Source organism: Cervus elaphus, chromosome 19 (genome assembly GCF_910594005.1).
Source record: "Cervus elaphus chromosome 19, mCerEla1.1, whole genome shotgun sequence".
NCBI classification, from domain to species: Eukaryota; Metazoa; Chordata; class Mammalia; order Artiodactyla; family Cervidae; genus Cervus; species Cervus elaphus.
In genome coordinates this window covers 91,278,772-91,422,950 of record NC_057833.1, presented here as the reverse complement: position 1 = coordinate 91,422,950, position 144,179 = coordinate 91,278,772, and the positions used below count along the sequence as shown (strand labels likewise).

General features: G+C 39.8%; 3 protein-coding genes across 8 annotated transcripts; 2 read left to right on the top strand and 1 right to left on the bottom strand.

Moving 5' to 3' along the window:
• Positions 1-35,926: 35,926 nt before the first annotated feature.
• Positions 35,927-82,133, bottom strand: LOC122675349 (U2 snRNP associated SURP domain containing). 4 transcript variants are annotated; one of them, XM_043873940.1, is made up of 28 exons: positions 81,946-82,133; positions 72,956-73,000; positions 71,509-71,640; positions 69,386-69,484; positions 67,255-67,369; positions 66,539-66,672; positions 64,365-64,432; positions 63,759-63,853; positions 63,640-63,675; positions 63,470-63,552; positions 62,294-62,459; positions 61,916-62,127; positions 60,928-60,971; positions 57,784-57,888; positions 56,789-56,855; positions 56,545-56,708; positions 55,060-55,222; positions 54,581-54,660; positions 54,089-54,176; positions 52,946-53,068; positions 51,451-51,607; positions 50,525-50,620; positions 49,782-49,848; positions 45,894-46,053; positions 41,759-41,869; positions 39,095-39,213; positions 37,573-37,749; positions 35,927-36,463 (listed from the first exon to the last, which is right to left on the bottom strand). In XM_043873940.1, exons 1-28 carry the CDS (start codon positions 81,988-81,990, stop codon positions 36,325-36,327), a joined length of 3,090 nt encoding a protein of 1,029 aa, XP_043729875.1. In that variant the 5' UTR covers positions 81,991-82,133; the 3' UTR covers positions 35,927-36,324. The 4 variants fall into 4 exon arrangements, with proteins under 4 accessions (XP_043729875.1, XP_043729876.1, XP_043729877.1 ...); XM_043873941.1 differs by having other exon boundaries at positions 63,643-63,675; XM_043873942.1 differs by lacking the exon at positions 37,573-37,749.
• Positions 82,134-94,019: 11,886 nt separating this feature from the next.
• On the top strand, positions 94,020-94,865 carry LOC122675255 (heterogeneous nuclear ribonucleoprotein Q-like). The gene has a single exon (XM_043873673.1). It carries the CDS (start codon positions 94,110-94,112, stop codon positions 94,863-94,865), a length of 756 nt encoding a protein of 251 aa, XP_043729608.1. The 5' UTR covers positions 94,020-94,109.
• A 34,589-nt stretch (positions 94,866-129,454) lies between these two features.
• On the top strand, positions 129,455-139,251 carry PAQR9 (progestin and adipoQ receptor family member 9). 3 transcript variants are annotated; one of them, XM_043875321.1, is made up of 2 exons: positions 129,455-129,538; positions 130,266-139,251. In XM_043875321.1, exon 2 carries the CDS (start codon positions 130,422-130,424, stop codon positions 131,553-131,555), a length of 1,134 nt encoding a protein of 377 aa, XP_043731256.1. In that variant the 5' UTR covers positions 129,455-129,538; positions 130,266-130,421; the 3' UTR covers positions 131,556-139,251. The 3 variants fall into 3 exon arrangements, with proteins under 3 accessions (XP_043731256.1, XP_043731253.1, XP_043731255.1); XM_043875318.1 differs by lacking the exon at positions 129,455-129,538 and adding an exon at positions 129,708-129,899; XM_043875320.1 differs by lacking the exon at positions 129,455-129,538 and adding an exon at positions 129,891-129,980.
• The last annotated feature ends 4,928 nt before the right edge of the window (positions 139,252-144,179 follow it).

Sequence of the window (144,179 nt, the reverse complement as noted above, 5' to 3'; positions counted from 1 at the left end):
GCAATTATAATATGGATGTTGCACCATCCAAAAAAACCACCATCCACTCTTGCTTCCCTCTTAAAATTGCCTCTGCAGGAATATTCATGGGTAGAATATTTCAACAACTTTACACTGAAGATGGAAATAGTTATGTGTCTTTTCCTCAGAGTTGGTTCTTTGGGGGAATTTTTATGTTAATTAGTTTGATGTTGGAGTCTTTTAGGAGGAAGACTGGGTCAGAGAGGACATTAACAAAATACAATTGTCCAGTTTTTTAAATAAATCCAATTTAAATATATTAAAAGTACTTTCATCATCACAATCTACTGATCACCTGGACCCAAAAGAAATTCCTTCTGTTTCACATTTGAAGACCAGCTGCTCCTCCTCATTTAACTAGAAAGCTCAGAGCCAAATTTTGGTCCACTGACGGGAACTGTGTTGGTTTTTAGCCTCACTCCTTTTTTATATATTCATACTTGCTTTTCTTCTTTCCATCACTCCCTCCTAAATTCTACCTACTTCTTTTTATGCCATATTGCTTGTTTTTTGTATCCTTCAAAGGTAAAGATACATAAGCAGGATATATAACAAGCTGGGAGGTGATGATGAAGATGCAGAAGCAACACACACACATGACAAAATGTTAAGATGGGCTTCTCTTGGTCTCAGTTTTGCCCAAAGTCCCACATGATCAAGAACAAATTAACAGGTTGAAGAACACAGAACACATTAAGATATCAAAGGCTTATTTGTTGTTGTTCAGTCACTAAGTTGTGTCTTACTCTTTGCAACCCCATGGACTGCAGCACACCAGGCTTTCCCGTCCACTATCTCCCTGAGTTTGCTGAAACTCTTGTCCATTGAGTCGGTGATGCTACCTAAACATCACATCTTCTGCCACCTCCTCCTCCTTTTCCCTTTGATCTTTCCCAATCTTTTTCCAATGAGTCAGCTCTTCCCATCAGGTGGCCAAAATATTGGAGCTTCAGCTTCAGCATCAGTCCTTCAAATGAATATTCAGGGTTGATTTTCTTTAGGATTGACTGCTTTGATCTCCTTGCTGTCCAAGGGACTCTCAAGAGTCTTCTCAAACCACAGTCTGAAAGCATCGATTCTTCAGCACTCAGCCTTCCTAATGGTCCACCTCTCACATCCATGCATGACTACTGGAAAAACCATAGCTTTGACTAGCCAGACCTTTGTCAGCAAAATGAAATCTCTGCTTTTTAATATGCTGTTTAGGTTTGTCGTAGCTTTTCTTCCAAGGAGCAATCATATTTTAATTTCATGGCTTCAGTCACCATCTGAAATGATTTTGGAGCCCAAGAAAATAAAATCTGTCACTGTTGCCATTTTTCCCCATCTATTTGCCATGAAGTAATGGGACCAGATGCCATGATCTTAGTTTTTTGAATGTTGAGTTTTAAGCCAACTTTTTCACTCTCCTCTTTCACCTTCATCAAGAGGCTCTTTAGTTCCTCTTCACTTTCTGCCATTACAGTGGTGTCATCTGCATATCTGAAGTATATAATCTTTCTCCTGTCAATCTTGAGTCCAGCTTGTGATTCATCCAGCCTGGCATTTCGCATGATGTACTCTGCATATAAGTTAAATAAGCAGGGTGAGTGACAATATACAGCCTTGACATATTCCTTTCCCAATTTTGAACCAGTTCATTGTTCCATGTCTGGTTCTAACTATTGCTTCTTGACCTGCATACAAGTTTCTCATGAGACAGGTAAGGTGGTCTGGTATTCCCATCCCTTTAAGAATTTTCCACAGTTTGGTGTGATCCACATAGTCAAAGACTTTAGCATAGTCAATGAAGCAGAAGTAGATGTTTTTCTAAAATTCTCTAGCTTTTTCTATGATCCGACAGATGGCAATTTGACCTTTGATTCCTCTGCCTTTTCTAAATCCAGCTGTACATCTGGAAGTTCTCAGTTCACATACTATTAAAGCCTAGCTTGAAGAATTTTGAGCATTACCTTGCTAGCATATGAAAGGAGTGCAATTATGCGGTAGTTTGAACATTTTTTGGCATTGCCTTTTTTTGGGATTGGAATGAAAACTGACTTTTCCAGTCCTGTGCCACTGTTGAGTTTTCCAAATTTGCTGGCATAAGGAGTGAAACACTTTCACAGCATCATCTTTCAGGATTTGAAATAGCTCAGCAAGAATTCCATCACCTCCACTAGTGTTGTTCACAGTAATGCTTCCTTGACTTTGCACTCCAGGATGTCTGGGTCTATGTAAGTGACCAACCACTGTGGTTATCTGGGTCATTAAGAGCTTTTTTTATAGAGTTCTTCTGTGTATTCCTGCCACTTCTTCTTAATATCTTCTGCTTCTGTTAGGTCCACACTGTTTCTGTCCTTTATTGTACCCATCTTTGCATGAAATGTTCCCTCGGTGTCTCTAATTTTCTTGACGAGATCTCTAGTCTTTCCCATTCTATTGTTTTCCTCTATTTCTTTACATTATTCACTTAGGAAGGCTTTCTTATCTCTACTTGCTATTCTTTGGAACTCTGCATTCAGATGGGTTATCTTTCCTTTTCTCCTTTGCCTTTCATTTCTCTTCTTTTCTCAGCTATTTGTAAGACCTCCTCAGAAAACCATTTTGCCTTTTTGCATTTCTTTTTCTTGGGGATGATCTTGATTACTGCCTCCTGTACAATGTTACAATCCTCCATTCATAGTTCTTCAGGCATTCTGTTTATCAGATCTAATCCCTTAAATAATCTATTTGTCACTTCCACTGTAAGGGATTTGATCTAGGTCATATCTGAATGGTCTAGTGGTTTTTCCTACTTTCTTCATTTTAAATCTGAATTTGGCAATAAGGAGTTCATGATCTGAGCCACAGTCAGCTTCCAGTCTTGTTTTTGCTGACTGTATTGAGCTTCTCCATCTTTGGCTGCAAAGAATATAATCAATCTGATTTCAGTATAGACCATTGGTGATGTCAATGTATAGAGTCATCTTTTATGTTGTTGGCAGAGGGTATTTGCTATGACTGGTGCGTTCTCTTGGCAAAACTCTATTAGCCTTTGCCCTGCTTCACTTTGTACTCCAAGGCCAAACTTGCCTGTTACTCCAGGTATCTCTTGACTTCCTATTTTTGCATTCCTAAGTCCCCTATGATGAAAAGGACATCTTTTTTCACTGTTAGTTCTAGAAGGTCTTGTAGGTCTTCATAGAACAATTCAACTTCAGCTTCTTCAGCATTAGTGGTTGGGGCATAGGCTTGGATTACTGTGATGTGAATGGTTTGCCTTGGAAGTGAATCAAGATCATTCTGTTGTTTTTGAGATTACACCCAAGTACTGCATTTTGGAGACTCAGTCAATAAAGAGTCTGCCTGCAATGCGGGAGCCCTGGATTCAATCCCTGGGTTGGAGAAGGAAATGGCAACCCATTCCAGTATTCTTGCCTGGAGAATTCCTTAGATAGACGAGCCTGGGAGGCTACAGTCCTTGCAGTCGCAAAGAGTCTGACATGACTGAACGACTAACCCTATACTGATATGGCCCATCATATAAACATATCTGAGGACTGCATTTTGGACTCTTGTTGACTATGTGGGCTACATCATTTCTTCTAAGGGATTCTTGCCCACTATAGTAGATAAAATGGTCATCTGAATTCAATTCACCCATTCTGGTCCATTTTACTTCACTAATTCCGAAAATGTTAGTGTTCAAGCTTGCCATCTCCTTTTTCACCACATCCAATTCACCTTGATTCATGGACCTAACATGCCAGGTTCGTATGCAATATTGTTCTTTACACTGGACTTTACTCACACCATCAGACACATCTGCAAATGGAAGGCTTATTTATTACTGTAATATTTGTAAATATAGCTCTTACTTATTTTAAAAAAAAAATTGGCTACACAGTATACAGGATCCTAGCTCCCTGACCAGAGTTCAAACCCTGAACCCTTACAGTGAAAGCACAGAATCTAACCACTGAACCACCAGGGATGTCCCAACAGCTCTTTTCAAAGTCAAATAAAACTGAAATTTAGAAAATTTTTTAAAAAAACAAATCAATAGGTGTCAAATACTGCCCAAATTTCACAAGTTGGTACTCGGTGACCCCCTCCCCTTGTACAAGTCTTGCCAAAGAGGGGCTCAAAATTTCCAATCCTTGGCTCAGTGCCACCTGGAGGGTACTAAAGGGGTGAAGTTGAGAGATGAAAAAGTTTATGAGAGAGATGAGAAAATATTTCTCTCTCTCCTCCTACAGGGAGAAGTGAGAGGCTTTGGGGGGACAAGATGAGAGAACAAGTGGTTCCTTATGAGTCCTCATGACTCCTAGGCTTTCAACACACCAGTTCTACAAACTCAGTCCTTTTAGTCCCCCCATTTTTCAGCCACACTGTACAGCATGCAAGATCTTAGTTCCCCAACCAGGGATTGAACTTGTATCCTCTTCAGTTGAAGTACAGAGTCCTAACCACTGGACCACCAGGGAAGTTCCTAAAAACTCACAGACTTTGAGAGCGTAGATATCAATTCTTCACCCAGCAGTTGGTCCCAGGGTCCCTGGATACAAGTGTACACGATATCCATGAGAAAGTCTATCATGGAAATAAATGAAAACTCTTACTTGAGATTGGACCCTAGAATTGGTCTAAATCTAGTGAAATGCCACTCCATCAAGATGCCTAACATCTCCCTAGGGGACCTTTGGATTTTGTTTCTTGATCTGGGAGCTTTTCGAGCTTCCCTGTGTTTGCATTGGGCCTGGGCTGGACAGCTCTTTTGAGGCTAAGAACTGGACAGCTCCTTTCCTTTTCTCACAATACACTGACAGAGGTCACTGCCCTGTGGCTGTCTGGTGTGTTCAGAGTCTGAGGAGGGAATGGGGGAGGGAGAATGTGGGACCAGGAAGCAGGGAAATCCCAAGTTGTAACCCTTAGAAAAGCCTGAAATATCTTGATCAGATTCTCAAGCCATAAATCACATGGTGAGGTCCTTGCCTGACTTCTCCGTAGGCCGAGAGGTTCAGCAGCCTTGCTCCTTCAAGAACTGTAGTAGCTTAAACACAGGGCTCACTCGGGGAACGGACCCACTTCACCTAATTGGTAAATGCTTCAAAATTCGGTGTTTCTATGTCTCCTTAATGATAGGTTGTACTGAATGTTCAATATGTGTAGATATGGTAGGAAAAATGGACTGTGTGGTTGAAAACAAGTGGTACGAAATTCCAGCAGATCAATTCACTCCAGGTTAAGTGTTTTATTACAATTACAGAAAAACTAAGAGATTCAAAGAAGAGGCTCCAAATATACTCTTTCTTAGTTTTCCGAGTTTATGGCTTGAGAACATTATCTTTTCTAAAAATCAAAAACACAGCAAATGAGATTATTTTTTTGTCCTCTAATTGTTTAATTATTCTTTTGTTCTTCTCTGAGACTTTGCCCAATAGCTAGAAAAACAAGAGATCAGGACATCCCAGGGCTTCTTATCAATGCTACACACCAAACATTCCCAAATAACCATCTATAATAAACTGCTAACCATAAATAATTTAGTCTGAGAAATAAATATATTTAATTATAAATGTGTGGTTTAGAGATAAGCTCGCTCTCAGCTTCTTAAACTTTTTATTGTTTCCCAGAAATTTCCCAAAGACAGATGTTGAATAAGGATTTTTCAATAAGATTTTTTTTTAGTGAATAATCAACTCGTTAAAGAAATGGGCAAAAGATATAAAGAGGCACTTTGCCAGCAACCAGATCCATTTCCCATATTTGGAAACTTCCCCAACATGAGTCCATTCCATTGAGAAGCCAGAAGGGGGCTGAAGTTCTTGCTCCCTGGCTCTGCATGGGGGGCCCAGCACTGTGACCTCAGCTCCACTAAGTAGCCTTGCAGACACAGAACAGAAGACAATCCAGCCCGACAAGAGGGCTGTGCCCTTAGCCCCTCTTTGCCCACCCGTTCTCTGAGTCTGGCTCTCTGCCTTCCTGGTGATTCTAGGTGCTGCCCAGTAACTCTTTCTCCCCAGTAAGCACTAGGTGGTTTCTGTTGCCTTCAGCTAAAAATCTTGGCTTATTTGACAAAGTTGTAGAGAAAAGGGAACCCTCCTACACTGTTGGTAGGAATGCAAATTGGTGCAGACACTACAGAGAGCAGTATAGTGGTTCCTCAAAAACTTAAAAATAGAATTACCATATGATCCAGCTATTCCACTTTGGGTGTTTATCCGAAGAACGCTGAAACAGTAATCCAAATGATAGGACTTCCCTGGTGGTCCAGTGGTTAAGACTCTGCCTGCCAATTCAAGAGACATGAGTTCAATCCCTGGTGCAGGAAGATTCCACTTGCCTTGGTGCAACTAGGCCTGTGTGTCACAACTACTGAGCCTGCTTTCTAGAGCTCTCAAGCTGCAGCTACTGAAAGCTGCTCACCTAGAGCCCATGCTCTGCAATGAGAGAAGCCACTACAAAGAGAAGCCTGAGCACCACACTGAAGAGCAGTCCCCAAATGCCACAACTAGAGAAAGCTGTCACACATCAATTAAGACCCAGTGCAGCCAAAAATTTTTTTAAAAAATTATATACGCACTCCAACGTTCATCACAGCATTATTAACAATAGCCAAGATGTGGAAACAACCTATATGCCCATTAATAGCTGAATGGACAAAGAAGGTATGGTACATATGTACAACGGAATACTGCCTGGCCATAAAAAACATGAAACCTTACCATTTGCAACAATACGGATGGACTTTGAAAGTGCTATGCCAAGTGAAATAAGTCAGAAGGAGAAAGACAAATATTGTACAATTTCACTCATATGTGGGATCTTAAAAACAAACAAAATAAGTGAACAAATCAAACCAAACAAAAACAAATGTGTAGATACAGAGAACAGAGCAGTGGTTTCCAGAGAGGAGGGAACAGTGGGAGGAGAGTGAAATGGATAAAGGGGATTGACTGTATAATCATGGATGGAAACTAAATTTCTGGCAGTGAGTATGCTGTAGGGTATACTGAAATAGAAATATAGAGTTATAACATGAAACTTATATAACATTATAAACAAATGTTATTTCAATAAAAAATAAAAAATTTTTTAAAAAACTGAGCTGTTCATTTTGAATCAGGAATGTGAGAACACTATGCCAGACTTCAAATGTGCCTCAGCTTCCCACTTAAAACATGGAGCTACTCACACCAGCTTGTTTCACTGAATTTGTGAAAAGAATAACTTTTAAAATGCAAACATTTTTGGAATTAAGTAACACGGACAAAACACACATGCATATGTGTTTTTCTGAACCAGCACATTGTATTAAAAGAAATGAAGGAATTCCCTGGTGGTACAGTGGATAAGAATCTGCTTGCCAATTCAGGGGAGGGACACAGGTTCAATCCCTGGTCCAGGAAGATCTCACATGCCAAGGAGCAACTTAAGCCTGTAGTCCACAACTACTGAAGCTGACATACCTGGAGTCTGTGCTCCGAAATGAGAAGCTACCGCAGTGAGAAGCCTGTGCACACAGCTGGAGAAAGACTGCGCAGCAACGATGACCGAGTGCAACCAAAAATAAATATATTAATTTTTAAAATACTAAAATAAAAGGAATGCAAATTTCAAAGCCAGAGGAAAGCAAAAGGCTCAGTGCAGAAATGCTGCACAGAATATTTGTGTTCTAGTTTCTTCAGGCCATAAGTGGAAATCCAGCCTGCGCTGCCACCTTAGAATTTATGGAGCCACCTAGGAGAGAAAAAGGAGTTTTTTCACAGACCCAGTGATGCCATCTAAGACTTTGAAAAGCACCCCACACAGCCATAATCCTACCCGTGCGTCGCAGCAGCTCTCTCTTTCCCTCCTCTGTATCTCTTTTAAGCGGCTGAGATAAATACGGAACCTCAGTCTCTTAAGAATTCATCTGTTGGACCCTTTTTTCCTCTCACCAGCTGTAACCTCCAATTGTCACATCCATGGTAGAGGCTAGGGACACGGTAATCAAGTCACAAAGAGTGAGTCCAGAGGAAAAAAAAAAAAGCAGCACACGTGAGGAAACCCTTCACATCAGAAGCCCATTCTTAAAAGAAAAGGTCACTTACCAGGAAAATTAAAAAGGAACTGATCATCTGGAGACTATTCCTTCATTAAGACTTTCTTTCAAAGCCCATAAGGTCGAGGTACCCATAACCTTTAGAAAATATCACACACTTTCATTTGCAAATCCATCCAAAGGCATCGTGTCCCCTCTCACTGCAAATACGTTGTTGACGAGGAACAAGAGATGGCCCTCAGTGACCCCACGGGGAAAAGGGAGCCCCAGGGGGTACAAGGCATCAGACCAGAACAAGCTGTTGGGAAACAGAGGTAACATTTTCTGCTGGCGTCAGTGACTTGTAAAGTCAGCTCCATTCCGCTGAGCCTTTTCCCTGAGTTATGATGCTCTGACCGCATCTTTTTTTCACACCTGCAGCCTGAGGACAATTCTGTGCATCAGTCTGTCACCAGTCTGCCCTCTGTTCATCAGCAAGAGGCACATGTGCGGCTGTAGCACCTGGCTGGAGGCAAACCCAGAGATTCCTTTTAGGAGAAGGTGCTACCAGAAGATTGTCAAGGCCTGAGCCCCCAGAAGGGAGACCTGCAGAACTCCTGCTCTCTGCAAAGAACAGGGCCCTAGGTGGGGCAGAGAGAGGACCCCTGGGCTCCCCCTTAGAGGCTGAATTTGTTCATCCCGCCACAATTTATTTAAGCATAGTTTGTTGATTTTTTAATAATATTATTTATTTGCCTATTTATTTTTGGCTGTGTTGGGTCTTCATTGCTTCCAGAGGGCTTTTCTTTAGTTGCAAAGAGCAGAGGTTACTTACTCTTTGTTGTAGTGCATGGGCTTCTCATTGAGGCGGCTTCTCTTGTTGCAAGGCACAGGCTCTAGGGCACACAGGCTTCAGTAGTTGCAGCACACAGGTTCAGGAGTTGTGGCTTCCAAGTTGTAGAGCACAGGCTCAATAGTTGTGGTGCACCAGCTTAGTTGCCCCTCGGCATGTGGGATCTTCCTGGACCAGGGATCAAACCCGTGTCCCCTGCGTTAGCCGGTGGATTCTTTGCCACTGGCTCACACTCTTGGAAGGAATGCCCAGCAGACAGACAGACTCACAGGCATGTGTAGGATTAGGTGAAAGGAAAACAGCATGGTAAGGAAGTCCAGTTCCGATCTCTCCCTGCAGTTCTGAAGTCACCAGCCAAACACGGTGCCCCCAGGTCAGCCTCAGGCCTGTGCAAGGGGCCTGGGGTGCTCTGGTTCCCAGAGTAAGGGATACTGGGCACCTCAGGTTGCCCTCAGCCGATGGTGCCCGTCAGCCAGGCTCAGTGAAAGATGGGCACTTCCCTTGCGTGCATTCAAAATATGTGCAGCCTGAGCTTCAGCCACTACAAGTTTGAAGGCCTTCAGCTCTCCCTAGCCCATGGGGGTGTGGAGGGGGCCCAGCAGACCACTTGGATTCAACACTAAGCCCAACATGTCCCTGTAATTTCCATCCTATATGGTCCGTTCTGACTCTTCAGAGAGTTTAAACCATTTGTGTTAGCATTCCTTGACATTATTCCTAGATGAGACACAACTTTATTACCATCTCTAGCTGCCCTTTCCAATTCTAATATTCTCGTATTCTGTGCATCCCAAGAGGCCCTTTTCCTGACAAAGATATTTACCTTCAATATGTGTAACTTCCAGGAGTCTAAAATATGATCATAAAGCTATTAGCTAACACAGTGGTTTTTAGCTTCTCCAAAGCAGCACTCCCATAATTAATAAGTCTTTTAGTATATTCACCTCCGCATAGCTTTCCTCTATCCCCCTATGCGAGGAGGACTTATTATATTTTGGATCCACCAGGGGACCACAGAAATGAAGTCTGCCTAGCATTTTATTAGCCCAATAGATTATGTTCACGATGGAGAAGGAGAAAAAAACACATTAATACCCCCAGGAGACTTGTAATGGTGCAAAGCTTTTCCTTTAGGCTGAAGTAAGAGGGAGAAACCTCAGCCTGGGTGAGAAAAAAGTCAGGCTCCTGCATCTTCTCTCCTTGGGGGTCACTTCAGCCCTTCAGAGGCCCAAAGGTTTATGCTGTTCTGGAAACCGGCTCTGAGAGGCATCCTGAGGATCAGAATTGGTCTAGATGAGGGTTTTCATACTTAAGCACCCATCAGAACACCCAGGAGGGCTGGTGGGAGCACAGATTGCTGGGCCCCAGCAGAGTCTCTGGTTCTGTTAGTCTGGGGTGGGACCTGAGAGTTTGTATTTTTAACCAGTCGCCAAGGATGCTGCCTCTGCTGGTCTGGGAACCACACTCTAGAGCCAATGGGGTTCCAAGATGGTTCACTGTTTTAGGACACTCTGAGGGGACTAATGAATACACACTCTGAGAGGCACCCCAGTCCAGCTGCTCCTAGGGTCCCCACTCCCCACTGTGAGCCCCCACTTCAGGAGTCTAGTCATCCCCAGATAGGCCCGAGTCCTATTCACTTTGACCTCAGGGCCAGAGCTGTCCATGCAGCAACCCCACCCACACGAGAACAAGTGCTCACTGGCTCTGCCCCTGTTTTCCTCTCTGCCAGGACCAGCAACATAATGTATGGGGCCCAGTGTGTGTGTTAGTCACTCAGTCGTGTCCAACTCTTTGAGATTCCGTGGACTGGAGCCTGCCAGGCTCCTCTGTCCATGGGATTTCCCAGGCAAGCATACTGGGACAGATAGCCACTCCCTTCTCCAGGGGATCTCCCCAACCCACGGATCAAACCCCAGTCTCCTGCCCTGCAGGCAGATTCTTTACCATCTGAACCACCGGAGAAGCCCCAGTGGGGCCCAACGCAAAATTAAAGTGGGGGTCCCTTATTCAGGGGGTTTCAGTTTCAGTGACTATAGAGCATTAAACCAAGCATGCGCACTTCTCCTCAGAGCTTGGTCTCCAGGCCTCCACACAGCTGGCCAGTTAGCGAGTCCTAATTCTTTCTCTGTCCATCCCTCTATCTCAAGTCTCTACACAAGAACCCACCTTCCTTTCACACCACATCCCACCTCCTTGACTCCACAACTCTGCCCTCAAAAAAGGGCTATTGATATATTTCCAGAGGAAAATTTAAGTACCTGTGCAAATTATGAAGTGTCTCTCCAAAATCACTGCAGATGGTGACTCCAGCCACGAAATTAAAAGACGCTTGTTCCTTGGAAGAAAAGTTATGACCAACCTAGACAGCATATTAAAAAAACAGAGATTTTACTTTGCCAACAAAGGTCCACCTAGCCAAAGCTATGGTTTTTCCAATAGTCGTGTATGGATGTGCAAGTTGGACTATAAAGAAAGCCAAGCGCCAAAGAACAGTGCTTTTGAACTGTGGTGTTGAAGAAGACTCTTGAGAGTTCCTTGGACTGCAAGGAGATCCAACCAGTCCATCCTAAAGGAAATCAGTCCTGAGTATTCATTGGAAGGACTGATGCTGAAGCTGAAACGCCAATACTTTGGCAGCCTGATGCGAAGAACTGACTCATTGGAAAAGACCCTGATGCTGGGAAAGATAGAAGGCAGGAGGAGAAGGGGATGACAGAGGATGAGATGGTGGCATCACCAACTCAATGGACATGAGTTTGAGTAAACTCCAGGAGTTGGTGATGGACAGGGAGGCCTGGCGTGCTGCAGTCCACGGGGTCGCAAAGACATGACTGAATGACTGAACTCAACTGACATTTCAACACAGCAATTCTACTCCAGGGGACTCATTTGTCCTCCGGTGGACAGATCGCTTGACATGTTTTCCCAGTGCTCACAGATGTTCACTGATATGGTGTTCGTGTGTGTGTTCAGTCACTCAGTCGTGTTCAACTCTGCGATCCCATGGACTGTAGCCCTGCGGGCTTCTCTGTCTATAGGGTTTTCCAGGCAGGAATACTGGAGTGGGGTACCATTTCCTCCTCCAGGGGATCTTCCTGATGCAGGGATAGAACCCTGCACTGGCAGGCAGATTCCATACCAACTGCACCACTTGGAAAGTCCATGCAGTAATGAAGTTGTCTTTGTGTGTGTGTGTGTGTGTGTGTGTGTGTGTGTGTATGTGTTAGCACATGAGTAGGAAAAGAGTCAGAAAATCTAAACGACAAATTGTTAGCCATTACCATCAGAAATTTCCACTTTTACACTCTAAATTTTGAATTTTAAAATTACTTCTTTTATTATTAATATTTTTGAGTTTATAGGGAACTAAAAACTACTTAAGACCTCCACCAAAACTGTTTTCATCCAGAAACTTTTCTTTTCCAGGCAAGGTTTTATTGGGGCCCCTCCTCCAGCAAGGTGGATCAAGAACAAATAACAGATTCACTTGCTGGCTGGCTCGTTGAGAGGGGTGAACTTACTCCTTATTTGGGGTGAGGGTAGGCATGTGTGTGGGGTCAGGCTGGAGGGGTTTGCCCACCTCTTTGGTGGTGTTGAGTGCAGGGGGAGGCATGTTCAGCACTCTGGTTTTGCTCCCAACACCCTGTTTTTGCTTCTGGCTCTTCAGAAATGGCAGCTGTGGGTTTTTTTGGTCTCTTTGTATCCTTTGTCCAGAATTTGAACTAACTGCACATGCACACAGTTATTTTCGGTCCCATACAGTTTCTTTGTATTTTGTTGCTGGAGGAGAGGTTTGTCCAGGTACAAACAATGCAGCACTGCAGCAAAGGGTCTCAGGCCCCAAACTGGCTCATTCCCCACCGAGAGACTCTTCACCCTTATTCTTAAGGGATAAGGGGCCAAAGGTCTCTTTTGAGACTCCTTCCTGCTGGACAGGGGCTGTAGAGCCTAGCCTGCCCTAGAGGTGTAGACGTCCCTTGATGGCTACGCCAAGGACCTGCAGGGACCTCAGCCACTCTCTACGGGAGTGGGTTGAACTCCTCGAGCCATCATGAGTCTACCTTCATGCTGTTGGAACCTGAAAGACAAAAACTTAACTAAAAACTTAAACAAACAGGGCCAAAAATAGACACTATAGGGCCTAGAGAAGGAAGGAACCAGGTTATCCAGAAACCCAGACCACCAGACAGTCTGCTCCCTCCCTGAGTCCCCCCTTCCTTCCAGCCTGGTCCCTTTTTGCCATTATGACATACGTCCCATCCCTGTAACTCTCCACTCACTGCCATGAAGATTCTCAGGTGCCCAATCCAAGCAAGACTACAGCTGAATCTGCTGTATCTAAATATGCTCAGTTCTCCCAAAAATGGTTTCCTGTAAAAACCCAACATGGATATTGAAAGGAGAAAGAGCATTTATGGAATGTCTTTCAGATCTTTTGCCCTAGTTTTCACTCTGGGTATGAATGTATTCTGTCTTTAAAATATTTTAATTTTATTGGACTATAGTTGATTTACAATGCTGTGTTAATTTTAGGTGTACAGCAAAGTGATTCAGTTATATATGTACATATATTTCCTCTTTTTTAGACTCTCTTCTCATATCGGTTATCACAGGATATTGAATAGAGTCCCCTGTGCTATCCTTATTGATTATCTATCTTATATACAGTACTGTATGTGTCTTTATGGATGTATTCTTATCTTCACATTAAGACTGTAGAATAAAACAGGATGCCCACCCTCAAAGTTGTCTCAAGCTCCATCCCAAGTAGAATTTTTTAAATTTTGATTTATTATTCATCATGGATTTTTCTGCATCGATTTTTATTTATTATTTGGCCACACCCCACGGTATTCGGGATCTTAGTTTCAGAGCCAGGGGTTGAACCCATGCCCTCTGCAGTGAAGTCTTAACCACTGGATCCCTAGGGAAGTCCCTGAGTTTTATCTTGACCAAGGGCTTCCAGCCTCCTCACCTCCTAAGACTCTAATCCATTCGTCTTTCTCATTCTCAAGTCAACTGAGGTATTACGGTTTAGTTCAGTTCAGTCATTCAGCCGTGTCTGACTCTCTGTGACTCCACAGACTGCAGCACGCCAGGCTTCCCTATCCATCACCAACTCCCAGAGTTTACTCAAACCCATGTCCATCGAGTCGGTGATGCCATTCAGCCATCTCATCCTCTGTTGTCCCCTTCTCCTCCCGCCTTCAATCTTTCCCAGCATCAGGGTCTTTTCCAATGAGTCAGTTCTTCACATCAGGCAGCCAAAGTACTGGAGTTTCAGCTTCAACATCAGCTCTTCCAATGAATATTCAGGACTGATCTCCTTTAGGATGGACTGGTTGGATCTCCTTGCAGTCCAAGGAACTCTCAAGAGTCTTCTTCAACACCACAGTTCAAAAGCATTAATTCTTCGGCGCTCAGCTTTCTATATAGTCCAACTCTCACATCCATACATGACTACTGGAAAAACCATAGCTTTGACAAGACAGACCTTTGTTGGCAAAGTAATATCTCTGCTTTTTAATATGCTGTCTAGACTGACCCAGACTTGCCTGTGAGTGTCCAGGAGTCTCTGGTGGAGGTGTGGGTCAGTGGTGGCCTGCTGGGGGTCTGGGGCGCTGAGTGCAGCAGTGTGTGCATGGGACCTTTTGAAGGAGGTCACCATTACCTTCATTACTTCCACCATAGTTTGGCCTCAGGTCAAACAACAGGGAGGGAACACAGCCCTGCCCATTAACAGAAAATTGGATTAAAGATTTACTGAGCATGGCCCCTCTCATCAGAACAAGATCCAGTTTCCCCTTCAGTCAGTCTCTGCCATCAGGAAGCTTCCATGAGCCTCTTATCCTTCTCCATCAGAGGGCAGACAGAGAAAACCACATTCACAGAAAACTAACCAATTTGATTACATGGACCACAGCCTTGTCTAACTCAATGAAACTATGAGCCATGCCATGTAGGGCCACCCAAGACAGAAGGGTCATGGTGGAGAGTTCTGACAAAAAGTGGTCCACTGGAGAAGGGAAGGGCAAACCACTTTAGTATTCTTGTCTTGAGAATCCCATGAACAGTATGAAAAGGTATTAGGGTAAGTAATGCTAACAACAAACTCCATATCTCAGTGGCTTAACACAGAGGTTTATCTTTCACTCAACTAGGTCCAATGTGGATGTTCCTCAGTGGCAGATGCTTTCTGCCCCAGGTTCCTCCATCTTCTAGCCCTTTCTTCCTTTGTGTTCTCAGGACAGAGGTAGGGAGAGAGTGTAGAGGGTTACAAGGGAGATTTTATGGGCCAGGCCTGGAAGGGAAGAGTAGAAATCACGTTCCTCTGGTCAGATCCCAGTAGCCACAATTTGACCTCATAACCCCACCTAACCATGTGGGAGCCTGGGATGAGTGATGTGGTAGACACAATATGGGCCCAAAGATGTCCCCAGAACCTGTGTTCTATGTGTATGTGAGTGTGTGCTCAGTCATCTGACTTTGCAGTCACATGGACTGAAGCTCGCCAGGCTTGTCTGTCCATGAAATTTTCCAGGCAAGAATACTGGATTGGGTTGCCATTTCCTACCCCAGGGATCCTACTGCCATTCCTGACTCAGAGGTTGAACTTGTGTCTCTTTCATCTCCTGCATTGGCAGGCGGATTCTTTCCAGCTAGAACCACCTGGGATGTGACATGCCAAAAGGACTTTGCAGATGTTATTAAGTTCAAAATCTTGTGATGGAGAGACTGTCTCGGATTATATGGGTGGACCCAATGGATTACAGTATCCTAAGAAGAAACACTGTCTTCCCTGGTGGCTCAGATGGTAAAGCGCCTGTCTACAATGAGGGAGACCTGGGTTCGATCCCTGGGTCGGGAAGATTCCCTGGAGAAGGAAATGACAACCCACTCCAGTACTCTTGCCTAGAAAATCCCATGGACGGAGTAGCCTGGGGTCGCAAAGTGTCCAACACGACTGAGCGACTTCACTTTCACTTTCTTTCAAGAAGAGACAGGCAAAAGAGTCAAAGTCAGAAAAAGGAGATCTGAGGGACTTACCTTGTAGTCTAGTGATTAAGACCTCACCCGTGTATGCAGGGAGTGCGGGTTCAGTCCCTGGCTGGGGAGTTGGGAGCCCACATGCCTCTCAGAGAAAGAACCGAAACATAAAACAGAGGCAATACTGTAACAAATCCAATAAAGACTTTAAAATGGTCCACATTTTAAAGAAAAAATCTTAAAGAAAAAAAGAAATCAACTTAAAAAAGAAAGAAAAAAAAAAAGGTGATATGAAGATGAAAGCAGAGGTTGGAGTCACATACTTGAAGGTTTAGGAAGTAGCCCAAACCAAGATGGCTCCTCCAGAAACTAGAAAAGGCAAAGACAAGCTTCCAGAAGGAACGAAGCTCTGCCAACACCAGGATTTTAGACTTCTGAATTCCAGAACCATAAGCGAACAACTCTGTGTTGATTTAAGCCACCAAGTTTGTGGTCATTTGTTATAGCAGCAGTGGGACTAATACACATGGTCCAAAGCAGGAAAAGGCAATCAAATTTGGAAAATGGCAGCAGCCTTTTCTCCAGCAGGAGATCTAGACTACCACCCCTTCTGTTGCTTCCTCACCTAGCCTCCAGCTCTGGTTGGCCTCCCCCTGACTCTACTTTATGCCAACGTCAAAAATTATAGGTCAGATCAAATCCCTTTTGCTCAAAAATGCCTGTATTTCCTATAGAAGAAAGTCCAAAATTCTCAGCCTCTCATTCCAAGTCTTATAATGTGGCTCCTAACTGCTTTTCTAACCAGTCCCACAGTTGAGGGGGAAAACCTGGGGCTGTGAGAACCCATAACTAGAGGTCAAGGGATAGGGTCATCGGGGCCAGTCAGGCAGTTGGCCTGGGCTTACCCACTTCCTCCCTTTCAGGCTCCATCACCTAACAAGAGAGAGAGAGAAAGCCAGGGGTGTGCCTTCCGGATGTGAGGAGCAGTTTGAGAAAAGATGCTTCACATACTGATAAATAACACAACCCAAAGGCACTTGTTCTGAGTCTAAACAATTGAAAGGGCAAACTTCAGACAGATTTTCATTGACCTCCATGGTTACCGGGACGCCGTTTCTTTAGCCTGCAAGGCTGGACAGTCATCCCTACCATCAAGCCCCATTCAGTGAAGTCCTTTGTGTGAAAGCTGAACTGCAGTCCTCCCCGTGATGAAATGCCTGAGGGTCCACCAAGGAGACTAGAAGTTTCGAAAGACCCCAAGCCCACGCTTATAGCTGGACTGTTTGTGAGCACGATGGAGACAAAGGTCGGGTAAGATGAAGGGGAGGCACCATCACCTCCACTGTCGCCCCACTGACTCTTCTCAGCCTGGGGTTTGTGTCCGCTCCCCCATCACTTCCTGGGTAACATCCCTGCCCCAACTCTAGGCTGTGCCTTATGCTCTGTGCCCCCTTTCCCCAGGCCCTGTTGTTTCCATTTTCTTATTTCCTTAAACCGGATTTCTAAAAGCAGGATTTCTGAGTCAAAGAGTGTGAAAATATTCAGGGTGTGGTCAAAGTGCACTTTTAAAAGTTGCACCAATTTCAAATGCAGTGAGCAAATAAAGAGCATATCAGATAAGAAGATATTTGTATTTCTTATAAACATTTTAAAGTAATTTCAAATATATTTTTGCTATTTTAATTGGCAAGAGGAAAAAAATAGCATTTTGGAGTTGGAATGAACTTCATTTCCAACCCACTGGTTTCCAAACTTGGCTTCATAACAGAATTACCTGAGGAGTCTCTTAATAATATGAGTTCCATATTGTTGAGAAAGCTGGAGAAGTGGCTACTTTAGGCCTGAAAGTAAAAAAATGTATGAGTCTGGAGAATTTGCCATTTCAGAAAATAAGGAAGCTATGACCAAATGTGAGTTCGATCCCTGGGTCGAGAAGATCTCCTGGTGAAGGAAACGGCAACCCACTCCAGTATTCTTGCCTGGGAAATCCCATGGACAGAGGAGACGGACAGACTACACTCCATGGGGTCACCAAGAGTCAGACACTTAGTCACTAAACAACAACAAGAGATCAATAGCCCGTCATAATGCAGGACGTTTTCTTGGATTTCAATTCAAACAAACAGGGAGGGGGGAATTTTTTTTTAAATAAGACAATTATGGATTTGTGAACACTCACAGAATTTTTTATGATATTAAGGGATTACTCTTTATTTTTTTCTGGTGTGTAATGGCACTGTGGGTATTTTTTTTTTTTTTTTTTGTGGGTATTTTTAAACTCTATGTTTTAGAAAAACATACTAAAATATGTATGATTGAAATCATGTCTGAGATTTATACAGATTAAAAAGGCTGTGAAATAATTGTTGACACCAAGTGATGTAGTCGAGGGGATTCATTATATTATTTTCTCGACTTTTGCGTATATTTGAATTTTCCACATTAAAAGTAAAGACATGTATGTCAGGTCCTAGGTCTCACCCCAGACCTGCTGAACCAGTGTCTCAGAGGTGGGACCTGGAATCTGAATTCTGAGAGCTCCCCAGTGATTCTGATGGGCTAGTCTGTGGACTGGTGTTTGGGAAACAGTGGTTTGACACGTGGACTGGTGTTTGGGAAACAGTGGTTTGACAGGACATTTCTATACAGCCAGTTTATGGAAGAACCCAAATTGCCTGACTCCGGTCCAGGATCCTTTTCAGAATAATAGGCAGCCTCTTGAATGCAAATGCCCTCGCTCCTCAATGTCTTCCCCTCTTAGGCAACAGGATGCTTTGACCCAGTTTAAATGCATGTGGTCAGAAGGCACCCCAGGAGTTGTCTAAGACTTTTCAGCACTTTGTAATCATCTCAAGGAGCTACCGGATCCACAAGGACCTCTGTGTCTTTATGAAAAAGGAGAGGGACTTTTGAGCCACATTTTGCACAGGAACTCACATTTAAGAACTTCCCCAGTTGTCTTCCTGCTTTCAGTCTTTTTTTTTTTCCATTTATTTTTATTAGTTGGAGGCCTGCACTCAGTCTTAACAGTAGCAACATTTCCTGTGTCTGCAACATCTTCTCTGAACGAAAACCAAAAGGCAACAGGACATAGGGGATTTTGTTTCTGCTGGCCTGAGAATCCTGAACAGAACAGGGAATATTCATCATGAGATGAATTAGAATGTTGGAGGTAAAGGGCAACACAGGAAGCTGGGAGACTTCATGGTAACTGAACATAAGCTGAGCTAAAGAATTGGGTAAATTCAGTCTTGGTGGACGAAAAGAATACTACTACAAGGACTTCCCTGGTGATACAGTGGGTAAGAAACCAATGCAGGGGACACAGATTCTATACCTGGTCCAGGAAGATTCCACATGCCTTGGGGCCACTAAGCCCCAACAACTACTGAACCTGCACTCTAGAGCCCGGAGCCACAACTACAGAGCCCACAGGCTATAGCTCCTGGAGCCTGAGCGCCTAGAGCCTACGCTCTGCAGTAAGAGAAAAGCCAACACAGTAAGAAGCCGTGCACTGCAATGAAGAGCAGTGCTTGTTTACCCCACCAGAGGAAGACTGCATGCAGCTATGAAGACTCAGTGCAACCAAAAATAAAAAATTTTAGTCAAAATAATAATGATAATAATGGTCAAATTGGCTGTGAAAAGTTGTGAAAAGAGAAAGAGAGAGGGGCCTTTGTGGTTTTCTCCTGATTACAGGAGATGTGAGGACTTCTTCTGGACCTTTGGTAATGAGGGTAGAGGCTAAAGCAGGGTTCACTTCTATCTGACCCCTGTTGTTAAAGAGACAAACCCACACCACAAGGACTGGCTCCTCCCTGGCCCAGAAGCTGGGGATATGTTATCGCTAATGGCAACCAGGGTAGGAAGCTTCAGAGGTATGGTTTACACTGCCACCTTGCTACCTACCACACTTGATGTTCAATATTGCTTCTCTTTAGATTAATCAAACACAAGATTAGGAAGATAAGAACCTTAAAGTTCAATTCTTTATTCTAGTAGTCAAGTACAAGTGTGGCTCAGATGGTAAAGAGTCTGCCTGTAAAGCGGAAGACCCGGGTTCATTCCCTGCGTTGGGAAGATCCCCTGGAGAAGGTAATGGCAAGCCACTCCAGTATTCTTGCCCGGAAGATCCCATGGATGGAGAAGCCTGGCAGGCTCCAATCCATGGGGTCGCAAAGAGTCGGACATGACTGAGTGACTTCACTTTCACTTTCAATCAGATACGAATGTGAGAGTTAGACCATAAAGAAGGCTGAGCACCGGAAAATTGATGCTTTTGAACTGTGGTGTTGGAGAAGACTCTTGAGAGTACCTTGGACTGCAAGGAGATCAAACCAGTCAATCCTAAAGGAAATCAGTCCTGAATATCCATTGGAAGGACTGATGCTGAAGATGAAGCTCAAATACTTTGGCCACCTGATGCGAAGAGCTGACTCATTGAAAAAGACCCTGATGCTGGGAAAGATTGAGGGCAAGAGGAGAAAGGGGTGGCAGAGGATGAGATGGTTGGATGGCATCACTGACTCAAAGGACATGAGTTTGAGCAAACTCTGGGAGACAGGGAAGGACAGGGAAGCCTGGCATGCTGCAGTCTATGGGGTCAAAAATAGTTGGACATGACTTAACTACTGAACAACAGCAAAGTGCAAGAAGATCTTACGGTATTTCACAACAAGTCATCTGGGAGAAGGGAAAATTTCCTCCTAACACACTCCAGGATATAGCAGAAAAAAGGAAACCTGCCTAAGTGGCCCCTGGTCTGGAAAACAGGCACACACAGCATTGCTTGGCTTGATTTTTCTCATGTACCTACCAAAGATTTCTTCCTTTCTATCTCCCCTGATCCCTCTTCTGTAACAACTCTACTCAGACACGTACACACGTGGAAAACTCACTTGCCAAAATTGAACAAAAAATTGAAAGTAGCTGAAGCCAAAGACTTACACTTAAGTCATTATATAATTTCTCTCTTCTAAAAAATGTAATATAGTGATTTTTTTAAAAATTGAGTCACAGGAGAGTCCTATCAGGCGTCTTTGGCCTTTTGCCTCAGATGTCAGAGAAAATTAGTGCCTCTCTAGTAGTATGACTGCCACTCAGTATGGCTCCTGCAAGTAGAATTGCTTCAGACCTACACACTTTTTCAGATGACTGGACCAGTTACTTCACTCATCTATGCAGCTTGCCAAAATCACCCTCTGTTCTATAGATTCCAAAAATCTCCCAGCTGGAGCAAGTAATTTCTTCCAATTTGAATTATTTTTTTAATAGTATGTCACAAATTCCCAGTGCTGGCAAAGATGTGGTGAAATATCCACTGCCCAACATTATACAAAGTCTAAAATGGTACATTTTTGGAAAGAAAGTTGACAACAGACATCACATGAGCTTTAAAATATTTATATTCTTTGACTCAATTATTTCATATCTGGGAAGAATCTAAAAGTTCTTTTTAAAGAATGAAAACAAAAACGTTATGCATGGTGATGTTCATCACAGCATTATTGAGAAAAAAGTGGAAATAACCCAAGTTTCTAATAATAGAGTCTTGGTAAACTACACCAAATGATTGTTTGTAGCCATTCAAGTTATTTGTTTTTTAAACACTGATGACCGGAAAGCTAGGTCCACCAAGTGCCCCCTTCCTGGAATCCAAACTTCAGGTAGAAGAACACAGAGGCTGAGCAAGGCTAGAGCTGTGATCCTTCCTGGGGGGTGGGGGGGTGTGCCTGGCCAGACTGCCCACCACTGTGATCCCAGCTCTCTCGCCGCTGCCCTCCTCGGCCTCCTGACTCCCACATCCAGCTCTCCATCTAGCCCTGTCAGCTCTCTGAGTCTACACAGCCTTCCACTGAATCCCTTTTGGCTTAATTTAGCAAGAGATGGCCTCTATGATTTGTGCCCAAAGACTGACTCAACACATCAATCAGATTATCAGATCCCAAAACATTTAGTTGCCCAATCAGTTTGAAAGTGTTTTCCAAAGTCTGAGGATGAGATGGTTAGATAGTATCACCAATACTCAAATACATGAATTTGAGCAAACTCCAGGAGATAGTGGAAGACAAAGGAGCCTGGCATGCTGCAGCCCATGGGGTTGCAAAGAATCAGACACAACCTATTGACTGAACAACAACATATACCAGCCTGAGAGCAACAGGGGTGCTATATCCTGACCTAGCTCAATTTGTCTAAGAGAGGTCAAGTGAAGTTAACCTTAAAGTGAATGCTTAGCCTCTGTGGGGAAGAAAGGAATCACAAGATCCAAGAAAATGATAAGAGGAGAGGTTGAATTATTTATCAGAGAGCTGCTATGTGCTCAGGGCAACGCTAGACACACTCACTTACACGATATCGTTTAATCTTCACAGCCAAGAGCTTCCTAACTAGGTTACCTGTTTCTCCTCTTGCTGCTTTGAACAGTGGCCAGTGATCTTCTGAAGCTACACCACTCCCTTGCTTAAAACTGTCAAGTTCTTCTTAACCTCACCTCATGCCATGCCTTCCTTTCCTCACTGCGCTGCAGCCACGCTGACAGCTTTCCCTTCCTCGCCAGATCAACACTGCTTCCTCCTCAACACAGCCATTCCTGCCGCTCCCTCAACCTGGGGCACCTGGCGCCCTATCTTCACTTAGCCAGTGCCATCTTCTCACTCAGGTCTCAGCTCAACATTTAGCAGCTCTGCAAAGCCCTCTTTGACTGCTGCTCTTGCTGTTTAGTCACCAAGGCATGTCTGACTCTTTGCAACCCCATGGACTGTCGCCCACCAAGCTCCTCTGTTCACGGAATTTGACAGGCAAGAATACCGGAGTTGGTAGCCATTTCCTCCTCCAGGGAACCTCCCTGACCCAGGGATGGAATCCATGTCTCCTGCTTGGCAGGCAGATTCTTTACCACTGAGCCACTTTTGGCTACCTACCGTGCATCTAAAAGAAGCACCCCTCACCCACTTTCTGTCTCGCCTCCCTGCTTTTTGTTTTTCAGTACCTTTTACCATTGGAAATGATCTTACTTGATTTACTCTCTGGCTCCTCCCATGAGGATATAAATTCCATAAAAAAAGACCTTATTCTAACATCACCCTACACCCTCTGTGCCTAGAACAGTGCCAAGTGCAGAGTAAATACTCAATCTGTTGATGAACCCAGTAAAGTGGATGGTGTGCTCATGCTGATAAGGAAGTCGTGACCATGACCACACAGCTGGGAAGTGACTGGAAGCCACTGTTCGCTACAGGACAAAGCTGAAAGAAGTCTTTGCAGTCCGGGGATTATGTTGTATGGTTTGGCCAAATCCTGCTGGGCTACAAAATACAAACAGCTGGGTTTTCAAGGAGGTACTCAAGCTTTTGTGAACTTTCTGACTATCAAGCCCTTGAGAAGCTAGTCTAAATCTGTTAAAGATATTCAGGTCAGAAATTCATCTTTAGAAATCACTTTCCACCCAAAATAACCAGAGTTCTAAGGTCTTGAGGTGTCTGCCAACTAGACACATTCAGACATGAGATGATGGAAGTGATTATATCTAACACTTTGTGCCTTTGCCCCACCCAGTCTTGCTTACTGCTCTGGGCAGGGTTTGGGTCAGAGGTAAGTATCTGCACAAATTAGTCAGAGAGAAATATCATTTTAGGCAAGATCAGATATTTTAACATATTTACCTTGTTGTCTTCAATACATTCTGCAAGGAAAGAACTGAAAGCTTCAGAGAAAGTGAGGAGAAATAAAAGTCCTAGAAGGCAATCAGAAGAGGGAAGGCAGGAAGGCAAGTCCTCTATTTTCTCTGAAAGCACATTATATCCTTCTCTATATTCAACAGAAACGTCTGTTGCAAGAGGTACACCATCTCCCACACAGATATAAGGAGCTTTGCAAGGTCTTCAAGGGCTTTTGGATTCTCAGTGGGTGCATGTAAGAACATCAAGATAAACTGACAAAAGGCTGAAATCTAGGATAAAGATGGGTGGGTAGGTATTAGTATACTTAGGCACTAAAAACAACTTGAAGGTTTTTCCATATAATCCAAGTTTTATAAGGATATATGAAGTACAAGGAAAGCCATACTTGTGGTGATCTGAGTAACTGAAAACGTTGAACTTTGTGACAAGCAGTTGTGGATGGAACTGGTGATAGAAGCAAGGTCCGATGCTGTAAAGAACAATATTGCATAGGAACCTGGAATGTTAGGTCCATGAATCAAGGCAAATTGGAAGTGGTCAAACAGGAGATGGAAAGAGTGAACATTGACATTCTAGGAATCAGCGAACTAAGATGGACTGGAATGGGTGAATTTAACTCAGATGACCATTATATCTACTACTGTGGGCAGGAATCCCTTAGAAGAAATGGAGTAGCCATCACAGTCAACAAGAGTCCGAAATGCAGTACTTGGATGCAATCTCAAAAAAAAAAAAACAGAATGACCTCTGTTTGTTTCCAAGACAAACCATTCAATATCACAGTAATCCAAGTCTATGCCCCGATCAGTAATGCTGAAGAAGCTGAAGTTGAACAGTTCTATGAAAACCTACAAGACCTTCTAGAACTAACACCCCAAAAAGATGTCCTTTTCGTTATAGGGGACTGGAATACAAAAGTAGGAAGTCAAGAAACACCTGGAGTAACAGGCAAATTTGGCCTTGGAGCATGGAATGAAGCAGGGCAAAGGCTAATAGAGTTCTGCCAAGAGAATGCACTGGTCATAGCAAACACCCTCTTCCAACAACACAAGAGAAGACTCTACACATGGACATCACCAGCTGGTCGACATCGAAATCAGATTGATTATATTCTTTGCAGCCAAAGATGGAGAAGCTCTATACAGTCAGCAAAAACAAGACCGGGAGCTGACTGTGGCTAAGATCATGAATTCCTTATTGCCAAATTCAGACTGAAATTGAGGGAAGTGGAGAAAACCACTAGACCATTCAGGTATGACCTAAATCAAATCCCTTATGACTATACAGTGGAAGTGAGAAATAGATTTAAGGGACTAGATCTGATAGACAGAGTGCCCGATGAACTATGGACGGAGGTTCGTGACATTGTACAGGAGACAGATATCAAGACCATCCCCAAGAAAAAGAAATGCAAAAAAGCAAAATGGCTGTCTGAGGAGGCCTTACAAATAGCTGTGAAAAGAAGAAAAGCGAAAAGCAAAGGAGGAAAGGAAAGATATACCCATTTGAATGCAGAGTTCCAAAGAATAGCAAGGAGAGATAAGAAAGCCTTCCTCAGCGATCAATGCAAAGAAATAGAGGGAAACAATAGAATGGGAAAGACTAGAGATCTCTTCAAGAAAATTAGAGATACCAAGGGAACATTTCATGCAAAGATGGGCTCGATAAAGGACAGAAATGGCATGGACCTAACAGAAGCAGAAGATATTAAGAAGAGGTGGCAAGAATACACAGAAGAACTGTACAAAAAAGATCTTCACAACCCAGATAATCACAATGGTGTGATCACTCACACTCAGCTACAGCCAGACATCCTGGAATGTGAAGTCAAATGGGCCTTAGGAAGCATCACTATGAACAAAGCTAGTGGAGGTGATGGAATTCCAGTTGAGCTATTTCAAATCCTGAAAGATGATGCTGTGAAAGTGCTGCACTCAATATGGCAGCAAATTTGGAAAACTCAGCAGTGGCCACAGAACTGGAAAAGGTCTGTTTTCAGTCCAATCCCAAAGAAAGGCAATCCCAAAGAATGCTCAAACTACCGCACAACTGCACTCATCTCACACACTAGTAATGCTTAAAATTCTACAAGCCAGGCTTTAGCAATATATGAACCGTGAACTTCCAGATGTTCAAGTTGGTATTAGAAAAGGCAGAGGAACCAGAGATCAAATTGCCAATATCTGCTGGATCATCGAAAAAGCAAGAGAATTCCAGAAAAACATCTATTTCTGCTTTATTAACTACGCCAAAGCCTTTGACTGTGTGGATCACAATAAACTGTGGAAAATTCTGAAAGAGATGGGAATACCAGACCACCTGACCTGCCTTCTGAGAAATCTGTATGCAGGTCAGGAAGCAACAGTTACAACTGGACATGGAACAACAGACTGGTTCCAAATAGGAAAAAGAGTACGTCAAGGTTGTATATTCTCACCCTGCTTATTTAACTTATATGCAGAGTACATCATGAGAAACGCTGGGCTGGAGGAAGCACAAGCTGGAATCAAGATTGCCGGGAGAAATATCAATAACCTCAGATATGCATATGACACCACCCTTATGGCAGAAAGTGAAGAAGAACTAAAGAGCCTCTTGATGAAAGTGAAAGATAAGAGTGAAAAAGTTGGCTTAAAGCTCAACATTCAGAAAACTAAGATCATGGCATCTGGTCCCATCCCTTCATGGCAAATAGATGGGGAAACAGTGGAAACAGTGGCTGACTTTATTTTTCTGGGCTCCAAAATCACTGCAGATGGTGACTGAAGCCATGAAATTAAAACACGCTTACTCCTTGAAAGGAAAGTAATGACCAACCTAGATAGCATATTAAAAAGCAGAGGCATTACTTTGCCAACAAAGGTCTGTCTAGTAACGGCTGTGGTTTTTCCAGTGGTCATGTATGGATGTGAGAGTTGGACGATAAAGAAAGCTGAGTGCCGACAAATTGTTGCTTTTGAACTGTGGTGTTGGAGAAGACTCTTGAGAGTCCCTTGGACTGCAAGGAGATCCAACCAAGAAGATCAGTCCTGGGTGTTCACTGGAAGGACTGATGTTGAAACTGAAACTCCAATACTTTGACCACCTGATGCGAAGAGTTGACTCACTGGAAAAGACCCTGATGCTGGGAAAGATTGAGGGCAGGAGGAGAAGGGGACGACAGAGGATAAGATGATTGAATCGCATCACCGACTCAATGGACATGGGTTTGGGTGGACTCCGGGAGTTGGTGATGGACAGGGAGGCCTGGCGTGCTGCAGTTCATGGGGTCACAGAGTCGGACATGACTGAGCAACTGAACTGAACTGAACTGAACTGAATACCTAAGAGAATCATCTTAATGCTTCACACTTGTTGTGGCTCAGTTGCTATGTCTGACTCTTTGTGACCCCATGGAAAGCAGCGCACCAGGCCTCCCTGTCCTTCACCGTCTCCCAGAGTTTGCTCAAACCCATGTTCATTGAGTCGGTGATGCCATCCAACCATCTCATCCTCTGTCGTCCCCTTCTCCTCTTGCCCTCAATCTTTCCCAGCATCAGGGTCTTTTCCAGTGAGTCAGCTCTTCCCATCAGGTGGCCAAAGTATTGAGCTTCATCTTCAGCATCAGTCCTTCCAATGAATATTTAGGACTGATTTCCTTTAGGATTGACTGGTTTGATCTCCAGCAGTCCAAGGGACTCTTTTTCCAGCACCACAGTTCGAAGGCATCAATTTTTTGGCACTCAGCCTTCTTTATGGTCCAATTCTCATATCCATACATGATTACTGGAAAAACCATAGCTTTGACTATACAGACCTTTGGCAGCAAAGGTCCTACTCTTCACAGAAGGACACTATCAGTGTATGTGCTGTGATTGTTAATCATGTTAATCATGAAGACTATTACAAGAGAAGCTGTTCTAGAAATATTCAGAAACAGATCTAGAATTCTGCAACTTGTGTATGGTATTATAAGTTCTAAAATATAGAGCAGGCAGAGTAACACTTTATCTTAGCACCAAAACTTTCTCTCATTCTTCACACATTGTTAGTCATGGTTCTATTATGTACTAGAAAAAAGAATAAATTAGACCTCATAATACATGCAAGTAAAGAATATTCTCAGAGGTTTTGACAAGTTCCAATCAAGAGAACAAACAGGTAAAAAGATAATTCCCAGCTTAAAAGACTTTATTTCTAACAAATGCCTAGTATTTGGGCTTCCCAGGTGGCGCTAGTGGTAACGAACCTGCCTGCCAATGCAGGAGATATGAGACATGGGTTCAATACCTGGGTCAGGAAGATCCCCTGGAGGAGGGCACAGCAACCCACTCTGGTATTCTTGCCTGGGAATTCCCATGAACAGAGGAGCCTGGCGGGCCAGTCTATGGAGTCTCAAAGAATCAGACACTGAGGTTAAGTTCAGTCTGACTGAAGCCACTTAGCACGTTAGCAAGCAAGCTTCTAGGGCAATCAATTCAGAATTCAACCAGCATTTTTATATGTTGAAGCCTCTTGGGACGTACTTGAGTGGTAGTTCTGCTTTGTGGCACACACATATAGTATTTGGCGCAGACCAGGACAGGCTACAGATTTTTCTGGAGAGCATACATTCTTAAAATAAGGTATCAGGAGAAGTTGAGGATAAGCACCCTATGAAATACATAAGGTACATATGTGATCTTGGAATTTAGAGTTGAAAGTCACATTAGCAAAATGTTATAGTGATTGGACACTATAAAAATTTTTTAAAAACCTACTTAGAACACCTTTTGTTTTTTGACACAGCCCTGCACCCCGTGAGGGAGGCCTAAATAGGTCCAGATACCTAAGTTTCCCAGGAGTGAGTGAAGAGTTTGACAGAGCCTATATTAAAATGTTTTGTCGCTGTTCAGTTGCTAAGTCCTGTCCGACTCTTTTGTGACCTCATGGGCTGTAGCCCAACAGGCTCCTCTGTTTGTGGGATTTCCCAGGCAAGAATACTGGAGTGGGTTGCCACTTCCTTCTCCAGGGGATCTTCCTAACCCAGGGATCAAACCCTGCATGGATTCTTTACCACTGAGCCATTAAAACCTTAGCAGGACTAACAATCTGAAAAGCATCTTCCTTAATGTTCTTAACAATCTGCTCACTCTCAATAGCTATTGCAGCAATAAAACAAAATATGCTGAAAGAAGAAAAACAATCTAATATCCCTTCATGTAATAGAACTATTTAGCTGCCAAGGTAGCCAATTGATAGTGAAGTACTTACTCTTTTCTATTTCAATGTTTTGGTGATATGGAGGACCAAATAGTGTTTTTAATCAAAGTTTTGCTCTTCTAGACTGTTAGTGCAGCTGCTGAGAACTCCAAAGATCGTTACAAATGTTCTGAAGACATATTATTGTGTAGTTGTTGTGTCTGACTCTTTGCGATCCCATGAACTGTAACCTGACAGGCTTCCCTGTCCATGAGATTCTCCAGGCAAGAATGTTAGAGTGGGCTGCCATTTCCTCCTCCAGATCATCATCCTGACACAGGGATTGAACCCACATCTCCTGCATTGGCAGGCAGGTTCTTCATCGGTGAGCCACCAGTGAAGCCCCTAAATCTACGCGTTTGTTTCTATTTTGCATGTGCATTCATTTGTGTTGTTTTTAAATTGCACATAAGTGGTATCATACAGTATCATCCAAGTCTCCTTCACCCTTGACTGCCCTAAATCCAGTGCACTGCTGTGGCAAAGAGGTGGTGGGAACAGAGCATTACCAGGTAGATAATGGGATCATTCCCAGGAGAGCTATCAACATTTCTTCCCAGTGGATAGTAGTGATCATTGAGCGTGGAGTGCAGTGTATGAGCAGGGCTCTTGAGGAGTGGGGGTAGGGACAGAGGGTGGACTAGGTGTTCTCGGGAGTTCGCAAAGCTGGGATGGAAGGGAAAGAGGATTACAGTGACCAGACTCCCCCTGTCCTGAAATAGGCAACCTGACACTGAATCCCAAATACCTGTCCATTGCTGGGATATACAGAAGACACACCCTCTCTGTGCCTCAGATTCCTCCTAGAAATAGTCTCTTTGCTGCCTGATAACTGCACTTGTGTCCGCCCACACTGTTACCACCCCAAACTCTGCCAAACTCATTCACTGCACTCATAAGGCCCTTTCTCCAACATGAACCTTCTGCTGATCAGAGACTGGATTTATCAAGAAAAGAGTTCCTGCATTCACTCTACTCATAAAGCCTTTCTCCACTGTGAATCTCTGAAGATACTCAAGGCCAGAACTGGCAGTGAAAGATTCCCCACATTCACTGCACTCATTTTTCCCTCCAGTGTGCACCGGAACTGAGGTGATGCATTTGATTAAAGGATGTACCATTCTGAGTAGAATTTAAAGTGTAATTTCCTTTTCAAATTCTATATAGTTTGAGCTTGCCATTCTAAAAGGAGTTTTAGGGTACATTTCTTGTTTTGGCACATTCTGAAAATACAAACTGTAACTTGCAAACATACACAAAATACAGGAGTCCAATTACCCTCACATTACTAACCTTTTTTCAGTCTTCCCTTGTCCTATTCCCTGGCCACTCCTTCTCTGAATACTGCACACTATTGCTCAGCTCTGGTAATTTGAATAACATTTTTTTTTTTTAACTTTGTATTTGGGCAAAGAATCCAGCACCTCATCCTATTTTATACTATTTCCCAGGCTCTTTTCACATATACCCTATTTCAACTGTTTACATTTGGATTTTGCATAAGCTTCCTTTCAGAAATCTTGGTTAATGGAACTCTATAATAAATGACAGTTTAAAAGTATTTTTTAAAATCTACTTAATGAAAATGTCTTTCTCAAAGGAGATTAAGAATTAAATGTCATCTGTAAGTAGTAAAGAATCTGCCTGCCAATGTAGGAGACGGGTTCAATCCCTGGGTGGGGAAGATTCCCCTGAAGAAGGAAATAGCAACCCACTCCAGTATTCTCGCCTGGGAAATTACATGGACAGAGGAGCCTGGTGGGCTACAGTCAGTGGAGCCACAAAGAGTCAGACAGGGCTGAGTGACTAAGCACAGCACAAATGCAAATCAAGTACAAGAATGTATCTTATAAAGGTACCAGCACTATAGAATTTTAGTTTTACTGTTTATTTTTAGTTAAAAGATGGTCCTGTCATTAGTTTTCAGGAACAGTAAAAGTTTAACTACCACTGCATGATAACTACACACCAGTGACTTACATGTTATTTCATCCTTACAATAAACAGGCAAGGTTACTGCCATTTTATAGATGAAAATAGATTCCAAAGGATCACACAGCTAGTAGTAGGAAAGAGCTGGTATTTAAGTATGAAGCCACAGCCCAGCTTCTTCCTCTTCTTCCACCATTATGCTATGCCACATCTCATTCAAGTCAGAAAATAAATCTTTATTCTAAAGTTTCACGCTCTGTGTTTTCTAAAGATAGAGAAAAACTATAAAAATAAATAAAACAAATGCTTTTTCCCCCCTCTGTGGCAAAATTAACATCTAATCTAAACACTGAGTATACTAAATGGCAAAACTTCAGTTTCCTTTTCACCAGGTAATGAAACTAAAAAAGCATTTGAATATAGTCGTTTATATTAACAGCTTCAAAATCACACATTTTAAGATGCTTAAATTTGTTTTTATTTATGTTTTGGCCACACCGCACAGCATACAGAACTTAAGTTCCCAAACCAGGGAGTGAACCTGTGACCCCTCCAACGGAAGTGTGGATTCTTAACCAATGAACCACCAGAAGTCCCTCAAAACTCACATATGCTTTGAAAGTGTATTTTGTACCCCAAATTTTGAAGTGAAATCATATCACACATAATCATGTAAAGAGAACATAGCACAAAAAATGTCTAAAAAAGTGGTAGTTGGCATATCTACTTGGTATTACTTTGTTTTCTTTTTTACAGTTTTTACTCAAAATAGAAAATGCTAATGTGCCATTTGGGAAAAAACTTTTCAAATTTTAAAAGGAAATACAGAAACTTTCAAGAAAAAGTAGGCTCGAAAAAAGAACTCACATGCTACCACATGGATAAACCTGAAGGAACATTATGCTAAGTGAAATACGCCAGTCAAAAAATGACAAGCTCTGTATGATTCTACTTATTTGCAGTATCTGGAGTAGTCAAACTCACAGAAACAGAAAGCAAAATGGTGGTTGCCAAGTGTGGGAGAAGGGAGTAAAGGTGTTTAATACACACAGAATTTTAGGTTTGTAAGATGAAAAGTTCTGAAGACAGGTTATACAGCAACGTGAATATACAAACACTACTACACAAAAACGGTTAGGATTTTTTTTGTTTCTTGTGATTTTTGTTATGAGTATTTTATCACAATTTAAAAAATTTAAAGGAACCAGTGAATTATTTTTAATGTGATGATACTATGGTTATGTCTTATGTCATTTAGAGACTAGTAAGTAGATTATCTGTAGACTGATGGGTACCAGGGAGGCTCACCCTATTATCCTACTTTAATGTATGTTTGAAAACGTCCTCAATGAAACAGAACAAACTTTTAAAAAATGGAACCAAAAAGAAAATGAAATTTCCTGATCAAAAAAATTATCTATCATGAAAATATTTTATTATGGTTTAAACATGTAAAAACGTAGAACATTTTATCTACAACTGATAAATAAGACACATTTATTTCACTTGAGAGAAAGCTGCTGAAAACTAGATATGCTTTGCTGGGCTTACATTAGAAAAGCTGTATGGAGAAAATTACATGAACAGTCTAAAGTTTGCTATGAAAACAATGTACTTTATTAAAATAATTAAAAGTCAAAAAACAACAAAAGGGAAATTCCACAACCTTTGTTTGCAACTATATAATCTTTATGTAGAAAAACTATAAAGTGACAGTCTGGAAAGCAGCTCCACAATAAACTGAATCCTTATATCAAGAGTAACTAAAATGATGGAATCAGTTCACCCAAAAGAAATTATCTTGCTGTAGAGTAATTCAGCTGAGCTGATTTCAACTATATTATTCTCATTTCTGACAAGTTGTCTTTCCTGATATTTCAATATCACCAAAGATACAGCGTACAAGAGCCTGCTGAAGTCAAAAGAATAAAACACATACTCCAAGCACAATTACATATAAAAATGAATGAGGGCTTTTTATCTACAGATCTACAAAACTGTATAAATAACCAATTACACATATAATCCATGTACACTGAAGCTTCATGAGGTGGTACTGAATAAACACTTGAGGCATAGAATTTTCAACACTGGAACATGGCTCTCTGGTCAGCAGCGCATTCCCACCTTTTAGCCCAGCATCACAACACTTCCCCTGGGATTTGTATTTGTGTCTTATCTAAGTCCTGGGAAGTTGATAGCAAATGAAGAAAAATGTCAAAAGGAAAATGAATGAAATATCATCTAAAATCTATTCTAAAACATGCCTGTGAAATATGAACAAACCAAGCATTTCGTGAGTTTTTATAGTCATGTTCCTTTAAACTTCCATTAGTGTCTTCATTAGTACCTGCACTGAATTTTCTGTAGGTTTTCCATTAAGATACAATAAAAGAGGAAAACAACAAGGAAAAAAAGCTCTTATTTTCTTAGAAAAAAAAGTGGTACTATTTATTTTAAAAAACAACTTTCTTTGCTAAAGAAATCACACTATTGTGATCACCAAAATGGGTTAAGTCACTTTGACAATACAGACTTATTTTTAATAATCAAACTATTACCATGGCCATATAATTTTTCAGAACTTATGAACACAATGGAGACAAATAGGCACAGAATATTTCTAAAAACCTATATTAGACCATGATTATAACTGTTAAAAATATATTCAAGTACTCAAGAATATTAAAGTTTGGGGGAAAAATGCAAAAGTCATAAGCATTTCCTCCCTCTTAGATTCTTTAATTGGGATGAAAGTCTCAGGATAAGCCCATAGGAATGATCTGCAATAAAGAAAAATTAGGTCAGTGTACAGTAATTTCTGCACACTTTAGCAGAAATGGCAAGAACACTTTGAGCCAAATGGAAGCATTCCTTTGGGTCAGGGCTTTTTGTTTTAGTTCTTTAATCTCTAACTTCTCAACATGTCACCGTTCAGAAGTGCCTATACACCTACTAACAGCAATAAGAAAATACAAAATCAAAGAAAAGATTCACAGACATGATTCTTTTCAACCTTAGGCCTCTCTTTGATAAGAAATAAATGACCATTTTTTTACTTTCTCTCACCTGTTAAAGAGAGAGATTAAATGGTATTAACCTAGTAAGGAATCCCTGTGTATGCTGGAGGGGAAGAGTTTAAGCCACGCCCTTTATAAAGAGTCGGTAACAGAGGATTTCCTCCTACATGTAGCTGTTGGGGAGGATAGATATGTCATAGAACTGGAACAGGCTATTTCCTATAACTGGACAGCCATGCCTACAAACATTTTCATGAACCTGCAGAAATTTTGCTATCTAAGTGTTCTTTAGACAAGAAACAATGAATATTATGCTCTTATAAAAATATGGTAGAATATCTCCCCCCCTCCCATTCACCAATCTCTGATCATTAAGCTTTCACTGAATCCATAGAGAACTAAACACACTTACTCTGGATATTTTCTCATTAAGTAAAGCTGGAAATTATCTAACAATAGCACTTGCAATTCCAGGAAAAAAAAAAAATCCAGTACAATCTAATAGGAACACTAGCAAGCTTCACAGAATACATATTCTATCAAGCCTACAGAATCCCCATCCATCACCCAAAAGGAAGTCAGTCTTACCCACTGCATAAAATAAATGATGTTCGTTACACATCTAGATGCAGATTAAAAGAACTGCTAAATTCTACTGCAGTAGAAAAAAATACTATAAGCAAGCACTCAAAACTGACCTAACAATGTCTACTCACTCCTGCTTCTCCAGGCTACTTTTTTAACAGAGAGAAAAATAAGCATACTTGCATGTTGACTGGCAAAATCACTTCCTGACTAATCATTTCTAAGCCTATACTAGAGACCAATGAATGATGGAATGCCCACAGTCACCAGCAACTCAACCTTATCGTTATTTCTGCAAAGGTAATTATATAAAACTCCATTCTCCCAGGCAGTGAACAAGGGAGAAAAACACATTCTTTAAAAATGGCTGTGTTTGTAGGTTTTTAGAAACCAGCACCAAATGTTCATGTTTAATTATTCTAAGCAACATTTAGTAAACTAAATCCCTACCAATATGGACAAACAAAAGAGTGAATGATAAGGAAATAACTTTCAAGCAATAGTGCATGTTGTTAACAACCACTAAGAAAAAGAATTTGGCACATTTCTACAGCTTTTGTAGGTTTGCCCAGTTTGGAAATAACATGCCTCACTGCTCAGATAATATTCCTACTCCTCGAATCATGAGTATAGGTTTTTAATTTTGTGACTAGGCAAGACAAAGTACAACAACTTGAAAAGATACTTTTAAAAAACAAGCTTGAAAAAAAAAAAGCTAACTCAGAACAATCTGTTATTAGAACCGCTACTCTATTAAGAAGGTAAAAAACCATCAAATCATGGTAAAAAGTGTCTAAGTGAAAAACTGAAAGCAAGGTTCACAAACAGTAGCGTCAGTTCAAGTCTACATGACCCTTTATTACATTATAGTAATATTATGTTCAACATTACATAAATTTTCTTATGTCTTCCTCACACTGCAATTTATCCCTACTGTACAACAGATTTCAACTCTGAAAATGGTTTAAATCAACTTTTTGCATCTTTAATTTACAAACCATTGGGTGTTACGTTTCGTAAAAAATTGTATCATTTTAAAATTCCACTTAAAAGCTAAACTTAAATCCTTTAAAAACAAAAAAACCAATGAAGGTGCTTTAAACAGAACCTTGTAGAACTATTTTGATACCAGTGTTTTTGAAAGAGAGCCTACAAAAAAAAAAAAAGAGCCTACAGAGGGCTATAAAAGGGCAACCTTCATAAATTTTCTAATGATAGAAAATTAAATCAAAAGATGGAAATTTAATTTTTCCCTGAAAATAAGTAGTTGCTCAAGACATGGGTTAAGTGTATTGAAATCATACTGCTTCTTTGAAAAAAAAAAAAAAAAAAAGAGATTTTAACCAGGCATACCATTAACAGAAGACCACGCATATCTGCCTAGTCTTTTGATCTCTGGGTACTAGTATTACTCAAGGGAACATTACCCAAGAAATTGGTTGGCAAGCCCACCAAATATGAGTCTTGGGTCCCTAAATTTTGAAAGTCATCTCAGTAAACACAGAACTTTAGCTACTTGAACAGTGAAGCTTGTAAAGTGCACTAGGTGTAAGAAACACAACAGAAGTGCTGAACTCACTTAGCAGGACTTTAAGGGACTTGATGTCATCAATAGGGCAAAAAAACAACATTAACGTTTTCTGTTCAGATTTTATTTGAAATCTAATTCAAATTGTCAAAGCTACAAAAGGGGGGAAGACATCTGTATTATTTTTTCTAAGTCACAACATCCTAAAACAAAATACTACTACTGCCAGCAGATCCATTATACACATTTCTGATGAAATTCATTAGCACAATAAAAATTTCATCTTGAGAAACAGCCACAACAAAAGTAATTTATACAATATAAAACAACGACAGGTCTACAGATGCAGTTACTTATGAGTTTACACATGCATTCACAAACAAATAAAAACCCCAGGAATGCTCTTTCATTAGATTTTTTGTTTTTCGTTTTTTTAAAAAAACAGACCGTCCAGGCACAAAACAAAATCGCATTTCCAATAAGTGACAGCATCTTAAAAATTTATGTCAGTGTTTGTTTTTCTTTGACTTTTTATGAGACCTGTGTGGAGATCGGGACTGGGATCTGGATTTCTTCCCTGATTTTTTAGGGGATCTAGACCGTGATCGCCTAGATCTTTTAGGTGTCCTTGAACCAGATGGAGATCTGAGGAAACAAACAAAAACAATTTAACCAAAGTACTCACATGATCAAAACAAACTATCCTTAAATTATCTAAAATGATCTTTAACAGGGCACAATGAAAGTCACTGAAATAAAAAAGGCTGTAAACTTTCCAAATTGATACTGTGCCTACTATATGCACACACTCACACACACACAAATTTTGTACTTCCTATGCATCACACCAGTGATCATCAGTAGCATGCATGCCAAGACAGACTCTGGAGCCCTACCACTGCTCTACTGAATCAAACTCTCGAAATCTGCATTTTAGCAAGCCAAAGTTCAAAATGGCATCCAATATCATTCACAAAACTTTTGAACGCAGTGGCTTTGCTGCCTATCTTCTTGAGAGGAAAAGCACCAACTATTGCAAATTCAAGGGAATCTTTTAAGACAGCACTCTGTAAGTGCTATGCATTAAAATTACCAAAACAAATAATTATATAATTTTCATGAATGTATATATACAATATATGCACAAGTATCATTCAGAAAAAAGAGTTATCTGTTATAGAAAAATTTCACTAAAAAATGGTTACAGTAAAAACATTTTAGGGTAAAAAGCAGTTTCAGCTCTCAGGAAAACTCTATAAAACACCCAGATAAACAAAACACTTCTGAATCACCTTTCTGGAACTTGGAGGAGAAAGGTATAGAACACACTAAATTAAACGCTGAAGAAACACAGTCTATGGTATTTATGTCCACAAGTCTACCCAAGAACTTGCTAGTAAGATTACTGCTGGGTGGGGAGGAACATGTATTTTTCTTTCAGCCTTGACAAAAACCAAAGAATATTCTATAGAAACTAAAGAACAGAAAGGAAAGAAAAGCAGCTATTCTTACTCCACAGAAAACTGATGTTTAAAATTCCTGGCTAGTCTTTACGTGTTGGAAGCTTTCTTATGCTTTAGTCATGAGGAGACTGGGGTGGGGAGATGGGAAGGAAGAATCTAAAATGAAAAGTATATCTGTTTGGTTTTCTAAAATCCTTTCAAAAATGGCTGTCAAACAAACTATTTTCAAAAGCTGGTGGAATGACAAGGAAACTGGCATTTTAAATATTACAAAAAATGACTTGCGTTTACCTTTTGGCCTTTTTGCTAACATCTCTAGGAGAATCTTTGTGAGATGACCTGGACCGTGAGCTCTCTTTATGAGATCTTTCTGAACGCTCTGATCGCTCCGATTTTGGTGATGGGGATTTCACTCGTCTACCACTGCTACTGCGAGATGGGCTAGGGGATGTACTGTGTCGCCTTTTCCTATGGAACAAAGCCCCCAAAACATCCCATAAGTGAGCAAAGGATCAGGTATACCATTTTCCTTCTACTAAATTAGCTTCTAATTCCTATCAGTTTACACTATCTTTATTTTCACTAACCTTATTAATGTTATTTTCCAACAACATTCAAAGCCTTTTACACTAAGAACAAAAAAGTCTTAAAGATAGACTGATCGACACAAAAACTGAACTGAACTAAACTGGATTTTTCTCTGCTCTAAGAGATTATTGGAACAATGGACAAAATTCCATCAAGGTCTCTGATTAGATAATAGTGTTTTTTAAATGTTAATTTCTTGCTCTTGAAAATTTTTTCTTTTTGTTTGATCTGGAAACTTTTACTGTGGTTAAGTATGAAAATGGGGCATCATGTAAGCAAGTTATTCTTAAATGATTGGGGGTGAGGGGAGAAAGGAAGAGGAAGAAGAAAATAAAGCAAAAGGAGAAATACTTTAACACTGGGGGAATGACGGTGAAAGCTATCTGGGAATTCTTTATAGCATTCTTGTAACTTTTCTGTAACTCTGAAATTATATCAAGATAATAATAAATGACAAAAAAGTGATGGATTACTTTACCAATTAGTATAACCATGTTATCTTGTAACTATATGAAGAGTGACTAAGCCAAAATTTTTTAATTTGCATTTGCTTGGTTCTTATTAGGAAAAATCTCAATTCTAAAGTAACTTTTTCTACTAATCAGAGATTTAGGAACTGTGAAAGTAAGAAATAAAAACTACAAGAGAAATGATTTTGATTAGAAGACTTGAAGTGAGGACCACGTCTCTACAGCCTAAGTACACAATCTCCCTTAACAAACAGGACTGGGAGACTCAAGTTTACAGGTAGCAGCCTCAGCACAGAAGAAAAGCTTATATTGGAGGCAACAGGTAAGTGAGGACCACGTCTCTACAGCCTAAGTACACAATCTCCCTTAACAAACAGGACTGGGAGACTCAAGTTTACAGGTAGCAGCCTCAGCACAGAAGAAAAGCTTATATTGGAGGCAACAGGTAAGATCTAGCAAGCTGCTTAGTTATTTAAGCCTCAGGTTCGATACGTAATACTGTAACTGAATTCTTGCCCTGAACTAAGGCTAAGGTACCTTATGAACCATGTAAAGGGATGGTGTCCCAGGTAACTAAGCCAAGTGCCAAATGCCCCTTTGCTCAGCTAATTCTGCCTTCTGCAGGCAGAAGCCAAACATGTTTATCACACACACAAAAAATATTTTTTCCAATCTATTGGTTCCAGTGATGAAAATATTACAAAATGAAACATGATTCCAAAGCCTGCATGGGCATTAAATAAGAAATGTTATACCTTTCTTTCCTTGTTGGAGTACATTCATCTTTCTCCTTCTTGTCTTTGGATCGAGATTCCAATTTTTCTTTATCCTTCTTATCTCTTTCTCGTTCTCTTTCTAATTCCTTCTCTTTCTCCTGTTTTTTTTTTTTTTTAAAGAAATATTTAGTCATTAAAAAACACCAATCTGGTTAATCTCATTTATGTAATATTTTCCCCTCTAGTTAACTATTTGTAAAATTACTACTGAAGGTATACCTACTCTTCCAGAAAGCTGGTCATTTCTTCTACTCCTCTACTTATACTGAATGATAATAATGATACCAGCAACAGTGGCTAAGTATTTTCTGAATGCCTACCATAGGCCAAGCGATTAATGAACAACTTTCCATATACCACTGCACGTAATTCTTTAAAACATGCCTATGAATAGTATTATCCTCATTCAAAACATGAAAAATGAGCCTTAGAAAGGCTCAGTGCCATGCCTAAGGTCATACAGGAATTAGGTCAGGATCTGAGCCAAAGCTCCAGAGTCAGGGCTCTTAAGAGTGCTGTCCCTTCACTTAAACAAACTGGAAAAACAATATGATGACCTTTCCATCTCAGACTACAATAAAATTGTCAATAGTGATTCTAATTGCACAGCAAGTTGATTTAATCAAAGGAAAGCACTTATTAAAGTAATATACTAAAAAGGAGAAAAACCTACTCACAATAAATGTCTAGTAAAAAGTCTTATTACTAATAGTGGAAAATAAGTATCAATCATAGTGGAAACTTATAAAAGTATAAATTATAAATCCTAATTTATAAAAGTACAAATTGACTACATGACTATATAATTATGTAAACCAGAAAAATTATTTGCTTATCCCCAACTGCTACAACTGCCACTTCTCACTTGAAATTATGACTGCTATTGATAATTAAGGGAGTAGCTACCAACAATGAACCCACAAAGCCAACTGAGCTCTTCAAAAACAAGAATTAAAAAACAAAACAAAACAATTAAACTTCTCTATGATTTGTATGCATCAAGAAAGCTAATCGATATCCAATAAAAAGCCCATACCAGATGCTGAAGAATGTTTTCTGGGAAGGGCCAGGTAGTAAATATTTTCTGCCGTGGGCTACAGTCTGTCAATTCTATAACCGTAGTCCAAAAGCTACTACAGATAATACATAGGTAATAACTGAAGGGGCGTGGCTGTGTTCCAGTAAGTTTATTTACAAAAATGAAGTGATGGTCATAGACTGCTGACCCCTGGCCTACGCCTGCAAAAAACACACTCTTTCTTCCAATTATAACCATGGAGTGCAAGGAGACTAAAATGGTAATAAACATGTTACTACATCAGGGCCAGTGGGCACCTCAGGGTGCAGTCTTTCGTGCAAATCAAACACTTGCCACCCCAACCCCAAAGGGACTCAACAGGGTTCAGATATATAACATCTTTTTTTTTTTTTTCCAATCTCATGTATCTTTTTTCCAAATACAACTACTGAGGACAAATTTACAAAGTGATGTTGAAGAGACCAACTTTCTCTGGTGATCTGCAGGTTACATTTTCCTGATTGATACTTCACAGGAATCAGACTACAGTTCACGTATGATATTTTATACATTTTAATAATAAAAATTAATGTTAACTATTATTTAATTCTTTGCGTGTGTGGTGCTAGTGGTAAAAAATCTGCCTGCCAATGCAGGAGACACAAAAGATGCAGGTTCAAACCTGGGTCAAGAAGATCCCCCTGAGGAGGGCATGGCAACCCACTCCAGTATTTTTGCCTGGAGAATCCCCATGGACAGAGGAGCCTGGTGGGCTACACTCCACGGGATCACAAAGAGTTGGACACAGCTGAGCAACTTAACATACACACACACAATTATCTAATTCACAATCCTGCAAAAACCGGACCCCTGACCCCGTTTCCCTGAGTAAAAGCAGGTCTCAGTGTGTGCCCAGGCACGCACGGCCGAGCAGCGCCAGGAGTCCACGTGCTGCGACGCGCCACGGCTGCTCTCCTACGCCACTGCTCCCACCAACGCGAACAGCTCTGCATGACTTTAAATTCCCTTCTAGTTGTTGCTATTTCTCTCCATCATCTCTCTTTGTAATGACAGTCAAGATGTCGGTAAAAATTAATAACAGTACCAATCAATAAAATTCCTGGGTTCTTTCAACAACTATCCTGTGGGCTTGTGTTAAAATTCCCTGTATATACCTACACATTTTTTGATGTACAAGAATACAAGGTCCCTCAAAAGTTTAGAATTCATAGATGAAGTATTCTACCCCTTGCTGTTCTTCCTTGGACACAATGGAACAGTAGTCCTAACTCCATCTCTGTCTCTCTGCTACTACTTAGCGTTGTTGGTCACAAATGTGACTTTCCATAGGACCTTCCAGTTCTGAAAGTACGTCCTTAACAGCATGTTATGCTCCACTAGGATCCAAAATAAAAGAGCATGGTGTTGTTCTGAAACTGTTTTCCAAGCTGAACTAACTATAAAACATCAAATTCCAAATGTTCCTAATTATCTACCCATATTCAGCATTTATATAAAGGATATAATTTGAAATATTCTCTTCCTTAAATACACCAATATATCAATATTATAGGCAGTCAAACAAATAACTGAAAAATGCATAATTGCATATACTTATTCCTTACTCGCTGAAGAAGTTTATCTCTGTAGTGTTCTACTTGTTCCTGAAAGCTCTGGCCTGCTTTTTTAGGTCTTTTTCCAGATTCCAATTCATCTTGAAACTTCATAACTTTGAGCTGTGAAATAAGACATTTTTAAAATAAATCTTTTTATCATTATGGCTTCTCAAGCAGTGCTGTGCTCCTTTAAAAAAATATTTTCTTCTTTGAAACATGTGTAAAAGAAGGAAAAACATAAAAACAGCAACATAAAACATAAAAACAGTAACTGATTAGGATTCAGTCAAAACATAACATCAGTGTATACAACTCCCTAATCTGAAGGTCACTTGTCAGACAAGTCCAACTATGCAGAATTCAAGTGATCAGGCATGGACCCACACGCTCTCTATAGAGCCACACAAGATGACCTGAAAACCAAGGCCTGTGCTTCTTCCCCTGAGAACGTACCTCTTCTTTGATATGATGAGACTGAATTTGGTATCTGGTACCCCAAATTAGAAAGGTAATGTTACTAAAGGTAGGCATAACTTGCAGCAAGATAAGACAGTCAGCAGAACACAGGGGATAAACAACTATTAAAATAATCAAAGAGAGCAGCATTCTGGTTATAAAGCTGTAGCTTGAAGTGAAGTTTCACTCTGTTTACAGGAGTCTAATCACTCGGCATCAAGACATCCAGAAAAGGTTAGACCATATTCAAAATGTACTTCTAAAGACACTAAGTATATAGTGATTTAAAAGAAAACAGAAAGATTTCGAATTCCATTTCTTGTAATTTATTCATATATGAGCACAGTTTTTTGTACACAAGTATTCACTACAGCATTATTTGCAAAGGAATGTAGACCACCTATAGTTTATCAGGAGACCGCTGACTTTACACATGTGTGTGTGTGCATTGTGATTGTGAGCAAACTAAATATACAGTGAATAGCATGAGGACTGAGATGATCCTGGATGGTACCACAGGACTATAGGCCCAAACCTGTAAAATCCTGTTTCACTTCAGGCGGTGAGAAGGAACAAACTTATCTGATGCAACTATTACAGATGCAAACTTCTTAACCTATTTTATTTCACACTGTTATGCCCTTTAAATGGACTAAATGCTACTATTTTACTTGTATTTTAAAAAATTAGACTTCACCTGTTTTAGGTTTTTTCCTTCACTACCAATGAGGCTTTCCAGTAGACTGGAAACAAGCCATAACTTTCATTCAAAGTGGTATTTTCACTATGTTTTACTTCATGAACATTAAGTTTCCTGATTTTTGCCCCTTTTCTACCTAATTCTACTTCTATTATCAGGATCATTTATAATCAGAGCTTTGAGGTTCTCTTCTCTATCCTTAAACTATTAAAAAGTCCTTGCATTTTGTGTGTGTCTGTTAACAGCTCCATTTAAAAAGACAGTAAGATGTAAGGTAAACGAGGGTGGGGGGTTGGGGGGGAAATGCAAGTGTTCGAGTTCATCTCTGTGTGAAGCCTCCCGTGACTAAAACGGCTATTCCACAGATGTATTTGTGGCAAACCAGTTTAAAAGTTAAGCAAGCAAGAATCAAACAACTTGAATGTTACTCAGGTGAAAGGCATCCCTAGAGTGCCTTTTGAAATATCATTATACAATCCCTAGTTACAATTCCTGCTGATGTGGCCTAACTCAGGCACAAGCACAAGTCCAGGGTGCCCAGAAAACAGGCCACAAAGGGTCCTAACTACAAAGAGAATAGTCCATGCAATGGTTTGTTGGCCATCTCAAGTATTTCCTTTCAAGGAAGATCCCCTGGAGAAAGAAATGGCTACCAACTCCAGTATTCCTGCCTGGAGAATTCCATGGACAGAGGAGCCTGGAGGACTACAGTCCATGGGGTCGCAAAGAGCTGGACACGACTGAGCAACTAACACTTCCACTTTTTCACTTTCTTATACACATACTATATATATTGTAGTATACAATAAAACTAATTAGAACTTTATTCTTCGTTTACGGGATCGCCAATAAAAAGGTATTCACTGAATTCTAAATTCAGAAACTGACATTTGAATTTAGGGGCAGAGAAGGGACAGTACATGAATAAAGTTCATGAGCCCTGTCAAACTGGCCACGAGTTGTGGACCCTTACTCCACATGAATAAATCTTTGAGTAAATAAGGGAAAAGAAGAGATAGTTTTAAAACAAAGCCAAGCTCTACATTTTAAAATTAGATTTGGCTCACCATCCAAATCCCGAAAGAGTTAAGTAAATTGTGAGAGGGTAAGCCACTATGAGAGCAAGAAAGACAATCACTAAGTATCTAGCAAAGAGAGGCCAGTTTACCAAAGAGCATATAAAATAAGGGGAGAAAAAAAAAAAAAATATATATATACATACATAAGGTGTGTTGGTGTATGTACGTGCATGTACAACACACATACATACATATACAGTGTAGAATCATCCAAATTAACCAAAAAGTTAAATCACATGGTTTTCTTTAAAGTCAAGAGGAAAACAGAACATTGAGAAATAGTCTATTTTGGTATTTGTAAGAAAACAGTTCAATTATCAAGAAAATACATTTTTTCAATTGAACTCAGTCTTTGTTTCTACTCCAGTACTTCTATCAGGTCAGTGAGGCAGAGTTCAGTAAGACTGGGAGGAGTTCTGAGAGTTAAGAAGGGTCATGAGCAGCTTGAAAAAGGTCCACAGGTGAATGCATTCACTGGGATAACACAACACCTTACTTTCCTGAAAAATTTATAAAGAATGTATATGAATATATCTCAGGAAAAATAAATCAACTTACTAATTCTGAAAATTCTCTCTACTTATAACTGACATCATACTGATTCTGTGTAAGGTTGAAACAAAATGCTTTCTCTGTTTTTGGCTTGGTAATAGATACTGAGAAAGAGGTGGGCAAGAACTTGTACCAGCCCAATAGCTGGTGGCGGAGAAATGAAAACTGGTAATTAATATGGTAAGGTAATGGTCTTCCCTAGTGGCTCAGTGGTAAAGAATCCACCCACCAATGCAGGAGCAACTAAGCCTGTGCACCACAACTATTGAGCCTGTGCTCTGAACCCATGTGCTGCAACTACTGAAGCCTGCACACCGACAGCCTGTGCTTCTTCTCAAAAAGAGAAGCCGCAGCAATGAGAATCCCGTGCATCGCCACTGGACAAAGTCCATGCAGCAACAAAGACCCAGCACAACAAAAAATACATAAATAAATAAAAATAAAATTACAACATGGTAGGTATTGTAAGTTAATAAAGGAAAAGCACAGACACACAGTAAGCATATAAAATACTGTTAAATGAATGGACATAGTATTACAATTCACTCTCATGTACACTTTTGAGATTCTGGACTGACTGCTACACTATTGATAACATTTACTGGGAACGTTTCATCATCTGGGGGCAAGAAATAAGAAAGGCTCCCATTACAAAACCGTCCCCTCACTGACATGTCTGAATATCTTTGGAAATTTAAAAAGAGACATTACCAAATGAAACAGCATGGAGACAGAGAAGTCTTGAGAGTTTGGACTCTCCCTTCTTATTGTTAAGCCCCAATGTCTACTCTCTCCCCATCACTTGTGCAGGCACTTAAAAATTCTGAGTCTACTACAGTACGATGTATGCATAACTGGAATGTGCCAGAAAAGATTCACTTTTATTACATACTATGTATGCTCAAAATATGATGGATCTCGTAAGGTGAGATATAATCTATTACACCAATATCTGCAGATTGTCTCCTATGTGCCAGGCACTGGAGATACAATCATGAACAGACAACAGACATGTGAAGGGTCCCTTATCCTCACAGAAATCACAGCCTAGAGTGGAATACAGACATTAAATAAGCAAGCAAGGGAAAAAAACCATAAATATACACAACATAATACATGTAAAATCATTAACAGATTAATATGGAGAAGTAAGCAAATCCAGAAGGTTAAGAAAAGGGTACCAAAAAAAAAAAGGGTACCAAGACAGAAGAGGTGCTTGAACTACGAGGCCTGAAGGAAGACAGCAGGTATGGACAGACAGAGGGAGCAGTATGGACCAGGGTTTGACGCCAAGAGAAGCACAGTTTGGTGGGGAAGGTGGAAGAAGGTACAGTGTAAACCTCAATGCAGTACTAACCTCAATTTCACGGAGTTTAGCTCGTTTTTCCTCACTCATTTCAGAGTACTTAGAGAACTTAGACTCAGTCATTTCTTCTTTGATTGGATTAGAGTACAAATGATGTTCTTCAGATTTGGAACTTTGAGTATCTTCTTCATCTTCACTTTCTTCTTCTTGACTTTGGAAATAAACAGAATACATTTATGTCAGGGCAACAAGGGAAAAAAAGCTACATTTTAGAGTCTTGGCCTTTTTGATTTTTCATTGCCTTAAAGCTTAAGTAATGTTAACAAAACATAAGAGGACAATTCATCATTAAAACATTCTTTACAAAATAATAGGCAATTTTATAAAACTCTTATGTTTTCTCCACGGAAAAAATCTGTGCTTCAACATAATCACACTTCTAAAACTTCTGCTTATGTTAATGTTATTTTTATGCTTTTTTCTGCCAGAAACCTTCGATGCAGCAGTTAAATGAAATGAATAATCAATGATTTCTGTACTCTTTGTAGTTCAGTGATTTTATGATGGTTAATGTTTAAAAAGCCAAATGTTTACCCTTCCTTCAGCAGAGTCTATAAACTAGAAAATACATGAGTTTGAGTCAGTTTCTATGAAACAACACAGCAGCAAAGGCCTTATCTATTAATAATTAACATATAACCTTAATAATAAAACAATATATTAATTTTAAATATTAGCACATATTACTTCACATCATAGTTGATTATGAGGGTTGGATTGGTATGTCAAATAAAAAGAAAATGAAAAACTAACTACCACAGCTAAGGATACAAAGAAGAAAAATTCTCCTGTTCTTCCAGAAGCAATCTAGTGGAAACAGACAAGCAACTGTGACAAGCTGCTCATCATGGCCAGAATAGGATTAACAAGTGTTCCTCAATGTTCTTCAAATACAAAGAATGAAGTGACTTAAAAGAAAAAAGTTGTATGCTCCAAGACTGGGCTTTGTGAGTGTTAAATTTTAAATTTGATCAAAACAAGTGTTCTATGTACAAACTAATTCAGAAATGTTTATGTATATTGAAACAAAATTCCTCATAAACAATGTGGTGATATGAACATGATTACCAGCATAGCCTAGAAAATATGTCATTTTCTCTTTAATATTTGAACCCGATAAGCCCTTATATGTTGGTATTTGGATACTAACACTCTACCATGAATAAGGAGTCTTTTAGTATATATTTACAACTATTTGTAACAACATAAAAACAATTATAACCATATTCCTTCCAAATAAAATTTTAATTATTTTAGAACCTGATAATAAGACACACACAGAGAAAATTTTAAGCAAAGTAGATAACAATAGAGGATATACTGTTTGCCTTCTAATTTCTCATCTGCAGAATACTAATAAAATACTTTTCAAACTTTATACTCTCAGAGCCCCACAAATCATTAGTAGTACATATAGGCATAACTCAATACAATATTTACATGAGGAAGAAAAACAGAAAAAAGTCAAAACCCAAGATTAAAAAAAAAAACAAAAACTCTTTTCTGAACTAAAATTTATATAATATTTCTTCTTAATTTGTCAGAAACTTCCTAAGCACAGTTCTTAGCTTATTTTTTAGAACACAAGAATTTCTTGTCTTATGGTACAAAATAGTTCTACACGTGCCTCACATGCTTTTAAGTGGTTAAACTGTGTGTGTGTGTGTGTAAAAACAGATGATTACTGAAGGATTATTCTGGAAAGAGCCAGTCAATAAAGATGCAAAACAGTTAATGAAATTGTGTGACATATGAAGTGAAGAGTGCTTAACCAATTGTCTGTTATTGACAAGTTCAAAAAAATTCAAAAAAAATTTTTTTGCCATTCTAAATATTCTTTGATAAACTTCCTTGTACACTTATCAGACTACCTGCTTTCAACCAAGATGAATACAGAGCAGATAAACGTAGGGACAGACATGAAATAACAACACCCATGATACTTCAATTAAAAAAAAAATGTGGGTCACAGAATAATATGTAAAACATTATATAATTTATGCTTTAAATTTATGCGTATTTTTATACAGAGGAAGAATCTAGGAAACTAGAAACTAAATACCAATCATGTTATTGAAGACTTCTAAAATGAACTACACTACAGATGATGATTTTAAAAATATACATACTTTACAGTTATCATTTAAATTTTCTAAGGCTTAAGCAATCTATTCTAAATGGCTTTGACTTTAGCTCTTAGTTACCAGTTCTAGGTTCAGATCTCAGCCCCAACTTGTTCTTTTACTTTTAAAGAAATGGAAACTCAAGACTCTAAACCCATAAAGAATTCACTACAAATAAAATTAAAGTACTATTTCGAACTTTTCTGCAAAATACTAGTGATACATACATACATACATATATATTTAAGCCAGTCTTCCGCCACAAATACAGTAAATTACTTGTGTCAAAGAGCAGCTTCTTGGTAAAAAGGTATTTTTGGACTCAGCCACTAGAGAGCAGTAGTGAGGTGCAAGAAAACTTCAAGAAACAGAACAGAATTTAAGCATTTTCCCCCTATTTTGCCCTTTCATAAAGTTCTTTTTTATTATGACTTATTTGGAACTCCTAGGAAAAGTAAAAAATATATATTATACTCGTAGTGATCCGTGCTTCCCTGTATGAATGTATGATTACCATCAACACAAATGCATACGCATTTCAAACATTAACATAAATAACAAACTTACTGCAAAAATTTAGTATGCTTAGAAACAATACCACTTGAACAATACTTGAGTTCTGCAAAGGCTTTTCTACCCTTTATTTCCCTTAAATTAACTATTTTATAAGAACAGGTATTCATTTTAAAAAACAGTGATCCTACCACAGTGAGAGATGTTAACTAATGATGGGATTGCAGACATAAAGATGCAAACAAGTTGTACTGTTTCCAATTCCTGTACTTCTAAACAGTCTCAGTCAGGTATTTCTGACAGCCAACAACATCTATATTTTACAAATATGTTGTCATAATGATTGCTGACATGTTCTGATCACACTGTTTCTGGAAAGACACTACTGTAGACAAGTTTTCTTCATCATATCAAACTGTGTTTCCACAAATGCTTATCAATCATATTTCCTTAAATTTAAATGCTAGTAATATCCATTTATTAGATCCATACAAATGCTCAAATTGTGCTGGGACATAAAGGGACTTTTCCTTTTGCTTACTCTTCCATTTGAAAACAAACAAAGAAAAAACCCAGAAACCTCTGCTTTGTGTTCTTGATGCCTTCTCTTTCCCTATTAAAAAACTAATTAACTTCCTTTGCATTGATTTGAAAAGGTGTCCAGTGTTACCAAAAAAACTACCAACATAAACTTGCAGAATCTGGGAGCAGGAATTCCTATTGCATTCAGTGCTAATCAGCAAAATTGAAAACTATAATAAATTTTCTATATGATGAAAGTAAGTGGTTTACACTTTTATTTTTTTTTTTAGTTCTTCTGAAGTGTGTACATTTAAATAACAAAAAGAATGGTCAGAATGCATTATTTTTCTTAGCAATGTACATTCCAAAAGAGCATAACCTTCCCATTCCCATTTTAAAAATCACCATTTTGTAGAGCCGAAAGAAGATTTAAAGATTTAAAACAAATGCAGTTAACCATTTAGTAACTACAATGTGAGAATGTATAACCTAGCACAGAAAAATAAACTCAAAAGCAAAGTGAAACCAGATGCATCAAAACCAGAAAGCAAACGCTCTTTACTCACTAGAAAAACAATGAAGAACTAAAAATGATCCTCTTAAAACAAGCTTTTTTAAGAGTTAAGTTTTCTTCTTCCCTATTATTCAAGTACACCTCTTAATGAAAAAGAGACTGTATATGCAGTAAGAAACTGAATATATTCTAAACCTAGATTCTTACTTTTGATTTTCTTCTTCTTCTGATTCTTCATGCTGGTCAAATAACTCCCATTTAGAAGTTGTTACAGCTGAATGGAAGGAAAAACAGGATGTAATTCCATAAGGTAAATTAGCATTTTGCAGCAGCACAGTAGAAGCCTAGCTTTAGAACTGAAAGCTTATATTACAGAAGTTATCTACATTTATCTTTTCTTTGAATAGCCATTTCCATGTACTAAATCTATTTCTTTCCTCACACCTACACTATAATTTTATTCAAAGTAACAAATAACAGTCCTCTTTGTTTCTGTGCTAGATGCGAAGATTTGTTTCATTAGAACCCACAAAATACTAAATTAACAATAACACTAGGATACATGTCCAAGCAAGTATGAAAGGCAGATCTAAACTGCATCTAATAAATCAAGCACTAGAGGAGACACAGTGATTTGGATTTTCTGAAACTGACCTCTAAATTTCCAAATAGGCATCCCACCTACATTTTCTACGGATTGGCTCAACCTGAAAGGTTTTCAGTGATTTCTGATTACTCCAAGCATCCAAACTGAAGGATCTAAGAAAACTCTAACAGCAACAGAAAACTTAGCCACTAGAAATATAATATGGTAATACCGGGTCTTAAGGTTGAAACGTGTTCTAAAACACAAAAGGAAAACTACACCCACACACACTCCCCTTCAATGTTCAGTAAAATTTTAAGTACTCAATTTTCTAAAGATTTGCATTTACTGTACTTTAACTTACCCTGTGCTTCCAATTCAGATTCATCTACAGCTTCCCATTTTGATGGGGCAACTTTAAATATAGGCTCATTCTTCTTTGAATCTTCAGTTGCATCCACTAAGGAAGAAAAATGAGCCATTAACTCTGACTACTAGAGGATGACTTAAAACGCTCATGAGTATTCGCTATATTATTAAAAAGCAAAACTAAATAAGGTCACACACGGCCTACTAATGCTAGTGTCAAGAATAACGATTATGACTATTCCAACTTCCTGCATCTGAAGGCTAATTTTTAAATATCAATGTAAGTAAAAATAATATATATGTGTATATATAAAACACACACCCAGGACATACAAGTGGTTACTTCAAGCAAATGGAAAAGTTGAGGAAGTAAAAAAAAAAACCCTTTAGTACCTTTATCTAATTATTTTTTAAAGTATAAAATTCATATTATTCAGTATTTTAACACAGAATTCAAATGTACTGAAGAGGTACACTAGGTATCCTTAATTCAAAAAATTATTTCAGGCAGCTAGGAAAACAAAGTATAAGTTATGAAAACTAATAATAAAAACAGAATTGATAAAACAAAATACTTGGGATTATGCATACAACTGAACATAAGGTTTTTGCCTCTGGTTTCCTGACAATTAAGACAGGAAAAACTTGCTAGTATTTTAAGAGGCTGACTATTACACACACACACACACACACACAAAAAAACACAAATATGACCAGAAAGAGTACATTTTTCTTGGTATGCTTAAATGTATTGCTGGGTATGTGAATTCTGAAAAGTCAAAAATAAAAGATAGAAAAAAGTTAGTAACTGACACCTTACTCAGAAATTATAACCTTTTTAAACATCAGCATGTGCAGAAATGAAGAGATTTGGAAACAAACTTATTAGCTAGATTTAATGAGTCTGAAGTCTGAACTCACAAGGCACTCCATCAAGATCATCATCAAGGCTCTTTATAGGGACTCCATCAAGGTCATCAATAGGAGTAGCATCAATAGGAATTCCATCCACATCTTCTAGAGGGGCACCATCCAGCTCTTCCTCAATGGGGGCACCATCGAGGTCATCTGGTACATCCTATAAAAACACATACTATTGTAACATGTTCTTTTGTGTGGAAAGTCCTATCACTAAAACATTAACTGCAATCCAGTATAAACCAAGTGGGCTTCCCTGGTGGCTCAATGGTAAAGAATCCGCCTGCTAAGGGGCAGTGCAGGTTTGATCCCTAGGTCAGGAAGATTCCCTGGAGGAGGAAACGGCAACCCACTCCAGTATTCTCGCCTGGGAAATCCCATGGACAGAGGAGCCTGATGGGCTACATACAGTCCATGGGGTCGAAGAAACAGTTGGATAGGACTTAGCAAAGCAACTAAACAACAACAACATACACCAACCAGCTGGAGAGTCACATTCCCAGGTACAAAGTGCAGATATAAGAATAATATATTCTTATCATCCAGTCTGACAAAGAAGCAGTCATCTGAACAATATTTATCAAATATTTACTATATATTTAATGACGCCAGGTATCATATGAGGCACTAAGGATACAATAATGAGTGAAAATGAGCTTTGGTCCCTTAGTCCCTCCTGTCATAGAGCTCAGCAGAATTTGAGGGGTGGAGGGGGCAGGGGAGTGAAGAAGAAGCTAGGCAATCAGATAATCACAACAGTGTAGGATGACTTATACAACAAAGAGCTGCACTGTATTATTAGAATGTATAATAAGTAGGTTCTACCTAAAGAGGTCAGAGAAGGCTCAATGAACTTATGCTCAAACTGAGATCTAAAGGGTCTGAGACAAGAGAAGTTCCAAAAAGAGGAAAGAACACGTATAGAGGTCTACGGTAGGAGAAAACGTTGATATTAAACAAACTGAAACAAGGACCATGCAGTTCAAGTAGGGAAGCAAATCAGGAGAGTATCTTGTAGAAGTGAAAGCAAAAATACGATAGATGGATTAGGATGGTGAAAACGAAGATGAAGGATTCAAGAACTACTGAGGAGGCTTAAAAAAAAAAAAACAAACCAGAACAGTGATGAACAGAATCTGCTACCACTGTGTTACACATCTTTTCAGGTACATATTTACTTACATAGGTATCTTCAGTTTAACAAAATGAAATTGTGCTGCATATTTCGCTCTATTACTTTTCTTTTCTTCTATTAATATACAATAAATCTTTTCATGTCATCAAATAAAATACCAGTTATCAATTTTTACATAAGGATACAAAACAGAAAATTCTATATAATTTCAACTCCTGGGCTCCAACAATTCCAGCAACAAAAATCCACTATTTTGTGGTAAACAGACAACATATTTTCCACAAAGAAATGTTACTCATATCTGTACCTCCAAAGCATCCCCAGAAATAAATTTTAAGATAATCAAATACAGTGAATACCTACCTCTGCTTCCTTTTCTTCAATAATATTTACAAGTCCTAAGAAAATATTTTGTAGTTTGATCAAAAATGGTTCTGGATAAATTGCCCAATCTTCCCATGCTCTAAAGCAGGTCATTACCCGTTGCTAACAGGAAAAAGACAATGAATTATTATTCAGGACAATATGTATCAAACACCATCTCGTAATGACCATCACAATTTGCTGAATTTCCATCACAATTTTCCTTTAAAGCAATATTCTTTTTAAAATTTAAGGAAAATAACTGTTTATCATTACAATATTTTTTTATCATTACAATTATTTTTTTAAATCAATGTTACCTCTCAATTAAAAGAGGAAAGACACTAAGAATAAATATAATAAAAAAAACCCCAGTAACTGCTTGCTCTTGGTCACCTAAGCTCAAGTTCCCTCCCCCCAGAATGATACACACTCTGGGACACACTAGCCTAGAAACGAATGAAAGCTGGATCCAAGTGTAGCCAAGTTCTGATCTGAATCCTTCATGGTCTGATGACACACTTCCTGAGTCAGATAATAATACCTCTCTCTGTCCCATCCTTAAACTCTTCTATAACCTCTGTCCTATGGTCAAAATGTAAGATGAAAAAATTTTAATGGAGTTGTTTGTTTGAATCCCCTAAATGGTGGAGTCATTGGGAATCTTCCCAAGCTAAAAATTTCCTTAATGAGTGTTCTGCCCATGGAAGTATATCTATTTTTTTTAACTATAAGTAAAGTATTTTGTTTGGCTTTTCTTAACGTTGGTCTATAGCTTCAAAGTTTAGAAAAAAAAATTAGTAACGGAATATACTTTCTAAACATGAATAACTAAAATGTATACTTCTAATCCAGCCAAATCATATATACTACTACAAAACAAGTCATCTTCTGAATGTCTTTTGTGAAGACTAATATTTTATTAAAATGTTTAAAAATAAACCAGACACCCAAAACACTACACATATTTTAAAATTTCAGACTTTTTCCAATACTGAAGGAAAAATGGTGGTAAATTTTAAACCAATAATTTCTGAAACATCCAAGTTATGTCTTACAGTCGTCTTAGCGCTCCAATGTGCTTCCCAGACCCCATATCCCATTTAAAACACTAGGGCAAAAATAACCAAACAATAAACATACCTTAAAGTTTTCAGACTGTAAATGGCCTTGAATTGTACGATAGGTAGCATTGAGGTCTGAAAATATCTGACACAACTTTGTTTCAAAACTGAAATTCAAATAATATATTACTTTAACTCCTATTATTCTGAATTTTTCTTTTGCAAAAGCCCCCAAAGAGTCTTAAGAACTAGTTCCCTTGATTAACAAGGAATTTTACATCTAGGTTACTTTGGGCCATCTAGTCCAACCTCTTTGTTCCATAAAATAGGGAACAGAAAAGTTAAGCAACTTGTCCAAGGCAGAAAAAGGAATAGCAGAGCTAAGATTAGGGCTGATATCTCCAAATTTCCCTTCAAAGCCAGTTCTTAAAGAAAAGCTTCCCTAATTCATAAAATAAACACCAAAAAGGAAATGTCGGGAACTGAACAAGAGTTATTCTATACTCTTTTCTGAGCTCCTTACCCCTAAACATTTTATTTTAGGCATATCACCTTACATCACTATACTTACAATTTTCTATAATAGGAAGCATTGGCAACTTTGGCTGAAGAGTTGTATAAAACATCAGAAACCAAATATAATCTGGCAATCTAGAATACCAAAAGATAGCATAAAATGGATTAAAACTGAAAACAGCAAATAATGCAGCTAACAAAAACTCCACACTGAATTTTTTGAATCAACAGCATAAGGCCAATGTTTAGCTATAATTTAATTATCACTAATTAGAAGAGTTTTAAGAAATTCATATCACCACAACCATGACTTTGGCAGGAATAAAAGTTGTAATTCATTTACATTTCAACCTGTTGATAATTTGTGTCAACTAACCTACGTTTCCCAGGCAAAAGGAAAACAAAACTACATGGGAAAGATTTCTTCAGTCAAGTTCTTGATTCAAAAATGAAACCAATTTCAATCAAAGCAGAAGTCAGCTATTACCTCTTTTTCTTAATTAAATGTTCCATAAAGAAAAATCACTCCCATACCTTTTTGGGAAGGGGTGTCTTTAAGATGGACAAGGACTCCGTAATGCAATCCACTATTTCTTCAGCAGCTTCAGCGTTATTAAGACAGAAAACCATTGCATCTCCAATATCATTTTTCCTTGGAGTTAGCCCCCGCAGAATTTCTTCTAATTTGTCTCTCTGTCTGAATACAATTTTTTTTAAACTTGTAAGTATTTATAGACAAATTTTAAATACCACTACAGTTACTGCTCACAAACTAATTTCTTTAAAACCCACTCAGATAAAATTCTGAAGGCTAAATTGTGTTAAGTCTGATTTGCATTACATACTCCAAATGTGTTACGGTTTTTTAAGAACTTATATGGGGAAGAACACTTTTCCAAGGAACAAATAAATTACCTACTTCAGTACTTTCAGTTTATAAATTAAGTAAATTAAAATTAGTCATTTTTTTTCAAGAGTCCATGAGAACATCACAGTTCTATTACCCCATTACACTGAAAAAGAACCTTCATGCTCTCCACTTTCCTTTGAAGTCTGTTACTTTAGCACATCCGCATAGGATTAGGACAGGCTAAAGCAAGGGTTAACAAACTTTTCCTGTAAAGGATCAGACAGTAAATATTGAGGCTTTGAAGGCCATTCAGTCACTCAACTCTGCTACTCTAACACCAGAGGAACCACAGACTACAAGTAAAAGAACAGATATGGCTGTGTTCAAATAAAACTTCATTTACAAAAACAGGAGGCATCCAGATTTAGCCTATCTATGAGCTTAAGTATATGCAGATCCCTGGGCAAAAGTAATGATGAACATACATCTTTAGAACCAAATATACTCTCAAATTATATATACTCTCTATTATCAATGCTCTTACAAACAATGCACCAATGCAACTATTAATAGCTTTAAGATTTATAGGCTAACACAATGAAGCATATAGTTATACAAGCTAAGTATCATTTTAGCCTTTCCCCCCCCAAATCAGGAATACAGAATTTCCTTTGAACATTTCAATAGTTAAATTTGTTTCTGCTTCTTAAACCAAGCTAACTGCACTGTAGCAGTGCTGAACACTAATAATATGTTTCCATGGTGGCTGCACACTGCACTTCTTAGAGCAGCTTTCTGCATGGCCATCCATCTCACTTCATTAAGTCATACAATAGTTTTTCCTCTTTATGCTGCACTCAGAGAAGCAACAATTCTAAGGGTCCTGAGATAACTTCTGTATGAATATAAAGTATTCCACTGCTAAAGTGCCATCACTTAAGAGATCATTATCAATTTTTATCAGTAGGAAGAGGTCAAGTTCAGGACACATATTTACGCTTGCCAAGATGTTTAAAATGAAAATGCATATGTTAAGACATGTAACTATTTAAAATAGTCACAAATTCTAAAGCCCATTTTATTTTAAGGTTAACCCATCCTGCTCCACTAATTAAAGTGACCATTAAACCATCTTTCTGAAAATAAAACAAGGAAAAAAAAAATCTTACTCTTCCTTAAGTGCTCCCTTTTTACTTGGCTCCTCTACAAAAGCTTCTGTTTCCTGCTCTTCTGACATCCCATGCAAATATGGATTTAATGGTGGTGGCCTCCAAAAAGATCCATTTTTGAACATACGAAAATCTTCCGTCCGCCACTTAGTTGGAGAATCTCCCTAATAAGTGTCAAGAATGCTATTAGAAAGGTCCAATACCTCAGATTCAAAATTAACAAAGTAACTGATTATATACATGCCTGGAGAATAGAATAAAGCTTCCACCTATAGTAAACATGGGCTGGTGTCTGGTTTTCAAATAAGAATCTAAAACAGAAACAAACAAAAAATTAAACATCACTTTTTTTTAATGCAGAACTGCCTTCAAGTAAGTAAAAACAAATGAGAAATTTTATTCGCCTCTTTAGTTCTAAATAAAATCAAAAGCAAAGATCCCTGAAAAGAAATCCTCACCCTCACTCCAAACCGTCTCTTGACTGATATTAACACTCAGAAGATACATATGCATCATGCTGAGTCTTACGATCAGTTTTATTGAACACTTATATGTCAGGGACTGTGTCTGGCAATGGAGAAGTCTTCCCAAGATGTAATTTCAAAAGCAGCAGTTTTTAAATGACTTAACTGTGAATGGATGTGTTAGATATCATAACTATCCAGAAGATAAGTAGTTTTCTATAAACCTCATTTATTCTACCATATCTTGCTTATGACTCTTTCAGTGAAAAACAAAATTTAAAGTATTTTCCTCCGAGAGAATGATAAAAACAATGCTATCTAACACCTGTGGCCATAATACAACTCTGGTCAATAATGTGTTAAAACTATCCTCTCACCCCATTACAAAAATAACCTCATACTTTCAGGACTTTATTCTTGGAATATTTTTAAAGTATTTTAAAAAAGCACATCTGAGGATAAACAGAATGTGGAGAGTGTGTGTGTGTCTGTTCATCCAAAGATGAACCCTGAAGACATATACTAAGTGAAATTAAGTCAGTTTCAAAAATACAAACAAGGTATGACCCCACGCAGATGAAGTACCTAGAGTATTCAAAGAGACAGAAAGTAGAAACGTGGTTGCCAGAGGCTGAGGGACCAAAGGAATGGAATTACTGTTTAAGGGGTACAGTTTCAGGTATGAAAGACTGCCACTGAACTGTACATGTAAAAACAGTAAATTATAAGGGTATACTACATGCAAATTTTACCACAATTAAAAAAAAATGCATACCTGAACATAGGATTATTGATCTCTCTGTTCATAATCATAGCTTCAAACATTGGCCCTTCACGTACAACAAACTCTATCATTCGATGTATCAGGGCGAGCAAATTCCTACAACAACAACACAGTTAAAGAAAAATGGATTCAGACCTACCACTATATAAAACTACACTTGACCTAAGTTACTATAATTGTGCAGAAAAAGATTGTCCTGCTGACTAATACAGAATTTATACCAAGAAAGTAATCTGGAGCATATGTTAATATACCTTGTGCATTAAGAGGGAGTAGGGTAATGGGGATAAGGGAGTGGGAGGGAAGGGAAGGTGGGGGTGGGAGACCACAACACAGCTTCATAGCAATAAAGATTTCAATTTCTAAATGCCACTTAACTTTATTTTTCAAATACAAAACATTAAATTATGAATCACAACTAACTGGAAAGCTGCAAATATATAAAATCAGTAACTCAGAGCTTATATGTTATCATAACCATCTAAACACTTACACACTATCTCAGTTTTAAAAGAAAACATTTCTAAGCCAAGCACTTTTCTGGTGATATTGAAATGTTATAGACATGACTACAGTTTGTAAAAATGCAAAACTAACAAGTTTAAGGCTGATTTAAAGAAAAAAATCCATCCAAATCCTGTACTTTTCTGGTACACATATAGCAGATGGAGTTTTTATTGAATCTGACCTTTAATGAGGCAACATCCCTTTGTATCACACTTCAAACTAGTTCACATAGTTTATGACATGCATAATTCTGTCTGTGTGTTATGAACCAATAAAGCAATTATATTGCCAAAGCCTTAAACAAATGGAGTCCTCTTTTCAAAATGTTTCCAAATACGGGACATGATGATATTCCCTTCCCGTTTTTCATAACAATTACTTCCCAATATTTAAGCAAAAAATAAATATAAGTAACTTTTTAGTTGTCGTTTTGTTGACTGGGTTTATAGAAAGTCTTTATTTTAAAAATCTGATACTTTATGAGACTCCAAACACAATTTCAGACATTGATTACAATGCCAGGAAAAAATAATTCAGTTTATTACAGCTACTTCTGATTTCTCATTTTATTAGTTGCCACCATATAAAGCTGGCAAATAACAATTGGGAAAAGCAAAAGGATATTGGCTCTTGGTACAAGGCACACACTAAATTACACCTTTAGCATTCCCAACTCAAATTAAAGGTTCATATAACTGCCAGAATATAAATTAAATATATAGTTATAGAATAAGACATTTTTTAAGACATTTGCTCTGTAAAGCCCTGCTTCAGAGTACATGAACAATAAAATAATTTATCTCATAGTAATTATAATTATTTTCTCAGACAAACCTACTTAAGTGGACATTAAAATCTCCATATAATGAAAAAAATCACATGGAGGTTTAGTAAGTGTTTAACACCGGGGGAACAATATATTAAAACTATTAATTCAACCTCATATTGTTAAAACCCCCAAAACCCTTAATTTTAAATCTAAAATTTATTTCTTTCACAAATGCTACTAACTGCTCTGCAAATATGCAGTTCTTGATATCCAAATGAGAATGTATTCTCAGCATCCATACGGCTAATGAGTGTTTTAAAGGAATGGAGGTAATGCAACGTAAAGTACTGATTCAGTCCCAAAGCTCCCACTGGTATGCGTCAAATTAAACTGAAGGGAAATTTTGTGTATCATAATATATAAAACTAATGACTAGGTGGGCAAATACTACACATCCAGAAACTTCTATGAATTAAGTCAAAAGCAACTTGCATATTAAAGATAGATGAAAAATGGTTTAGCAAGTTTAAAACAAAGGATTCATTGTAATGGTGAGTCAAGACTTTACAGCAAAAGGTATACTCAAAATCTCATTTAGAAATAAGCTGAGCCACATGTAAAACTAATACTGGATATACACTTTTTGAGTGCTGCAAATACACTTCCCTATGAGTTCTTTACCAGTGGGGGAAAAAACCCACTATAGTTTTAAACAGGCTTGTAACTGATAAATCTATTCTTAGAAAATATAAAGTTTAAAAGAAGTTCTAAAATGCTTCATGATTATTTAAAATCAAAATCTGACAATTAGTTGTTGCTAACTTAAATTCAAGATTCTTAAAGAATTGTAATCACTTATCCTTAAGGATTATGTGCTTATTTTTAAAAGGGTGACTTTTCTATCAGAATGAAACAGTGTAGTACAAAAAGATGATATAAGTGCATTATTTTATTTTAAAATGGTAATTATCTTATTCTGGGCAACAACAACAAAAAAACAAAAATTGTCTCTCAGTTATAATAAAACCACATTTACTGGAGTTGATCGTACCAATGTCTGGTCAAAAACTGTATACTTTCCCAATCCATCCCATGATGTTTTCCTGGTCCCCCGCTGCCGCAGACAGTTCAGCTGGTGTTGCTCACCAAGGCCAATGTCAAAGAGAATTTGGTATTCTTTTGTGTTCATTTATTATTCAACCAGTGTTGTGTTTCTGTGTTTGGGAAAAGGCTTAGCTTGACTGAGCAAGAGCATACCTATAGCATGAATTCTTCCGCTTTAACATTATGTTGAAAAAGAAAAAAAGGAAGAAAGGAAAATAAAAGAATTCCAAAAACTTTTATTAAAAAAAAATTCTAGTTATGCCCAGTGTTCATAAAAACAACAGAAATTCCTTCTTAAAATCATTTAGGAAAAAAATAAAGCTACACTTTCAGTAAAGAAAACTCAAACTAAGGTTGTACACTAAACACAGACAATTCAGAACCAAGAAAAAATAACAGATCAAGTCAAAATGTAACATCACCTAAAATTTAAGATATATTTAAAACACCTACTTTCCCATCACAGTAGTCTAGTATTATTAGACTAGCAACTCCAGATTAAATCTATTAAACACATTCTAACTGCTAAAGCTATAACATTTCCTACATTGGTAACAAGAAAAACAAAAAAGATAATGACATAAAATTGCAAAGTGTACTAAAGTTGATTAAACTTCACATATCCCCCCAAAAAGTACTGGGAAGGAACCATTGCTCAGTCAAGATACTACCTTTTCCTCAACACTATTTTTTTTTAAATTCAGAAGGGGATATTGTCTATATTTAGATCAGTAATAATAAAGAAAAACATGTACCTTTCTGTTGGGATAACCACTTTGACTATGGCTTGCGACAGAGTCTGTATATGAAGTCACATCAGATAATAAACATAGAATATGTGAGTATTGTTAACAAGTAACAAGCAAAAATATACATATGCATTGAAAATACTACACAACTAATCACAAGTTTTGCAGGCAATCACTGCATCTGAAGTAATTATACACTAAGCAATTACATAAATGCAAATGGATGTGTTCAGTGAACAATAAACGTTCACCAAATGCAAAGAATCAGAACATTCCTGCCAGAATGCACATCAATGCACTGAAATAGGTACTACACTGAGAATTATCAGATAAAGATTTTAATTTGTGAAATAATTAACTGCTTGCCTCTAGCCATACAGTTTGCTACTTTGTTCCCAAGCCTTTAAAACCAGCCCTGTCATTTTTAAGTGTAATTAATTCATAATAGAACCAACAAATTCTTATAATTTGAAATTAAGTTGGTTTTATGTTTAATAAAAAGAAAATACTCACCCTTTGCTTTTAAGAGTAAACTTTTTAAAAACCACATACGCTCTCAAATATTCTAATACCTCAGATCTTGAGAAGTTATTAGCTAGTTGCCATCCAAACAATTTAACTATTTAACTCCTAGAGTCTTTCTAATTGAAAAGGCACTTAACCAATACAAAGTATCACTTTCTCAAAATAAATTTAGATACTACACTTAATCAAACCTGGATACAACAGAGGACAAAGGAAACAAAACAAAATAAAAAAATTTAATAAGAGGTCAAAAAAGGAATGGTGGCCACAAATAAAAATATGATCTATTATCCCAGTACAGGGTTTCCATGGGCTAAAGGCAGGGAACACATCTAAGTTATTTCTTTTTCTTTAACAGTTGCCAAACAGAATTACACACACATTTTCTATAAAATTGTTGAAAAGAAATACTACCACAGATTTAGTATTTACAAATTAGATGCGGCCCTATGTACATTTTTTAAATTACCTTCTCAAAATCCTCCTTGTTTTTAGGTGGTGGTAACATGGGAGCATTGGGGTTTTTTAACCGCTCTCTAGGCTGCGCATTAAAAGGCAGTCCTGATGGAGGTGGGGGAAGTGTATGTTCCATCATGGAAGGCGGAATGTATATTGGATGTGGAGGAATAGGCACAGCTTTACCCCAACCTAACTTCATTTCAAAAGACATAATCATCTTTCCTAAAAGAAAGAAAAGAAAAGTCACATTGGTAACTCTCAAAGAATCTCTAGTGATATGAATTAATTTCCACGTTTAACCTTTCCACTTCTGGTTCACTTTCCCCCTAGAGTTTTGAAACTTTTCAAATCCAAAACAATGTATGAATTCTATGATGGACTTCCTTACCATTTAAATTTTTTAAAGCTCTTTCAGCATCTCTTCTGTTCATAAAGGCCACAAAGCCACAATTTCTCTCTCTTGCCCTTTCTTCATCAGTTCTAGGCCACATAATTTTCACACTGGCTAATGGTCCAAATCTTCCAAATTCTTGGCACAACATTTCTTCATTCATCTATTAAAAGGTGTAACATATTTTTAGTATGCAAAGAAGAAAGAAAAAAGAATTCTATACAATGAAAAGCAAAGTAATTTTGCAAGATAAGAAGAGACCTATCAATGCTACAATTTTCCATCCAAGTACTAGGACCTCTACAAGGGGAAAATTCTGCCTTCATTGGCATTCATAAACCTTTTCATTCCAGAAACATTCTGTTTTACAGAAGTGGCCAAGTAAAGACACTGGGAGGCTGGAGAAATAAAAAACACACCTTTACCTTCATTATTCCTCCTTTTGAGAGTCTGCATCTAAAGTAAGCTACAGCAATGATTTGTTTTACAACAATGATTTGTTCAGCATTTACCAACATTTTTTAGGCAGCAATGATAATCATACTTAAAATCAAGGAGGAGATATTTCTTGGCAATGAAAAAAATAAAAGACCTGATTACTTTTTTCTTTTCCAGCACCCAGCTACCAGTGTAATCAAGAAAAGACAAAACGGAAAATGGTAAATATGCAATGAGGTCCAAAACATGTATTATTTTTTTAAGATATTACGCATAACAACCACTACATTCAGTTAATATAGCAGGGGCAAGAATTAAAATATAAAAGGCAGCAGAAGTATTATTTTGCTATTATGGAGACAAAAAATGAAAAAAGGAAATCCATAAGGAGGCAGGCTATATCAGAAGGAGACAGTCTAAAAAGAACACTGTCCACCACTGGTCACATCCTGATTTGATAAATAAAATCAGTGCCTAGGGAAACATCTCACAATCAGAGTGCAGTCCAGCTATAAAAAGGAGACAAGTCCTCAATAGTTACAGCAAGAAAATTTGACCCGCATCATCAGTAAGGCTCAATTTCACAAGGTAAGTTTAGTTCCTACCTACTTCTACCAAATCTGCTTCTTTCACATTCTTGAATTCATTTTTTTTTTAATATTGATTGACAAAGCAGTTTCCCAACAAAAGCATACAATGTATGAGCCAATATCCACCTTACTTTTCTAGCATTACCTGTGGATTAATGTTTCCAAGGTATAGATTAGTGGTGCTTGGATCACCTACATCATGTGAGCCAGGTGCATAATCATCAAGAACTATGACAAAGAGGAAAACAATTATAACCTGCAAAATACAAAGTTTGGACAATTTCTACGAACTAGAAAAGCAAAAAACTGTATTACCACCAGATGATCGATTTCTTCTTGAAGGCGCGTCCACTTTAAAAGAAGAAAAAGAAAACAATTCTTAGTTTTTAGAATAGTTCATCACAAATATAAACATTAAAATAAATGTCACTTACTAGAACGACGCTGACCATCAGAATCTGACTGTGGAGGTTCAAATCGACTTAACCTGCCTTTTGTTTTATGTCTCTCATCACGCTCTTCTTGAATTCTGTTGAGAATATATATCATCACTAATAATGAGCCAAAATTTGGTTGTTCACATTTGAAAACAGAACTTATCCAGATGTCATCTTCAAATAACTAAAAGTGTCCCTCAGCTACAAATCATGAGCAAATTTCTGACATATCATATAAGCAAAAGAATATAAAGCCCACTTTTAAGCTGAAAAGGAAATTCAACATGAAAAACACTCAAATTTGTTCTTCTTGGCTAAGATAGACCACTCCTCACCCCTATCCCATTGACTATACTGTTTCCACTGCAAACAGGACTCTGGACATTAGTTAAATTCAACTTAATTGAATCCATACAATGCAAGCAACCTAGATGCTGCACAAAATGCTAATCTACTGTCAAGTACACCCCACAAAATATCTAAAACAGCTTTATGTAAGCCAGTTAGTAAAAACAAACTGGTAGACTACATTCTTCACACCTGCATCTGTAAGAATCAGCTCAAAATACCTATGAAAGCCATTCTCAACACTATAAAACTTACTGTTTCAATTCTTCTTTGAAGAGTTCCAAATTGCTTTTTTTCTTTTCTTTCTCCCCTTTCTTCAGTGGCTATGAAGGATATGATAAGTTATACTTCAAACAAAACAAGGTTAAACAAAACTAATGGTTTGACAATCAGATCACTTTAAATATACTTTTATTTTTGTGCCAATTATGATCTAATTATTTAAAAAGAAAGAATGCTTCTGTTACCACTGAACTGTCTGTCCTTCCTGTTCTCTAAAACTAAGAATTTAACAATTAAATTATTAAAACAACAAGCAGCAGTCTTAAAGTAAAGGAGACACCAACTTTATCCTCTCCTTAAATAAAAGTCTGCAATCGTTAGGCCAGAATACTGCTGGAGGAGCACTGGCGGGAAAATTAATAAACATAAAGTAACTGAATTGTCATGTAAATAACTGCCATGAACAACTACCAGAAATATGCACTCTTCAAAACAATCACCTTGGAGGAAATGAACTATTGAAACAAACAGCAACCCTGCTGGAATTTCTCTCTTAAAACTGCTTCCAAAAATGTTTTGGGGATCCTTATTTTAAAAGATCCGTATTTAAAATCCTTATTATTTTATTTTGGGATCCTTATTTTAGGATCCTTAATTCAGTGAGGAAGAATAGTCTTTTTAACAAAGGGAGGTAGGTAAACTGAATATACAAACATAAAAAAGAATGAAATTGGACCTCTACCTCATTCCATATACAAAAATTAACTCAAATGATTCATGGATCTCAATGTAAGAACCAAAACTATAAAACTCTTAGGAAAACATAGTGAATCATCATGAGCCTGAATTAGGCAACAGCTTCTTAGATATGATACCAAGAAAAACAAAAGAAAACAACTGATATATTGAACATCACCAAAATTATAAGCTTTTGTTCTTCAAAAGACACGATCAAAAAAGGACAAAAGAAAACCCAAAGGAAGAAAGCAACATAGTTGGTAAGAGACCTGATTCCAAAAGCTGTAAAAATCTTAGAACTCAAAAATAAAAAGACAACTCAATTAAAAATGTGCCAAGAATCTGAAAAGACACTTCGCTAAAGAAGACTACAAATGGATAAGAAATAAAAAGATACTCAACATCACTAAGCAAGTGCAAATCAAATTGTAATTAGGTACAACTTCGCATCGACTAAAATAAATTTTAGCAAGTGGTGATACAATTTCACTAGGAATATATATTAAGAGAAAAAACATATATGTCCACAGAAGACTATACATGAATCTTTTCAGAAGTATACTCATAATAGCCAAAAAGTGGAAACAACCCAAATGTCCATCGAGATGGATAAACAATACACAGCATTATCCATAAAACGGAATACTATTCAACCAAAAGGAGGAATAATGTACTGATGGTGGTTGCCAAACTAAGGCTGGGGATAACTAGAAGTATAAAGTTTCCTTCAGGGACAATAAAAATGTTTTGAAATTAGAGATTAGTGATTGTTGTACAACTGTCAACATACTTTAAAAAACACTTTATACTTCTAAAGGGTCAATTTTATGGTATGTGAATTAAATAAAACTTTTTTAATTGTTTTCAGAGTCAGATAGGAAAAACCAGTTTTACTATTCAGTATAACCACATTTTCTCATCAAATCTGGCTCCAAATGATAAGACCACATCTACCTACCATCCTCCAGGAAAAATTTCACTCTCAAAAAATAAAAGATTTTCTAACACCAAGAATATATAAAGGAAAATGTCACTAGTTCTGATGGTAATTATCAGATTACTTGGAACATTACCAAACATGTTCCAAGCAATAGACACATTGTTGGAGTACATAGTCTTCCAAATAATTGATATCACACATGCTGATGTATTTAAATACCCAAGTTCAGGACTGCTTAAAAAGACAATCCCATTATTTCACATTTATACCTAAAATATAGTTAAGTTTTAACTTACAATATACTATGAGTAACAGCAAAGGTTAACTGCTCAATGAACATATAGAGTGTCATCTGTGTGTCCCAATTTGTTATCGCTCGTCTAGGAAGATTAAGCATCAAAACTCAGTATCTATTCCCAAAAGCATTAAAAACAAGAAACCAAAGTCCTGCTTACAGTGGAAGCACAGAAAACACTATTGGCAGCGTCATCCCTGAACCTAAATGGTCACTTACTTAAGTACGACTTACAGGTTTTTTGGTTTCTATCACAAGAAGAGATGGTGGTCTTTCGTTGGATGACTGATTTGGAGGATTTTTTTGATCTGCAAATCTTGAAGACGGCTTATAGATTTTACCTCTTTTTTCATCTGTTTCATGTTCTTCTGAAATTTAAAATACTAAGTTTCAAAACTAATTTCACATTACATGGATTTTCTTCCCCCACTATTTTTATTGAAAATAAAAATTAGTAAATGCTGTTTAGTACTAAGACAGATGACCTGTGACTAAATATGATCATTCAAATACTATTACCTTATTCTCAAAAATACTAGTTTAATTATTTTATAGTAAAACTATAAAATCTATAAAATGGTACAGCTACTCTGGAAAAGAGTATGGTAGTTTCTCAAAAGGTTAAACAAACAGTTACCATATGACCAGAAATTTCACTCCTAGGACTATAAAGCAGAACTATAAAATACATTTTTTCATATGTTTACATGTTTCATATGTTTTCTGCCCTCTTGAAACTTGAAAGGTACTATACATTTAAGAAACTTCCCTGGCTCGTTCCTCGTTAATCCTCATTTGGCCATTTATTTTACTAATAAGCAGCACCACTAGAGGGTGCTGATAGAAAGGAAAATGAAACTGAAAAGCAACCAAACTTTTTTCATCATTACCTACAGACATTCAACCAAGACTACTTCGGTTTGCTCAAGGACTGTAACATTCACACTAACCTTTTGCTGCATTAACAACACCTCCGCGCACAAACGTTTTCACTTTATTACCATCACTTCCTTCAAAAGCAGCAAGAAATTCCTCATAAATCTCAGCAGCTGCCTTTTCATCCTCCTAAATACACATGAAAATATTAACATCACTTGATAGAAAAATTATTGTACGTAGGGTGAAACTCATCAAGGAATAATGTAAACAGAATCTCTCCCTCCAATGGGGAAAGCAGTTAGTAAGCACTCCTACTAGGCAATAATACCTAATCCTTAGTAGATATTAATTAACGTTGAAATTAAGAAGGACTTTGCTCCTCTACTAATAATCTGTGGGACAAAAATAAAGGATACACCAAATAAATTTGTTTAGAGACAACTCAAGGGTGCAACTGTATGACAACTGACTACAAACACTATTCTATTAATGTTTATGACAATTCTAAGGCACAACAATTTAATTGTGACTGTAAACATTTCTTTCACAAACCAACAAAGACATAAGTAATTAGAAGTTTGAAAAAGCTTCAAACAGTTTGCATTAAATATCTCCAGACAGTTTGCATTAAAGAAAAAACCTTCAGTGGAACCCTGACAATGTAACTATTCTAAATGTCCCTAAAACATGTATGACTTGAAGGTCAAGTAGAGCAGAACAGAAAATATAGAAATAAATCCAACAGTATGTGAAAATTTTGTGTTGTTGTTGTTTAGTCGCTAAGTCACGTCCAACTCCTGTGACCACATAGGCTGTAGCCCACCAGAGCCCTCCTCTGTCCATGCAATTTTCCAGGCTAAGAATACTGGAGTGGGTTGCCATTTCCTTCTCTAGGGGATCTTCCCGACCCAGGGACTGAACCCGCATCTCAGGCATTGCAGGCGGATTCTTTACCACTGAGGAACCAGGGAAGCCCACGTAGAAATTCAGTATTCAACAACTTGATAGCTATTTAAAAGAAATAATAAAAATGAACCAATTCTTCACATCATAATCTACGAGAAATTGCAATAAGATTTAATTTTTAAAAATGTAGGTATGAGAAAAAAATGAGGGAATTCCTTATAAGCTTGGAATAAAAAAACAGAACTGAAAAACCAGAAATCAGAAGACTGGTAGTAAATCTGCCCATGACAAAAAATAGTTTCTGCATGGAAAAAAAACACCAGAAGCAAAATAAAAAGGCAATCCACAAACTGAGGAAAAAGCACTGTACCTTGTGTCACACCCAAGTGTTAAAATAAACTTAAACAGGAATTTCTAAAAACAGATATCCTTCTAAGAGAAAAACTGGTTTAGATATAAGCAGACAGTGCACAAAAATAAACACAAGAAAAGTTGTTCAATCTTACTTATAAGAGAAATGCAAATTTAAAACTACTTTGAGATTCCATTTTTCACCTACCAGATTGGCAAAACACCTTTAAAAAATCCTGTTGGCAAAGCTATTGGGAAACAACCTCTCAAACATTGCTTATAGGGATGCAAGATGGACCTGCCCATATAGACAGCGATTTAACACCATTTAGCATAACTATAATTATACATGTACCATTCAATGCAGTAATCTCACTTACAGGAATATATCCTAAAAGTATACTAGGAGTAAACCCAAATGCAAAACACTACCCTGACTGCACTACTGGAAACAACAAAAGACCAAAACATTAATTCCCTCAATAGGGATTCCAGCGAATGTAGAATCTTAGTAAATAACTATCGCATATCTATATAGCTTCAAAAAAGAACAAGCAACGCTTCAATATACTTGCAGTGATCTCTGAGAGACAATGTTAAGTGAAAAAAGCAAAGTGAAGGAAAGGGTACTGTATTAAGCAAAATACTGTTCATCTAAAAAAAAAGCAGCCACAACATACATTTATACACACTTGCTTACACAAGAAGAATAGAGCAGAAAATAATCAAAACTGTCACACAGGAGAGGAAATGATGGAGGGGAAAGGCATAAAGCTGGACTTCACTGAATATATCCTGTGTTATAGACTTAACCTGGGGTAGGAGCTGAGAATACCCTGGAAATCAAGAATCTTTGAAAAACATTTCTCTACTGTCCATACACTTAAAGCCTCCTTAGATACATTTGATTGACAAAGATAACTAAAAATACATTCTAAGCATTACCTTCTTCTTTAATTCTTCTTGCTCCTTCTTACTCAAAGTTCGCTTAGCTGTACTCATTTTTCCAATACTGAATGCTTTAAGTTTGTTTTCTAGAAGAGGCTGTGAAAAGGTAAAAAGCATACACCTTTACATACACATTCACAATGTTACCTATAAGTCTTCTAACTCAATGTTATCTATAACCTGGAGGTTATTAACAAGTTAATTGAGTTAGTAACATACAAAAGTCATTTTTAAATAAAAATAAAACACAAAGAGACACTAAGGCTTACAACACATTCAACCTACTTGTTGGCAAGAAGAATAAAAGCACTTGAGGAGGGAAAGTAGAAATGTTTCTGGGTAAAATAAGCAGTGATAGAAAACAGACTTTCAAATACAGAAGAAGAGCATGTATTTCCACGTTTGAAAAGCAGGAATTATTACCATCTACAACTCCCAATTCCGGTGCAAAAATCACATCACTTCCTTTTATAACTCAGCAAATTACTCCATTCTTCATCAATAAAAATGATATTTATGAACATAATTTCATTTTCATTGCTGGGAAAATACCACATACCATGTTCTAGGTTTCAGTAAGTATGCAGTTACCAATTAATTTTGAATGAGAAACAGAAATTTTAACGAAGTCTTCATTTATGTAAGTTAGAAGCAATTTCCTTCTGAAATATGGTGTGAATAAACTGTAGACTCTTAATTATTCTGTCATTCATTTGAATGCTAATTTTGATTCATAAAGTTTTCTTTTGATTCATAAAATTTTAAAAGAGAGGAATGTTTATTAAATACAGCCTAAATATTAACCTACAATTGAAATCTGAATATTCCTCTTTCATCTACCAAAATGAGACTTACTTATAAGACTATCAGTCCCCTGGTTACTAAACAGGCTTGCTCTTGGTGAGACACATAATGGAAAGGTAATACTGCAATACCTTAAAGTTACACTTAAATCCCTCTGAAAAGATAAAAGCAGTTCTTAACTCAAAAGTCACTACTGGTTTCATGAACAGATTTCAAAGTGAATTTCTTTCCAAAATAGACAGGAAAATGTTTGGCCATCATTCAGCACCTTTGGTTTCAACTTCTTTGGTTTAAACAAATGGTAAAATTACACATAAATTCAATGAAAAACAAATTTTTACAAAACAAAATTTTTGTCCTCAATTTTATTTATATCTTAGGAGCTAAATTTAGACACCTAAGAAAGAAATGGTTAAGGAAATCACGGACTATTTACTCAAAAAATATAATGATTCATTAAAAAGTCTGCTTACAGAATTTTTCCTAGAAATAAAAAAAATTAGACCTGAGAGTCTTTTAAAATGTGTTCCTATAAAATAGACCTCAATGAAGTAAATATATATTTATGCTTACAAATACTAAACAAGAAAAATAAAGTGTTATCAATGTCAACACTGGCTGGTAATAACTGTTTTATTATATTTTCCAAATTTAACCATGACAAGAAAACATTATTTGAAATTTTAAAAAGACTAAAAGAGTACAAGAGTATTTTGCAGATACATGCAATATATCTCCTCTGGGTGCCTGGGTGGCCCTGGGCCCTGCACTGACCAGCAGAGTGAATAGCACCTGCTCCTCTTTGCTTCCCAGGGTGAGATTACACATAAGCTCCCTGAGGACAAGTGTGTTTTGGGAATTCCCTGGAGGTTCAGTGGTTAGGATACTGTGCTTCTACTGCAGGGGGCGGAGGTTTGATCCCTGATCAGGGAACTAAGATCCTGGATGCCACACGACATAGCCAAAAAGGGAAAAGTGTTTTAAACATTTGTGTATTTCCAGTGACTGGCCTCTGGCACTTGGTTCAGTAAAGGTTTGGCCTGAGGGGCAAATAATAAACCGAATAGCCTTTTTACATACAATCACTCCTTGGCTTTTTTAAATAAAATTTTTAAATGAAACATTATCTTACACATGACTTAAAAAACATTCCCTTAGATCAGTTTATTTACTGTTAACCCAAAGAGAATAATGAATGCTATTTTCAAATAGTACAAAATGAAACAAATACAAAACCAAGACACTTTAACTACCAAATTCAATTAAGGACACATCCAAATCATTAATTATCCTTTCTAACCTTTATCAATACTTACCCTTGAGATATTCTGATGAGGAGAATCTGAAACATTTTCACGGGCACTCTCATTCCTATAATTATGTTTTCTTGGGCTCTTAGGTCGAGTCCGACTTGGCATATCACTATCTGAGGGTCCAGATGCATCCATCTTCAAGAAAAGGAAAATAAGTTCTTAAGAATCAAACAAGTCGTACTGAAACTAGAAACCACCCAAACATTCCAATACAGACAAACTTCATTATATACTATCAAAATATATCACTACTGACCCCTTAATCTCATCCCTTAATACTATAACTGATTTCATCAGAAAAGTTCTTAAATAAAGAAAGTTTTCAATAACTCTAATTTGGACTTGAAAGTTCAAATTTTATTATCACTAAACAGATTGCTGTCTTCTTTGAAGGAACAGGTACCTTTCTTTCACTTTAAAGAAAATGTCCACCAAACACCCAAGTCTGATTAACCAGCTTGTGAATCAGTTGTACCTTCAGGTAAAAATAGCACTCAATGAGAAATGGAACCAGTTTTATTTCACAACTTAATCCCACAAGCACTTTTCCTTAAGACAAATACCACATTTTGGCAGGTAGAAGTGCCTCTCATTTCATCACTCAGAACCCGTACATAAGGACAAGATTTAATATTAATCATTTTTACTGTCTAATCAAGAGAGTTCTTAAGTGAAACTAGCTTATTTTTACTGTGCCCAGTGGAGAAGAATATGACAACTACCAGAACATTTTGGTGACACTGCCTTGATTTGTGCTGAGGTGCCAACAGTTTACCCATCAACTGCTTTTATATCATTAGTGCAAGTGTCAACACAGTGAAGGCAAATGATGTCTTAGTATTATTACAAAAGAATTCTGATTTCAGACTCCCTGAAAAATTCTCAGTGACCACCCTCTTATAGCACTGAAGACCACACTTCTATAGCACTGCTATAATAACAAATGGTAATGTTCAAATATTATTCAAAATGTCAAAAAGCTTTAAACCAAACATCTAGGCCCACCAACAAAGAAACCAGCTTAATAATTATACCTCCCGCATGGAACGTTAAGATGTCATTAGAAAGACTAGAGTTACAGCCGTTGACATGCAGGGATTTCCAAAAGGTGTACTGTGCAGTGTGAAAAGAATTGTGTATAAACACAAAACTTGTTTAAGAGATATGTAAACACACACACGTATATATGCACAAAATTTTACAAGCACAATAAAAAAAGGAAATATACATATTTTGTTTCTAATATGGTTTAAAGGGCCAACTTATGTGAATAATAGAACAGAAAAAAGAACACAAAACATCTAGCAAAAAAGGTTAAAGAAAATAGGCACATACAATGCAATCATATTTATTTATCAAGTAAAATCATAAGGGATATATCAAGTAGGGATCTACACAATAAGAAATTAAATTTTAAGGAAAAAAGACAAAGACTGGCTCTTATACTCACATGGACATCTGAAGATCCAGATGAATGAACATCTGATGATCTGGTCTGTAAGTATTAAAAATAAAAATCAACATTTAAATAATCAGAAAAAGTATCATGCTAACAAAGTATTTTTCATGTTATACAGACTTATTAATCTTTCCAAATTAAGAGCAATTTTTTCTCAGCTCATAAAATCAAACAAAGGCAATATGACTCACAGAAAAAAAAATTGTGATCCAAAATAAATGGGCCAGTCAAGTTCAGTCTTCAAATAACAGTGCTTTTTAATAAGGCCAACTGTTAAAATTTCATCTTTTAAGTTGATCTACAATTTCAGACTACACATAGTGTATAACAAATTTGATTTTTCACTATGCATCTAAGGATGAAAAAGCCAAACTATAAAACTAAATAATGTGAGATATCTTTCTGAAATTTTTACTTGGAGGCCCAGAATTTAACTGTCACTGAGTCATTTTTATTTTTCAAGGTATTGCGTAGTAAGATTTTACTCACTTTACATATATTTAAGTATTCAAAGTGAAATCAAGAAACTTGAGATCACAATTATCTCACTTGAGTACTCGATTTCAAAAACAAGGCACAACACATTGATTTTTAAGAGAACTGAAGATTTGTATGATGCAGAAAAGAGCAAACAAGATTCCTATGGGTCCACACAGTACTTTTTTACACACATATCTTGTAGTAACATAAGGCTCCGAACAGCTGATCAGATTTTCATACTGAATCAATTTCCTCCTCCACTGTACTGGACTGAGGCACAACCAGCCCAAGACAACCAAGCACTGAGCCACTTCCCATCTCCATTCTTTCTACCCACCTTTTTTTTGGTCCCCAACTTTTATTGTGTCTCTCCTATTTCACTTCCTTCTCCCTGCTAACCTATCCTAAAAGGCAAGATATATGGGAGGAATTTTTTTTATATTTAAATTTAACCCTGCGAAACATACTTTGAATCACAGTTTGAAATGTGCCTATTTGCAGACACTTAAAAATCCAAGAATAAATAACTCCTCTTAAAAAAGAAAAAAATTCAGTCAAGAGACTGAATTGAACAGGAAAAAACATCCAGTTGCTCTTTGTTAACCCGCTAGGTAGCAAAAAATAACACCCTAGTCATAATAGCAAGAAAAAACATAAAACACCTGGAAACCAACTAAAGAAATAACTCACTATTAAGACAAAGTCAACTATACTTAAATTTATTTTTGTATTTAATGCAATTTCATTCCATAGCTCAAAATCCTAAAGTGAAGTCTCTGCAAGGGGACAAGGGGATTGCCAAAAATAATTCTGAAGTTTGTCCAGAAGAATACACATGAAAGAGCAGCTACGAAAGTGCTGACCTTTGTTCTTGTGCCGCCACATCCAAACCATCATTTCTAGGACTTAAACATAATAGCACAGCGTAGGACAACGCATCAGCTGGTTAACCCAAGATGGCACTGGACAATATTGACTGCAACCCAAACATTTTCCACTGATAAGCAGCTGCAGTTACAGAGCACTCAGAATAAAACTTTTTTAGGCTTGAGGAGAGTTAAAGAGATGCAGAGTAGTGAAAGGAATAACTAACTTCTTGAGCTAATGGTGCAGGTAAACAGTAAATGTAACACTACTTTTGAAGCCATGTCTCTGCCTCTACTTAACCTGGAATGGTACTATATTATTCGTCTTGGGTCTGGGTTTTATGTCTTTGCTGAAGAACACCAAATTAGTGATGTTTAATGAACTTCCGCAGTGCACAGCACAATTCCTCATCCAAGTGAAAAAGACCCAAAAGCAAGAAAGAAAAGGGGAAAATAAGGGAGGTTTGAGGCAATAAAGAAGCAGACACAAGAAAAATTTATCTTAAGATAGAGAAAGCAGACATGTAATACAAATGTGGGGAAGGACAGCAAAAAAAATTAAAAAAAAAAAATCATTCTGAAGGCTGCTGAGGAGAGAGATGAAACCAACTAAAATAAAACTTTTTTCTGACTGCTCCTACCTTTACTTCAATTGAAAAACTCCCACACCTGAGTTTTTCAAATTACCAAGCTACCTACAGAAACACTGCTCCGGTATTTCCACTCTGCCTGATCTGTTCTCCTATCCCATTTGTCTCCTTCCTGCTCATACCCTCTGAAGCATCAACTCACATCTCTGCAAGCTGAACAATCACTCCCAAAGGAAGTATATCGACACTTCTATTGTACCGAAATGAACCCCGATTTCTTATTTTCAACCTTGGTGCTTCTCCTGGGTTCCAATATGTTCTTAAACAACTTCCTGGACATCTTCACCTGAATGTCTCCAAGTTCCTCAAATCCAGTATGTATAAAATTCCTCCCAAACCAGCTTCTCCTCTTGACCTTATTTCTGTCACTGAATGCTAATTCTCAGTCATAATCTGGAAGTAATAACATGTTAAGAGCAGATTCTGGAATCAGACTTCCTGTTTTTAGCACTTACCAGCAGCTTTGAAACCTCAGTTCTTTCATCTATAAAGCTGACTGTGGTGTTGTGAAGGACAAAGACAGGTGAAGCATTAAGAACAGCACTGGGCCCATAAAAGCGAGCATTAGCCAGCAGCATTATACTAGGGTCATCCTCGACTCCTTCCTGATCCCCCATAATAAACTGAGTCACATTCTGTTTATCCCACCTCTACTAAAACTCTTCTCCAGGACCCTTTTTTCTAAAGATACTACTATGGTTCAGATCTTCCCTTTATTCAACCCATTTACTGGCAACCACTTACTGGTACTGTGTCATGCATTAGAAATATAAAGTAAAATAAGACATAGCTCTTGCCCTTAGGAGCTAATAAAACAGATGAGTAAAACAGTGTGGCTACACTACAAGAGCATAGAGGACAAGCGAATCTCAGTGGGAGTGGAGACGTTAGAAAAGCTTCCCAGAGAGTATCTGAGGTGAGATTTTTGGAGCAATTTTAACATTTATCAACAGCACTGCAAAAATCTATATTCTCCTCACTCCCAAATTCTTCTTAAACTGTCTCCAGTATAGTTTTCCTAAAGGTCTTTCTTGTCTTGAATTTTCCATGACTCTCTTATTCCATAGGTTTCAAAGCCTCCACAATTTAGCTCAAACTAACCTTTCCATCTCAGAAACTTTTATTTCCTATGCAAGAGCCTAATAAATTGGCTAAATGAGACCATTTAGCAATCCATTTCCAAGTGATTTTTATTTTCTTTACTTCACCCATCTCTTTTGATACCTGTGTCTACCCTTCAAAACTCTGCTCATTGTTCTAAACACTCAATTAAATGCCTCCATTCCTGAAGCCTCCCTCAACCCCACCCTCCATTCAGCTGTCATTTCTTTCTCTAAACTTTTAGATGCTTTGGATGGCTCTGCCTTGAACTATTATACATTGACTCTCTTCCACTAGACACCATGCTCCCCAAAACTGAACTGTCATCTTATTTAATGTTTTATTCCTCAGACTTAAACACAAGATCTGCCAAGTGACACAGTCCCAATACACTTGCTGATTCAACTGGTTGGAACAAGTACCTACGCAACAAAATTACATTCCATACTATCAATATATACGAAGCTGCCCAACAAGGAGCAGCTACCTAGCTGAATACCACGCAACAAAATTACATTCCATACTATCAATATATACGAAGCTGTCCACTCACCAACAAGGAGCAGCTACCTAGCTGAATACCACTCTCACTCTCCAAAGTGAATACCACTTTGGTGGACAAACCAAAGTCCACCTCTCAAAAAAACTTCATAAACTCACTGAGACAAGCACTATTTAATAATGTTAAATAACAAGCCTGAAACTATCCTTAAAATTACATCCAAAATACACGAAAAGTTTTAAGTACACTATGAATGATCTGCCTTTAATCTAAAATGAGGAAAAATCTAGTGAAAAAACACTGACTGCTCAAGGAAGAGACATCTAACAGTACCAAACAGCCTCAAGTGCTATTGGCAAATGCATCTTCCTTTAAAAAAAAAAAATTATTTCCGCAAAATATCCAGCAAGTGGCTGATACACAATAAGCTGTTAAAGCTACTTAGTATAAGAGGCAAATTATTTACAATATTAGTATTTTTGAGTTTAATATCCTGTAGGAAGTTTTTTGCTTGTTTCTCCAAAAATGATGCTCTTTATAAAAAGGAATAGAGAGGCAGAAGTCTTCAACTTGCATGGCAAACGAACGTTTTTGTTGATTTATTTTCCAGGAAAAACAAAGCTTCAGGAATAAAAAAATCAGTTCAATCCAATAAGACAGACATTTTAAAAACATGTCTCAGTAGTCATATTCAAGAACCAACACTACAAATACTAAAATTTCTAAAAAGCACCAATCAAGAAAACAAAAGCTCCTAATTCCTCTCTCCACCTCAAAACAGCCTTCCACATAGAAAACTGATCACCTTATATTTTAAGATAAGATGTTTATCTCACAGTTTCAATCATATCATAATGAAGACTCAGTTTAAAACTGGCAAACAACAGAGGCTAATTTCTCAAGGTTTGTATTTTGTTTGAAGTTTTTGGTCATATTTAATTGTTATATATCTTTAGCTGCCACCAAAAAAAGTACACAGGCAATAATACATACCTAATGATCACAAGCTATGAATGGATCTTCATCATGTATTATTTCATGCAAGTGAAATATTTTCACTAATCAGCAATCAACATACTGATAGTTCCCACACCAATTTAGAACTGAGCATCCAAGGAAGCCAGCAGCATTTTATACCTTGCTCATTTACCTCTCTAACCCAAGCTTTGACAATATGAGAAAAAAACAAAGCACTGTAAGAGTAAAGTAACAGGGCGCACAACTCCACTATACTTGCAGAATCACCAGCACAGCAGATGCAGAGGGAATGAGGATATCACATTCTCTTCACATCCCCATTGTGCCAAGCAAACCACTCTTAAAATCAAAATTTTTATGAACTGATTTTTATAAACTAAATTCTAAGGAAATATGCTTAATATTTTTCTAAGCAAACAATTATAGACGCTTTGTCTCTCCTCCCAAAATCAAAGCTACAACATGGCACCAAGACCCCACTCCCCCAAAGCACTATTTTAGTCTGGTGACACAGGAATAAATGCACAGGAAATTCTTAGCTAATTCCTAAAACCTTTGCCAGGCTTTAAAATGTAAATACAGTAAAATTCCACAGAAAACAAAGGACATGTCTTCATTAGGACAACTACACACAAAGGTTAAAACATTTGACTATACACCCTTAATGGAATTTTTAAAGCTAAAAGAAACTGCGCTGCTGCTGCTCAGTTGCTCAATCGCATCCAACTGTGCGACCTTATGGACTGTAGCCCACCAGACTCCTCAGTCCATGGGATTCTCCAGGCAAAAATACTGGAGGGGACTGCCATTTCCTCCTCCAGGGGATCTTTTCAACCCAGGGATCAAACCTGCATCTCTTGTGTCTCCTGCATTGGCAGGAGGATTCTTTACCACCAGCTCCACCTGGGAAGTCCAAAAGAAACTGTAGAGAATATCTAATTTAATCTCTTTATTTTGTAATTAAGACAGGTCAAATAATTTTGTCACTGTCAATAGCAAAAATTCCTGTCACACATTTTTAAAATTTATTTTACTGAGGTATAACTGACATACAACACTGCATTTCAGGTTTACAACATGATTCATTATTTGTATGTTGTTGTTTAGTTGCTATTAAGTCATGTTCAACTCTTTTTGACCTCCTCTGTCCATGAGATTCTCCAGGAAATAATACTGGAGTGGGTTGCCATTTCCTCCTCCAGGGGATCTTCCCGATGCAGGGACTGAACCCAAGTCTCCCGCATTGGCAGGTGGATTCTTTACCACTGAGCTACCAGGGAAGCCTCAGTATTTGTATACACTGCAAAAAGGTCACCACAGTTAAGTCTAGTTAATAGCCATTATCAAACACAGTTACAAGAGTTTTTTTTTCCTTCCTGTGATGAGAACTTTTAAGATCTACTCTGTCAGCAGCTTTTAACTTAATACTTAAAACTGTTAACTATGGGCTTCCTCGGTGGTTCGGTGGTAAAGAATCCTCCTGCCAATACAGGAGATGCAAGAGATCAGGGTTCATTCAATCCCTGGGTGGGGAAGATCTCCCGGAGGAGGGCATGGCAACCCCCTGCAGTATTCTTGCCTGGAGAATCCCACAGACAGAGGTGCCTGGTGGGCTACAGTCCATGGGGTCGCACAGAGACAGAACTGAGATAGCATGCACACGGTGTTAACTACAGTTGCCATGCTGTACATTACATCTTCCTGTATATTTTTAAATTAGCATTTTTCTCAGAGTCTAGAAATATGATTGACAAGCCCATATCAACAGGAGTTTATGACCAAAGAATGAACATGAAACTGAAAAATCTGTCCACTCCATCTGTACGGTAGAATAGGTCACTCATCTGCACTCTCCAGAGGAAGGGAAATCAAACCAGAGATCAAAGGCTAGAAATCCCAAATACTGCAATATTAAACCAAAATGATCTTATGCTCTCTCCAATAAATTCTAGACCTGAGTTAGAAATAAAAAGCAGCATTATGATAACTGATGACAGATTCTAAATCTCAGGTTTAGAATTTATCCTGACATTTTGAAAAGTACTTTTTGTTTCCTCTAAGAACAAAAGGGGAGAGGAAAGTAAGTTTTTTAATGTACGTTATAGATATTCACTTATTTAATTCTTACATCCATCCTGTAGAAATGAGATTACATCCATATTACAAACAAGGAAATTTAAGGCTGAAAAAGTTAAGCAATCTGCCTTGATAGCACAGAAGATTTATTATCAAGTCAGGATTTGAATCCAATTATCTTGTTAGCAAAATTCATAATCTCTCTACTACAACATGCACCCTCCATATTAATGGAGCAAATCACGTCAAGTCCTGAGATATTTTAATGACATCGGTAGAAAATCTCTTAACAGCATCAACTGATGATAATCTAAAGCAATACAGGGGACTTCCCTGGCATTCCAGTGGTTAAGACTTCACCTTCCAATAATGCAGGGAGTGAGGGTTCCATCCCTGGTCAGGGAGTTAAGATCCCACATGCCTCATGGCCAAAAAAACAAAATACAAAACAAAAACAATATTGTAAACAATTCAATAAAGACTTTTAACATGGTCCACATTAAAAAAAGAGAGAAACTTTAAAAAGCAATATAAACTGAAAAGATTACTGGAAGATCTAACAATTTACTTATAGAGAATAGCCACACACAACCATGAGAAGTATTATTAGAGAAGGAAGCCTGAACATACACATTAAAATGTTTTCAATGTATCCAAAACCTCAAATAGAAGATACTTAAAATATTACTTTGAAAAACAAAAATAACGAAGCTTATGCCATGAATTTTATGGATGCACTAGCTTTCCTGCCCAGGTGGCGCTAGTGGTAAAGAACCCACCTGCAATGAAGGAGACACAAGGGAGGCGGATTCGATCCCTGTGTCGGTAAGATCCCCTGGAGGAGAAAACGGCAACCCACTCCAGTATTATTTCCTGGAGAAGCCCACAGACAGAGGAGCCTGGCGGGCTACGGTCCATAGGATCGCAGAGAGTCTGAAGCGTCTCAGCACGCACTTAGCTTTTCTAACAGTTCCTTAAGAGTAAGCAGGCCTGGGCTGGTTTTGTCAGAGTCGGCTGAGGAAGTGGGAAATCATGTACTCAACTATTTCCCTCCTCACCAAGGGAAAAGGTATTCGGGAGGCAACAAACAGCCAGAAATACGCCGCATGTAAAGTAGCCAAAACTAGCCCTCTACCATAGTTTCTACACAACTGAAGGATCTCTGGAAAATCCATTACCGATAACGAACTAATTAGAAACACCATTCACCAAACGGCATAAAGATTACAATTTAACAGAAACTGAGGAAGCAAGTATGTAACAGGTTGCGTTTCCTAGAACAAACTGAACATCAGACATGCTCCGTCTACTGTAAACGTAACTTCTTAAAAACCTACTTGCAATCATACACACACGTAAGATTTAACAGTCCTTAGAACCTTTAAGTATTATACAACTTCTCGGATCAGCATCAAAAAGCGTAACAACTACTTCGGGCAGGACCTATTACTTTCAATACCGTGTTGGAGATGAGAAATTCAAAGCAAAAAGTAGATTAAAGGACCCGTCCAAGATGGCAACTTAGAATCTGATGCTAATCACAACCTAACTAACGCTAAACTACTTTCACAGCTCAGTAGTTTCCACAATACATGCACACGGTTCCCTGTAAACTCTAAAGCAATTTACTAATCTTAGGTGGCTTCCGAGTCTATGGAAGTTCTCTTTCCAGAAGATGCGGAAGATCCGGAGTCCTGGGAAATGAGCCCTCCAAATATACTTCCTCTTACGTGAGGTAAAACCACGTGTAGAGCGTAGCGTTAACCTTGGCGATGCATCACCGCAAAGGGGAACTCCACTTCCCACCCCGCGTCCCTTCACTATTGGTCCTCCCCTCACAACTGACGGCCCTAAAGATTATTTATTCCCCGGAGGACGTGAGGGAAACCGGGGGAGGCCGGAAGCGTGTGAGATCCAAAACCAAAGAGCCGAGGAAAGGGAGGCAGACACTTAAGCTCGGGGAAGCGATTCCCGCCTCTCCTAGGCTCCGCTGGGCGGCCTGGAGAGCAACAAGCTGAAATACCCCGGCGCGTTTTCCGGATTTAAGACTTTAATCTAAATCCCTGATTTCATTCCAGTGCTAAGCTCGGGCCAAAATACTCACGCCACCGGTCCTGGCCCCCCCAGTCTCGAGCCGAATCCAGGCTGGGACTAAGGGGAGACACCAGGCCTCTCAACCTGCGCACCACGGTCCGTCTGCGTCCCGGCCTACCGTCGCGACCAGAACACGGACCCCGACCCCAATCTCCTCCCGCTGGCCAGAAGCGTCTATAGTCCCCAGACGACAGTGATAGAGCCACTGACTTAAGAAGTCCTTTAAGAAATTACCTTTGAACTGGCCTTTTGAGAGCCGCCTGGCGTTTTGTCCGCCATCTTGAGCCTTGCCCCTCCTTCGGCGGCGGCAGCAGCACGGGCGAGTCGAGCACCGAAAGGCTGGATCACAGCGGAGCCCGCCAGAGGCGCCTGCAAGGCTGAATAGTCGACCGCCGACTTGAGGAAATCAAGGAGAGCGGCTCCACGTGACTTCCGGTGTTGAGTATTTCCTGGGCCCGCCCATTGAATATTTGGGGGCGTATCCGTGGCGGGTTTTGTTGTAGGGCCGGAGAATTTAGTGAATCTTTGTACTACCTTTCCGGGCCGGTTGTTACTTCACTGCTTTTCCAGCCCCAAACCTAGATAGGTGCTGGGCGGGGAAGGAAAGACTTCTTAAAGAAGAAATGAATGGTCAGCTGGGGAGGAGCTTTTACTTCAACTCAGAAAATAAATCTGGAGCCGACGGGGAGGTTGAGGGGGCGGGGCTGGGTTTGGCCGGCTCTCCTGGGATTAAAATGGTATCCGTGCTACCTCTGGCGCTCACGCCCTGCTTGGGGAAGGCAAACTTACAGTCTGTTCAAGTTACTTTTAAAGAGAGTCGTGTCCGGAAGCAGAGGAGGGGAGTCTTTGACCCAACCTGAGACTCAGGCAGTGGAGTTTTTGGATAGACTATTCGGGTCAAAACTGGGACTTGCAGAGAGAGGGTGAATGAAAGAAAAATTATAAATAGATTTATAGTTTATAGATGTATAAATTATAAAATATAAAAATTATAAATAGAAAAATTATAATAAAAATTATAATTATAAATATTATTTATAAATAAATATAATATTTAAATATATTTTAAATAAATATAAATCTAGCATCATGTAAGTTGTCATTTTAAAAGTTACATTTTACGGTTTGATATTGTTTTCGTTTCTAATCACAAATGGAGGGGAGCACCTAAGTTCTTAATAGGATCTGTAGTCCAAGAGGGAAAGCTTGCTTGAGAAGGTAATTCCTGAGCCAAACCAGGCAAGGAAAACTGAAGTGACAGTCCAGGCAGAGGGAGTCGTGGAAATAAAAGTCTGGTGGCGTGAATCAGGACAGCCCTGTTGTGCAGTCACGTTTTCCTAGACCTGGAGAAGTGGATGGAGCAAGCGAGCCCTGAGGTAACCAGTGTGCTTAGGGAGTTAGAATTCTATTCCAAGGACGAAGAGCATCCTTCAACAGAGTTAAGTAGGGCTGTGATGTGGTCAGATTTTTTTAAAGTTATAAAATATTGTTCTGAGCACTTGGGGAAGAGAGGAAGAAGGGTTCATGCCTTCCTGAATTCATTTATTCAAAATATTTTGGAGCCCCGTATTGTGTGTAAAGGACTTTACTTGTGACTCAGACGGTAAAGAATCTGCCTGCAATGTAGGCGACCCAGGTTGGATCCCTGGGTCAGGAAGATCCCCTGGAGAAGGGAATGGCAACCACTCCAGTATTCTTGCCTGGAGAATTCCGTGGACAGAGGATCCTGGCAGGCTACAGTCCATGGGGTCGCAAAGAGTCGGACATGACTGAGCGACTCACACACACTTACCTATTTATTGTGTGTAAAAGCCTGCACGAAGTGTTCAGAGGCTTACACAGATGACTAAAACATTATCTTCATATAATTTAAGATTTAATGAGGAATAGAGGGGAGAAGGGAACAGCAAAGTGACACTGTAGAATTCAACCGATGCTGCAAGGAAAGATCACTAGCTGTGGGAACTCTTAAAGAATTAATTCTGAAGGTGGGGATGGGGTAAAGAGATGGAGGTTTCAGAAAGAAGGAAGCATTTAAGCCAACTCTGAAGAAGAAGGAGAATTTTGTTTGTTGGATGGTGATGGGGGAGAGAGAGGGGAGGTTGGAGTGGTGGTGATCTGACACATGGAAAGGCTAACAGTCCTGTGTGCCAAGCCCTGAGGAATCAGCAAGCTAGGTAGGGCTCCTCCTGTTCTGTGTGAGCAGATGGGGGTAGAACAAGTAGTAAACAAATAAGCAAAAAAAAAGAAAGAAATGATCAGAAAGTAACAAGCGCGAAATATCTTTTTTGTAAGTTTGGCCATCATGGACTATCTTTATATATTTAATTTTTAATTATCTTTGTTTTGGCTGTGCTGGGTCTTCCTTGCAGGGGCTTTTCTCTAGTTCCTGTGCTCAGGTTTCTCATTGCAGTGGCCTCTGTTGCAAAACACAGGCTCTAGGGCAGTCAGGCTTCTGTAGCTGTGGCACCTGGGCTGAGTAGTCGCGGTTCCTGGGCTCTCAAGCACAGGCTCGGTAGTTGTGGCAGGTGGGATCTTCCTGGATCAGGGAGCCAAATGGTGTCTCCTCCATTGGCAGGCACACTTCACCACTGAGCCACCCGGGAAGCTCCATTGCGAAATACTGAAGTAGAATGGTGGTTTGCAACCTCCAGTCCTACTGAATTTAATTTCAAGCCCAGATATTTTTAATTCTAGACTTCTCACCCTCACCCCACCCTCATCGTGGCCTCCAGTTGAAGGTTAATCAGTTTTTTTTAAATATTCTTAAGGGAGATAGACTTTCTCCAGGAAGACTTAACAGACCTCCCTCCCCCACCAAGCCTAAGGAAGAGACTCTGCTTCTGTTTCCATGGGAACCTGTTTCCCACTCAAGCTACTCATCACATTAGATCTTAATTGTCTGTTTACAATCTAGGATTAGAAAGTGAAATCATCAGCTGAGATGAAGGGAGAAGTGTGGGCTTGTCCCTGCCTAGTCATGTTCTGGCAATACTTCAGGTCGACTTTGTCACTATGAAGTAAATATGTACATGCTTTTCACTTAAACCCCTGAAGTCCTATTTCACATTAAAATCACCTTTATTAAATGTTGGGGCTTCCCTGGTGGCTCAGCTGTAAAGAATCCGCCTGCAGTGCGGGAGACCTGGGTTCAGTCCCTGGGTTGGGAAGATCTGGAGAAGGGAACAGCCACCCCCTCCAATATTCTGGCCTGGAGAATTCCATGGACTGTATAGTCCATGGGGTCACAAAGAGTCGGAAACGACTGAGCGACTTTCACTTCACCTACTTTATTAAATGTTTACTCCTAAAGACTTAAAGGAACATAGACTTCTCTCTTTCTCATACAGTAAAGCCCCAAAGGAAGTCAAACATGTGACCTGACTAGAAATTAAACATAAGCCTTCATTAAGACCTAATTAAGTACACTCTTAAAAACTCAAAAGCATGATTAACAACAGTTTTCCTTCAAACATATAAGTCTTAAAATTATGGCCCGTTTACTCAAACTGCAAATGAAGGAGGATGAGATATCATACATATAAATACAAACATGTTTATAGATGTAATAGAAATTGTTAATTAGATCCACAGTTATTAGCAAGTGACTACACATAAATAGTAAGAAAATTATACAATTTACTGCAATTAGTATTTTCACAGTCGCACTAAAACCATGCTATTCTTGCTGATGTGTCGGTTCTCTACTCTTACACCTGTTTTTAAGGGTTCTTCCTGCAGCTACATTTGACCGAGACTATAAAGTAGTGCTAGATGCAGTTCACAGAGGTGCTGTGTTTGGCTCAAGCCGGAAGGGTTTTTTCTTTGAATTTTGAGCATGTTTTAATAGGAGACTTGACTTTTTTCTACTCAAGATTTCCAGTTTTTCTTGAAAAACAGGCAAGTCTGGGAACAATCTACTGGGAGGGAGCCACATGGGACTCTGGGGTCACCAGGCCTTCACCACACTCAGTGGACAAATGCCCCACACAGGCCTGCTTGTAGGCCTATGCATTTTCGAACTTCTCATGTCCAGTGGTAAGTCTCAGCCGAGGTGATAATCAAAACATTTAGCAGAGCTTTCCTGGGTTCAGTGGTAAAGAATCTGCCTGCCAATACAGGAGACATGGGTTCTATCTGTGGTCCAGAAAGATCTCACATGCCACGTGAGCCACAACTAAACCTGTGAACCACAACCACATAGCCTGTGCTCTGGAACCCAGGAGCCGCAACTCCTGAAGCCTTCACGCCCTAGAACCTGTACTCTGCAACGAGAGAAGCCCCTGAAGTGAGAAACCTGCACATGACAGCTAGAGAAAAGCCCAAGCATCAATGAAGACCCAGCACAGTCAAAAATAAATATTTTTAAAAATTTAAAAAAAAAAATTCAGCTGAAACACACAAAACAACTCAAAGAAAATGGACATACAGAAAAGAGGAGGAAAAAAAGATAATATTCTGTGGTTAACCCTCAGGAAGAGGGAAAAAAAAAACAGTCAGTCCCCCAGCACCGAGGTGAACTGACTTACCCATTAGATATAGAAAGCTAAGTGCCTAGGGCCAGTATATTTTTAAGGGCCTCCCCAAATGTCTTGGGCTTCCCTGGTGGCTCAGTTGGTAAAGAATCTGCCTGCAATGCAGGAGACCTGGTTTGACCCCTGAGTTGGGAAGATCCCATGGAGAAGGGAACGGCTACCCACTTCAGTCAGTGTTCTGGCCTGGAGAATTCCATGGACTGTATAGCCCATGGGGTCACAAAGAGTCGAACACGACTGAGCGACTTTTGTACACACAAAAGTTTTAATTTCTTTTAAGCCAAGGGAGAGAAAAAGGTGAAGTGGAGAGGCTGAAACAAAAGCATTTCACAATATACATACTGAAAGATAGAGACCTTACCAGGGCTTCCCCGGTGGCTCAGTGGTAAAGAATGTGCCTACCTATACAGGAGACTTGGGTTCAATCCTTAGTCCAGGAAAATTCCGCATGCCGAGGAGCAGCTAAGCCTGAGGGACAGAACTATTCAGCCGGCGCTCTGGAGTCCAAGCGAGGCAACTACTGAAGCCCACGTGCTCTAGAGCCTGTGCTCCAGAACAAGAAAAGCCCCCACAATGAGAAGCCTGTGCCCCACAGCTAGAGTAACCCCTATACTCCCCGGCTAGAAAAAAGCACACTCAGCATTGAAGACCCAGCACAGCCCTAAATAAATAAATATAATTTAATTATAATTATTTGTTTAAATGACTGCCCCAAAGCTAACATCTTCTCTCTTGTGCCAATGGACTGCTCCTACCTATTTGGTGGCACTTAGAGAATTTTTAAGCAGCTTCTTTCTGCTCTTTAGGCTTCAGGGTATAGGCTGGTGGAAGGACAATCCTATCCTTGTGTTCATTTGGCAGTTGTTGAATTTCTAGCATCTGCCAGGCTCTGCAGAAAGAAAATAAGGAGGGAGGAAGGGAGAGCTAAAAATCCGACAGCTTTCTTCTGAGAGAGCCTAGCCACTTCTAGGAGTAGTCAGATAACAGCTTCCAAAGTGGGTGTGGTCTGTGTGAAATGGAAGAATCTTTGTGATTAACCTGATTGCCTGTCCCCACTGCTCCCCTCCTCCTACCACCCCATCCCATCCCACCACCCCACCCCATCCCACAAGGCTAGCCTGACAAGTAAGATTTCAGTGACAATAACAGCTTCTCCCATTTCTCCACTCCTGTACCAAAAGAAATGTACTTATTGATGCTATCTAAAATTCCTTTGACAATAGTGATTAGCAGTGGAATTTTTAAAAAACAAACATCTCTTTTTAGCATTTTATTTTTTAACTTTCTTGGCTGTGCTGTGCAGCATGCAGCATGTAGGATCTTAGTTCCCCAAAGTGTGAAAGTGAAAGTCGCTCAGTCGTGTCCAACTCTTTGCTACCCCATGGACTGTATAGTCCATGGAATTCTCCAGGCCAGAATACTGGAGTGGGTAGCCTTTCCTTTCTCCAGGGGATCTTCCCAAACCAGGGATCGAACCCAGGTCTCCTGCATTGCAGGCAGATTCTTTACCAACTGAGCCACAAGGGAAGCCCTTAGTTCCCCAACCAGGGATCAAATCCACACCCTTGCATTGGAAGTTTGAAGATTCAACCACACTGGACCACCAGGGAAGTCCCTAGAAGTGGAATTTTTTTAAACTACAATGCCCAAGATGTAGAGAGGTAAGAGGTATATAAAAATGGTGTCCAAAAAACATATAACCCAAGAATAGGCTGGTGACATGTTGAAGGTCATAAAATGGTTATTTTAGCTATGATCCTGAGAAGATTACCCTTCAGTTCAGTTCAGTTCAGTCGCTCAGTCGTGTCCGATTCTTTGCGACCCCGTGAATCGCAGCACGCCAGGCAGGCCTCCCTGTCCATCACCAACTCCTGGAGTTTACTCAAACTCATGCCCATCAAGTTGGTGATGCCATCCAGCATCCCCTTCTCCTCCTGCCCCCAATCCCTCCCAGCATCAGGGTCTTTTCCAATGAGTCAGCTCTTCGCATCAGGTGGCCAAAGTATTGGAGTTTCAGCATCAGCATCGGTCCTTCCAATGAACACCCAGGACTGATCTCCTTTAGGATGGACTGGTTGGATCTCCTTGTAGTCCAAGGGACTCCTACTGTGTAGCAATTATTGTTTCAACGAGATAGTAAAACCTAGGATAATCCAGAGGAGTATTATGGAAATGGGTATTCCTGAGTCTGTGTGTGTATGTGTGTGTGTGTGTGTGTGCGCGTGTATGAGACAAAAGACTGAAAGTGCTTAGGGGCAAGTCAGACAAGGAGCAGAGGGCATCATCTCCTAGGGAGAACTCACTTCCCATATCCTGGCAGTCCAAAGGTGAATTTGGCTTGGCCCACCAGGTAATATAAAGGCTAGGTGGAGAATGAAGTTATGGAGACAAAAATAGAACAAGACCATTTCTCTGATAATTTCATTTAGTTGCCGGTAACAGGAACCCAGCTGCTGTGATCTTAAGCACATAAGACTGTTTTCACAGTGCTATCATGGTCAGCCTTTCTCTTAAGGAACACGGCATACCTTTCTTCTTTTTCAAGTTTTGTTCTGTTTCCTTCGTGTTGACTTTTCACGTTTCTTGTTACCCTAATTCTTAGTTGCTTTTAAGTTTTTTCTGTCGTTACTGCAAATAGGATATTTTTCCATTATTGATTCATGTCCTAGGTAATTTTATATATTGATTACTATGCGTGAATGTTGTACCCACCACTTTTCTGGATTCCTTTATTATTTGTATAGTTTTTCACTTTTTCTTTGGGGCATCTCATTTGCAAATAACTATGAGTTTATCTCCCCTTGTCCTACTTTTCTCCCTATCTTTTGTTTTTCTCTTGTGTAATGACATTAGCCAGTGAATCTAGAATAACATTAAGTAAGAGTGGTACTAGTGGATATCCCAGAATTGTTCCTGACTTTAATGAGAATGCTTTTAGCATTCTTCTAAAGATGAGGCTGACTTTGGGGTTGTAAGTTGAATTATTAATTAATATGTATTAATTATATATTAAATTTTTAGTCAACCATGGAACTGAAAATGCAGAATTTTAAATTCTCATAGAAGACTTGGGGACCCTGAAGATATGCCAAAGGTCAGACAACCTTATTACAGAAACACTGTTACAGTCTTGTGTTAAAAACACCAGGACACCTCCATGACTTGGGAAAATAAGTGAACAGAGTAGAAATGTCCTTCTCTGTACAGCAGGGAGAAGTGGGCAGATTAAAAGGAAGACAGAAGTCTATATCAGCTTCCTGTTACTGCCGGAAGTTACCTCAAAGTTAGCAGCTTATAGCAACACGAATGTATTATCTTCTACTTCTGAAGTCAGAAGTCTAAAATGTAGCAGCAGGCCTGTGTTCATTTTTGAGGTTCAATAGTCATTGAATGGGTGCATGTGCTTACTCTGTTCTAGGCATGACAGATGCAGCAGTGAACAAATCAGACTAAAACTTCAGACTCTTTGCTTATTGTACTTGTTGTGACACACCTGTCTCCTTTATGTCTCCGAGAGGAGAATCCATTTCCTTGCATTTTTCCAGTCTCTAGAGTTCACCTACATTGCCTGACTTGTGGCCTCCTCTCCATCTTCAAAGCCAATAACTTAGCAACCTCTCTCCTCTCTGACATCTGTTTCCATCTTTACAGTCTTCTCTCCAACTCTGCCACCTCCCTCTTGCAAGGATCCTCGTGGTTACATTGGGCCCACCCCAACAATCTGCCATCTCAAAAGCCTTAAATTAATCACATCCACAAAAGATCCACAGTTTCTGGGAATCAGGATGTGGACATCTTCAGAGGGCTATTATTCAGTCTACCATAGAATCTAAAATGAACTTTCTGTGTTTGTATTTTGTCCCTGGCTGACAGGCACAGATTTGATCCTACCAGAAAACTGACATGGTCCCAATAAATACAGTCTTCTTGAAGCAGTTGAGTTCTGAAATTGTTCCTGGGGAATTAAATGGGCTGAAGGTGTGGTTCCAGTGAAATAGGATGTGACAGATCTCTGTTGTCAAAGGACTTACAGGGCATAATGGAGACAGGTGTGTCACAACAAGTATAACAAGCGAAGAGTCTGAAGTTTTAGTCTGATTTGTTCACTGCTGCATCTGTCGTGCCTAGAACAGAAAAAGCACATGCATGCATTCAATGACTATTTGCTGATGAAAAAAATCCACAGCAGAGGTGGTTTTTTAGGAACATATAAGCTTGGTACTGCATAAAAGGAGTCAGGGAAGACCTCATTAAAGAATCTACAGAACTTTCAGGGTATCTGTCCTACTCTTAAAAGGTCACCTCTGGGGCTAACTGCTAGGAGTTACTAGAGGCTCTCAGAGAGCAGGATGGAGACCTTAGCACAGTCCTGTCTCAATTTAAGAAAATGCAAATTTTGCTAATTTTAAGCAGACCGAAAAGTCTCCCATCCTGTGGAGATTTTGAAATAATACAAATCTCCTTCCTCAATCTAAAAAATTCTTTTTGAGAATTGTGTAATTTCGGGAGTTTCCTGTTGGTCTAGTGGTTAGGATTCAGCACTTTCACTGCAGAGGCCTGGGTTCAATCCTTGGTCAGGGAACTGAGATTCCTGCAAGCCACACAGAATACTCCCCTCTCCAACTCTGCCCCCCACCCCTGCCAAAAAGTGTGTAATTTCTACAGACAGGCTCAATGGACTGCAAACATCACTTACTATTGTGCCACATGGTGGCACTGCTACATCTAGTAAATAAAAACATCCACTATCCTTCGTTAGGAAGATCACCCGGAGAAGGAAATGGCAACCCACTCCAATATTCTTGCCTGGAGAATACCATGGAGAGAGAAGCCTGGTGGGCTACAGTCCACAGGGTGGCAGAGAGTCGGTCACGACTGAGCATACATACACACACACACACTCTCACACTATTCTACATAGGTGTTCTGTGAACATACATGGAACTTCTCTGAGTGGTCTTGGTGCTCAATTAAAAATCCTCCTAACATCCTGTCACTGTCAACCAAGCTTTCATTGAACAAGTGTGCTAGCTTTGGTGCTGAAAAAGAATATGTGCTAACAAAATGTAGCGGGGGAAGTTAAACGTGAGAAAACCATGGTATTCTGTGATGTTCATCAAGGAGGGAGAGCTCACAAAATCTAAGAGAGAACAAAAATCTATTAGAGATGACATTAGAGGTAATATCTTTTCAGTCCAACTTGTCCTGCTTCTCAAGGAGGGCAGGAATGGGGCTGAATCCTAGCCCCTATTACTGTGCCTGGCACCTATAGGCAAACAATGAACATTTATTGAATAAGTGAACGTGGAAGATGGTACCTCATGCTCTCAAATATATATATCCTCTTGCCCTACACAGAGACGAACAAAAAAGTTGCTGACACCAAATTCCAAAATCTCAGCTGAGAGTCTCTTAGTATTCCAACTCAAGTTAGCTGCTCAGTCTTGGTCTAAGCAGCTGCATCCAGGGAAATAGAGCCATGTGATACACGTGTCTCCCAGAGGCTTACGGTGGGATGAATGAAGTCTTCAGGTCAAGGGTTGGAGCAGAGAGCCAAAACTAACTGCAGAGTATATGAATAATTGATCTTAGACATATACACAACTATTTTTTTCAGATGTTTGGAGATGCAACAGTGATTGATAGGATACAGTTTGATTTATTGTGGAAAAATACACATAACATGCAATTTGCCACTTTAACCATTTTCAGTGTACAGCTTAGTGGCACTAAATACAATCACATTGTTGTACAAACTCACACCACCATCCATCTCCAGAATTTCTTCGTCTTCCCAAACAGAAACTATGCCCATTCAACACTAACTTCCCACCTCTCCTCCCCCCAGCCCCAGAAAGCTACCATTCTATTTTATGTGTCTATAAATTTTTTAAATTAGTTATTAATTTATTTTTGGTTGCACTGGGTCTTCGTTGCCTTGCATGGGCTTTCTTTAGTTGTGAAGAGCTGGGGCTACTCTCTAGCCTCAGTGTGTGGGCTTCTCATTGCAGTGGCTTCTCTTGTTGCAGAGCCCAGCTCTATCCTCTACGGTGTGTAGACTCAGTAGTTAGGGTACACGGGCTTAGTTGCTCACAGCATGTGGAATCTTCCCAGACCAGGGGCCGAACCTTTGTCACCTGCATTGGTAGGCAGATTCTCATCCACTGTAGCACCAGGGGAGTCTTATCTCTCTAAATCTGACTACTCTAAATATCTCATAGAAGTGAAATCATATGGCATTGGTCCCTTCATGACTGGCTTATTTCACTTAGCATATCTTCTGTGCTATAGCTATGATGTAGCATGTGTCAGAATTTCCTTCCTTTTTAAGGCTGAATAATAGTCCCTTGTATGTCTATAGCACAATTTATCTGTTCATCCATTGATAAACATATGAGTTACTTCCAGCTTTTGGCTATTGTGAATGATGCTGCTATGAACACTGTCAGAGCGTTCCTGAGTTCACAACAGCTCCTTGTCAGTATCCCTGATCTCACTCAGCAGTCTGCAAAGTGCACCTACTATCAAGTGGGATCAGCAGGAAGACTGGCAGTGTGGGTGCCCTCATGTTTGACATCTTTTTGAATCTTAGGAGTGTGTTCAGAGGAAAGCAATCAGTGTGGCGGTACATCTGGAAATCAGCTCCTGGGAAGAAGGAATGAATAAAGTCATTGGCCTGGAGCAGAGCAGACTGAAGGAAGCTAAGAGAGCCATCTACAAGGAGCAAAGACTTTTCCCCCATCAGATTTCTGATTTCAGCTCAATATATGAAATACTTTTTAACCTCTAGAGCTGTTTACTGATGGAATAATCTACCTTAATAGAATAAGTATTCCCCTATGAAAACACACAGAGAGAAGTTGATTGTAGAAGGGTTTCCAGAACTTGGAAGGGAATTGGAGGAGAGCTGTATCTGGGTTCTAAGACTTCTTGACCCCAACATTCCCTGTCTTTCTAATGCTTGAAACATCCATAGAAAAGACCAAAATGGCCAGAAAGTATAACGTTTCCAAAGTAAATAATTATTCAGTGTAAACTCGACTTGATATTCATGAATGCCATGTCCTCAAATGAGGCTGAAATCTAAGAAATTAACTGCTGAGTGACCCACACAAATATCAGAGAGGGAGGTGTTACCTAAGATTGTAGTGTCAAGAGCCAGAAATGATCAGCAGGTGCACTGTGGCCTAAACTCAAGAGTCCTTAATCTTGTTTACATATTATATTAGGACAATACCCCAGTAAATCCAAATCAAATTATACAATGTTCTACTGTTAGTTACTAAAAATTAATGACTCCAATTTGTTTCTCTTTTTAGACTTTGATTTTTAGTTTTTCTCCTACGATTTCCCTTTTGTTCATTAAAACTTGTGAACAATGCCTTAAGAAGCTGTGGAGAAGTAGACAATTCCTCTGCTTTGGGGTTGGGATGGCCATTTGGCCATAGTTATCAAAATGTGAAGGGAACATAGCCTTTGACCCAGCAATTCCACTTGTAGGAGTATATTTCCCTCCATATGAGAAATCACTGCAGTAAAGAATATGTGCGGGGCTTCCCTGGTGGTCCAGTGGTTAAGAATCTGCCTTGCAGTGCATGGGAAATGCAGGTTTGATCTTTGGTTCCTTTGATCCTTGGTCCCAGAAGATCCCATATGCCTTGGAGCAGCTAAGCCCATGCTCCACAATAACAGAAGCCACTGCAATAAGCCCACACACCCCAGCTATAAAGTGGCTGCTGGTTGCCACAGCTGGAGCTATCCAGCACTCAACAATGATGACTAGATGACAAGAAAAAAAACAAAGGCTTTTGTTTCCTTGAATATGAAGATCACAAAACAGCTGCCCAGGCAAGACGTAGGTTAATGAGTGGTAAAGTCAAGGTCTGGGGAAATGTTGGAACTGTTGAATGGGCTGATCCTATAGAAGATCCCGATCCTGAGGTTATGGCAAAGGTAAAAGTGCTGTTTGTACGCAACCTGGCTAATACTGTAACAGAAGAGATTTTAGAAAAGGCATTTAGTCAGTCTGGGAAACTGGAACGAGTGAAGAAATTAAAAGATTATGCTTTCATTCATTTTGATGAACGAGATGGTGCTGTCAAGGCTATGGAAGAAATGAATGACAAAGACTTGGAAGGAGAAAATATTGAAATTGTTTTTGCTAAGCCACCAGATCAGAAAAGGAAAGAAAGGAAAGCTCAGAGGCAAGCTGCAAAGAATCAAATGTATGATGATTACTACTATTATGGTCCACCTCATATGCCCCCTCCAACAAGAGGCCGAGGGCGTAGAGGTAGAGGTGGTTATGGATACCCTCCCGATTATTATGGATATGAAGATTATTACAATTACTGTGGCTATGACTACCATAACTACCGAGGTGGCTATGAAGACCCTTACTGCGGCTATGAAGATTTCCAGGTCGGCGCTAGAGGAAGGGGTGGTAGAGCAGCGAGGGGGGGCTGCTCTGTCCCGAGCCCGCGGGGCTGCTCCTCCCCACGGCAGAGCCGCTTACTCTCAGAGAGGATGCCCCAGATCAGCAAGAGGCGCTCGTGGTGCGAGAGGACGTACCCAGCAACAAAGAGGCCGCGGGGGAAAAGGGGTCGAGGCCGGTCCTGACCTGTTACAAAGAAGACTGACTTGCTATGTGGGATTACACCAGAAGCTTGCAGTGGAGTAATGGTAAGGAAATCAAGCAACCTTAAATATCTCGGTTGTATAGGAGCATATTGTATTGCAGAAGACCTTCCTATGAAGAACTAATACTTGGACTTTGATATGAATTTCTTTAACAATTTTCTCTGCAGTGCAAGTTATTAAACTAAAGCTACTCTATTTTCCAAATGTGTTCCAACAGAAATTCTTCATAACTTCTAGCATGGTATCTTAATAAAGAATAAAGTTCTTCTCTTTAAAACAAAAAAAAACCACTTTGGTTTCCTTCTTATCCTTCTTGAGTTTTCTAGCTCTTGTCACCTATTTGCTCGGATGAAGTCAGCTGCCACGCTCTGAGGAGCCCAGTGGAGAGGCCCATGAGGTAAGAAGCTGAGGGAGGCCTCAAGCGAAAAACCAGTGAAGAAATGAGGCCATCAGTCTAACAGCCTGTGAGGAACTAAATCCTGCCAGCAAAGCCTAGAGGGAACTTGACAGCAGATAGTCCAGAGTGGAGCTATGAGGTGACTGCATTCTCAGCTGACAGCTTGGTGACATCTTTGTAACAGACCCTGAGCCTGGAGGGCCCGACTAGGCCACTGGGACTCCTGATCACAGGAGATATGTGATAATAAATGTTTGTTGTTTTAAGCCACTAAGTTTTGGGGTAACTTGTTACACAGCAGTAGATAGCTAATACCAAATGCATGTTTGTTTATGCATGTATTTCTTTTTTAAACACTAAATAAAAGTATCTACTTTATTTTTGTTTGAGTTTTTAAATTTATTTTTAATTGGAATATAATTGTTTTATATTGTGTTGGTTTCTGCCATACATCAACATGAGTCAGTCATAGGCATACATATGTTCCCTCCCTTCTGAACCTCCCTCTCACCTCCCACCCTATCCCAACCTTCTAGGTTTTCACAGAGCACTGGATTTGAGCTCCCTGCAACATACAGCAAATTTCTACTATCTAATTTTACGTCTGGTAATGTATATTTTTTAAACCCTGGCCACTGTGCTTGCCACCAGGGAAAGAAATTTAAGATTCTAGGGTGGGAGAAAACTTACTTTTTAATATAGACTCTTTTGTTTTATCTCAGTCTATTGTTTATTCAACAAACAAAATGATAACATTTAATATTCTCCAATGAACAATCATTCCAAAGGCCCATTTCTAAAATTCTCAAATGAAATTTTATTTTCTGTATCTACATAGGATAGCTAACTCACTCACAAAGAAGCTTTTTCATACTTCAACTGGAGCACATATTATATCACTTCACACACACAGAAAAGGAGACTCTTTCCTTCACCTCTTTGGGGGAAAAGGAAAATGCCTTCTTCTCAGTCCCATTCTCTGTGGCCTGATAACTCTGTGCTCCGGCCACTCCACGGGGCCCAACCCCCCCAGGGCCTTTGTTTCCATCTCTGTCTCTTAACTCACACCTCCTCTCAACTTGGAATTCTGCTCCTCCAACCCACCCTCCCCGCTCCCAGCTAATTCTTATACCTAACTCTAGGCTCTTCCTCTGACACCTCAGCCCACTCCTGCCCCAACCCCCCTTAGCAATTCTGTTCCTGGATACGCATCCCGGATAAGTGGGTCTCTCCTTCCTTTGAGCTAGCCGTGTGCTTTAAACTTAGTCCCAGGCAGGTCTGCACCCACCGTCACGTCATTTTTCTGTGTTCCCTATTAGACAGTAAGCTCCTTGCAGATAAGAGAGGATGGGATAGAAGGCAGACATATGGGACTATGGTATGACACACCCTGTTCACTCCCCCAATCCCTACCCGGAGTAGAGGCAGGAGACGTGGGCGCCCATACAGGGGTCACATTCTTGACTTAAAGTCACAAGAGATAACTGAGGATTTATACTTACCTTATCTTAGGAAGCATGTGTAAGATACCTTTATGGTCCCAAAATATATACACCCATAAAGATTTATAACAGTCAACCATAAAGAAGGCTGAGTGCTGAAAAACTGATGCTTTTGAATTGTGGTGCTGGAGAAGACCCTTGGACTGCAAGGAGATCAAACTAAAGAAAAATCAGCCCTGAATGTTCTTTGGAAGGACTGATGCTGAAGCTAAAGCTTCAGTACTTTGGCCACCTGATGCAAAGGGCTGACTCACTGTAAAAGATCCCGATGCTGGGAAAGATTGAGGGCAAGAGGAGAAGGGGAGCGGCAGAGGATGAGATGGTTAGACAGCATCACCAACTCAGTGGACACGAATCTGAGCAAACTCCTGGAGATAGTGAAGGACAGGGAAACCTGGTATGCTGCAGTTCTTGGGGTCTCAAAGAGTTGGACACAACTTAGCAACTGAACAACAAGACAGGATACCTTTAGTCACAACTCACAGGAATGTCATCACTTGTTATAAGGAAATTTAATTATTTCATTCATCAAGAAGCTCAGAGGCAAGACTCTCCCAGAACTTGTTAATTTAGCAGCCCAGTTTCATCAAGGGCCCACATTCTTTCCATCTCTCTGCTCTGCCATCTTCAGGGGGGTCAGCCTGTTCCTCAGGCTAATTTGCCTCACAGTCACAAAATGGCTACCACAGCTCCCAACATCAAACCAGAGGAAGAAATGTTCCTTTCTTCCAGGAAGCTTATATATCATTTTTTTAAGACTAAGAAAAAGGCTTCCTAGACATCATCCCGTCAGACTTTTTCTTCATGTCTTATTTGTCAGAAATGAGTTGATGCCTAAACCAACTGATGGCAAAGAGAGTAGGATGACCATGATGGGTTTACATGGAGCGCCTGGCTGATTAGGGCATATATTATCTGAGTAAACTCTGGGTTCTGCTAAAAGAAGGAATAGAGTGGGTAATAACAACACTGTCTCCTATACTGTGAGGTCCTAGGCTTCTGACTTTTAAACTATTGAGCTAAATTGCTTGTAATTAGAAAACACTACATCATTCCCAGCACCTGGAGATTTATTTTTTAAATTATTATATATGTGACCTAAATCTAGCTTAGAACATGGATTTTTAAAACTTTGAGCTTTAATAATACTATGTGAAAAAAATGAGGCAATTAAACCCAGGAACATGCTAGTGTTTGCCAAGAGGCTGAGTTGATAAATTTTTTCCCTTTTCCCAATTGGTCAGGACTCCTCATTGGGCTTAAAGAACAATCATACCAGGAGCTAATATACTGGGCATGTAGTAGAAAGGAAAACACACGCTGTCAAGCTAGACTGACTTAGTTTAAAATCCTAGTTTCACCATTTAACAGTACATGAACTTTGGGCATTGAAATTAGATTTTCCGGGCCTCTGTTTCCTTATGTGTAAAATATAGATAATAATACTGACCTAGATCATCACAATCATGGTATTAAATGTCACCTCCAAAAGTTAAAAAAATAAATAATAATACTGGCCTTGAAGCGTTCTGAAAGAATTAAGTGAAAATCTGGACTGAAATCACATGACAGTGCATAAAGAATAAGAATAAAACATCAGACCTCTTGCCATCGTAAAAGCAAACAAACAAACAAACACAGTGTGCTCATGGCACAAGAACTGAAAGTCTGGCCAGTGGATTAGAGGAGCTAATGCAGGGCCCGTTGCACATGAACTTAATACACAGCCAAGGTGTCAGCACTGCTCAATGGGGGAAAGAATGATTGCTCAACAGATGGTGTTAGGAAAACTGACTCATTATGAGGAACAAGAAAATCCAATTTGGCTCATGGGACTGGGATGGAAAATGCCCTTCTCACCTCTCAAACTGGCAGAGTGGTTTCAAGATGAGTGGAGGTTCTAATTGTCTGAGAGAGAGCTCTAAAATTAATGGAGGAAATTGCAGTAGGGAACCTTTGTGAACTTAGGAGTTACTAATAAAAAGCATTTCTTAGAACTTAACAAAGACACGTATTCTATGATATCACCTATATGTGGAATCTAAAATACACAACAAACTAGTCAATATAACAAAACAGAAACAGATATGGAGAACATATTAGTGGTTACCACTGTGCAGGGAGGGGCAATTGGGGGTTAAGAGGGACAAACCATTATGTATAAAATAAGCTACAAGGATATAATGTATAGCACAGAGCAGATAGCCAATATATATATATTATATATATAATATATATATTCACGACTGAAGTGACACATACTCAGGAGTGGAACTGTCAGACATGACTGAGCACACACGCATGAAAAGTGAGTGTTAAATTGCTCAGTCGTGTCTGACTCTTTGACTGTAGCCCGCCGGTCTCCTCTGTCCATGGCATTTTCCAGGCAAGAACACTGGAGTGGGTAGCCATTCCCTTCTCCAGCCGATCTTCCTGAATCAGGGATCAAACCCAGATCTCCCACATTGCAGGCAGATTCTTTACTATCTGAGCCACCAGGGAATGCACGCATATATACATATGGTAATTCTATTTTTAGAAAAACACAGAAGTTCTTGATTTTTGAGAAAAGGAGGGGCTCTTGAATTCCAGAATGTTTTCTTTAACCACTAGAGGGCACCCTGCATCGAGTATTTTGTTTTACTCCTATTCTGTATGATCTTTTTTTTTTTTAATTTAATTTAATTTTATTTTTTATTAGTTGGAGGCTAATTACTTCACAGCATTTCAGTGGGTTTTGTCATACATTGATATGAATCAGCCATAGATTTACACGTATTCCCCATCCCGATCCCCCCTCCCACCTCCGTCTCCACCCGATTGATCTTTAAATGTTTATTTCAAGAGATTGTCAAAGAGTAAAAGAAAGAACAGCGAACTCTGATTTTTCAAAATAAATATTTTTTTAAACTTTCATTAACTTCACAAGAAATGATTAAGCATGAAGAAAGTAACAAAACAAGAGGGAAATAAGTCAAAGTCCTGGAAACCTAAAAATGGATCAATCCAGATACTGTACTTGCCAAAAAATAAGTAAATACCTACGTTTTTCTCTTCAATTACTAAGTAGTTAGAGAGTAAATCTAACTCCCCAGAAAGCAAAAAGAGAGAGCTGCACCAGGCAAGTGTTACACTGTGAAGTGTCGGCAAAAGATGCTTTATGATGTTGCGATAAGAGGTAATTCCCTACTTAAAAAGTCATTAGATGTTTTATTTAGTTTTATTGGATTGCCAATATATGTGCGTCATGAAAAATTTAAAAATATTCTCTCTTCTCCCCATAATATAGTTCCCCTCCTTGGAAACCACAACTGTTACTGGATTCTTACATATCTTTCAAACGAATCTATACATGTATAAGCATAGAACTGAACAAATATATTGAGTTCTACTCACCACAGAAATGACTGTGTGCTACCTACACTGTTCTCACTTTGCTTTTTTTCTTTCCTTTTTTTTTTTAACTTAATAATGTATCTTGGAGATCCTTCTCTGTAAGTTTGAATCTGCTTTATTTCTGCCTTACTATTTTTAGCAGCTGTTATGTAGTGAGGTTACATTATTACCTCGTAATCCTATTGAAATTACATATTTCATCACTATCCAGTAATGAACACTTAAGCTATTCCCAATTATTTCTTTTATAAATACTACTGCAATGAATACTGTTTGGAGAGGTTATTTTCACTGTGTATATCTGTAGAATGAATACCAGGACTGAGTCAGACCTAATAATTAAAGTTTTGATAGACACTATCAATTTGTCTTCTGCAAAAAGTGTGTTAACTAAATTCCCGTAACCCTGTTATCCTGTACTTTGCCCACACAGTTTTTACTTAGTTTTTTTTTTAATCTTAGCCAATCTGCTCTGGGAAAAACACTGCCTTGTATTTTGTTTTGTGTTTCTCTTAACATAAGTGAGTTGAGCAGCTTTTTCACATATTTAAGGAAAGGCTGGTATTAATCAGAACGAACTCTACCATATAAAGGCATAGAATGTAGAGATATTATCACCCAAGTTAAGACTAGAGGGAAGTACATTTTCATGGGGAAAAGAGAATCTGGGAAATTCCTGAGCCGACCCCACAAAGAAGGCCCTCGACCACACCCCAAGCCATACTACTACTTTCTATGCTGGGACCCCAGGGCCTCAGCAGATCTCTAGGGGCCCTCCCTGTCAAGTTGAGAGAAGACCAGATACCACCTGGGGCCAAATGTACTAAAGCACCTTTTATCCCCATTATCCTCAGCCCTGCTCTGACCTGATCCCCCTCTCAATCTTTCTCACTGCACTTTTATATCAACTCTGTCAAATAGAAATGTAATGCAAGCCATACGTGTAATTTAAAATTTTCTAGGAGCTGAATTAAAAAAGAAGTGGCTGGGAAACTAGAGAAAGCCCACATGTACCAATGAAAACCCAGCACTGCCCAAAATAATAAATAAGTAAATCTTAAAAAAGAAACACCTGTAAGTACTTGTTTTAAGTTTTATTGAAGTATAGTTGACTTAAAATATTGTGTTAATTTGTGCTGTATAGCAAAATGATTCAGTTATGCAAATATGTATATTCTTCCCATTATGGTTCATCACAAGCTATTGAATATAGTTCCCTGTGCTAAACACTAAGACCTTGTTGTTTATCCATCCTATATATAACTGTTTGAATCTGCTAATCCCAAACTCCTAATCCTTCTTCCCCATCCTCCCTTCCCCTTTGTAATTACTTTCAATATTTTTATATAACAAAATATATGCAAATTATTATTTCAACATGTGATCAATATTAAAAGTTACTAATATTCTGTATTCTTCTTTTGGGACAAAGTCTTTGTGTATTTATGCTCACAGCCCATCTCAAGGGCTCAGTAGCAGAATGTTGTCCAATGGAACTTTCTGCAATGATGGAAATGTTAGATCCTTATTCCCATAAATACCATCTAACCTCCTATATATTCAATTTTTCCTCAGAGAATTTTTTGTTCTTCTTGCATCAGTGGGATCCAGGTCTTCTCCTAAGGCCACTACACCACCCCTGGGCATCTCTAGTGGAGGCCACTTATTCTTTTATGCCCCAAATTACCAGAACCAGTTCCTCATGAAGCTTCAGTCTAGCTCTGTGTTGTCCAATGTGATAAACACAAATAAGCATGTGGCTTCCTAGGTGGAGCAGTGGTAAAGAATCTGCTTGCCAATGCAGAAAATGCAGGTTCGATCCCTGGGTCAGGAAGATCCCCTGTAGTAGGAAATGGCAACCCACTCCAGTATTCTTGCCTGGGAAATCCCATGAACAGAGGAGCCTGGTGGGCAACGGTCTATGGGGCCACACAGAGTTGGACATGACTGAGCCACTGAGCATGCACACAACTACATTTAAGTTAATCAAAATAAAATACAAAATTTCATTTCCTCAGTTGCACAAACCACAGTTGTGGGGCTCAAGAACCACATGTGGTTGGTGGCCGCCATACTGGACAGTATTTCTCCTCTATTTCTCTTCTACCACCAGAAAAAGCCATCTCTCTCTGGAGACCACACAGCTCTAGAATCTTCAACCATGCCCTCATGGGAATCATGGAGCTACCTCTTCTAAGTAAGACTTTTAGAGGGTTCTCCTCATCCTTCATCTCTTATAGAGCTGTCCATGCTGTCCAGCCCAGCTCAGAACACTACACTGGGGCTTTGTACCATGTGTGTTCCTCTAGGTAACAGCCTAGCTGAACATGTCTGGTACTTTCTAAGTTCCAACCTGCCTTCACTCCATTTCAATCACTTACTCCCAGTACCCAACCCTTGATCTGGTCATCGACCTGACAGTACTCCACACAAGATATCTTTTCTTATTCCCTTATTTATAGTTAATTCATAAATAATGAATACTAAAAAAAGAATTGACCCACACAGCTAAAAGGAAAGTCCCTTTTGGCCAGCCACCCCTAAATATCAAGCCTCCCATCTTGTGCCCATCTCCCAATCCCTTGTCTTTGTATTTCTAAACTTTGATAAGCGCATGTTGTTTTGCAACATGCTTGTTTTTCTTAACAATTTGTCTTGCAGACCTTTTCATGTCAGTAGATGTAGACCCACTTCTTCCTTGTTTTGTGTGTGTAGGGCTGGGGGAGGTAGTATATTCACATAGTTAAAGCCCCAAAGGTATGTAAAAAGGTGCAATGACGTTTTCTTCCCCATTCTTGCTCCTCATCTACCCCATTCCCATACCAGTTTCACAGGTAACCACTGTTGTTAGTTTTCTTACTACAGTTAGCTTTTCCTCATGCATTTCAACCAAATATGAATATAGATTCCTATTTTCTCCCATTTTATGCATATCTATACGCTATTCTGCACCTTGAAGTGACTTTCCACATCTTGATTCCACATCAGAGTATTGAGAACATCTTCCTCCTTTTTTCAGCACTATGTTTTCCACTGTATGAAAGTGAAAGTAAAGTCGCTCAGTTGTGTCCAACTCTTTGCGACCCCATGGACTGTAGCCTACCAGACTCCTTCGTCCATGGGATTTTCTGGGCAAGAATACTGGAGTGGGTTGCCATTTCCTTCTCCAGGAGACCTTCCCCACCCAGGGATCGAACCCGGGTCTCCTGCATTGTAGACAGATGCTTTACCGTCTGAACCACCAGGAAATGTATGACTGCCCCATAATTTATTTACCCAATCGGGATGGATGTTGATGGAGTCCTGGGTTGTTTTCAGTGTTCACTATTACAATGAGTGCTACAATAAAGAATTTGTACCTATATTACTTTCTGTATGGAAGTATACTTGTAAAATGAATTCCCCAAAGGGAAACTGCACAGCCAAAGGGTTTTTGATTGTTAATTTTGATAGATACTGCCACATTGCCTTCTGCAGGTACTGTACCAATTTACACCCCGATCAGCATGTATTGCAGTGTTTCCAACCACTGCATAATACTCTGAAGACTATCACCTTCCTCTTCGTGGGTATGGAGGACCAACTGTACTAAGGATATGGACTGAGTTGGGGAGGCTCCTCCTACTGATGCAGGACGTTAGGTTGTTTTCAATTGTTGTATTACAGCAATGCTATAATAAACATGCTTGTCTATGCTTCCTTGTACATGTATTTTTCCAGAATAATTAAAGTAAACAAAGAGCAAAGGAAGCAGCTGTTCAAAGGCTCCAGGGTGGAAGAGAGCTTAGAGTGATAAGAAATGCAGAGAGCGCCAGTGTGGTGGCTGGAGCTCAGGCGTGAGCCTGGAGACCTGAGGATAGATGTGCACAGGGTTCACAGCTGGGCCAGAAAGCCATGGGTAAGGTTTTGGATTTTATTCTAAGATCAAGATTACCTGATTTACATTTCAAAGACCACTCTGGCTGCTGCACTGAACAATGGTTTCAAGGGAAAGAGTGGAAGCAGAGGGACGTCCCCTGCCGTCCAGTAGTTAAGAAAGCCACCTTCCAATGCAGGGAATGGGGAGTGGTTCGATCCCTGGTGGGGAAACTAAGATCCCACACGTCCTGGCGGGGTAGCTACTAAGCCCTCCCACTCTAGATCCCAGGCTCCACAACTAGAGAAGGTCAGAGAACTACAAGGAAGACCAGTGCAGCCGAAAAAATAAATAGTGGAAGCAGACCAGGTAAGGAAGAATGTCAGAAGGGGCACCAGAGGCCTGGCTAAAGTGAAAGACTAGACGCCTAGCAGGTTGCCCAAATGAGAAGTCAGTGGAACAGGAAGGGCTCTGCTCCCAACAGACACGGTAGAGGGCACTGAGTGACACCTGGAGCCTCAGGCAGACAGAGCCTCTGCCAGCGAGGAACTTAGTCTCTAGCAAGGCATTTGGAGGCTAAGCAAATCGTTTCAAGTGTAGACAAGTCCTTACACAGTGTGACGGGGAATAGAGTAGTGGCCTTGACCTTGGAATGAAATAGGGTCATTTGTAGAGACTTGGATGGGCCTAGAGACTGTCATACAGAGTGAAATGTCAGAAAGAGAAAAACAAATATCGTGTAGTAACGCATGTATGTTAAATCTAGAAAAATGGTGCAGATGAACCTAATTTCCAAGGCAAGAATGGAGGCACAGATGTAGAGAACAAACATGTAGACACAGAGGGGAAAGAAGAGTGGGATGCATTGGGAGATTGGCATTGACATATATACAGTGTGGGTGCTAAGTCAATTCAGTCGTGTCCGACTTTTTGCCACCCTATGGACTGTAGCCTACCAGACTCCTCTGTCCATGGGGTTCTCCTGGCAAGAATACTGAAGTGGGTTGCCATTCCCTCCTCTAGGGGATCTTCCTGACCCAGAATTGAACCCATGTCTCTTATGTCTCCTGCCTTGGCAGGTGGGTTCTTTACCACTAGCCATACCTGGGAAGCTCCACATATACACCATCCTGTGTAAAATAGATAGTGGGAATCTGCTGCGTAGCACAGGGAGCTCAGCTCTCTGGTGACCTAGAGGGGTGGGACAAGGGGTGGGGTGGGAAGGAGCTTCAGGAGGGAGGGGATATATGTTACATATAGCTGATCAATCCTATGGCTCAGATGGTAAAAATCTGCCTGCAATGCGGGAGACCTGGATTCGATCCCTGGGCCGGGAAGATCCCCTGGAGAAGAGAATGGCGACCCACTCCAGTATTCTTGCCTGGGAAATTCCTTAGACAGAGGAGCCTGGTGGGTTACAGCCCATGGGTCCCAAAGAGTTGGAGAGGACTGGGCAACTAACACAGAGAAGGCAATGGCACCCCACTCCAGTACTCTTGCCTGGAGAATCCCATGGATGGAGGAGCCTGGTAGGCTGCAGTCCACGGGGTCGCTAAGATGCGGACACGACTGAGCGGCTTCACTTTCACTTTTCACTTTCATGCATTGGAGAAGAAAATGGCAACCCACTCCAGTGTTCTTGCCTGGAGAATCCCAGGGATGGGGGAGCCTGGTGGGCTGCCATCTATGGGGTCGCACAGAGTCGGACACAACTGAAGCGATTTAGCAGCAGCAGCAGCAGGGCAGCTAACACTTCCACTAACACTTATAGCTGATTCACTTTGCTGTACAGCAGAAACCAATACAACATTATGAAGCGATTGTATGGTAATGATATGCTAATTTATACTAATTTTTATTAAAATTTTATTAGCATACAATTGTATTAGAATACAATTTTTTTTCTTTTCTTTCTTTTTTTTTTATTAGTTGGAGGCCAATTACTTCACAACATTTCAGTGGGTTTTGTCATACATTGACATGAATCAGCCATAGATATACACGTATTCCCCATCCCGATCCCCCCCCCCCCACCTCCCTCTCCACCCGATTCCTCTGGGTCTTCCCAGTGCACCAGGCCCGAGCACTTGTCTCATGCATCCCACCTGGGCTGGTGATCTGTTTCACCATAGATAGTATACATGCTGTTCTTTTGAAACATCCCACCCTCACCTTCTCCCACAGAGTTCAAAAGTCTGTTCTGTATTTCTGTGTCTCTTTTTCTGTTTTGCATATAGGGTTATCGTTACCATCTTTCTAAATTCCATATATATGTGTTAATATGCTGTAATGTTCTTTATCTTTCTGGCTTACTTCACTCTGTATAATGGGCTCCAGTTTCATCCATCTCATTAGGACTGGTTCAAATGAATTCTTTTTAACGGCTGAGTAATATTCCATGGTGTATATGTACCACAGCTTCCTTATCCATTCATCTGCTGATGGGCATCTAGGTTGCTTCCATGTCCTGGCTATTATAAACAGTGCTGCGATGAACATTGGGGTGCACGTGTCTCTTTCAGATCTGGTTTCCTCAGTGTGTATGCCCAGAAGTGGGATTGCTGGGTCATATGGCAGTTCTATTTCCAGTTTTTTAAGAAATCTCCACACTGTTTTCCATAGTGGCTGTACTAGTTTGCATTCCCACCAACAGTGTAAGAGGGTTCCCTTTTCTCCACACCCTCTCCAGCATTTATTGTTTGTAGACTTTTGGATAGCAGCCATCCTGACTGGCGTGTAATGGTACCTCATTGTGGTTTTGATTTGCATTTCTCTAATAATCAGTGATGTTGAGCATCTTTTCATGTGTTTGTTAGCCATCTGTATGTCTTCTTTGGAGAAATGTCTGTTTAGTTCTTTGGCCCATTTTTTGATTGGGTCATTTATTTTTCTGGAATTGAGCTGCAGGAGTTGCTTGTATATTTTTGAGATTAATCCTTTGTCTGTTTCTTCATTTGCTATTATTTTCTCCCAATCTGAGGGCTGTCTTTTCACCTTACTTATAGTTTCCTTTGTAGTGCAAAAGCTTTTAAGTTTCATTAGGTCCCATTTGTTTAGTTTTGCTTTTATTTCCAATAAAAAAATTCTACTCTCCCACTTACTGGCTGTGTTACATTCGTCAAGTTTCTCTCTCTCTCTCTCTCATATGTGATTTCTTCATCTGCAAGAGTTAGTGAGAAGTTTAAATGAGATTCTTTTTGAAAAGCACCTAACATTGGTTTAAAAAAAAAAAAGGAGGTACTTAATTACATTTGGTAAATGTACAGAAAAGCACACTCCCTTTTCTCTGCCATCTGTCTTCTTGTGTTCCTGCTGCCTTTCCAGGCAATCATTTTGATTCTAAATTCCTGCCGCCCCCTTCAACTACGGAACGTGGTTACCAGTGAAGTCAACCCAGCTCATTAACTCTTTGCACATGGTTTGCCAGAATCAGGGGTTGCCAAGTAATGCAAATTAACTGTTTATACTCCTTTGGGTCTATTCTTTCCCCAAAGTTATCCTTTTAAAAAGTAAATGAATATTCTTCCTCTTTCTACCCTTTTATTGTCAGGAAATTATAAATATCCTAGTAACAGTGGATGGAGGAATTAATTTATTTGATTAATGGATACCAAATTATTATGGTTAAGTTTATTGTTTCAGACCACAGCTCCACTGGGACATTAATAAATGTGATTGCTTTTGCTAAATTATTCGTTAATCCTGTGGTTTAGTGCACTGATAATGGAACATGCTCTTCCCCTGACTTTTACCAAGCGTGCTCCACTGACTAGCAGAAAAGCAAAGAAAATAATTTTATGAACGTATATACACTAAGAAGAATAAGGTAGTTTTTAAAAGTCCATAAGCTCTCAAAACATGTCACAAAGGTGTTCTTATTTGCAATTTCTATTTCCTATAGGTTTTTTTCTATAGATCTTTTTAAAGTTTAAACTGGAAATCTGAGAAGTAGTGCTCTTAAATTCTAAAACAAGATGAGTTATTTCTAGCTATTGGGATTTTAAAAGACTTTCTTTGGCTTGGAGGTCTTAATTAACATGATTTTTGCAGTTATGGGGTTTTGCCTTCTTTGTGAGTATATAACTCAAAACTGCCAAAATAATATGATGATAATAAACATCACTTCTTGTTGATTCAGGTCATAGCCATAGTTGAAAGTGAAATACTGTTATTTAAAAAATCATGAGAGCTTTCCACTCAAGGACAATAGATTGCCAATGTGTCCATTCAAATGTTAAGGCTCATTGTGTACCCATTCCTATCTTCATCTGCCCTCATACAAATCTATATAAATCAATGCAGTTTTTTTTAACAACGTGAAATTAAAAGACCTTGCTTCAAGTGGACCATATATATTCCTCCTGTTGTTACAGAGCAATCCCTGTATAAATAATTACGGTGGGGATGAGGAGGGATAAAATTAAGACAGCAAAGAGAACAGGTGAAGTCACCAATGGACAGTAATTTCTGGAAGACAATTCAGATAAAGCGGAGCAGAGAAAACCAAACTCCACAATACACAGGGGAGGAGGATGCAGATCCGATGAGAGAGAACCCTGGCAACGATGTTTAATATAGAGACCATATTTAAATGGCCTGGCACGGTGTTAAGTGATCAATAAATGTCAGCCATTGTGTCACAACCCGGAACTTGCTTTTGTTACTCCAAATCAATACATAACATGCAATGTATTCTTTTGTAGACATGATAGTCCACATTTCCCATATTTGTTCATCCATTTCCCTATTGGAGAAAACTTCAGATTATTATTTTTTGTTTTTAAGGGGATAGTCTAAAAAAATTGGTGCAACAAACTCACTTATATACCTATTGTTAGGTAGTTAGAACAGGGAAAAGGAGTCCAAAACGGCGGTGGCTAAAAGACAGGAAGGGAAAAGCCCGCGAAAACAGACAGAGGAAGGTCAAAGGAAGGTCTGAGGGCCGGAGTGAGGACTTCAGGTAGAACAGCGCTCCTGCCTAAGCCCAGTTTGCATAGGATAGGCCCAGGGGGAAGAAAAAACACATAAAAAGAGGAGCCAAAGGGCTCTCACTCTCTTTCCCCTGCATGATGGGGCGCTCTTCTCTTCGCGTCTTTGGATCGACGTGCCCTCACGCCTCGAAGATGGATTTTCCGGCTATCTTCTAAATAAAATAGAGCTGTAACACTGAGCTGTAACACTGATGTATTTAAGAGCTATAACACTGGTCTGTCCAAGACCCGAGAGCTGTGACCCTCCGAGGGGGCTTTAATGTCCGTCACTCCAAATTTTTGTTGTGACGAGACAAAGAACCGAGGCGCATACACTCGCCTGATGCTATCATTTAATGATTTGTGCTGTCATTTCTATAGGCTAGATTTTTTAAAGTTGGGTTGCTAGGTCAAAAGATAGGCACAAGCTTAATTTTAACTAATTAGACAACTGATTAAATTTTGTCACAGGTTGTAGCAGACACACTCTGGCCAGCAACACCGAGGACCACCTGTTTCTATATCCTCCAACTGAAGCTGGATGGTATCAGTATTATAAATCATAAATTTACAGATTTTTGTCATTCTGTGGGATTAAAAAAAGACAGTTCAGTGGCTCAGTCATGTCCGACTCTTTGCAATCCCATGGACTGCAGCACGCCAGGCTTCCCTGTCCATCGCCAACTCCCGGAGCTTGCTCAAACTCATGTCCATTGAGTCAGTGATGCCATCCAACCATCTCATCCTCTGTCATCCCCTTCTCCTGCCTTCAATCTTTCCCAGCATCAGGGTCTTTTCTAATGAGTCAGTTCTTCACACTAGGTGGCTAAAGTATTGGAGCTTCAGCTTCAGCAACAGTCCTTCCAATGAATAATATTCAGGACTGATTTCCTTTAGGATGGACTGGTTTGATCTCCTTGCAGTCCAAGAGATTCTCAAGAGTCTTCTCCAACACCACAGTTCAAAAGCATCAATTCTTCAGCACTCAGCTTTCTTTATGGTTCAATTCACACATCCATACATGAACTGAAAAAAACTACAGCTTTGACTAGACGGACCTTTGTTGGCAAAGTAATGTCTTTGCTTTTTAATATGCTATCTAGGTTGGTCATAGCTTTTCTTCCAAGGAGCAAGTGTCTTTTAATTTCACGGCTGCCACTACTATTATAATTTGTATATCACTGGCCTAGTGTAGTTGAGCATCTTTTCAGACATTTACCAGCTATATAAAGTTCTTAATTTGTGAGTTGACAATTCATATCCTTTGCCCATTTTTTCTTTCTTTTTTTTAAATAAGATTGTAGGGTTTTTTTGTATTTTAAAAATATTAATTTGTCTGTCCTATATTGACTTTGATTACCATTTTTTGCTAGGCAGAAGTTCCTAATTTTTATGTTGTTGAACTCATCAGATTTTTCTTTTTGACTCTTCATTTTCCGTCTTCTGAGAGGCTGTCTCCCTCAAACTGAGATTATACAAATATTCTCGTATATTTCCTCCTGTTATTTTTATTGTTATGTGTTTTAAACTTAGATCTTTAATTCACCTGGGATTTTTTGTTATTTATTTATTTTGAAGAGGGAGTTTGTTTTTTCTTTTTCCAGCTGCGCTAGGTCTTTGCTGCGGTGCACGGACTTCTCATTGCTGTGGCTTCTCTTTTTGCAGAGCACAGCCTCTAGGCACATGGGCTTTAGTAGTTGTGGTGTGTGGACTTAATTGCCCTAAGACACGTAGAATCTTCCTGGACCAAGGGTTGAACCTGTGTGCCTTGCATTGGCAGGTAGATTCTTAAGCACTGGATCACCAGGCAAGTCCACGATATCTCTTTTTATTGAAGTATTGTTAATTTACAGTGTTGTGTTAGTTTCAGGTACATAGCAAAGTGATTCAGTTAAACATATATATATATATATATATATATATATATATTTTTTTTTAGATTCTTTTCCATTATAGATTATTATAAGATACTGAGTATAGTTCTCTGTGCTATACAGTAGGTCATTGTTTATTTTGTTATACAATATTGTATATCTGTTCATCTCAAACTCTTAATTGATCACACACACACACACACACTTTCACTTTTGGTAGCTGTAAGTTTCTTTGCCATATCTGTGAATCTGTTTCTGATTTGCAAATAACTTCGTTTGTATCACATTTTTAGATCCCACATATAAATGATAGCATATAACAGTTGCCCTTGTCTGGCTTACTTCACTTAGTACGATAATCTCTGGGTCCATCCATGTTGCTGCAAAGGGCATTACTTTATTCTTTTTTATGGCTCAGCAGTATTCCACTGTATATATGTGCCACACCTTTTTTATCCATTCATCTGTTAATGGACATTTAGGTTGCTTCCATGTCTTGGCTATTGTAAATAGTGCTGCAATGAACATTGGGGTTCATGCATCTTTTTGAGTTAGAGTTTTTGTCTTTTCAAGATATATGGCCCCATCTGGGATTTACTTTTATATAGTGAGAAGAAATAACAGTAATGAGCAACAATAACAGGTAAAATTTGCTGAAAAGTTTCTGTATGCCAAGAGCTCTGTAAGCACTTGATTTACTTCACTAGATAAGAAAATTAAGGATTAGAGAATTTAAGGAACCAACCAAGTTTATACAGCTACTAAGACACAAAAACGAAATTTTATTCCAAGCATTCTCACTCAGGACCTTATCCTTCCAAATATCCAGGTGAACAGTTAATTATGCTAATCCCATTTAAGAAACATCTTTCCCATTTAGCTGAAATACACATTTCACAGTACAAGTTCTCAAATATAGCCAGCCTATCTCTGGATTCTATTGTAGTTGTGTCACAACTATATTGTTCCAGTTTTAGTAGTTTTATAGTACTTTTTCTCTCTGGTGAGGTGAATGCTCCCTCACGACTCTTCTAAATTAATCCAATAAACCTTTAAATATTCTTATTCCGTACAAACGTTTAAACCATTTGTTCAATTTCAAAGAAAATATATTTTCACATTTTATTCAGGTTATATTAAATTTGTCTATTAATTTGTTTAAAAATTGACATATATATTAAATTTCTCTATCCATGAAAATGGTGTAATGCCTCATTTATTTAGGTTAATCAAGAAAATGTTAGAGTTTTTTTAAATATAATTCTTGTGGTTTTATCATTGAATCTGGCTCTTTTTGTCACCATTTTGAGTGGGATTTCCCCCCCATATCTAATAGGCAATTGCTAATACAAAAGAAACAATGTTTGGGCATATTTCTGGCATTTGGCAATTGAGTTAAATAAAACCCCTAATTGTTTTAATTGTTTTCTTAATGGAGTCTTGAATTTTCTAGGTATATAGTCACACTACTGCCAAAAATTTATCCTCTTTTCTAATATTTATACCACTTGTTGAATTTATGGAGGAGTCCCAATACATTACTTAAAATTTTCAAAAAGTGTTGAATAGTGGTAAATGTGCCTATCCCAGCTTTGGCCTTGATTTTAATGACAGTAGCTTTAATTTTTCACTTGATAATATGATGTTGCCAATTGTAATTCATAATTTTTAGCAAGTTTAAGTAGCTTCCTTTTGTTCCTATCATATTTGGAATTTTTATTAGAAAACCTACTTCGTCCAATTTTTTCATCTGGATTGTCATTATCACATAATTTTTAACCTTTAATGTGATAATATTCTAAATTATGTTGATATATTTCCTAACATTATAAAATGATATAATTCTGAAATAAGTACTTACATGAATATCCCTACACTTCCCAAACCGTCCCAGACTGTGAAAACAGATGGGAAGCACTTTAGTTCATTGAATGATTTTATCATATCCTTTAATACCAAAACCTACTACAAAATACAAAACACAAGAATGATGGAACAATTTTACTTATGAAAAGAGGGATGCATGCATGCTAAGTAGCTTCAGTCATATCCAGCTCTTTGGGACGTTATGGGTGTGTAGCCTACCATGCTCCTCTGTCCATGGGATTTTCCAGGCTAAAATATTAGAGTGGGTTGTCAAGCCCTCTTCCAGAGAATCTTCCTGACCCAAGGATCGAACCCAGGTCTCCTGCATTACAGCAGATTCTGATTCACTGAGCCACCAGGGAAGCCCTGAAGAGGGAAATAAACTACTCTAAATGAAGTATCAAATTAAATCTAGCAATGTGTTAGAAGAATGATAGCAAATGATGTGAGAGTATAATTAGAAGACATAAAGAAATTCAACGACAATAAAAACATACTAAAGAATTTTGAAAAAAAGTCTAGATATAAAAAATGAATAATATAAAAAATCAATAGTTGTTCTGTACATAACCTAAAGCATTTGGAATTGGAAATGTAAGGAAATCCTATTCATGCCACAGTTTTTTGTTTTTGACAATTTTTTTGGAAGAAAAATTGTTTTTTGTGTTATTTGGGGATCTGTGAAACATAATCTTGAAAATGGAAAATAAGCACGGGTGGGGCCCTGCGTGTGGTCTAATGATTCATTCACGAAAGACCATTTAGAGATAGAACACAGGCTGCATGACTGAGTCATCAGATCTTCACTCCCCCAACCAGAACCACTGCACCAGCTGAATTCAAAATAATTCTGCAGGTTCCCTAAAAAGCATGGATTAAATAGCACTTCACTGGAGTATTTCTGGAATGAATTTCCTTTTGTTTGGGCTGGTCTTTACATCAGGGCAGAGCTGATGTTCACTTTACATCTGCTAGGTGTTATGTTGTCACTGCTAACCATTAAAAGAAAGAAAACTCGATAGGCACCTGGAATAGAAAGCCCCCTGGAGAGAAAGGACTTTGTTGTCTCATTGATTTCCTGTTTCTAGGAATACATTCATTCATTCATGAATTTAACAAGTATTTCTTGCACTTCGGGTGCTACCAGGTCCTACAAAAAGAGCTGGACAGGGACCCACCCTCTGAGAACTTACGAAGGAGTGGACTGAGGACAGTGGTACACGTTTGTGATGAAATTACGATGCACTGTTCATTTGCTTTTGGAGCAAACAACTGGAGAGCAACTGATGAATGAAGAACTGGTTATCTCACTTCTAAATGGACAAAGAGGGTCTTTTATCACTTAAAGACCTGATAACAGTAGGTTGTTATTTGTTGTTTAGTCACTAAGTCATGTTCGACTCTTTGCAACCCCATGGACTGTAGCCCACCAGGCTTCTCTGTCCATGGGATTCTCCAGGCAAGAATACTGGAGTGGGTTGTCACGTCCTCCTCCAGGGGATCTTCCTGACCAAGGGATCGAACCCGCGTCTCTTTCATTTCCTGCCCTGGCAGAGGTGTTCTTTACCACTAGCGTCACCTGGGAAACTGATAACAGTATAGTCCTGTAAATTCGGTACCCCATGGACTGTAGCCCATCGGTTCCTCTGTCCATGGAAATCTCCAGGCAAGAATACTGGAGTGGATTGCTGTGCCCTTCTCCAGGAGATCTTCCCAATCCAGGGATCGAACCTGGGTCTCCTGCATTACAGACAGATTCTTTACCATCTGATCCAACAGGGAAGCCCATTACTGCACATAGCACAGTCCTTTTCTAGTTCATTTTGTTTCCTTTTCCCCTCTACCACATGTTTTCTAAGCAGAAAGAGAAGCAGTATTTCTTCCTGCCTTCTCTCTCCCAGGCTGAGGTCAGCTTCAGGACAAGGTCAACGTTAGTCAGCTTGCCCAGTACTGACTCTCACCTCTGCCTCGAGGCTGGTCTTGCTAAAATCTTGATGAACAAATGAACAGTGTCTATCCAGTGTCCTGGGCAAAGGTAGGGACATGTCCCTGTGGAAAACAGGATCTGAGACCTATGTGGCTCTAGGTTGACATGGTAGACAGAGAGAGATCTCAGGGTTTTTTGCAAAAGAAATGTGTTAGTCATGTCAGAAGCCACCAAAGTATTCATGTATTTGATCTCATAATTCTATTTTGGGGAATTTATGGCAAGAAAACAATGTTAAAAAAAAGTGTCCAAAGATATTCTCTTAACAGTGCAATTGGCATTATGATAAATTCATAGCATCCCAAATACTTCCAATGGGGAATTTTGATATAACCTGGATGAAGGATTACAGAGGTTTTAAAAATGGGAAGGATGTGTACTATGTTAATTCATGGAAATATCTACATTTAGACCAGAAGACAGAATTCACACATGGATTACAATTATGTGAAACATCTGTATGAATATTGAGGAAGATTAGAAGAGCATTTACACTATTGTATTTTCCCCAGAATTCTCTATTTTTTCAAAATTATTCTTATGAAAATGAAAATAAATGGCAACTGCAACATCAACACATAGAAGCTACTCTTACCAGACTTAAAAGAGGGAAGCATAGAAGCAGTTGTTTGCATGTTCATAGAAGCAGTTGTTTGCATGTTGGGATTGGACAGTCTGCCCACCACCAACCTTTCCAGGACTGAACGTGAGGTCAGGTTCTATGGTCCCCTTCACCTCCCAAAGGATCACCCTGTTGTCAGCTACTCTGACCTACAAGCATGGCTTTCAATTCCTCTGGGTTTCTGGTTTTTGTGCCGTGTCCCTCCTTCAGGCTAACTAGATGGTGTGACCTGACTGTGGCCACCTGCCCTGAGGTTGCCTGCTTGCCTGCCTGGACACCTCTTTATCTGTCTTCATATCTTCACATGTCTTCCTCACACAGGTTTCTTTCAGGCACCATCAGGGGAAACTGTTGCCCTAACACCTAAACTATCTCTCTGCATGTAACTGCTTTGCCCAGATGTCCACCCCATTACTGAAATTGTTAGTCGCTCAGTCGTGTCCAACTCTATGAGACCCTGTGGACTGTAGCCCACCAGGCTTCTCTGCCTATGGAATTCTCCAGGCAAGAATACTGGAGTGGGTAGCCAATCCCTTCTCCAAGGGATCTTCTCAATCCAGGGATTGAACCCAAATCTCCTGCATGGCAGGCAGATTCTTTACCATCTGAGCCACCAGGGAGGGCCATTACTGAAGTTAATCTCTTTAGATCTCAATGGCTCTTTTCAAGGATCTCTACCAAAAATGAGCTTATGCTCTGTGATGGCCTAGAGAGGTAGGATGGAGTTGGGGAGGGAGGCTCAAAAGGGAGGGAATATATGTATTCATATAGCTGATTCATGTGGCTTTTCAGCAGAAACTAACAAAAGCATTGTAAAGCGATTATACTCCAGTAAAAAACTGAAATAAATAAGTAAATACTCTTGAAAGTTGTATCATCTTAAACTAGTGTTTTGTAATATCCATTGCTTGGTTTGTTTTTCCTCAGGTAAGGTTGTGGGAGATCAAACCAGCCAATCCTAAAGGAAATCAACCCTGAATATTCATTGGAAGGACTGATGTTGAAGCTGAAGCTCCAATAGTTTTGTCACCTGATGCGAAGAGCTGACTCACTGGAAAAACCCTGATGCTAGGAAAGATTAAAGGCAATAGGAGAAGGAGGATGAGATGGTTGGATGGCATCACTGACTCAATGGACATGAGTTTGAGGAAACACCGGAAGATAGTGAAGGACCGGGAAGCCTGGCGTGCTGCAGTCTATGGTGTCGCAAAGAGTCGGACACAACTTAGCCACTGAACAACAACAAAGTTGTGGGGGGCAGTGGGTTGTAGGAAGAACAGTAACAGCTATCCTTTACTGATACCTAGTCTCTGTCTAGCACTTTTTATACTCAATCTTCACAACAAAATTGCAAGACAGCATTACTTACGGGTTCCCTTTGCAGAACAAAGGTGAAGCAACTTGCCCAATGTCATCCAGTTGGTAGATAACAAAGTCATGTTTCAAGCCCAGGCTTATCTGACTCAAAGTCAGGGCTTACTATGAAAACAGTATGGAAGTTCCTTAAAAAACTAAACATGGAGTTACCATACGACCCAGCAGTCCCACTCCTGGATAAATATCCAGAAAAGATTAAAACTTTAATTCAAAAAGATACACGTGTTCCAATGTTCACAGCAGCACTGTTTACAATAGCCAAGACATGGAGACAATCAAGTGACCATCAACAGATGAATGGCCTGAGAAGATGGGGTGTATATACGCAGTGGACTGTGAAACCACGAGAGAGAACAAAATTTTGCTATTTGCAAACATGGATGGACCCGGAGTGTATGATGCTTAATGAGATAAGTCAGAGAGAGAAAACAAATACTATATGCTATCACTTGCATGTAGAATCTGAAAAATAAAACAGGTGAATGAATATAACAAAACAGACTCACAGATGTAGAGAACAAACTACTGGTTACTTGAGAGGGAAGGGAGGGGGGACAAAATAAGGGTAGGGGATTAAGAGGTAACAAGTACTATGCATAAACTAAGTAGATTACAAGGATATATTGTAAAACACAGGGAAAATAGCCAATATTTTATAATAACTTTAAATGGAGTATAATCTACAAAAATATTAATCACTGCATTGTATACCTGAAACTAATATAATATTGTAAATAAACTACACTTCAGTTAATTTTTTTTTTTTTAATTTGTGCTGTGGTCTTAAAAGCTCTGAGACATTTGCAAACCTCCAAGCATTTTAAACCAGTTTTTCAGGAAAAGGATCTGTTAAGTTCTAAAAGCTCAGGCCCTAGGGAAAGAGGGTGTAAATTTTTTATGTCTCAGTGGCGCTATATCCGCACTGACATTTGCTTCTTTATTATCTCAGTTTAGGTGAAACCATGGTGAGACAGAATCCTAAATAGCCTCCGCAGAGCTGCCGGGGTGTGAAATGATGCTATTAATAGAAGAGATTTGAGGAATTCTCTTTGATACAAACTACTTTAGAATTGACCTTTAAAATTCAAATCAAAGCACTGCTAAGTCTTCCTATCATGATGGCTCATGTTATATGTTCTTTCTTTCCAGATAAATGACTCGTCCACAAAATGAACAAGGCCTCTTTCCACAGGTTTCACTGAGGGGAAGGGAGGGTGAAGGTGGGGTGATAGGCATCTTTCAGGGGTTTGGTTTGTTGTTAAGATCCCTAAGTGATTGATTCTGAAGTGCAGACACCACTGCCATTGTCACTGAGGTTCACAGCCAACAGCTTTTGTGTTTTCTATTTTTGGTTTAGCTTTTCTGGGCTGTGGAGATCAGTTCATCAGAGAAGAGTCTGCTTAAGCAGGGTCAATACAAATGCTCTGAACTGAGCCTAACTCTGGACACGGAAGGCCTGAGGAATGGTGTCTTTTAAACCTTTCACAAATGTTAAGTGCCTAGTGTGTGCCAGGGCCTTTGATAGGTGCTGGGGATACAGCAGAGAGCAAAGTTCTGGCCCTCAAAAAGCTTCTATTTTAGTAGGGAGAAAGAGCGAATAAGTATATATGGTATCATATATTACACAGTGTCAGCTAGTAAAACAAGAAGAAAATAAAGCAAGGTAAGGAGGCAGAGAGTGACAGGGTCTGCCATTTTGCCACTTGGGTGGGTGGCAGAGTTTTCTGAGAGATGGTGTTGCTGATTAGAAAACTGAATGAAGGGAGGATGTCAGGGCAGAAAGCATTTGAGGCAGAGTGAGGCACAGAGAAAGAGCATGTACAAGGGCCCAGGGGCAGCTATCAGCCCAGTGGTGACTCAGGAAAATGCTTCCTTCTTCCGGGCAGACAGCCCATGCGTGGGCCCAGAGTGTAGCCGGCAGATTACAGGCTGCCTAGCAGACATCCCTGTCCCGTCACCAGGCTGTTGTGCAGGGGACCGCATGTACACAGCCACATGAAGCCTCTCCTGGTGGCACAGGCTTTAGAGGAACAGCTGCAAGGCTGATACAGTGGATGACAGAGAGCATAGAATGAGGGAATGTGGGAACTAGCGACCCCCGTCTTAGAAGATGTAGATTAAAAATCCTTTTCTTCGAAAATTATTTATTTTTATTTATTTTTAAATTTTTAAAATTATTTTTTGCCTGCACCACCATGTGGCATGCAGGATCTTAGTTCCCCAACCAGGGATCGAGCCCATGCCCCATGACGTGGAAATGTGGATTCTTAACCACTGGACCACCAGGAAAGTCCCTAAAAATACTTTCAGTTCAGCTCAGTTCAGTCACTCAGTCATGTCTGACTCTTTGCAACCCCATGAACTGCAGCACGCCAGGCCTCCCTGTCCATCCCCAACTCCCAGAGTTCACCCAAACTCATGTCCATTGAGTCGGTGATGCCATCCAACCATCTCATCCTCTGCCATCCCTTTCTCCTCCTGCCCTCAATCTTTCCCAGCATCAGGGTCTTTTCAAATGAGTCAGCTCTCCGCATCAGGTGGCCAAAGTATTGGAGTTTCAGCTTCAACATCAGTCCTTCCAATGAACACCCAGGACTGATCTCCTTAAGGATAGACTGGTTGGATCTCTTTGCAGTCCAAGGGACTCTCAAGAGTCTTCTCCAACACCACAGTTCAAAAGCATCAAATCTTCAGTGCTCAGCTTTCTTTATAGTCCAACTCTCACATCCATACATGACTACTGGAAAAACCAAAGCCTTGACTAGATGGACATTTGTTGACAAAGTAATGTCTCTGCTTTTCAGTATGCTGTCTAAGTTGGTCATAACTTTCCTTCCAAGGAGTAAGTGTCTTTTAATTTCATGGCTGCAGTCACCATGTGCAGTGATTTTGGAGCCCCCAAAATTAAAGTCACCTAAAAAAAAATTTATTTGGCTGTGCTAGATCTTCATTGCTGCACATGGTGTTTTTCTAGTTACAGAGGGCAGTAGCTACGCCCTAGTTGCGGTGCTCGGGCTTCTCATTGCGGTGGCTTCTCTTGTTGTGGAGCACTGGCTCTAGGGTACAGGCTCAGTAGCTGTGGCACATGGGCTTAGTTGCTCCGAGGCATGTGGGATCTTCCTGGACCAGGGATCAAACCAGTGTCCCCTGCCTTGCGAGGTAGATTTTTAACCACTGGATCACCAGTGAAAGAAGTGAAGGTCTTAGTCATTCAGTCAGGTCCAACTCTTTGCGACCCCACGGAGTGTAGCCTGCCAGGCTCCTCTGTCCATGGAATTCTCCAGGCAAGAATACTGGAGTGAGTTGCCATTCTCTTCTCCAGGGGATCTTCCTGACCCAGGGATCATATTGCAGGCAGATTAGATTCTTCACCACCTGAGCTACGAGGGAAGTCCTGGATCACCAGGGAAGTCCATAAAAGTCCTTTTCTTAAGTGAATATAAGAAAACCACCAACCACGTGGAACAGGATTTAGGAGCCCCCTCCCCCTCACAATGGACTTGCCTCCATCCCTCACTGGGGTGATGATTTTCTGCCATCAACCATGAGGCTGATGTAGAATTTAAGAACCACATCAGCCCTAATGACAACACCATTCCAGTTTGGAAACTAAGGTAGGTTATTTCCATGCCCTTCTCACAAAGAGAAATTCTCTCTTCCTTCCCCATTTTATTTCTTCTCATATAATATTTGTACAACGCTCTCCTGAGTTGTACAGTTGTAATTGTCTCTCCTGAGTTACAATGTTCTGTGGCACAGCAAAGTCAAAAGATTTTTGGTGTAAGTGTAAAACCACTACTGCTTTTTAAATTACAGAATAAAACAAGAAAACTAGCCTTTTGTCACCCTTCTTCCGTCTCTAATCCCTTTCTTTATGAGACTTTCATTTCTACTTTCTTTCTGAATTGTTTAAAATGTCTTACAAATTTATTGCTTTGACAAACACACATCCAATTACTTGGTATATGTTTTAGTTTTGTTTACACAATATGAGAAAACAAAGTGTTGTGTTATCTTGTGTTGACATCTACCAGACCTGGCTTAGCCTGTCTCCCCTAAGTTATTATAAAGGAGTTTGATGCCAGTAGACAGAATATACATAATTCACTGAAGGACCTGTTAGAAATGCTGAGAATTTCCGGCGCAGTCTGGAGCTGGCAATATGAGAGAGAACTGTAGCCCACAGAGTCACTCCATTCCCAACCTCTTCCCTTTTGACACTCACCCAATTCAATAAAGTTAATATAATCAGAAAGCTTCCAAAACATGAGAGACCATGCATGCAGCTTAAAGTGGAAAATAAAGTATTAATAAGTTCCATCCTTCTGCATTCAAATCTATTTGTTTATCAGAAGTGAGAGAGACCAGGCACTGTTATGGTGAAGGAGAAATCAGAGAACTAAGATATATGCCAAGAGAGAGAGAAACAAATGACGCAGGATTGACAGTTCTCTCTGAGATAAACAAGTGTGGGTGACTCCCAGTTTTCCATGGTTTTCTTGCCAGATGGTACTTAACCCTCACCCCAGCCCCGACCTCTGTGGATGGGGTGCAGGTGTCTGTCTAGCAAATTACTGAGAAGTAAAAACATTGGAAACTTAATGATGTTTGAAGCAGCATTGAAATACTGCTTGTTTCAAAATGGCTGCATTATATAAGTAATCACAAAGTGGTTGCATTAAGACACTGTGGGCCCATTTCCCCTGCAACTGAGAAGAGGAATGATTCCAACTTCTCTTTACTGTGCTCCAACTTGCTCCTCTGCCCTTTTATGCCTTGAGCATCTGGTGCCGGCTATAAGCATAAGTGGTGTTTATCATTGCTTGTTAAATAAACAACTGGCCTATCTCCTGAATGCTTGCTATAGATTTATTCAATAATCCCGACTCAGCACTGGGATATCTCTAATCAGTGAATTAAGTAGGTATGAGAATGAGGTATCTAAACTTGAGATAGGTGGAAAGAAGTTTAGAGGAGCAGGGTAGGAATCAAGAATAAAAACTAAAACATTACAATCTGCCAACTTCTGAACAGAGGGAATATTTTTAGTGAATATGGAAGGAAATAACTTTTATGTCACAAAATTCACATATTCAGCCATTTGATATTTTTCAAAATCATACAGTCATTGAAATTTAAGAAAGCATAAAAGTAAAATGCTTCCTCTTATTAAATGTTTACTTTAAAAAAGAACTAAACCATTTTAACTCTAGAATTCCCATACCAAACAGCTCAAAGAAACATGCCTATGGGTGACCATAAGCTCCTTAAAAAATGCTCCTTCTTTAAAAATCAATATATTGACTATATAAGATACAATATCTTCAATTAGTTTCATGATTGGTGCCAAGACAATTATGTTGATAAATTCATTCAACAAATAGACATTGTATCTCAAAGAAAAGGAAAATCTATACATTAAAAAATGAGATGTACAGGTATATCAAAATTTGCTCAAGATTACTACTAACCATAAGGGTAACTCAATACCACAGTGAGATATCACCTCACACCTGCTAAAATGTCTATTATAAAAAAAAAAGGAGTAATTTTGGAGAAGTTTGGAAAAAGGAAAGAAAAGGAAACTCTTGTGCACTGTTGATTGGAATGTAAATTGTACAGCCACTGTGGAAACAGTATGGAGATTTCTCAAAACATTAAAATACAATTACCATACAACCCACCAATTCTACTCCAGAGTATTTGTCCAAAGAAAATGGCAATACTAATTCGAAAAGACAGCTGCACCCCCTTGTTCAATCCAGCATTGTTAACAATAGCCAAGATGTGGAAACAACCTGTGTCCATCCATGGATGAATGGATAAAAAAGATGTAGTTTATGTGTATATGTTCTGTGCTTAGTCACTTAGTGGTGTCTGACTCTTTGCAACCCCACCAGGGGTTTGCAGCCCACCAGGCTCTTTTGTTCATGCGGATTTTCCAGGCAAAAATACTGGAGTGGGTTGCCATTCCCTCCTCCAGGGGATCTTCCCAACCCAGGGATGGAGCCCAGGTCTCCCACATTGCAGGCTGATTCTTTACCATCTGAGCCACCAGGGAAACCCATGTGTATATGTATACATAAAAAATGGAATATTGTTGCCGTTGTTCAGTCGCTCAGTCAGGTCCGACTCTTTGTGACCCCATGGACTGCAGCATGCGAGGCTTCCCTGTCCTTCACCATCTCCCGGAGCTTGCTCAGACTCATGCTTTGCCATTAAAAAAAGAACAAAATCTTGCCATTTGCAACAACATGGATGAACCTTGAGGACATTATGCTAGTAAGATAAGTCAGAATAGGAAGACAAATACCATACGGGAGGTGGGGGTGAAGGGGGTCAAAAAAGTACAGATTTCCAGTTATAAAAAAAGTCCTGGGGAGGTAAGATACAGCATGGTGACTATAATTAATAATACCGTATTGCACATCTGAAAGTTGTCAGGAGAGTAAACCTTAAAAGTCCTTAACACAAGGAAAAAAACTCTTGTAACTATGTATGGTGTGGATGTGGTGATCATTTCACAATACATGCAAATATCAAATCATTATGCACCTGAAACTAATATAATGCTGCAAGTCCATTATGCCTCAGTGAATTTTTTTTAATTTTTAAAAAGAAAAAAAAAAAACTAAATGAAACCCTAGCAGAATATTTTCCTTTCTGTATTAATCAATCACTGTAATCAGTAATAGTGTGCTAAATGCAAGGATCATCTATGAAATCATAGAATCTGCTGTTTGCATCTTTGTAGAGACTGAGACTATGGCAAGCCCCCTGGTAATAACAGACGTTAATTGTTTACAGGAAAATGCTGTTTATATGAAATGTACCTTCCAGCCACAGCTAATCAATATGCAGCTGTCACATACTGCATGCACACACGCCTTATTTGGCATCATGCTTTGCAGGGACTTTCTAACCAGATCCAACTGGTGACCACATTCAATAACACTTACAGTTGAGCTTTAGACCAAGCTGCAACAGTGTTTTTTTTCTCATCAGTTGTGCTCATTCATTTACAAAGTTCTCCAAAAACAACCATTTTAAAAGCTTAAAATGGAAAGGGATACCATATGAGGTAACAGGTGTCTTTACTGGAGATGTTCAAGGCTGGCTACACAATAGCCTTGCAGGAGGTAGCACCCCAAAAAGGAAAGAGTTTTGGAATTAATGGTTTGACTTCTAAACTGCCACCCAACTGCATCACATCTCTGAGCCTCTGATTTCTTGTCTGAAAACAGGGAGACTGGATTTACCAGTTCTAATTCTGAGAATTAGAGATAATATAGGTAAAGAGTCATTCCAATACCTGAATACAGTGTATGATCAATAAATTGAAACGACTATCATAAATGGGAAGAGTTGGACTAGATGACCAACTCTCTAGATGGCCAAAGAATTATACCACATTGCTAGTCTAAGATTCTAACCAAAGATTTACAGTACTAAAGAGAATTACCCCAGTCACAAATATGTGCGTCCTTACTATGTGTAAAGCACTGTGTCTCAAGGAAAATTGTCAATAAATAATGAGAAGCAGGCACTCAGACATCTATCTCACACACTAGTATCAGTTTCTAAAGCTAAATTAATGGAAGCCACCTAAAAGGCTCTACCAAAAAAGTCTCTTCCCAAAGGGTAAATCTGAATCAGGGTGACTATAACGTGTAAATGGGTTTCCCTGATGACTCAGTGGTAAAGAATCCTCCTGGCAATGCAGGAGATGCAGGTTTGATCCTTGGGTTGGGAAGATCCCCTGCAGAAGGAAATGGCAACCCACTCCAGTATTCTTCCCTGGGAAATTCCATGGACAGAGGAGCCTGGTGGGCTACAGTCTCTCAGGTCAAAAAGAGTCAGATACAACTTAGGGACTAAACAACACAAAATACAAAATCTATGTAGGAAGACAATACAGGCTCTAGACAAGAAAGAGAAAGAGCAGAACTGGGAGAAATAACTCCAGAATGGAGACTGTATTAGCTCAGCAAGACTTTGGGAAGGGCTCAAGGCTTTGGGCAGGACTGATCAGAGCCAAGGAAATGTTGGTGGACTCTGAGAGGCAGGACCTAAGAGGCAAGAAAGGGGAGTCTATCCTGAGTCCAGGAGAGGAGATGGAAGCAGATGGGACAAACAAGAGCAATGGACTACGGGGCAGAAGTGGACAGTTTTGATTGCGTGCCCTTTATCAGCGAGTGCTTAGATGCGCCCCATGCCCCAACATATTTAGAAGGATGAGATCTATTGAAAGAGAAGTTGTGGCATTTTATTCTTCCTCTTAGTCTTTTTATGCAGCCCACTTTGGAGACCACTGGTAGAGAGCAGGTGAACCTGTAGGACAGAGGGGAGTCTGGAGCTGTCCCTCCCAGCAAAGAATCTCAAAAGGCAAAAACACCTTCAACAAGGCTCCCTTAGCTTTTATTCAAAAAGGAAGCCCGTTGGGACTTCCCTGGTGGTCCAGTGATTAGAACTCCATACTTTCACTTCCAAGAGTGCAGGTTCAATCACTGTTAGGGAACTAAGACCCCACAAGCCTTGTGGTGTGGCTAAAAAAGGACAGAATCCTGCCACCATGTCAGTTACCAGACAGGAACTGTGCCAGATAAGAACTCAGTCTCCCATCACTTTATCATTTCCAGCCCTCCACCCAACATTTGGATTGCATTTTGCCCTGAAAGTTGCCATAGTTACACCTGATGCCACTGCCAGAAGCTTTTGCATCATCAAGCATCTGATTCTATAATCTGGTAATGATCACATCTGACATGGAAGTGTTTGTTTCATTTTTGCTTTTTTAAAATTTTTATGGAAATATAGTTGATTCAAAATGTTGTGGGAGTTCCAAGTGTGCAGCAAAGTGATTCAGTTATACATACATACATATATATATATAATACATATATATATATATATATATATATACACCTTTTCAAGATTCTTCTAGATTATAGATATATTGGAAGATGCAATAAATTACAAGATATTTAGTATAGTTCCCTGTGCTATACAGTAGGTCCTTGCTGGTTATCTATTTTATATATAGTAGTGAAAGTGAAAGTGTTAGTCATTCAGTTGTGTCCAACTCTTTGTGACCCCATGAACTGTTGCCCACTAGGCTCCTCTGACCATGGAATTCTCCTGGAAATAATACTGAAGTGGGTTGCCATTCCCCTCTCCAGGGGATCTTCCTGACCCAGGGACCAAACCCACATCTTTCAGTCTCTTGCATTGGCAGGTGGGTTCTTTACCACTAGCACCACCTGGGAAGCCCATAGTACAAATATTTTAATTCCAAACAACATGGAAGTTTGGAAGATAACATTACGACTGTTTTCAACTTGAGGAAAGGGAAGCACTTTGTTTAGTCTGTATATTCTAAGGAGGGACTAAACCTTATAGAGTTCTCTTCATACAGTCACGGATGCAATTAAACAGTGTTCACAGTGGGTTTTGTTTGCTTGTTTGATTGGTTTTGGCTAAAAATGAGACTAGAAAAAAAATTGCCTCTTCCAAAACAGGTGTAGTATTAACAAATATCATAGCATATTTTTTTTCTGCAGATTTTACAAATATCTCATCATTCTTATTAGAAAACATCATATTTGCTGTGGAAGTTTTATACATGCTTCATCTATTGTTAAAAGACACTTACTCCTTGGAAGGAAAGTTATGACCAACCTAGACAGTATATTAAAAAGCAGAGACATTACTTTGCCAACAAAGATCCGTCTAGTCAAGTCCATGGTTTTTCCAGTAGTCATGTGAGAGTTGGACTATAAGGAAAGCTGAGCGCCAAAGAATTAATGCTTTTGAACTGTGGTGTTGGAGAAGACTCTTGAGAGTCCCTTGGACTGCAAGGAGATCCAACCAGTCCATCCTAAAGGAAATCAGTCCTGAATATTCATTGGAAGAATTGATACTGAAGCTGAAACTCCAATACTTTGGCCACCTGATGCAAAGAACTGACTCATTGGAAAAGACCCTTATGCTGGGAAAGATTGAAGGTGGGAGGAGAAGGGGACAACAGAGGATGAGAAGGTTGGATGGCATCACCAACTCGATGGACATGAGTTTGAGTAGGCTCCGGGAGTTGGTGACAGACAGGGAAGCCTGGGGTGCTGCTGTCCATGGGGTCGCAAAGAGTCAGACACAACTGAGTGACCGAACTGAACTGAACATCTTATTGTCATGGAGAGAAACACAAATAAACCTACAGTTGATCTTTAAGAACATCAAAGCAAACCACAAGGACAAAATCCATTTGTTCTGCTTGCTACAATTTCTACAAATGACTGCATTTGGCAGCCAGGACCCATTAGTAACCAAAGGTACATAGTCTCCGCAGAACTGTGAAAAATACACTTATAACCTTGGTTTGACAAGATTTCAATGGGAAGAACTAGCTGGTTTCTGCCTCTAAATGATGGCATTGACTTTCCAATGTAACACAGGTAACTTTTCTCTATCAGGAACTCCGTAATCAGTTCTAGTTACCTTAGAGATGCCTTATCTCCCTGTTCACCTTCTGGGAATGGCAGGCAGCCCACTGTTTCTCTCTGTTTAGCCAAGCCCAGGGGACGGGACTGTGATCCTCACTGCCAAGAGGCAGTTATTTTACTGGAGTTAAAATAAACTACAAAAGCCAGCCATTGTAGGGTTTGGGAAACAAGGTTTTATATCTCAAAAACCTTAAGGAAAATTAATTCTATAGATTGGTAGTAATTAAGAAAAAATCATATTGCTGGTTCTTTTTTTTTTAAAATAAGTTAGATGAATTGTGGTGTTTCCTTAGTTCCTTTTGACTTGGCTTTGTCAGGACACCTGTCTTGGCTGGCATTGGAGAGCTTTCAGGAAAACCACTTCAAAACTGCAGCAGATTCTGTGCCTTGTGCGGGAGGGCAGTTACATGAAAAAAGAGAAAAGCAGAAATTGCAAAGACTTTCTGAAAGATTTATAAGAATGTTACAATGGATTTTTCGACTTTATAAAATACAGAGTGCCTTAAAGAATGCCATCTTTTATCATAACTAGTCTCATCCCACGAACATAAAGATAAATGTTATTTCATCTAATCAATTTCTTTCACATTTATTTACAGTCAATTCCATTATTTCACTTGATGTGAACTTTCTATTATATTCTCCCCCATTATGTAAGTGATCTGATTATGCAACCAAGAGGTCGGTAAATATGGGAATTATTATTATAAGATCAACATTTTTTACAGCTCAGGTTGTTTGTGGAGTAACAAAGAGAAGAGAAAAAAACTCTTTGTTTTCCAGTCTGCCCTGGATTCAGTTTTATCATTCCTAAGTTAGATTTATAAATGCCTGAAGCTTAATCTCTTTTACAAATTAGCCTGGATCCTTCGTCCAAATGTGAAAGGAAATTAGATTTTGCTTTAAAACAAGGCTATAGACAGTAGCAAAACAAAATACTAAAACAAGATACAGTTAACTACAGCAAAATCTCATTTATTTAAAACCCATCAATAAAGAATTTTTGATAGTTCAGAAAGGCACAAGACCCAAGTGCACCTTTGGCCTAATTGTGTAAGAGCTTGCTAAAGCAGTTACTAATAGGAAAAAAAAAAAATTTTTTTTTTGAAAGAGAAGGCTGAAACTTGTTTCTGATACCTTTAAGTAATTTTAGACATTTACAATACTGAATGATTTCCTAGTTAAAATAATTCTTATCCATAACTTAAGTCCCCTGAGCCACCACTAAGTAAACCTTCCTTGACCTACTTAAAGGATTTGTTAGGGAAGAAAGCGGCCTTTCATTTATGAAATGAAAACAGTTGAGCAAATCAGGTTGTTGGATGTTCTGCTTTAAGTACATAAGGTCCAGAAGCAGTTTGCAAGGTTCATAACCCCCTTCTGCCAACTAGGCCCATTATTTACCCTTGTGGTGCTTCCACTTCCTTATCTGTAAAATGGGAAAAATAATAATACCTAAATTATTTTTAAAACTGTAAAGCACTTAGAACAATGCTTGGCTCCTTAAACGTTAGCCTCTATTGTCATGACACTATACAGCAGGTCAGTGATGCAAGTCGGACTCGGTCACACCCCCAGGGCATCTCTAAGGGAAACTTCCTAGAAATGACAAAACATTTTACAGGAGGCAGGTTTTTTAGTCCCTCTTTTCACAAGGCTCAAGGGCATATTATCACAGCGCAGTGCATCACAACCGTTTTCCATTCTTCAGTCTTCCTTTCTTCTGGCCTCCAGCCACTCAACCTAGCCTGCCAGGTACTTCTGCTAAATTATGCATAAAGCTTTTTCCAAGCCACCCCTCCCAATCTCCACGAATTCGTCTCCGTTCTCTTTTCAATTCGGGCTAGAACGCACCTCCTCCCTGAGGTCTTGCGTCATCAACATCCCCACTTATAATCAGCCCTTGACTCGGGCACAGCTCTGCTTGGGAATCCCTTCTTAATAAATTTCTCAGATCATTACAGGCTTTCCGGATCCCCTGGTCTTCATCTGAATTTTTTCATTAAAATGCTGAGTTTGAGCAGCCCGCCCTGAGTTGTAGGACTCTGGGCTCCAAACAAGATTCCTAGTTAAAGACACAGGAGCACGGGTGGGCTGCGACCCCCGAGGGCTGGTGATCACGACCACAGGCCAGTTTAGAGGGCCGTTCGTTTGAATCGGACAAGGACGAAAGGAGGTTGGTGACGCACCTGAATAAGTCCGCTAGAGGAAAGGAGATAAACTAACGCTTGACATGGTGCTAAGAGTGAGGACGGCGCGCGCGCACGCATGCACACACACACACGTCAAGAGAGGAGCGGTCCCAGGTATGACAACGACACGGCCTGATCCAGACGCGGCCTCAAAGCCCCCAGATTGCCCGAGCGCCCCCGCCGCTTCCGAGATTACGGTCGGCGCATCCCTGCGCCCTGCCCCGGCTCGGACTCGCCCGCCGCTCTCCTCCCACCCTCTTTCCCCGCTCCTGCGGCCGCAGCTCCCCGCCCCCCGCGAACGCGGCTCCCCAGTGTCCTCTCGAACGCCCGCGTGGCTGTCGGGTTTCGAATCCCGAAGCCGACCCTCGCCCTCGGTGCGGGCCGCCGAGTCGCTGGCGCAGCCTTTGGCCCCCGCATCAATCATTAACCGGCCAGCTCGGGCTTCGGCGACCCGAGGAGCGGGGGAGGAGGGATGGTACGGAACTCGAGACCGGGGACAACTCTATCCCCCGAGGCGGCCGCGAAACACTAGCCGGGAGGCCCCCGCCCTCCCTCGGTGCGCCCGTCCCTCCCTCCCTCCAGCGCCTCCGCTCCCCCCATCCCCGCCTCCCGAGCCGGGGGCGGCGGCGGCTGCGCCCGCACCGCGCGATGCCCAGTCACCGCAGCAGCAGCGCCGCCGCCGCCGCAGTCAGTCGCGCCGCCGCCGCTGCCGCAGCGCGGGCGGCCGCGAGCCGGTAGCGGGGAGCCGGGCGAAGGGGCCGCCGGTGCCCCGCGCGCTCCTGCCGGTTGGTACGCGGCTTGGAGATCGATGATTATTTGTATTTATTTCTTTATTTTTTAGGAACGGTTGTTCAGAGGCTCCGGTCTTCTTCTGAACCTGCAGCGACGCCCCCGGCGCGCGCACAAAGGCTCCGACGGCGGCCGGCGGGGACTGGCGAGCGCGCAGGAGCCGGCGCCAGAGGTCGCCGGTGCGCGTCCTAGCCAAGCCCCGGGCACCATGCCGCGGCGCCTGCAGCCCCGGAGCGCGGGCACAAAGGGCCCGCCTGGCACGACCGCGGCGGCTTCGGAGGCCGCCTCGCGTCCCCACGCCTTGGCCTCCGGGGACTCTCCGGCATCCGCCAAGCCGCTGCTGCGCTGGGACGAGGTGCCCGACGACTTCGTGGAGTGCTTCATCCTGTCAGGCTACCGGCGGCTGCCGTGCACGGCGCAGGAGTGCCTGGCCTCGGTGCTGAAGCCCACCAACGAGACGCTCAACTTCTGGACGCACTTCATCCCGCTGCTGCTGTTCCTGAGCAAGTTCTGCCGCCTCTTCTTCCTGAGCGGCCGCGACGTGCCCTTCCACCATCCGTGGCTGCTGCCGCTGTGGTGCTACGCGTCGGGCGTGCTGCTGACCTTCGCCATGAGCTGCACGGCGCACGTGTTCAGCTGCCTGTCGCTCCGCCTGCGCGCCGCCTTCTTCTACCTGGACTACGCGTCCATCAGCTACTACGGCTTCGGCAGCACCGTGGCCTACTACTACTACCTGTTGCCAGGCCTGAGCTTGTTGGACGCCCGGGTGATGACCCCATACGTGCAGCAGCGCCTGGGCTGGCACGTGGACTGCACGGGCCTCATCGCCGCCTACCGCGCGCTGGTGCTGCCCGTGGCCTTCGTGCTGGCGGTGGCCTGCACCGTGGCCTGCTGCAAGAGCCGCACGGACTGGTGCTCTTACCCGTTCGCGCTGCGCACCTTCGTCTTCGTCATGCCGCTGAGCATGGCCTGCCCCATCATGCTGGAGAGCTGGCTCTTCGACCTGCGCGGGGAGAACCCCACGCTCTTCGTGCACTTCTACCGCCGCTACTTCTGGCTGGTGGTGGCTGCCTTCTTCAACGTGAGCAAGATCCCCGAGCGCATCCAGCCGGGCCTCTTCGACATCATCGGCCACAGCCACCAGCTCTTCCACATTTTCACTTTCCTCAGCATCTACGATCAGGTGTATTACGTGGAGGAGGGCCTGCGCCAGTTCCTCAAGGAGCCACCAGACGCGCCCACCTTCCTGGGCACCGTGGGCTACATGCTGCTGCTGGTTGTCTGCCTGGGGCTGGTCATCAAGAAGTTCCTCAGCAACGCCGAATTCTGCAGTAAAAAGTGAGCCTCCTCCTTGGGGGAGGCTGCCGGCTCGCCCACCAGTTTGTTGGGAGTTTCTGTTGTTGGTTTGTTTTGAAGTTTTGTCGTGTTTCCTTCTTTGCTTGAGGAAGGTGCTGCAAAACCACAGGGGGAAAGTCCAGCGAGGCAGGAGGGTCTCAGCGCACCTGGGGCTTTGGAAGAGGGAGGTGGGCAAACGGGAGGGATAGGGCAGCTGGTTCTTGTCCTTGGAGAAAATTCGGATGGTGTCTGTGGCATCAGGGATTCTTCTAAGGCAGCAAATAAAACCCCCACTAAAACCCCAAACGGTTCGATTTTCCAGTCGTCTTCTCTGCCAGAGGTAATAGCAAGTGACCCTTGTGAGGTCAGGCATGGAGTAAAGAGGGTAAGTAGACGAAATCCCTGGGTACTTCCATTTGGTTCTGAGGAATGCTTGGATTTGTCTAGGAACAGACCTTTGTAGAAAATCAGCACAGAGACACAAACCCAGGGTTTAACCTGCTAGAAAATGCATGGACTGTGAACACATGTTAATTATTTCAAAATGTTTTCTCAGATGTTATTTAAATAGTAATATATACAATGGTTTTTCATAATTTATCAAAGCCTGTTATCTGCACTGAATTTTCTTGTTGTGTAGTTTTGAATTTTGCAGCCCTTCTGCATTGCATACACTTGAACTGGACATCAGGGCAAGCTGCTTGAGAGTTCTCAGCTACTTTTTTTACACAGTATTTTTTGGAGACCTGTGTGTGTCTTGATACAACTGTGAATTATTCTACTGTAGGGACTCTGGTTAAACTATTGAGAGGAAGCTAAATGGTTTGTATAGATCCCAGATTCCTGTTTACTTTAATGTATTCCATAAAACCCACCTGATTTTTTTTTTTTTTTTTGCTTTGTTTTTAATCTTATTCTCTCCTTCTCTACTGATTTAAATTGCCACTGGAATAAATGTGCCTTTTGAAGCAATGCCCAAATGACTGGTCCTCAAAAATATCAATGGTTTCTTACATGGGGAGAGCAGTAGGAGTAAGCTTTTCTTACTTGATTGCAAATCAAGGTTTAACATTCCACTCAGGAGGGAAGGAAGATGGTGCTGGTTGTTTTTGGTAGGACTGAAAGTTGCTTACCAGGACATGTAGAACATTTGCCTTCTCTACAAGGAGAAGAAACCAACTCACTACTGTAGCTATGGTTCCTAATGTAGTCACTGGAGAACGTGACTGTGCCCATCTATCCTTGCTTAAAATTAAAATCATAGTATTCAGGAATAAATTTGGCAGTTGTGTTATGAAAAATCAGGAGTATGTTATTTGAGTTGTAGTTTAAGCTAAATAAGATGACCTTTGCCTAGTTAAGCACTGAAGTCTCATTTGGGTCCAGACTATGGAAATGAACGGCAGTCACCCTAAGTCTTTGAAAAATTTGGGAAACACATTCCTGAGATCCTGTCTGACAACCACACTGGCCAGTGTTCCTTAAGATAGTTCTCGCAAATGCTATCCTGGTCCTGAAATGGCAACTCTAGATTAACACAAACTAGTGAGGTGATTTAAATGCTTGTCACACTTCTGACAATTCCTTTTGGTGAAGAGCCAAGTAAGTCATTGAATGGGGAAGTCTTGACTTCACGGTACAATTTAGATCAAGCACAGAAGGTAGATGAACACTTACCTCAGCACTGGTAGGCTGGCGCTCCTGCCAAGACTGCTGTTTTTGTTTATGCTTTTAATCGCTACTGTATTTGTAAACAGAGAGGTTCGGCACAACTCCCTTGAGGAACCAATATCCTTGTGTGTTAACTGCACACAGATGTAAACTGCACGTCTGTCCGTATTTGACTTAGGACCTCTTAATGGGATCATGAATACACTTTGCAAGTCTGCTGATAGGTGTCAGTGTCTCATCTTTGGCAAAGTGCAAGGAGATTCCTGTTAGGTTACATTACAGAGACTGAGAGTTTTGCCTGCCACGGATGTTAATAACTCAGCTGTAACTTCATTCCGAACGTGTGCTCAAGGACAGTTGTGGAAATCAGGCTATTTCTGCAGGCAAACTCATTTGCATGTCATTGCTGTGTCTTCTAGAACCCCAAAGAATGTTGGTTTAGAAGCTGGATGAACAGGTTGAGAAGTATTTTGGGTCTTCCTGGTAAAATAGCGACCTCCTTTTTCAGAAGAAACTTTCTAGAGACAGACTTCTAAAAAATGTCGATGAGTTTGAGAAATTAAGCCCGTATCTGTTGTTTTCAGTTTTTGTTGGCGATCTTCCAGGTTCTCAAACGAAATTCTCTTCTTGCCCTGTGTCTTTGTCCTTAAGCAGAGGCCACTTAAGGATAAAATTGTACCCGTATCATTTTCAAGTGATTATGATGCATGAGCTCAGTAAGATGACACACTTTCCCCGGAAGGTTTCTGCGGAGTAAAGTCTCACTTCGTTCCCTTTGTTTCTTCCATCCTGCACTTTCCCTTTCCTGCTCCATCTTGGTTTTTTCTGTACCACAGACAGCGTTGACAAAGGATATTCTGGTGGAAAACAGTGGTTTGGCTTTACTTTGTATTCCAATAGGAACCCTATACACTACATAAGACCAAGGAATGATTTGTGAAACTATATATGTTATTTGCTAAATGATATCAGATTTCAGTCAAGGTAAAAGATGATTTTTGAGAATCAGCAAATATTTACTCAGTCTCCACATTTGCATGGAACTCTCCAGGTGTATTACATATTTCAGGGATAATATGGCAATCACAATATAATTGCTTGTAAAATATTTTTTCACGTAAAATGTTTTTTCCCACTCTCCATGTTGCTACGTCCTTTAAAATTCAGTCTTAGTTTATAGTGTTCAGCTGTTTGAAATGTAGCACAAATGATAAGTCAAAATGCACTCCCTTATCTCTGTGCAACCTATTTCAGCAGTAGAATTTTGAACCCTATTATGTAATGCATTTTATTTTTACTTGTTAGTCATGATCTAGGTGACATCTCAAGGAGCAGTCATGCCTGGGAAATGAGGGTGTTTGACTTGCGTGCCTGTCACCCCGTGGGTTGGTCTCTGAAGCTGACTCAGGCTGACTTAATTGGCCAGGTTGGAGGGCGTCCCCTTCTTTCCTGTCACTCTTGTATCTGCACCTTCAGGTGAAGAGGGTGACCTTCCCAGAGAGAGGAAGTGAGTTCTTCAGTCATGTCATGGCTTGTAAAAATAAAGGTGATCTTTCCCCCTGGCCATATAACTTTCTATAAATAGCCCGGGGAGAAAGTGTGGGGCTTCACAGCTGGCCAGAGTGGCCTTCCCATGTTTCCATTCATAAATCCTGCCTGTAAGTGATTGCAGTCAAAACCCGTTTCACCTAATTCATCTTACTGCTTCAGGGGAATCATTCTGAAGAATGCAAAATCTGGGGATGGAGATGATTTTTATAACTTTTTCTGATTTGGTGCTGAATCTGAGAGCTAACAGCAATAACAAGCAGGGATTTTAATCTTCAGATCTCTTCACAACTTGATTTAATATGCACAAAACTCTAGTAGGAGAAAGATATTGAAGGGGTTATCTCCATTTCAGGGTTATACCATTGGTCCCCCAAGGTGACATAATTAGAATGTGGGGATGGTTGTGTGCTCAATTATGTTTACTAATTCACATGGCTATGATGCCTGGCCAAGCACATTGACACTAACTGGATATATATTTTTTCCTCCTTTAATTCATTACCTTATAATAACAAAACAGCAAGGTTAGAGATGGCTGTCCTTGAATTTGGGCTTCCCAGGTGGCACTAGTGGTAAAGAACTTGCCTGCCAATACAGGAGATGTAGGAGACACAAGTTCAATCCCTGGGTCAGGAAGATCCCCTGAAGGGGGGCAGGGCAACCCACACCAGTATTCTTGCCTGGAGAATCCCACAGACAGAGGAGCCTGGCTGAGTATAGTCCATAAGGGTGCAGAGTTGCACACGACTAAAGCAACTTCACAGGCACACATCCTTGAATTTAGATTATAATGTTGTAAACAAAATGTTATTATTAACCACTTAAGTAGTTAGGTGGTTTTGTCCTCTTGAGTTGTTCTTCACCTATTGAAGTCTGTCGTTGATAACTTCATTCTGTAAGAGTCCTGTGAGCCGATTTTCATTTTTTTGTTCATGTAATGTCTTCAGTGATCATTGAGCACCTTCTGCATGTAAGATGCTGGGCCAGGAACAATCCATATCATTACAGCCGTTACCCTCTGCTGGTGGAACAGAGGTAGGAACACTGGGAAAAAACCCTCTGACCAGGGACCCAGCTCTAACCCTGGCCATAAGCACAATGTCCTAAGCCACTGTGTTTGGTTCTTTTCTCCTATTAGTCTAAGAACAACGCATAGAATCTTATTTCAATTAACATCTTAATTTACCCACAACTGATTTCTTTCTTTTTTCTTTCTTTAGTTTTCTTCCTTCCTTCCCTCCTTTTCTTTCTTTCTGATTCTAGGTCTGTGTGAATATTATAGGTAGAAATAACTAGAAAGTTTAATGTATAATCCAGGTGAAGGGAGAGCAGGCATATGCACAAAGAACTGAAAAATTTGTCATCACTACTAATTAATAAAGGTAGTTAATAAATAACAATCACTTTTGGGTTCATAGTGTTCATATCACTGTGAAGTAAGATTCATCCAAAGTGCCTAGACTGTGATATTATTAAGTGTGCATTTCATAGATAGTGTAATTAAATTTTTTTAATGTGAACTTAAATGCTTATATCTCCAAAGATTAGCTAAGATTAACTGACGTTCTTTAGCTTTTCCCCTTCTTTAGGTATGTTGTAACCTATGTACCTTGTTTCAGAAAAAAATGAACCTGGAGAAAGGTATCTAGAAAAAAATATCAGATGTGAAAAAGCTAGGAAGAAGGCATGGGAAAGGAAGAATGAGGAAGATTCGATTCACACAGTCAGAATGGGACAAGTTTAATTACGAACAATTTTGCCTGAGTTTTACATTTTGTCCCTAGAAAAGCATGTGCGTTCCCAGGGCGTTCGTGCTCATATAGGCAGGTGAAGAATTCTGTTTGTCAGTCTGACCACATCCTGTAGGTTTTGACCTGAGCACAAGCACCTCGGTATATTTTGAGTGGCACATGTTCGGTGGCTTCGTGTCTTTAATTTGTCTCCATAAAATTAGGACATAAGAAAAAAAAAAAATTAGGACATAAGGCAGAAAGGCATGAGGGGATAGCACCAGCCAATTTTTAATCACCTTTTGAATCATTTTCTTGAAGGACTGCCAATACTCTCTGACATATATCTCCTGACAGAAAGCGAATGAGTCTAGACACACCGAAAAAGGAAACAATCATTGGTGGAAGCTGAGTACTGCTCTACTGTGTTGTGATAGTCTGCATGTCTTCCTACTGAAGACTTTATTCCTTCAATATTATGAATAACTATTTCCTACTGGTGAAAATAGATGTCCACTCTTCTTAGTCACTATTCCAAAAGCCCATGCAAATTTTTGTCGTCATTAGAAAAAGGACAAATGGATTGCATTTCTGGTTTGCAGATTTCTAACCAGTTTGTGGACTTTTTGTTCCCAAATAGCTTCTTCAGAGTCTGTCAGTGAGTTGCAGAATTAGAGTGTTTATTTATAGGTCACAGACCAAGAATGCTTATTTGGCTGTTAATTGTGGCAGGATGTGACTTTTTAAAGCTCTGAACACATACCTAGATGCAACAGAAATGCTCACATATTGACTATTTAACTCACTGCAACACAGCTTTGGGTTTGAGCTTTTGAAAATGTTTCCAATGTACTATACTTCTAGATGCAGAAGCTTCTAAAGCTTCTAAATGCACGACCTTTAATATTTTTTGTTCTTGAACAATCTCTGAAAGCTGTTCCAAACTAGGCATTTCTTGAATGTGTAACATTATTCTCGAAAGTGTAAAAGTGGCTGGCCACCTTTCTCATGCCTTATACTCCACCTAAAATATGCAATAAGCACTCAAGCAGGAGTCGGGGGTGGGGGGTGTCTTTGGATGGGTTTTAAACCATTCTGAAGAAACAGCCCTTCTCCTCACAGCTCACCACAACCTTGAGAAAGGACCCCGTGTAAATAACCCTTGTTTCCAGATGAAGAACAGGGACACATTGATTTTATTTCTTCTTTTAGGTCAATCTCTAGTTAGATAGCATGATCTGTTTGTAGTATGCTGGATGCAAAAATGAAAATTTTTAGAGAAGTATTCTAATTTTATATTTAAATGTTTATAATAGCAATTTGTTTGTAAAAACTGGCCTTAGCACACAGATGAGAACCAGCGCTTTTTGGAAAGCCTCATCTTTGTCCTGGGGATTTAATCACCTGGAGCTCTTACCCAAATGATAAAAGACCTAGGAGGTCTTGAAACATGTAAATAGTGTATAGTTTAAAGATGGATAAAAATCATTTTCTAAAAAAGAAGAAAACAGGTCAGCTATGTTACAGGTGTGTCACCAGGCTGCATTTAAGTCTTTTCAAAATTCTATGATAGTTAGAAATGTCATTAAATGCACTCTTCCAACAAGGCTGAGCACAGACGGTCTACTTTTCTACCAGGTTTGTTTCCTTTTATGGAGGCTATGAGCAAAACTAAGCAACTGAGTACCAAGGCAATACAGAAATGAGGTCCAATTCACTTTGATGAGGGTTCAATCATAAACACAGTAGGCTTGTGGATAACATAACCAGGAAAATGTGCAGCCCTGGACACTCCACTCCTGGTTTCTCTGGAGCAGAAAGAAGAATAAAGCCTCATGCCATCCAGGAAAAGGCTCTATTTCAGGGATAGGGGAGGATACCATGCCCACTCTTCTCTCTAAATAAAGCACGTGCTAGCTCTGAGTTCTGTCCATTTCAGCCTTCTCCCAGACTGTGTCCACCACCCTCAAAGCCTTCACTTGCCACAAACTCAGCCTTGAAGACAAAAGGTTTCTAAAAGGGTTCCATGTGTATTTAGGCCTTCTCAAACCATCTGCCTTAGGAGGTTCATCCATTTCTAAAGTAAGGATTTAAGTACAATGACTGCAGTCAGATTTACAAGGATGCACAACCAGCAGGTTCCCATTTGCAGTCATTAACTGAAGTGCCGTACACATTTCCCCCCCTTCAGGTCAGAGGCAGAGAAAGGATTTACTGGTGACCAACCAGAGACCTCCTTGTGTCAGTATTTTTTAAGTTCATTTAATGGTGTTAATGGAGGAAGGGGAGAATAGAGGAAAATGCAGGCATGAAAAAAGACACTGAATGTTTTTCCACTGCTTGTTAAATTAATTCTTCTTAAGCAACCTTAAGTCCAGTCACCACCTACATCCTGAACAGCTGTGTTTAGCTAGCTGGCGAGGCTTTCTCAGGGTGTGTGGACAGGTACTACAGTATGGTTTCAAATCGTTGGTGAATTCTCCCAGAAAAGCATTATTTAGTCATAATCCCATATGACTTGATACATTAAGCAAAAATAGTCCATAGAAATAGCTATCACTTGGTCAGTTCTGTGCATGTAGCTGAACAAAAATCATGAGTCATGTCTGTTGTATAATTTGCCATGATTTCAGTTTCTTGAGACATTTGTTCCCTATGGTCTTGAATATGAAAATTTGTATAAATAACTATGCATTTTTTTGCTGAAAAACAAATGTATGAATTAAGAATAAATTATTTGTAAGCATCATGTTTAGGACTGCATTTGTCCATTCTCTGTATGTTCAGAAGACAACCTTCAGCAAACATTCCTAAATTCATAGCATGTATGACACTAAGATGGAGAAGGAAATGGTAACCCACTCCAGGATTCTTGCCTGGAAAATCCCATGGATGCAGGAGCCTGCTGGGCTATAGTCCATGGGGTTGCAAGAGTCAGCCACAACTTAGCAACTGAACAATGATGATGACACTAATAAACATAAGAAAAGACATTATCCTTCTTATAGAAATGAACAGGCAGAATGGGAAAATGGAAGTTTGTCCTGAAGAAGCATTCTTAGTATATTATTTTTTTTAATTAAAAGATTTGTTTATTTATTTATTTTGGCTGCACCAGGTCTCAGTTGCAGCATGTGGTATCTCTTAGTTGTGGCATTTGAAGTCTTCATTGCAGCATGTGTTGTCTAGTTCCCTGACCAGGGATTGAACCCCAGCCCCCTGCATTGGGAACACAGACATCACTGGACTACCCGGGATGTCACCTTTAGTGTATTACAATTTGAGTTAGATGAAAAAATTCATGAGTTATTTTGAAGCCTTATTGTCTAAGAAAATATATAATTCAAGTAATGAAGCTTTTCCTTACACCTCACTATTTTTCAAGAGCACATGGACTTCTATGCCAATACAACCTGCCCCAGAACCCTGTGATGTGTTTAACTTTGCATCATCCCCATCCCAAATAATACTAGCAAGGGAGACCCAACTTCAGTTCTCAGGCTCTGAGATTGCAAAGTCCTTAAATTATGTTGACTCTTGTTTCAGGTAGGGGTTTTTGGTTATTAGAAACAGAAAATTCTCTTCTCAGTACTGAGGGATTCCCAGAATGCACAAAGCTGACCACCCAGACCTCAAGAAGGACAAAGAACAGGACAAAGCTCAAGATCCCAGCTGGGAAGTCCTGCCCCCAGCCAGCGGCTCTTCAGGGAGAGAGAGCCAACTTCAGCTGCTTTCTGGCCCTATTGTATCTGTTCCCAATTCACATTCCTGGAAGGGAGAATCTGATTGGCCTAACCTAGCCCAGGTCACGTGGACTCTTCTAAGGTAATAGGGTACAGGTGTTTTTGATTTACAGCCCTTTCCAGAACTACAAGGAGGGGAAAGTTTAGTTCCCCAAAGGAAGGGGTGATGGGCAGATAAAAACAACAGCTGTCCACCTCATCATCCGTCCCCTTGGCCATCTGGTGCACAGGCATACCTCTGTAATCCTAACCCTTAGGGAGCATGAGGACAAGGACAATGGGATACTGAAGGTTTGGGCTGACGGGCACTCTGTAAAGCACTTGTCCAAGCTGAGTGTCTTACCCATGCAGGGTTCCTATTCAAGTTCTGAAGCAGCTGGTTACAGAAGGAAGGAGGAAAATATATGCCAGCAGCCCCAAATGGTAGCAACCACAGCCCAGCACATGGCTGGCTAGCCTACCCTCTTCTTTCCATGTACGCTTGGCTTATGTAATACAACTGCGTAATCTAAGTGTGCTTGCCCCCTTTCCCAAAATCTGCCCCAAGTCCTGGCTTAGAACTGCAGCTGGCTTCCAGCACCCAGGATCTCCATGTGATATGAATGCCTCTCAGTGATTCATTCAGCTACACCTTGACTAACTGTAGGCAGAGAAGAACTGGATCACTGAGAGGCAAACTCACACTCACAGTGTCACACCACTTCTAATAACATACTGTCCCACCAATACCTGACAGTCGTCACCTCCCAGGATGTAGGAAGGCCAGGCCCTCCATGAGTGGCTTGTGGGTTCCTCAGGGTCCATGTGCTGGGAGGATCTCTGAATGCCTTGCTCCAAGACCACTCTATTTTTGCTGTTCAATACCTCTTGGGCCAGGGCTTCCCAGGTGGCACTAGTGGTAAAGAACCAGGCTGCCAATGCAGAAGATGCAAGAGACATGGGTTTGATCCCTGGGTAGGGAAGATTCCCTGGAGGAGGGCATGGCAACCCATTCCAGTATTCTTGCCTGGAGAATCCCATGGACAGAGGAGCCTGGCAGGCTACAGTCCACAGGGCTGCCAAGAGTCAGGCATGACTGAAGTGACTTAGCATGCATGCATGCATCTCTTGGGCCTGTGCCAGACATCTGTCTGTTTGCCTACAGACCCATTTCCCCATCCTTCCACTTGTTTGTTCTGTGATTCTATGCCCCCTTCCCTCTGGCTTTTGTTAGGTTCTGCCAAGAGAAGAAGAAATGGTGGGAGATTGGATAGAAGGAAGAGGCAGGTATTTTTCATCTTCCCTCTCCACTCTTTCTTCGTGGTTCTAATTTTTTCTGGAATCCTAAACCTTGACTGCTGGTAGCAGTCCAAGTGTAACCCTGAGGGAAGCCAGAATAAGAACAAAGCCAGCACATGGAGTGGGACTGAATAGAGTAAATCACAAAGGGAGCCTTGATCAACCTAAGCCTGAAGCCTACACAATTTTTAACTTTTCCTTTTAAGCTAAGACATTACCTTCATTATACTACCCAGTTTAAGTTGTATTTACTGTATGTAATCAGAAATGGTTATATATGGATAGGATTTGCACAGCTCCCATCCCACCTTCACTCAGCCAGTCCAGCATTTTAGGATCTGTATCTTGTTATTTTGTTCAGTTGCTCAGTCATGTCCGACTCTTTATGATCCATGAACTGTAGCACGCCAGGCTTCCCTGTCCTTCACCATCTCCTGGAGTCCTTCACCACCTCTAAGATACATCTATATCTTAGATATTTGAAATATGTCATTCTTAATGTACAGATTTCCATATAAGGACTCAGGGCTGCCCAGTGACCCACCTGTTCTCCATTGCAGGTATTTCATTTCTTTGATCCTCCTACTTCCACTGTCTCCTCAGATTTCTCATCATACCCCTTTTCCATCTCTTTAAGAACCACACTCCATCTATTGCACATTATTCTTCTGTATGTTCAATGACTTCTACTTGATAGGATTCTCCTCATAAACATTTTAAAATGTGCTACTAGTTTCTCCCATCTTCTAAAAAAGAGTCACCCTCTTCCCACTGTGTCACACTCTGACAGACACCCCACTCTTTCTTCTCCTTCACAGCCAGGCTTTTTGCAAGAGTGGTGTACACTTGTCTTTGTTTTCATACCTCCCACTTGCTCCTTCACCCACTGCATTCTGGCTTCATTAATCTCACTAGAATGGTTCTTACAAGATTTCCAACCACCTCTTTATTAACTCGTGGACATTTCTTAGATCCTCTTTTCCATTCCCTTCTGCCGAAATTCTTCCCTCAGCCTCTGAGACCCACACGCCCTGGGTTTCCTCCTACCTCTCCTACTCTTTCACAATCTCCTTTGCTAACTTCTCTTCCCCTATTGCTATCTGATGTCAATTTTCTCAAAGTGTGAATGCAGACCATCCGCAACACTGTACTTTAAGGTATACTGTTTAGCAGCTTGAGCCTGCCACTTCCTGTGAGCTCTCTGAATCACAGCAGAGGCATTGTAATTCTTATTCCAGAAAGCTCAACTTGGAGCCTACTCCTCCAATCCTTCCAGAAAGCTCAACTTTGAACCTACTCCTCCAATCCTTCCAGTGGGTGTCTAAGACAACCTATGCCTGTTAACAAATCCCCTTCAGCCCCAACTGTTGAGTGGATTCTGTTGTCTGAAACTGATTCCAAACTAATAAGCTAGCTATGCAGAAAAAGATGGTGATCAGGACTGCTGTAAATAGGAAATCATAGCTCTTTATTCCCCAAACGATTCATTAGCAAGGAGCCAGTTAGGCCCCTCCAGCTGTCCATCACCAGATGGTCAATACCGAAATCAGACTGTGGCTCAGATCATGAACTCCTTATTGCCAAAGTCAGACTTAAATTGAAGAATGTACGGAAAACCATTAGACAATTCAGGTATGGCCTAAATCAAATCCCTTACAGTTATACAGTGGAAATGACAAATAGATTCAAGGGATTAGATCTGATAGACAGAGTGCCTGAAGAAGTTTCGTGAAGGAGTTTCGTGACTTTGTAAAGGAGGCAGTGATCAAGACCATCTCCAAGAAAAAGAAATGCAAAAGGGCAAAATGGTTGTCTGAGGAGGACTTACAAATAGCTGAGAAAAGAAGAGAAGCTAAAGGCAAAGGAGAAAAGAAAAGATATACCCATTTGAATGCAGAGTTCCAAAGAATAGCAAGGAGAGATAAGAAAGCTTTCCTCCTAGATCAGTGCAAACAAATAGAGGAAACAATAGAATAGGAAAGACTAGAGATCTCTTCAAGAAAATTAGAGATACCAAGGGAACAGTTCATGCAAAGATAGACTCAATAAAGGACAGAAATGGTATGGACCTAACAGAAACAGAAGATATTAAGAAGAGGTGGCAAGAATATACAGAATTATACAGAAAAGATCTTCACGACCCAGATAATCACGATGGTGTGATCACTCACCTAGAGCTGGACATCCAGGAATGCAAAGTCAAGTGGGCCTTAGGAAGCATCACTACGAACAAAGCTAGTGGAGGTGACAGAATTCCAGTTGAGCTATTTCAAATCCTAAAAGATAATGCTGTGAAACTGGTGCCAGCAATATGCCAGCAAATTTGGAAAACTCAGCAGTGGCCACAGGACTGGAAAAGGTCAGTTTTCATTCCAACCCCAAAGAAAGGCAATGCCCAAGAATGTTCAAACTACTGCACAACTGCATTCATCTCACACGCTAGCAAAGTAATGCTCAAAATTCTCCAAGTCAGGCTTCAACAGTACGTGAACCGAGAACTTCCAGATGTTCCAGCTGGATTTAGAAAAGGCAGAGGGACCAGAGATCAAATTGCCAACATCCATTGGATCATCAAAAAAGTAAGAGAGTTCCAGAAAAACATCTACTTCTGCTTTATTGACTATGCCAAAGCCTTTGTGTGGATCACAACAAACTGGA

Excerpts from the sequence above, each read along its gene's own strand:
- LOC122675349 (XM_043873940.1), bottom strand. The coding sequence starts at position 81,990 with ATGGCGGACAAAACGCCAGGCGGCTCTCAAAAGGCCAGTTCAAAG. Across the intron at positions 73,001-81,945 it reads CTCAAAAGGCCAGTTCAAAG|ACCAGATCATCAGATGTTCA; the intron begins GTAATTTCTTAA and ends TAATACTTACAG. Across the intron at positions 54,661-55,059 it reads AGACACCCCTTCCCAAAAAG|ATTGCCAGATTATATTTGGT; the intron begins GTATGGGAGTGA and ends TTGGTATTCTAG.
- LOC122675255 (XM_043873673.1), top strand. The coding sequence starts at position 94,110 with ATGAGTGGTAAAGTCAAGGTCTGGGGAAATGTTGGAACTGTTGAATGG.